This window comes from Eretmochelys imbricata, chromosome 1, assembly GCF_965152235.1.
Source record: "Eretmochelys imbricata isolate rEreImb1 chromosome 1, rEreImb1.hap1, whole genome shotgun sequence".
Taxonomy (NCBI): domain Eukaryota; kingdom Metazoa; phylum Chordata; order Testudines; family Cheloniidae; genus Eretmochelys; species Eretmochelys imbricata.
In genome coordinates this window covers 192,315,613-192,429,550 of record NC_135572.1, presented here as the reverse complement: position 1 = coordinate 192,429,550, position 113,938 = coordinate 192,315,613, and the positions used below count along the sequence as shown (strand labels likewise).

At 40.9% G+C, this 113,938-nt stretch overlaps 3 protein-coding genes across 8 annotated transcripts; 2 read left to right on the top strand and 1 right to left on the bottom strand.

Annotated features, from left to right (window-relative positions):
- Positions 1-13,399: 13,399 nt before the first annotated feature.
- On the bottom strand, positions 13,400-19,929 carry CGGBP1 (CGG triplet repeat binding protein 1). 4 transcript variants are annotated; one of them, XM_077820738.1, is made up of 3 exons: positions 19,888-19,905; positions 17,756-18,316; positions 13,400-16,946 (listed from the first exon to the last, which is right to left on the bottom strand). In XM_077820738.1, the coding sequence occupies exon 2, from the start codon at positions 18,303-18,305 to the stop codon at positions 17,802-17,804; it is 504 nt and encodes a 167-aa protein (XP_077676864.1). In that variant the 5' UTR covers positions 18,306-18,316; positions 19,888-19,905; the 3' UTR covers positions 13,400-16,946; positions 17,756-17,801. The 4 variants fall into 4 exon arrangements, with proteins under 4 accessions (XP_077676864.1, XP_077676873.1, XP_077676861.1 ...); XM_077820747.1 differs by having other exon boundaries at positions 13,400-18,321; positions 19,792-19,929; XM_077820735.1 differs by having other exon boundaries at positions 13,400-18,316.
- Positions 19,930-20,441: 512 nt separating this feature from the next.
- ZNF654 (zinc finger protein 654) lies at positions 20,442-78,675 on the top strand. 2 transcript variants are annotated; one of them, XM_077820717.1, is made up of 9 exons: positions 20,442-20,583; positions 40,371-40,516; positions 47,567-47,648; positions 49,792-49,927; positions 59,952-60,154; positions 61,066-61,205; positions 71,472-71,613; positions 74,476-76,774; positions 77,164-78,675. In XM_077820717.1, the coding sequence occupies exons 1-9, from the start codon at positions 20,452-20,454 to the stop codon at positions 77,169-77,171; spliced, it is 3,288 nt and encodes a 1,095-aa protein (XP_077676843.1). In that variant the 5' UTR covers positions 20,442-20,451; the 3' UTR covers positions 77,172-78,675. The 2 variants fall into 2 exon arrangements, with proteins under 2 accessions (XP_077676843.1, XP_077676851.1); XM_077820725.1 differs by lacking the exons at positions 20,442-20,583; positions 40,371-40,516; positions 47,567-47,648 and adding an exon at positions 47,732-47,793.
- Positions 78,676-97,594: 18,919 nt separating this feature from the next.
- C1H3orf38 (chromosome 1 C3orf38 homolog) lies at positions 97,595-110,365 on the top strand. Of its 2 annotated transcripts, XM_077820696.1 has the most exons (4): positions 97,595-97,813; positions 101,551-101,771; positions 106,413-106,499; positions 107,977-110,365. In XM_077820696.1, the coding sequence occupies exons 1-4, from the start codon at positions 97,690-97,692 to the stop codon at positions 108,550-108,552; spliced, it is 1,008 nt and encodes a 335-aa protein (XP_077676822.1). In that variant the 5' UTR covers positions 97,595-97,689; the 3' UTR covers positions 108,553-110,365. The 2 variants fall into 2 exon arrangements, with proteins under 2 accessions (XP_077676822.1, XP_077676830.1); XM_077820704.1 differs by lacking the exon at positions 106,413-106,499 and having other exon boundaries at positions 97,600-97,813.
- The last annotated feature ends 3,573 nt before the right edge of the window (positions 110,366-113,938 follow it).

Here is a 113,938-nt window from a genome sequence, read left to right as displayed (position 1 = left end):
ATAGTACATTTTAAAAAAACCCTACATTAAAGGAACATTACAGTGGTTCTTTGAGTAGTGTCCCTGTGGGTGCTCCACTGTAGGTATGCTTGCATCAGGAGAACCAGAACATGGATATGGCCCTATCACTTTTAAAAGTGGGAAGAGGCGGGGCAGGGCCTTGGGAGAAAGAGCGGTCGGTGACGGGGACAGGGCCACAGTTCAGGTTCTGGTGGCCCCCCCCACACACACACACACTTTTAGGGAGCTTCTGCCACTTCTGGCTTGCGTCCCTGTACAACTGAACTGATAACTTTGGTACCAGTAGCCTTTAGGCCCACACATGCGCCATGAGGCTAGCCAGCGTGTACAGGCAAGGCCCCCTGCCCCTTACTTCCTTCTCTACCACAGAGTCACTGGCAAGAATTCTGAAGTAGAAGGGAGGAGGGCGGGTTGTGGAGCACTCGTAGGGACACACATCTTGAAGAACCATTGTTTCAGCACAAGGTGAGTAACTTCTTCTTTCAAAGTCAAGCACTCAGTTTAGGAAATGCCAGAATTAAGGTTGCCTGTGCAACTTCCGTTTGGCTCCCTTGTACATATGCATAATGATACGTTGTGTAATTACATGAGCACATGCTACCTTTTTCCCCCCAGAACCCCCTTCCCTCAGCTCCTGTATATGCCCACAGTCCCTTCCCCCATCCAATGCTGTTCGTATCCACCAGCCACTTCTCACAAGCTTCCATTCCCTCTACATCTGCTTCCCCTGAAAACTCTGGTTCCTGTTCTGCCTCCCTCTTCTCTCCTCACTACCCTCTGGGTCTTGCAATCTACTCTCCCCTTGTGCTTTCCAGTCAGGTAGGTGCCTCCTTCACCTCCTCGTTGCCTGGATGCCAGCAGGGGGTCCATTGAAAGTACAGAAGTGACAGTCCCCCTGCTCTCACTTCCAACACCCAGAGGCCCCCCAGCACGTAGAAACATCAGTTATATATCAGCCCCTGAGATGGAATATACTCACTTGTTCTGTGAAGATGAAACAGGCATTGTGCAGTCACGTCAGAGCTGTGAAGGGATGGAGCATGAACATAAGAATCACGAACATTAACACCCAAGGTCCATCTAGTCCAATATCCTGTCTTTGACAGTGGCTAAAACAAGAAGTTTCAGAGAAAGGTGTAAGACTCCTGAAGTAGCAGATGTGGGATAATCTGCCTGCCCCACATATGCTCATCCTGGTCTCTGATAATTAGAGATTAGTTTAAACCCTTAGCCAGGGGGTTTAAAATCCCTTCCAAACATTCATTGACATTTAATTATAACAACTCCACAAATTCTTAATATCCATATAAATATTCAATCTCTTTTTGAATCTTGCTAAATTCTTGGCCACAATGACTTCCTGTAGCAAGGAGTTCCACCATTTACGTTTACCATCACACATGTGAGAAAGTATTTCGTTTTTATCTGTTTTGAATTTCCCACCTTTTACTTCCACTGAAATTCCCACAGATCTTGTGTTATGACACCAGGAAAACAGATTCCCTGTCTAATGTCTCTAGACCATTCATTATTTTATATATTTTTAGTATGTCCCCTCTTATTCATTTCCTTTCTAAGGTAAACACTCAATATTTTCAGTCTCTCTTGAGAAGAGGTTTTTTCCAGGCCCTTGATCATTTGTGTCACTTTTCTCTGAACTCCCTCCAGTTCTGCAATATTTTTTTGGAGATAGGGTGATCAGTGTTGCACACAGTTTCCAGATGAGGCAGCACCACTGATTTATATAAAGGCATTCTAATATTTCTGATAATATCTTTTATTCCATTTCTTATCCATTGTAACTTCTTGTTTGCTTTTGTGACCAGCGCTGTGCACTGAGTAGAGGTTTTCATTGAGCTATCTACGGTGATGCTCTAGTCCCTTTCTTGGGCTGACACAGGTACTTTAGAACTTCATAAGGCATATGGGTGGTTTATTTTTTTCCTTTCAATGTCCTTTACTTTGCATTTATCAACCGTAAGTTTCCTCATGCTCGGTACAAATGGAATCTTCAGAGAATTTAGCTGCCAAATTCCGACAAGATTTGGAGTGTGTGTGAACAGCAATTTCTCAGTGGTTTATAAATTGACCCAGATTGGGTGAATTTTCGCAGAGATGGCCAAAAGCATATTCCTGGCACCAGACTCTGCCCACAGATGCACCAAATTCAAGACATTGCTTCCAAGCATGGAGATGCAGGAGCTCCTCAACTAAAAAATTGTAAGAATTTTTTTTAACATGGGTAAAACTTATTTTTTTCTAACCTCAGTCTCAAAACCAACAGAACCATTTTAGCTGAAATTTCTCAAAAAAAAAAAAAAAAAAAAAGAAAGAAAAAAGAAAAGAAATCAACCTAAGACAGATACCTGGCATGAAAATTTCAGCCCAAACAGTTAAAGTTTTAGCATGGTTACAAGCAACTGAACAAACATGGTCTTATAAGGGGAATTGTAAGGCAACTATATCTATAAGCAGTATTGCCCGCTCTGCATATAATACATTTATCAGAAGGAAAAAACTGCTTTTTGTAGATGATCCACTAATGAAGATCTAAATCCAGACAAGTTTTCAAGGCAATCTTTCAGTGGGGGAAAAAATAGCATAAAATATTTAGGAATAATACTAATCCAATATTTTAAAAACAGTTTGCAAAATGTTCATGAAAAAAGTGCTTAGCTCAGTTTTTTACAATTTTATCGATCCATGTAATTTGTTGTTCACGTGCATTTGAGGAATGTTCTGAAATATGGAATCTCAGTCCATCCTAATCAGGACCCATTTATTAAAGAAAACAACTACAGACTATGGACACATACAGAAGGCTTCCACTTAGCTTAAATACTAGTTTTGTCTCTTGTCTACCAGTGACAGGACCCAATCTAGAATTATGTGTGGCTCGCAAAGACATCTAGTGACTAAATAATATACTGCAAGTGCACATTATTACATGGAACAGAAAGATGTTAAGGAAAATGCTCATGATCATGAAAATTCTAGGCATTTTAGTGTTAATGATTATTTATACTAGAAGTGTAATATTTGCTGTTGCTGTTTTATCACTGTTTTTTCTACTAAAGTTTCAATTATCTAATTAGGGAGGAGAAATAATATAACTGAATGGTGTAGTGAATAACCACATCATTCAAATAGTGACTTGTCTAAAGTGAACAGTTGGCAAGCAACTCATAGCCTGAAAATTATTTGTCGAAACAATTCAGCAAGTAAAAGGGTAAGGTCTTTTGGAGCAGCTTTTGGACCGCATGAGTTCTTGACATTTTTATGATACAATTTAGATAGGATTTGACACCTTCTTTACCATTGGGCTATGTTTGGACCCTTTGCTATTGGGTGCTTGCTTTACCCCATTTGAAAACAAAAAATCATTTTGGACCATTTCCTGATATTTTTATAAAACAAATAAACCCTCTTGGGCATTTCTGGGCACTTCTTGGACCTTTTCAAACTCTTAAGCACTGTACTCATACTCTGGGTACCTTTTTGGCTTGCTTTAGCTCACTTTTTTATGCTATTTCAATGGTTTGGGGAACTTCTTTGGATGAATTTTTGTCATGTTTAACCTTTAAGTAACTTGAGGAATGTTCTGCTATTAGGGACATTTTGAAGGGGGGTTGGAGCTGGATTTGGGTTTGGTGTTTGGGGACTGATTAAGCCTCTATTTTTAATTATTTTTTTTTAGGGAACAGTGGGAGTCTCTTTTTCTTTTGTGCTGTTTAGGGGTGGTCTTCCAGGCTATTTTTGAAGTTTTTAGTGACTAGCATTTGGTCTTTTTGAACTAGGTTATATGGGCAGTGGGTTTTTGGGGGCGACATCTTCTGGACTGTGTAGCGTGTGTGGATTTGGGAGTATTTTGGGGGTTGATTGTTGGGTTGTATTGCTCAAGACGATTATTGGGGATCACATTGGAGCTGGTGACTAAGCTGACCGTGGAGGATCTCTCTCCATGATGGCTTTTGCATTAACTTGTATGGGGGCTGGTATCTGATTATCTCTTTGACCCATTTTGGGCAGTTTTTAGACCATCTGCCCATCCCCATCTGCCCATCCTGAGGCATTTCTGGACTCTGTTTGGACTCTGACATTTTCTACATCTTTTGGGCCTCTAAATGTAAATGACTGAATTACGTGAATTTCTTTTAGAAAACAGCTTGTGAAACACTAAAAGAGACGGTGACTCATCCTGTGAAATAACTGAGGTTCTTGGAGATGTCTCTCTGTGGGCAGTGCCTCTGCACCTGGGATCGGGGATCTTCATCAGCAGGGCCCATCTGACCACACATGCACAACTCCCCATCTCACGCCATGAGAGGAACATATATAAAATGCTGTGCAGTCGGACTGTCCCCCCTCCCCTTGAGTTCCCTAATGGACATTAGGAGCACGTTGCTATTGATTCGAATGGAGGTCTAGTAAGAAAGCATAGGATAAGGTCGGGGTCCCAAGCTGGAGTTAGATCTCATATGTGAGGGTAAATATTTTTGGAGGTCCTTCAGGAACAGTTTCATGAGTGGGTGGGTGAAGACGGAGTGGTTATCTATCTCATAGTGAAAAGTCATGATGGTTGCCAAATGCACACAAATGGAGCTTCTGGATAACCCCAATTGTTTAAGGTGTAAAATATAGTCCATGATAAGTAGCAATGGAGCGCTTGTTGCCTTGACCTGATTGGAGGTGCACCAGGATTGGAATGTAGTCCAATTGTGGAGGTAAGTGAATCTAGTCGTATCGCGCCTGCTGTTCAAGAGTACTTGTTTAACTGCTTCTAAACAGGTTATTTCTGAATCCTGGAACCATGGAGGAGCCATGCTTTCAGGTGGAGCAGCTGTGGATTGGGATGGAGGATGGATCCTGTGAAAGAAGTTGCAGAGTCGGATGGAGAGAGATTGGCAGGCATACCATCATGTGAATGAGGTAAGTATACCAGATCTGTTGTTGCCATTGCGGAGATATAAAGATGACATGGGCTCAGTACCCTGGGATCTTGTGGAGTACTCGGAACAAAAGGGGGAAGGGAGAAAAGGCATAAAGTAGCAGCACGTCCCATGTTATGAGGAATACATATGATCTGTGTCCTAAGCCCGCTCTTGAGCAAAATTGAGGGCAGTGGCCATTCTCCAGTGTGGGAAAGAGATGTATGGTGGAGAATCTCCAGCGGTTGAAGATGTGCTCAAGGGCTAACGTATCTAATTACCACTTGTGATCATGGGAGAATCTCCTGCTTAATGAGTCCACGGTGGTGTTCTGGCACCCAGGAAGGTATGTGCCATGTTGGATACACCAGTTCCATAATTTCAGGGCCTCCAAACACAGAGAATGGGAACTCGCTCCACCTTGTCTGTTGCTGTAGAACATGCAGGCAATATTGTCCATCATGATTCTGATAGTGCAATGTGCGATCAGTGGGAGAAAGCATCAGCAGGCATTGGAGGTTGATGTGTAGGGTGGATTCGGTTAAGGGCCATCTGCCCTGCACTGTATGAGGCAACCGATTAAGGAGGCATCAGTTGTTAGAATCGTGGATGGCACTGGTTGAAGAAAAGAGACCCCAACACAGATGTTCTTGAACTGTGTCCACCAGAGGGGTGAGTCCTTGACCTTAATAAGCAGGGATAGGAGCTTGGGAAGGCTATGTCTGTGAGGTACATAGACTGTACATAGCCAAGCCTGGAGCCAAGCCTCATGTATAACCGTGTGTACTTCACCACGAACATGACCATTGCCATGTGGTTGAGTAGCTGGAAACATGTCCTGTCTAAGACGTGAGGGCAGATTCTCTCCTTGGATACAAAATTGACTGTAAACTCCAGTGTTGCATGGTTGTTAGTGTAGATTTCTCTAGGTGTACGCAAAGGCTGAAGCTCAAGAAAAGGTCCATTGTCATTTGGACGGCATACAGGGCATCAGTTTTGGATGTGGCCTTGAGGAGACAGTCATCTAAGTATGGAAAGATGACAATGCCCTCGTTGCGTAGGTAGGCAGCCACTACCGCAAGGACATAGAGCGCACATGAGGGGCTGTCGAGACTCCGAAGGGCAGTACTTTGTATTGAGAGAAACCAATCCCCATGATGAATCAGAGGAACCATATGTGGGCAGGGTGTATTGTGATAAATAAATAATGGGAGTACAAACCCTTCCCTCTGTGCTGGGATAGGACTGGCTTTATGGCTCCAGTTCCATTCTCATAGTATGGGTTTGTGAGAAGGGTCCTTGAAAGGGGACTGGGAAAGAGAGGGGAGGTGACAGAGAGAGGAAAGGGATGGAGTATCCTTCCTTGATGATCTCTAGGACCCACTTGTCTGAGGTAATTAGCTGCCATGATGGAAAGAAAGGGGCTGGGCGGTCGCCAGACTGGTGGGATGTCAGAGAGATGGTGCTTGTGACTGGAACAGGAGGAAGCTTTTCGGGGCCCCAACCACCCCTTCAAAATTGTTGTTTGGTCGAACATGCATGAGAGGTAGCCCCTTGAAGAGTCGTATATCTGCGCTTGGTAGGGGGCTTCTGTCAACGGTGTTGAGTATCGTAGTGTCACTGGAGAGTGTATTGTGGTGGTTGGGGTCATGAGGGAAGTTGGTATTTCCCCAGGTATCTCTTTGGCACTGGTGTGTAAATACTGAGAGAGCAGAGAGTTGCTTGAGAGTCCTTAAGGGAGTGTGGAGATTCAGTAATTTGGGACCTTCAGAGAGTAGGTTCTCAATGGTGGTTTATACCTCCTTAGGAAGGCCAGAGAGGTGCAGCCATGGCACTTATCTCATGACTACAGCAATTGTAATAGAATGGGCAGCAGTATCCACAGAGTCCAAAGAGTCTTGTAAACTGTACAGGCTGAGAGGTGTCCTTCAGACAAGAGGGCCTGGAGTTGCTCTTTTTTGTCCTGAGGAAGGTCTTGGTAGGAAAGTCTGTATTTTATAATAGTTCAGATAATTGTACTTGTTCATGAGAGCCTCATAATTGGATATTTAGAATTGTGGATAGTGAAGCTGTGTAGAGGATGACTTTTGTGCCAGTCCCAAGTATGAGAGTGTAACGTAGTACTCCTCCTCCTCTGCATCGCTGGGGAAGGACAGTGCCATCTTCAGAAGGGAAAAGGAAGAATGGTGTGATTCCGGAGAGGAGGGCAGAAGTGGAGGGAGGTTGTGTCTGAGTAGTGTTGACTCAGGCATATCTGATACAAGTATGTCTTTGGGGTATCTGAACTCTTAGAGAGGAGGGAGGAGCATCATCAGCATCTGCACAGGTATCAGTGCTGAGGGAGAGGTGCATTCTCTTGAGCAGCCAGCAGATGGAGTTGAAGACTTGCTTCGGGTGTAGGACTTTCTCCATGCTGAGGACTTGATTGGTGCTGAGGGTTTGCTTGGTGCTGAAATGGATGTCAGCGCTGGTAAAGCTGTCAATGCCGGTGCCGTAGTGCTCAAAGTTGGTCTGGTTGGGCGGTTGGCACCGTTCTTGAAGGTCTCGTGTCTCAGTCTCCAGTGCCAAGAGATGGTGCTGACACGTGTAGGTCTGACTGGTTAGGGTCTTTAGACCTTTATCTAGCTCTGGCATCGGAGGTACTCAGACAGTCCCTGGAGCTATGTGCCCTCTTGGAAGATGTCAAGGCAATTGATCTCGCAATTGATCTCAATTGTTCTACCCGCCGCTCCTGTACCCCATCTCCACAGACCAGGGGCGGGACATGACAGGGCTCAGGTCGGAGCTTGCTAGCAGCAGCTGCTGTCTCAACTTGCTGATCTACTTAAAAAGGCAGTATACTAAGAGTGGGGTCAGCATACTTAACGGGCCAATGCACGTCTCTCTCACACATGATGTATGTCCCTCTCTCTCTCTCTCACTCACACACACACACCCCGATTTCTACTGGCGCCAGTGGGTGCTGGACCTCCCTTTGCCCCCCCGGCCCCATCCCGACTCCACCCCTGCCCCGCCCCCTCCCATCTCCATTCCAACCCGTTCCCCAAAGTCCCCACCCCCATCTCCGCCCCCTCCCTGCCCCATTCCTACTCCTACCCCAAATCCCCGCCTCCTCCCCGGATCGCACCACATTCCCGCTCCTCCCCCTCCCTCTCGGAGCTTGCTATAGCTGGTTGACGGCGGCAAGCGCTGGGAGGTAGGTAGAGGAGCAGGGACACGGTGCGCTCAGGGGAGGAGGCGGAGGTGAGGTGGGGCGGGAGCTTTGCTGCCGGTGGGTGCTAATTTTTCCCCGTGGGTGCTCCAGCCCTGGAGCATCCATGGAGTCAGCGCACACACACACACACACACTGTGTGTGTCTCTGTCTCTCTCTGCCATGCTGTGTCTCCTTCCTCCATTCCTGCTGCCTTGTAGAGTGTGAGGCTACATTAACAACAATGTGTTAACCCTTGGGGCTCAGCGAGTTCATCATTTAGTAGTAAGGCATTCCCTGGGAAATATTCCACCCTTTGACTCCACCACCTCAACCAAGCTTCACAATCATCACTGCTGTGTACAGTATTAAATTGTTTGTTTAAAACATATACTATGCGTGTGTGTGTGTAGTCTTTTGTCCAGCGAAAAAAAATTCCTTGGAACCGTACCCCTCTCCCTCCCATTTACATTAATTCTTTTGGGGAAATCGGATTCACTTAACATCATTTTGCTTAAAGTAGCATTTTTCAGGAACATAACTACAGCGTTAAGTGAGGAGTTCCTGTATTGATAATTGTACTTGGAGCTTTGGAAAAGCAGGAGATAAACAAGATATTGTGGATGCGGACTGATCAGAAGCCCTCAAGCAGAGTCCTTTCAAAAGCTAAATAAAACTGCTACTGCCTACCACTAGCTGCAAATCCCTTCTCTGCTACATCTCAAGGTGACTGATCTCATCAAATTCCAACAAATCTCAATTATATATGACTCCTCGACTTCTTGCCCTACAGTTGTGGCCACTTTGCAACCCCTGCTAATATTGAGCAATTTCAGTAGATATAACCAACTTCCTTTGTATTTAGCAAGGTGAGTGGTATCCTCCCTCCTGGCTGAGTCAAACTCTGATGCAAGAGTATGTTACACATGCATTATGCTGCAGGTTTTCATTAGACTTGAGAATGGCAATTTTATCTGACAATATTTCCATAAGTGACTTAGAAGTTTTGTGGGTTTTTAGAATCTAGACTGACTTGGGAGTTATTTTGAAGGGGCTGACTGCACAGAAAAAATACTTTAATAATCCTGAATATTTAATAAGATACCTTACTTGAATTATTGATCTTATTCTATAGTAGTGACATCCTATCTCCTGGCAGGTTAGCCATACAAACTCGACAAATGGTGGAAGAATAAAAGAGTTATTTAAAACCAATTATTGTAGTATACTGTATTTACAGTAACAAAGTCCACCAAAATGGATATAAGAAAAGGAGGTATCAGATTTTTTTTGTTACTGTTCCAAAGCTGGATTCGAAAATTGGATTTATGATGTTGAAGAAATTATCTGACACAGTGAAGGACAGTAGAGATAGATAACATTAAGAGTCAAACTGAGGGATGTACAAGAAAGTTCAATAGCTCTAAAATTTTTAGAATCAATTTTTCTCATGTTGCCAGAGCATAATTGTAGGAATGTGCACTTTTCCTCTGTAGCATAGGTGATCCAATGGATCAGCTAAAGCCATTATTTTCTCCCAGTCATGCAGTGTGTCTCACTGAAGTGAAACAGCTTAGAGGTCCATTAAAAATGTTGTTGGTATGCACTCAATGGGAGTGGGGTGTTACTAGAGAATATGAGCTCATGTTCATTCAATTTATTTATGAAGTACCAACAGTTTTCTCTAGTGCTGTGAAGACACAAATGTAAAGTCAGTTGTTATCCTGTCCCATGATAATCATATCATGCTATGAAGTTTGAGAATGAATTCAGTAATGTGTATAGAGTCCTTGGTCTGGGCATGATCCAAGGTGTTCTGTTCCAAAAGCCATTTTCCTTACAATACTACATTCAAAAGTAAGAGCAGGGTTGAAGCCTACTCCTGACACGTCTTGTAGACTGGATATATCTTGGTCCCTGCCCAGAATAGCATAGTCTAAAAAAGACCAAAAAAGTAGGACGAGCTGAGAGGCTTAAACGTTGTTGTATGTTTTGTCATCCAACTTCACTTTTTTCCTCCTATGTAGTATTGGGATGGAGAAGTCTATTGTTATGAATAGAGTAAAAACAATAATACCTAGCTCTTTGTGCACACCAAAATCAGGATTAAAGTTCCCCTTTTCTTAAGTGTTTCAGCTGAAGACAAGATTCACACTCCAGCTCAAGCCAGTAGTCTGTCTAGTCTCTTACCCTAAATCTGGCAGAGGTAAGTGCACTGTTGCTCATAATGCACTTAACCAGCTATGCATTAATCTATGTGAAAAAGGAGAAAGTATTTGCCTTGTAATTCTGCTTCCCTGAAAATATCCCCTTGCTCTTTAACACTGAGTTTTGCTGGAGATGCTCTCTCCAGTGTGCTAGCTCCTTAATATAAGACTGGCAAAACTCTCCAAGATCTTCATGTTTTTGAACCTTGAGAGTAGCAATAATAGGAGAAGCACACAAGTCAGGACCTCTCCCGGCTGCCACAAGCAACACTCCCTGCTAATTTATGTGGTGCAATTAGTTTCTTCAACCCATGAGGGAAGACCAACCCCCAAAGTAGCACATTTAATAAGATCAATGTAAGAATTAAAAATGTACTTCAAAGAAAACAGAAAAATTAATTGTGAGAGAAAAAAGACCTCTATGAGGAGCTGAAGTCACTGAGCCAAGAGAATGACCTTCCAAGAAACTTAAACTGACAGGAATTGAAAGGTTCTAAAAGAGCTTATGTCAGAAGCACTTTACTATACCACAACAACAAAAACAGGGGAGGGAAGGGAATAGATTGTGAAGTTCATAACACGGGGTTGATGAGGCACTAACCTATCTTTGATTAGTTCAAGATTGGCTGAAATATCTGTTCAATTTAAGAGTGGATGAAGTTAATCTTTAGTAGACTTGGGTCATGAAGGTATGAACAGCTTTTGGCAGATCATATGAAGAACTAAATTGCCCCTGATCACACATCTTTTCCACATGGAGTTACATGTTCTTTTGATAGGTGGCTGCTTCTGAGGTACCAGGAGTACACTTATCACCTGCCTGGAGATACTTATGACTGTGGATCTTTATTCTTCATCTTGTCTAATTACTATTTTTAATGAGACAAGGTGGGTGAGGTAATATCTTTTACTGGCCCAAGTTCTGTATTGTGGTATGCAGTGTAGTTGTAGACAGGTCAGTCCCAGGATATCAGAGAGACAAGGTAGGTGAGGCAGTAGTTGGTCCAGTAAAAGATACTGCCTCATCCCCTTGTCTCTCTAATATCCTGGGACCGACATGGCTACAACTACACTGCACACTATTTTTAACATTTACAACAGACCTAAATTCAGGCATTTAGACTTAACTCACTCAATGTTCAGTTGAGATGGAGGTGATGCTTCAGGGACTGCTTCTGACAGTAGGAGGAGGAACCTACATGTTGGGATTCTTGCCAACACCTCTTTCCACTCGGCTTTCCAAGAAGTCAGTTCAATCCAGACTTTGTCACTCAGATATCTTTATTTGGCATACAGGAAAGCTACGCTGAGTTGATCAGACTCAAGCATAGGGGGTGGGTGTAGGGCATACCATACATCTAAAAATACACACCAAACCTCTTCCTTTGTGTACATTTACACACTACATTGCATATACATAGCATCACACACTTAGGGACTGACTTGGTTACTTTGTAGGAACCAGCCCGTTATAGCATGCTCAATAGAAGCACTGTCCATGCATGACTTTCTCTGTACCTCATCTTGTGTTCTAGGTTTATCTTGTCTATTATAAATGCTTCCTTGAGTGTCTTCCCTTATCTTAGCTAGTACAGACATTCTGTCACTTAGCTTACCGACCCATTAATGTATCCTAATTAGCAAACCCATTCTGTTTCCAGGCTGCTGATTCATTTAACTCCCAAATCCTGTCTCCTAAGAAATGAGACCTCACCCATGTTATTATGCAGGTCAAGCCAGGCCTACCTTCCACTGTTTTTGGTTTCCTTTTTTATATTGCAGTTTGTTTTATTTGCATTATATTATTGTTTTGCTGCAATATTATCACCCAGCAAAACTGCAATAGTTGTAATTTTTTGAACCACTATAAAAACTAGGCTTAAAGTATGCATCAGCGTGCGCAAGCTCACCTCCTTTGGTATAACCACCAGCTTGTAATCCCACATTATGGGATGGCTTTCATAGAATCATAGGACTGGAAGGGACCACAAGAAGTCATCTAGTCCAGTTCCCTGCATTAACGGCAGGACTAAGTATTATTTAGTATTATAAGTATAGTATAAGTATTTGCTCTTAAAGCATTCTTTTGTAATTTTAACTTTGCTTTTATTTTAACTACATTATGAAAAACTAGTATAAAATATAAAAATCTTTCCATTTATCACCAGATAAAGCAGAACACAGGCTAATTAAAATAACATTTCCTGGGTCGTACCAGAAGTGGTCCGCTTCAGCAAATGCACAATACTTGTTCTTACCAGGACTACAGTATGATGATAATGGGGAAGTAGGACTTTTTATAAACATGGATGAAACATCTGATTCATAGGTCATTGCATAGGCATTTAAATAGTTAAACTGCATTAGAACAGTCATGGGATTATGTAGCAAATCGTGTGATTCTTGTAGTGGGGGATCTGCCACTTGACAATGTCCTTTACTTGTCAGTAACACTTCCAGCCTCAGTGCCATCCTCTTTCAGGATTCCAGAGACAGGCCGCTGCCTTTCCTTGACAGTGAACTGCAGCAACTTCTGAATATTTTATTCATTCCCAGACATATTTATATATCTAGTGACTCTTATTTATTCTGTATTTATCTTTGTAATTTTATAAATCGCATTACAAATGAAGAAATTTAAGCTGTATAAGATAATGCAGTTTATACATAAGTGTGTTTGTTTACACAACGAAAGGACTCTATCTATATAGCCTATTACCATAATATCTGAGCACCTCTTAATCTTTAACATAGTTATCCTCAAAACACTCATTATCGCCATATTACACCTGCAGACTGAGGCATGGAGAGACTAGGTGACTTTTGGCAGACCTGAGTCCAATTCCAATCCTAGGCTAGCATCCTAATCACTGGGATATCCTTCCTCCTTGAACATCAACTTCTTAAACTCTTTCCATGCCATTTTGACTGAGTATAAAATCTTCAGTTTTAAAAACAGGCATAGGAGGGCCTCTTTAGTAATCACTGCAAGCTTTCTGTGACTCAAGAACTTCATATGTAATGGTGCATTCAAACAGCTGGTAATGTCAACTTTTTTTTTTGCTTAAAAATTTATTGAATTCAACACACAACTTTAAAATCTTACACAGACAATGAGTGCTCAGGTTACATGCTTGCGCAAATAAAAGTTAGCAATGAGTACAAAGTGAGCACAATAAACAAAGAATATATCTCACTGCCAGACTTCCAGAGACTCTGTGAAAACTAGGTCAATATGGTATCAAACAAACCAGGGCTGGAGTGCTTTACTGTTCAGTTCCGTACAAGCAGTAAAAAAAATAAAAATAAAATACAAAAATAAACCCAGACTAAAATAATCCTTTTCAGGCTAATGAGTTTTTCTGTCATGAGATTGTCCAACACTTTGCAGAACCAAGTTTCTCTTTTAATTGAAAACCATTCTCTCTCCGACTATGCAAAATGTATGAACTAATGACCAGCCAAATTACAGGTTTCTAAATGCTTTTAAAATAATTAGAGCTAAAAAAGAAATAAATAAATTAAAAAAAAATCAAGAACTTGAATTGGTTGTGTCCTGGTGACACACAAACTGCCTGAACAAACTACAATAAACCTGGTGCATAAACACACAAACGACTGTGAAATATGGAATGTTGTTTTTGCCTACCTTCTTACTCTGAAAACTGGCTTTTAAAAATGCATTTCAAAGTAGTGTACAGATGCCATTAGTTAATCTAGTTTATTTACAAGGTTAAAAAACAACCACAACAAGCAAATATTTTAACAGTGGTAAAGCCATTTGCAGCAGACCCCTAACTCTACCATATTAGAGGTAATTGAAAACCAGAAGTTTCTACCATCCCACCCCACTAAGAGTTCTCCCCGCAAGGAAGCATTTGGAAAAATAATGCAGATTTCTTGTAAAAGTAAGGAAAACCCATGGGATTTTTTAAATAAACTATTTAATAAAATACTGAATTCTTAAGATAGTCTCTTATTTATGAAAGTTAGAGATGAGCTCCAATTGAAGTTTTGATTGAAATTTCGCCCCAGAATCAAGTGTAATTAGACAAGGGCAAAATTTTTATCTGAGCATGACAAAGTTTGCAGGGGTTTTCTGGGACTTTGCATGGGACCCATTTCTAATTTTAAAAGAAAACAAGTGTCTCAAAGGCAATTTGGATTAAAATGGAATCCACATTTTGGATTAGAATTACAGAAGAAACATAATAAATTAACTCACATGCAGCAGACCCCTAACTCTACCATATCACATGCCTGTCACACTTACTTTTTCAAGACTCAAATTTGCCTGGAATGCCACTTGTATTTTTAATATTTTTGTTTATGAATACTTGCCATAACAGACTGATGTCTGGTATTTCTGAACCAAAGTTTCAAGAGAGAAAAATGGTTATCATTTTTCCACTAGTACAGCTACAGTGAAGCTTCAAAAAGGTTTCACTATACAGCACCCGTTATCTTATATAGACAGTATGTGCCTTGTATTTAACATGTCTATTTATTCTTTTCATAACACCCACTGTATTTCCATTATTATTTTGGACATTTGTGCAAACTTAATGACACCAAGATATCTGGACACGCCTAAGGTTTGTTACAAGGGTGTGCTGCTAGCATTGACTTTTCATTAAAAAAGAAAAATTGGCACTGAAGTATTTGAGGAAGCCTGTGAAGAACTACATCAAACTTGTAAATTGATATAATGGAAGTCTAATTTTAGACCACAGATTTTTATCACATTATATAGACAAATATAGTGTTTTAAAAGGCTGACATCAAGAGCTTTATTTTCCATTATCTGTAGTAATCTCCTTAGATACTTGAAAAACAACATAATTTATTTACCAAAGTTGTCTGACACATTTTGTTTCTTCCAACACAAGACCGAAGTGGCCTTTTTTGTTTCATTAGTCTGTGTATCCTTAATCATAATGCTAGCATAGCTTTTTGAAGCGGGTTTATTAGTTTGACAGTAGAGAGCAGAAAAAAACATTTCTGTTTAGGTCTTTTTAAAGTGACTTTAATTTCAACAATAGCCTGTAAAATGATTTTAAAAAATCAAGGCCAGAATTAGTCATCTCAAACTAGCACCTAAAATTGCACTTTTTTCTTTGTTTTAATGGAAGACTGATTTCAAAAATTCATACTCAAGCTGTTTTCTCAATACTTACAACTGTTTCCCCTCTGTGATTCAACCCTACCACAACTGTATGGATGGAGTAGAAAATTAATTCAATGATATCTAACTTTGATTAATGAAGTGCAGATAGCATGACTCCACTGAAACAAGAAGAGGAGCTGTCATGGAAGAACAGAAAAATTTTTTAAAAGAGAAAAGGCTATTGGCATTGGTGACTTACATTCATGTCGTAAGAGGATTTATATGAAACAGGCAATGCATGATCCTAAGTTGGAACAAACACATCCCATAGCGAATCACATTTGTGAAGGCAAATTGAGACATCCAAGATGAGGAGAAAGATTTCAACTACTATTTCTCTCTGAAGTCCTAAGCCACCAATTGATATTGAATGGGGAGACTGCTCTATGTCAAGCCTCACTGGCTTCAATGGGGCTCAGCACCGGTGCAACAATTTGCCTGCACGCTATTCATTTAGTTTGCTGCGTCTATGCAAAGACACCTTGCACAGCAGGCAACCAGTTGCAAGAAAGAAATGATTAAATTGTGTGAATACACTTTGAGCCATTCATCTGACAAGTTCTTGAAGACTGCATAAAAATAGTCCACATTAAACTGTTTCCTCTCTTCAAGCTGATGTGCATTTTACACTACCGAGCTGCAGAAACCAACCAAATTAATAGGCTAATCTGTGTCCCTCTACAACCCCACCTGTAAGCGCAATTAGTTAATGCTACTGTCAGCACTAAATGGGCAAAATGAAGAAAAATGAGAAATATAGTTAGTGAAAACCAAGACAGGGAAAAAGCAGCAAAATAGGAGCTAAACCTGAGACAGCACACTTATGGTGAGTGGAGGGCATGTTGCACTGCCTAGGACATGCTCAGCACCTCACAGAATCCCAGCCCAGAGGAGGCAGGCAGAAAAGGCAGTTGTGTTACTTCCCTCTGCACAATATTCTCTCTCTCCTCACCCAAGAGCTTTCTTGGACCCTAAAGTTTAGTGGGCTACCACCATACTTAATTTAGGCATAACACAACTCCCCCTCAAAAAGATGTGAAAAGGGTTGAGAATTACACAATTTAGAGAAAGAGACAATACATTACTGAAACACAGTAATTCCCTTTTTTTATGATCCAGTGAATGTGGCACTGGCTTGGAAAAGGAACTGAAACCCAGATAACACTTATTCTTCTGTTGCGTCCTTTTCGGTACACTTACCTCATAGCTACATGAGCTATTTGGCATCAACATTAACTGTTTTAAAAACACACTGAGGTCACTTAGTCTGCGACAAGCACAAGACCCAGGAAAAGGATATGAGTGCAAGAGCTTAAGTGACCCCATCCTTAAGTAGGGCTCTTGAACTGCAGCTCCCATGTCCTGATCAGCTCCAGCTGGGTTCTGGTTTATAGGTAACAGATTAAAAAGATGTTCTGCTTCTGCTGTCATGCTAGAAAAACACACAGCAAAATATAGTATAAGTGACTGTGATCAGGCATGTGTTTCATAGGCCAGCACCTTGCTCAAAGACACTAGTCTGTCGGCTTACTATAAAGAGGCGCATTGAAACTGCAAGACAGCAAATTTAAAACTGAGATTAGAAACTGCTTTTTCTTTTATGCGATGTGTAACAAACCTATGGAACTCCTTGCTTTAAGAGAAAAGTGAAGCCATAATTAGGTATTTAGATAGACAAGAACATCCAGAGTTACATGAGATAGGATAAAAAGTGTTTTTAAAAAGGATATAAGTCCCCATGCTGCAAGGCATAAGTCAACCTTTACCAGCAGTTAGAATTTGCTTCTGTGTGCAGGTTACTATGTAATTGGCCATTATATGACTTTTTGCACTCTAACAGTACAGGACTTATTCCTGGTCATTGACAGAGACAGAATACTGGACAAAGATGGTCCATCGGTCTGATGTAGTAAAGTAATTCCTACTGTTTGGTCTTTTCTTGCGTAATGAAGATGTCATGTTGGTGATTGAGTTGGCATAGAAAGTCTCCCATGCACAAGTGAGCGTTTGTTAATGTCACAACCAGTTATGGTTGGCCTTTACATAGTCAGCAATATGATGTTCCCTACCTTGAAAATGAGTTCTGAATCACAGTGGATATAAACTCTACAGTAGGATTATCAAGAGTCTGTGGCACATCATTAATTTTGGTGATAGATTGTCATTTCGACAGTAATACAAAATAAGCTGTAAAACCAATATATAACACTGTGTATGCATGAATATAAAAATAAACCACACCATCAATATGTAACTTTAATACTCCATCCCGAAAATAGTCATCTTCTCAACAGTCTTCTGTACTGAGGAGCTGGTTCTCATTCTCATATCCATCAGGCAGGTACATTTTCCTTAGCTGATCTGACTGCGGAATGGAACTACCATTCTTCACGTGGCGAGACAGGAAAGCTCGCACCGATGGATGGTCAGCTTTCTCAAGTGGGATGTTAGCTTCCAAGCACATCTTCACAAAGTCCTGGATGACACTGATTTTCTCTGTCTGAGTAGCACTGTTGCATTGGAGAGAAGCAGTCAGAGTCCTCTGCTTCTTTCTGACACTCTGCTCTTCAAACTCTGCCTTCCGCTTTGTATGAGTTTTAGACTTGAGATGGTCATTGATTGCAGACTTGCGAACGTGATTCAGGACCACATTGCAGGAAGTACAGAACAATTTCCCTCCATCTTCATGCAGTTCACTCCCAAACTCGGTTACACGATCCCGAGGGGTCACATACAAAGCCGTCTTAGAACGGTTACGGGAAGGAGGAGCTTTCACTCCAAATCGCTCCATTGTTGTTTTCACTACGCTTTTTTTAAAAAACAAGACAAATACATATCAGATTCACGTAAGTCAAGTGGCCTAGGCTCCACATTTATATATCTAGATGTATTTTATTCACTTTAGATATAACTGTGTGCAAAATATTGTACATGCTAGATATGACCACCAGGAAGCCAATGTGAGAGACGTGTACTCAAGAAACAACATATAGAAACGTCAAGATAATTTAGATATCCCACTCAACTATCCTACAGTAGTCTGGGGAATGCAGAGTTTTACTTATGATTCAGATTTGTTTGGTTAATAAGTCACCTTGAACAGCCTGTGGGAGACACAAGGACCTACAGCTATTTTAAAATGTTTACACCAACTGGCTGACATGGTATTTATCTTGAACAACAGACAAATTTCCAGGAGCTGAGACAAAATTACATGAATGGAAGAATGTGTAGCCTCATGCCATGGTGAAAGGGTTTCTGTTGAGGCAGAAATTTCTCATGAACGAGGGTAAAATGTTCTAAAGTTTCTATAGCTGCAGAGGAGGCAGGACCCAGTTTTAAATAAATTCAGACTGCTCATCACTGGAAATTAGATGTGTACTTTAAGAAGAGATTTTTACTGTTAGAGAAATGTAGCTTCTTCCCAATTACTTTTATTAGACAAACTTTGGATTTTGATGCATAACTACTGTTTTGAGAGTAAACATTGCTTCATTCTGTTTACCTCCTTCGAATCAATACCCTTTATTCCAAAAAATACACCCTTCTCAATGTAGTATTAACAAGACATTGCCAAAAATTGCTAATGGAAACACTTGACCCTTTGTCAGAACTAATTTGAGAATATCCACTCTCTGTCGACTCATATCCCAAATACGTATGTATTTAAATTAGAGTCTGAAAATAAGAGTGTTAAGGGATTACCAACAGAAAGCCCTACTGATCACAGCATTAGACAGGAACAGGCAACCCTTGTTCCTTCACAGGGCCCCACTGAAATCAACAGACAACTTGCATCCATCTCATTGCAAAAGTGGGGCCTAGGTTTTTGAAGCATGGGGTGATGTATCTCTGAGACGAATGCACAGATGTTACCTCTGTTTGGCCTAAACCCTTCACAGTAAGTAGTTTGCTGTCACAAAGGCAGCATACGGTGGGTGTCTAGGGGAGGGATAAGAAAGGAGACTGAAACAGGGGGTGCTGAGAGCTATGACGGGGGGCGAGGTGTCTGGTTCTCGCAGGGGACTCGCTCGCTAACACCCACTCACCCGCTGTCGCCCGCCCATCCCGCTCCTGCAGCGGACCCGGCCCCCCCGGAATGAAACACCACCCCCCCGCCCGCACGCAGCCCACATGTTCCCCTCCCACCTAGTCTCTCCCCCCGCCCCATTTACAACCCGCCCCCCCGTTACCCGCCCCAGCCGCGAGCCGATCCCGGCTCCCCGCGCAGGGCCAAGAGCGCAGCGCCCCCCTCTCCCACCCATCTCGCGTCTTACCACCCTAGGGCGGCCGGGGCCCGGCCGGGCAGCCCCCGATCTCCGCCCCCTGGCGAGCGGGCACTGCACAACCAGCGGCCGCACCGATTCACCCACCCAACCCGCCGCGGTAGGCGGGACGTGGCAGCCTAGCGACGTCTGCTCCAATCAGTGAGCTGTTAACCGAAAGAAACATGTCAGGGACTGGTCGCCGGGCGAGACTGCAAAAAGATGAGCAAAGCTACCGTCCATTGGCAGAGTTGGGGGCGGGAAAAATCTGATGGTTGAGAGCTCTTTCGTCCAATCTGGAGGCGGGGGGAGGGATGCTCACTATGAGGGACGGATATCAAACCCAATCAGATGTAGGAAAAAAAAATGTGTTCTGAAATTGATTGACTTCACCTCTTACCAATCACAAGGCAGAACCGAAGTAACGACGGTAGTTTTCATCCAATCAAGCGCAAGCGATCCGAGACAGGGCGAAGGGAGGAGTTAAGGGTGAAAGATCGTGGGCTGCTCTTCCTCCCTCTCTCCCGTTCGCCGATGATTGGCACGTTCAGTAGCCCGTGAGATCGCGGCCGGTGGGAGGTGCCGGATGTGAGGTGCAGGGGAGCAGGCGGGCCATCCGGTGTGTCGGGGCGGGGGAGGGGGGCTCGGTACGCGCAGGGCGGCCGGAGTAGCATGGCGGAAGACGAGAGCGATCAAGAGTCGGAGCGGCTCGGTGAGGAGCTGGAGGCCATCGCGGGGCCGCGCCTCCTCGCCGGGGTCTCGCCCGCGCTCAGTAGCCAGTATTACTGCCGCCGCTTCTGCCAGGTGAGCGCCGCCCCGCCCCGCCCCCGGGCCGCTCCTCGCCCCTCCCCCCGCCAGCCTGGGGGGTGTCCGGTGGCTTGAGGCCGGTTCGGTTCCCACAGGCCGGGGGGGAAGGGCGGCTCGGCTCGGTTCGGTTCCTCCCGCGGGCCCGCGAAGGGGGAGGGGGCCCGTCCGGCAGGTGTTGTCCCGTCCCTAGAGCGGGGTCGGTTTGGGGCCGAGCCCTGGCGGTGGCTGGGGGCGGCCGCTCTCCCCGTCCGATCTGCGGCCTCCTCCCCTGGCTGCCGGATCTGCCGCCCCCCACCGCCCCGTGGCTCTGCCGCGGCCTTCCCCGGTGTCACGGGCGGGGTCGGAGGGGAGCGCTGGGCGCTCGAGGACTGGCCGGGGCTCGGGCTCGGGCGTGTCCACGCTAGGGAAGTGAGGCCTGAGAGGAGAGGAGGGGTGGGTCATGGGTCTGGCCGCGGCGGGGGTGGGAGGCTGTACAGCCACCCCAGGTTAGGCGTTGGCACCCCCCTGGCCAGAGAAATGGCAGCACGTGCTGAGTTGTTTTCTTGTGCGCTGGGGGCCAAACAGGTTGTGTGGCTTTTGTGTGACCGGGGATCCTTGCGGGGAGGATTTCTGACACTGACCGTCGGTAGGAAACACTCGTCTAAATGTAGCGTCTCTCCCAGCGTACTACCAGGGCCCTCTTCTTAACGCCTTTCCTAATGGTTGGGTTGCCTCCGACATTCATCTTGAAGTAGCTTCCCGACTAGCTAACCCGAAAACTGCAGGTAGTTTTTTTTCTGTATCCTTTAATTGGACACCAGGCAGTACCTTCTGAGGAAGCATTGTCCCATTTAAGTGCCACCCAGCTATCTAGTATCTGGCCTAGAAAATGTCCGTGAATGTATTTCATTTCTAAACTTCTGACATACAGCTCCGGGAGACTTTTAGGACGTGGGGGTCGTCTACCAAAGTTCCATATTTTCTCAGCAGATATTGCTAGAATGCTGGATATTTTATGTTGTCTCTTTGAATGGGACACTAACTTGACATTGAGTGTATTGAGATTTAGACTGTAAGCTCTTTAGTTCAGGGACTGCCCATTTGTTCTGTGTTTGTGCAGAACCTAGCACAGCATGGTCCATGACTGTGTGTGCTATGGTAGTATAAATAAAAATAATAAATGAGTCGAAAATAGTTTGGTAGTGGATTTACAGCCATATTTCTGTTGTTCAAACTTTTTTCCCCTTTGTTGTGAGACACTCATATAAACATAAACTGCCAGCACACAATGTCAAAAGTACAAACTGAAAAATCTGTCAAATATTTCAGTTATAATAATTTAACTGTTGCTTGCAACAATAGTAGGGAAAAATATTCAGACAGAAGTTGTGACTTTGAAATTGATGGGTTGTCTTAATTTTGACAGGGAATGGTATACTTTTTTATCCAAGGATAGGCGTTTGGTCTTAAATCTTTCCAGTGAAACTTGTTTTGTAATGCACCCTCTTCCCTCAGGAAGAGGTACTGGTGAGGTGATAGTTGTATATGCTAATCCCACCACCCACACAGGGAGATGAATAAATAGACAACAGGAAGAGGCCAAGACCAGAGAGGGAACTTGGATACAAAAAATGTATAATCCATTTTATTAGCAATGCAGTGTTTTAAAGCACCAAACAGTTGGGTTTTGCTGCAGTTTTGTTGGCTAGAGATTTTGCAAAACTTTCCCAACCTCTTACTCTTCTGTTCGAAGAGTGGAGGTGGGTGCTAATTTTGAGTGTGTGAAGGATTCAGTTTTTTTTTTCTTCAGGCAGTATACAGGTTTTCAATAATCCAAATCAAAGTAAGTGTCAGAACTTGTTTTCATTCTATCTGATTTTTAGTGTTGGCCAGATGAACAGTAAATGCAAATTTGTGTTCTTATTCAAGGTATAATCTGGGCGTGTTGTGGAAGTATCCTTGAGTCTCAAGGCTTGTCAACATAAGGCAGTGGTTTTCACATTGGGATATTTGAGCACTTGTCAAGAGATGTGAAAAAAATCCTATATTGGTGGACAGCGTACTTTATTTAGTAAGACTTGGCAATCCAATCACGGTTAGGGTCATTACATGTCTCAGATGGGGGTACAAGGTGGACCACACTATTTAGAAAGGGTTACACAGCCTAAAAAGTTTGAAAACCACTGGCATAAGGGATTTCTATTCCTGTGTAGCTGCATTATTCCAAATCCCCACCATAGAGGAGCTGCAGCTGTGTAAAGCAGGGTTTGCAGCTATGATTTATCATAGTTTGGAAAAGGATTAAGTTGCATAGGTACAAGCCCCATATTAAATCAATGCGGTACATTTATAGTGAGGTTTGCAGTGGTGCAAAAAGCCCTCAACCTCAGTGTGCGTGCAGCAGAACTGCTCACTAATATAGAATGATGATATAAATTTCTAGATCCCAATGACTTGCATTCTCTCAATTTGTTCTCTCCTTTTAAAACTAACTCAAAAACAATCCGTCTTGCTATTAAATGCTATGTTACTTTGGCATTCCTTTTCTCATTTAGATATTTTCTTCATTCTCTAAACAATATCTTCTCTTCACTCAGTTCAGAACCCATCACAACATTCTAGACTCCTGATCTGAGCTTTGTGCTGGTTAAGTTCAACCAAGAGACAGGCCACTTCAGAACCTCCTCCCTCCCTTTTGTACCAATAAAAAAAGCTTGTACTTCTCCTTTCTGAAGTTCTTCAGTAGTGTGGAATTTAATTAACATCACTGTATTCCTGTTCCTTGGTCAAAGAGAAAAAGCAGCTGTGTGGATAATTTCTTAGAAAAGATGCTATGAGGTTGAACTGTCTAAAGGAAGCTATTTGTTCCTTTCCAAAATAGCAAGCAAACTGTTAAAATAACTAGGTTGCAAGTTAATATGGACAGTGGTATAAATCAGCGTCACCAAATAATATTATTGCGGGTTCAGGTATAACCCTAGCACTCTGCGGAATGTGTACACAGCTTATTTTTATGGTTGGGATATGTTATAAAGAGGTACCATGTGTTGGAACAGAAGGACCCCTTACTCTGTTGAAGTGTGCTTTATTGTATTGGAATTTCAATTTAAGATATTGGCTTGAGAGGCAGTTATGACAATATCTCTGTTGTATATTCTATATCAAATAGTGCTTTTCTAGATAGGTGTGCCTACATTTTAAGAGGGTAAGAAGGGATTAGTGTGGTGGTACATAGATTCTCTAAAATGACATAATTGCTTGATTTTTTTTAATGATGTCATAGATGTGCGCCAGCATGCAATAGTTTGCAGCTGGGATCTGATCAGAAAAAAAAAAGCTCCTCACAAAATACCTGAGCCCATTATGTGGAATAGAGGTGGGGAATGTTGGGGAAAGACAAAACCAGCAGTTAGTGGGAGTGGGAGGCAATAGGAGGTTGAGGTAGCAAGTGACAGTTTAAAACTGTCTCATTCTCTGACAATGGTTTTTCTGAAGCAGTTTGTAGCCATTTCAGCCACTTGTGCCAGACTTCGTAGGTGAAAGGTAAAGTATGGATGCTTTATGTTCTACATGTAGGTCATGATTTCTGCGAGGGGCTCTGCAGGGTGCAAAGGCTCTGGATAGGTGGAGATTGCTGCAGACCAGGGGACTTAAATTTATAAAAGAAAGCAAGTTAACACTTGCTTCTGAAAGGGTAAATGAGCTTCTGGTGATAGTGAATAGGTATTTAAAAAAAAAAAAAGTCAGGAAAATAATTGTTTTCAGAATAGTAGAGAGAGTATATATAATTTCCCTGCTAATTTCTTATTCTTTCACTCTGAAGTACTTTTTATAGGGTGGCAATGAGTTGCTTAAACCTACACATAAATGTTAAAAAAGCTTTTGAAAAAATAAATTAAAAAATGTGAAGTGAATGAGCCATATTTCAATAGCAGTCAGCCATCCAGATTGTGTATTAGTAGGCAATTGCTGCATTTCTTGAGTGGCTGAAGGTATTCAGTCTTGTGCCTCACAGTGTACCCAAGACAGCCTTTTAGGTAGCCTGCACCTAGTACCCAATTATGTCCTACTCCAGTGTGACTTATTGCAATACTCACCCATATCCATTAAATCTGTATTAAAATACACAGATCTATAGCATATCTCTGTTTGTACATGTCTGTGCTTATTCACCAAATTGGTAGAAAACAAAGGAGTGTACAACTAACTCTTCAAGCTCTGTAGAATGTATTTAGTAACTTAAAACAATAAACATATATACAAGGACCTAAAGACTTTTGTTAGTTTCACTGTTCATTTAGGAACACTCCTTTATTGCAATGGATTACTTGCAAGAGATTGCTTCTAGATTATTTTTTTTGTGCTCTGGATTGCTGTTTTTGTTCTTTATGTCAGCACAGCATGATTTCTTCGTATAGAAGAGCTAATTCAAACTTTCTAACTGTGTAAAATTAAAGATCTTTAATTCAAAGCTTCTGTATACCAGTACAGGCTGAAAGTGACCACCTCTGTGAAAGTCGTCTTGATATTTTATACATGGCCCTTCAATAGTATCTTTCTGAGTATCTGAAAGAGCTTTACAAAAACAAGTAATGGTGCACATAAAATTTGAAGTTGTTAACGCATGTTTTGTTTTCAATGACTTCTGTTTTTATTCTTTTCAGTGACAACAGTCATTTGGAAGTTGTTACCTCTGGGTGCAAAACTGGAAATGGTGGCTCCAGACAAGTGATAGGCTAAAGTAGAAGGTTAAGGCAACTCTCTAGAGGGTTATAAGTGTGTTTATGGATGTTGTCCTGGCAAAAGAAAGTATTTCCAGTGTTAGCTGCTTTGAAAACAAACCTTAAAGGTAAACTGTGGAAGCACATAAAAATGGAAGTATCTTGACAGATCACTGCAATTATGGTAAAAACAATATTGAGATATGCCTTATCAGTGTAGTGAGTAAGCCCCCCTGAGTGCATAGTAACGTTTTGATGTTACACAACACTGCTGTGACTGACTTGATTTTTTTTTTCAGGTCACTTAATGTGCATAAATTTGAGAAGATTACTTTCTGTGTTTCTAAGAAATACTTGTGGAAATCTTTTATTTAGTGACTTGGTTAAAGGGAGCTCTGTAGATCAGTTTACAGCATATATGTTAATAATTTAAATTCAAGTTCACCATAGCTAGTATTTTGTGATTGGGTTTATATAGTTGTCTATACGGTTGTGTAAAGATACTAAATTTTATTTTAAATGTTGCTAAAATGATTACTAAATGATTCTGGTCTTAAATAGAAAAGGAGGACTTGTGGCACCTCAGAGACTAACCAATTTATTTGAGCATGAGCTTTCGTGAGCTACAGCTCACTTCATCAGATTATGCTCAAATAAATAAATAAATAAATAAAGCTTATGCTCAGATAAATTGGTTAGTCCCTAATGTGCCACAAGTACTCCTTTTCTTTTTGCGAATACAGACTAACACGGCTATTACTCTGAAACCTTAGAAACTAACAAATTTATTTGAGCATAAGCTTTCGTGAGCTACAGTCCTCCTTTTCTTTTTGCGGGTACAGACTAACACGGCTGCTACTCTGAAAACTGGTCTTAAATAGCAAAGGAGTGTAAGGACTGAACAGTGCCTGCTATCCTCTACTGTGACATCAATTTACAGCCCTGCACAGAGGGAGGTGGCACCATTTGCACCACAGTTTGGTTCTGTTTTGTTTTGCAGATGCCAGCTCGTCTATGATGGTTTTCTGTTCTCAGATAATAATTTAGTAGTGAAAACTTACTTGCTGAAATGGTTTAATACATGTTTTAGCCAGGGAGCAATTTTGAAAATACTGTTTATAAAACCTTTTAAGACGCTACTGGAAAAACTTGGTCAGTGCTTCTAATTTAAAAATAAAAGGCTAGGGATTAAAAAGAGAATTTGGTAAGCATTTAGGCCAAAATGGTGCAACTTGTTACATTTTTCACGGGAAATAAAATGGCTACGGTAGTGTCTTAAATATTGTTTTTAGCTATATCTGTTTTGAGTGTGTGCCTCATTTTCATGTGGAATTTAGATACAAAGACATTGGATATGTCCATAATGTAGGGAAAATGTGAATGTTTGAGTTTTTGTTTTGGTAAATCATTTATTACCCTTCTATTAAATACAACCTTTTAAAAAAATTTTCAGTTTAAACTAGAGTCAGATTCAACAGTGTATTCACTTTTTAAACATGCAACGCCCCCCCCCCAAAAACAAACAAACAAACCTTAGTATAGTGGGTTTATGTCAACCTCTAGTTACCTTCATGTGTTTGGGGGCCTTCATGAGTCTCATACCTAATATTTTTTCAAAGTTATGCATTGGAATTTAACCACTGAAATCTCACTGACATTCTAGGGAGTTGCAGAGTTCAATCCCTATGCATAACTCTGCATCTTAACCCTCTCACATAATAAAAAGGTTTCAGAGTAACAGCCGTGTTAATAATAAAAAGGTAGTTCTCAAGGCCTCAGAAGGTATGTTACAGCCCCTTGTATCAATTATGTATCAATATCTGATAATACAAAATCTATCAAAGTTCTTATAGCCACTCGCTCAGGTTAACATGCTTTTCTTTTTGTGTAGGCCCTGATTCTTGGGCTGTTTCATATGCAGAAGTCCAATAGAAGCTAATTTTGCCAATTTCAGAATAAGTATTATTGGATTTTATTTTTAAATGGATCTAATACAGTTGTTTGAAACCTACTAAGGGAAAATCATATGTTGCAAATAAACTTGTGTGTAACATCTTGGATTATTGGAAGCCAATGGAATTTAAAAATTCATTTAACCTGTCAGTGCACTTTACATATTTGCTGCATTTTCTCGGGTTGGTCAATAAAAAGGAATGAAGTTCATTGCACTTATAATAAACATTCAAATTTTTTAGTTCTGCGTACGTGTTAAGCATGTATGGGTGTATTTAAGGTTGTAGTGAGATTCTTTTTTTTTTTTTTTTGGTTTAAATTGTTTCTTTTGGTCTTAAATTTTAGAAAATTTTACTTCTAAACTTAGATTTGTCACCACTTTTAAAGATTGTATGAAAATGTCCATTACGAACCCTTTTTCATATAAGCACTTTACGTAACAATGACTATTTGGGTGTAAATTAGCAGCCCCATTTTACAAATGGAAAAACAACCATTTAATAACTTGCCCAGGAAACTTGGTGTAGTAGAACTCTGGGCTCCTTGGTCAGATACTTGCAAACCTTGTGCAAATCACTGTTAATATGAAAAATAAAATTACTGTGAACTACATTGGTGCAGTTTGTTTGGTTTGCTGTTTTGTTGGGACTTCTCCCAGAAAGCCGGCCTAATTGTAGTCACTCCTGATTTCTAAACATCATGCAGGAAATGTTTAATACCTGTGGGCATAATCCCTTAACTGTTCACATTCATATTACCAAATTATTCATTTGTTTCACTTGCTCCTATTTACCCTCCCCTGAATTCAGTCCTTCTGTCCTTGTTTACATTCTCCCCTGGTCATGCCAACTCATCTACTGCTTGTTTAGTATTTTCCCCTTCAATTACTTCCTACTGTTTCTCCTAACCATCCAGTTCATCTTTGCTTTATGCCTATCCCCAAGTCAGTTAACTGCTGATGACCCTGTACACCCACCCCCCAAATCTGGTAATTGGCTACTCCCACTCCCAAATAAACTAGTGCTTGTCCTTCCTCCAGTCTTAGGGCAAGTCTACACGACAAAATTAAGTCGACCTAAGTTACGTCAGCATACAGCCACTGCAGTGAATTAATTAGTTTTACGTGTCCACGCTACGCTCCTTGTGTTGATGGTGTGTGTCCTCACCAGGAGTGCTTGCACAGCTTTAACTGCCAGTGTGGAGCTTTGTGGGATGATTTCTGAAAGGCAGCAATAGTTGACATAAGTAACACAGCGTCTACCTAATTACATTGACTTAAGCGCTACGCCTCTCCTGGACGTGGAGTTACATTGATGTAGTGGGCAAGTTACTTTGGTGGGATCTACATTTTTAGTATAGATTCGTACAGAGTTAGGTCAATGTAAACTGCCTTAGGTCTACCTAATATTGTAGTGTAGACCAGGCCTTAGTGAGTCTCTGGAGTCTCGATTCTTATTGCTCTTCTGTGTACCAGGAGACAGGAGTAGTCAATAGGCAGACTGCAGGCCAGATCTGGACCGCCAGATGTTTTCCAGTGGACTGCATGGGCTGTGCCTGCTCCCCAGTGCAGGATCTCCACCCCCTACTGGGCGGGGCTGTGGGGCATGGGGTGTCCCTGGACAGCTGTTTGTGCAGCCTCAGTCCCACGGGCAGCAGCACAGTGATGTGGGGGAGGGATAAGCGGCAATGTTTGCAGTGGGATGTCTCCACACACACCTCCCCCACAGACAGCCTAATGTGTCTGCAATATACCCTGCCCCTCCAGTCAGGGAGCAGTGGGGTGTCACGTGCTCGATCTGAGGGCAGTGTTGTCCAGGCCCTCATTCAAACTCTTGTCTTCTTTCCCTGGAGACAGCAAGGCCAGCTGGGCCATGGAGCTGCGACTCGTGGGCCCTAGGCAACCTGGCTGGTAAGCACCTGACAGGATTCTGCAGCATCCACTTGTGCCGGGGCACTGAGTGCAACACAGTGCCCCTCATCTTGGCCTCATGCCCACCCTCCCCCGCCACCCCCGAGCGGTACCTGGGGCCCTCCCTCATCCTGGCCTCAGTGCCATCTGCCCCCATGTGGTCCCTGAGCCCCCCTCACCTCAGCCACAAGTGGTCCCCGGAGCCCCCCACCCTGTCCTCGTGTGCTCTCCACCCCCTGTCCTTTGGAGCCAGTCCCCAGAGCCCTTTCCAGTCCCTCCCACCCACCCCAACCGGTCTCTTTCCTTCGTTAGTCCACCTCCGGTCAGCTTCTGCCACATCCCGGCCTCCCCGCATCTGCGTAGGGCTGGTATCTGAAGTCTCCTTGGTCCCTCCTGCTACCTGAAGATTCCTTCCTGCCCCTTTGCTATCCCAGCTCCCAAAGGGGCATTGCACCGCTAGCTGGATCATAGTCCAATAGCTTCATCTCTTGGCTCTGACTCAAAAGTACTCACATCCTGCGTTGCTGCCAGATCCCAGCCCATACCCATTCCTCTTCCTCTCTGCCTCCATCTCTGCTACTTGGCTCAGTTGGGGCACAGAGGAACTTAGGACAGGAAGGGGGAGTGGCAACACCAGGCAGCTCGCGCCTGCCCTGTGTGTCCCCTTTTCAGTTTAGGGAGATAAGGTCACCTTACTCTCCGGGTGGGGAGCTGGTGGGTGGTTGGCGGGGGGCAGGAGGAGTGTTCTGGATCTTGGCGAGACCTTGACCTTGAAATTTGGATTTGACAAAAAATACACTACCTGTGTGCTAGAATTTTCTTTCCTCTTCTGTTCTATAGTGTTGGCACTGGGATCTTCACTCTTTATTTCCTATCCCACAAGCTTAGGGAAAGGTCAAGCTTGAATCTTTTCTTCTTTTCCCACAAGCTCTGGTAGGAAGGGGCAATCAAGCCTTAGATAATCACTCCCGTGTCTACAACTCGCACTTCCTGGCTGAGGGGAAAAAGGGGTCACAATGGGTGCTGGAGGAAGGGACCTGCATCTCTTTGAGTAGGAGAACCAGCATCCTCTTCCTCCATTTGGGAGGAAAATGAGCCCCAAAGCCAACTCTTCCCCAGCTACGAAGTAGATGTCTCCTGCTGAAAGGGTTTGTTTCTGTGGTAACACTCACTATTCCAGGGGTTCTCAAACTGGGGGTCGCAAGGTAATTACATGGGGGGTTGCAAGCTGTCAACCTTTACCCCAGTCCCACTTTGCCTCCAGCATTTATAATGGTGTTAAATATATAAAAGTTATAAAGGGGGTTGCACTCACAGGCTTGCTATGTGAAAGGGGTCACCAGTAAAAAAGTTTGAGAACCACCGCACTATTTAGCGTGTAGTCCATTCCAGCAAGGTGCATAAGTACATGCTTGCACAATTTAGGGGGAGCTGTGGTAATGACGATTCATTAGGATATTATTAACATAAGTTATTAGTGTAAAATATTTTAATATTGATTAACCAGTTATAGGTGTAAAATTCTAGGATTTAGCTTTTTGATAGAGGGGCTGACAAATTATGGGTTTTAAATTAAATAAACTGTCAACAAGTACATTTCTGGTGCTGCTCAAACAGCTGGTATTTAATGCTACCGTGTGAAAACAAATTATTCTCACCTTATGGGGGGAAATCCATTTTTGTTTTATTTATTTTTAAGTCAGATATTGATAAGGTTCCAGTGAAAGTACAATCATGTATTCTGTATGTAAATACTCATTAAAGAAGTATTACCCAGTTTTTTGTAAAAGTATATCCTATATGCAAAAGAAGTATCAGTTGGCTTTGAGACAATTTGAAGCTAGGTTATGTTAAAACTATATGCTCTAAGACTGCTTTCATTGTATTTTTTTAATTGCTTCTTTGAAAAACAGTTTGCAAAATATATCTCTGCTATAACAGGATTTGTTCCCAAAAGAATGAAAAATATCGTGTTAAACATAATATATAGATGGTGACAGTTGCAACATGATTTAACTGGAAGAGAACTAGCATAAAAGTCTAAAAGAAATTTTACTGAGCAACTATGCAACAAAATAACAAGAATGAAAAACCTATATGAAGTTGTGGAAAATTATGGAAGTTATGCAGAAATACCATGTGATCATGTAATCAAAAACTACCGTATGGATATATACAAGTTGTACAGAGGTAAGGTTGCAAATTCAACCTTTACCAAAGTTAGGAGAAAAATTCATTTTCCATAAGGTAACTTGAATAGTACATTAATATATTTTTTTCTGAAGCAAATGTTTCTACAAAACCATTATTTATGTTTAAGGCTACGATTTAGTCACGGAGGTCATGGGATTCTGTGACTTTACCAGACCTCCCTGACTTCTAGGGCTTTGGGAGGAGGAGGCGGGACTGCACCCCTGCCCTACAGTGGATTGGCTGGAACCAGGACCCTGCACTCCTGCTGTTTCATCCGGGGGAGGCTGCAGCTGGGGCCGGAACCTGTCATGTGTCAGGCCCCCCAGACCCAGTGCATCCCGAGCTTGGTAGGGGCCATGTACCCCAGCCCCGCTGCTTTCACCAGGGACAGCAGTTGGGGCCAAGTGCCCCCCTTGCGACTTCCCAGAGCCGTGTGTGTCCCCACTCCACTACGGCCGGGGCTTGGCGGAGACTGAATTGGGGGCCACGCACCCCTGTCCCGTAGCTGGGCCAGCTCTGGAGCAGGGGCTGTGTGCCCTCTGTGGCTGTGCCTCTCACTGCAGCTAGTGGAGTCAGCGATGTTTTCCCCCTGCCACGGTGAGGGGTTCGGCCTGTCAGTCTCTTCTTTCCCCCCACGGGACTCCATTCCTCCCCCCTACCTCTTATCTGAGTACTAGCAATGTCATTGCACCTTCTTGTTTGATTTGGAGGTGATCTCAGATGCATTTGCCTTTTTCATCTTTGTAAAATCAGTTACTCTGTATAAAGTAGCCAATTTTATAAAAATGTCAACAGCTCTCTAATCCAAACTGGGCCTAAAAAAAGGTTAAAATTAATGTTAATAAGGTGAGGGGAAATATGATTTTACTCTTTCAGAAATATAAATATTTAGTCAAATGACACTAATATTGAAATCCATGTTTGTTTTCACTGAACAAAACTTTGTCCCAAGAAAAATACCCATGCCAATGAACATCTGGATGGCTTTTTTTTACGGCAAAACTTAGTTTTCATGCCTTAAGACCCATGACAACTTAGTTGTATAATTTGTTTTCTTTAGAATAGCCAATAACTACTTCTTTTTTCAAGTACAAAAGGAGAGACTTACTTTGGCAAATTAAAAACTGATTAACCAGTATATCTCATTTTTACATGTAGAACATCAAGTTAAAATTAAATGCCACTTTTCCAAAAAGAATTGCGGCTGCAGCACAGTGTAGGTAAACTGTGCCTCTGTTTTGTCATGTTAAATTTACCTTAGCATGTATCTTGTAACACTGTTTTTTCCATAGTGAAGGAGTGTTAATGTGGAATAATTTCGTTGCCTTCAGTAGAGTTGACTCGTAATTTAGGCTAGTGTAATTAGGAGCGGAATTTGACCTCTAATACCTGCTGAGTCAGAATGTTTGCAATATTCTTAATTCCTGAAGACAGCAGCACAGTCATAGGTGAAAATTTTTAATAGAAATTGAACTATATTTTTAATTTAGGCTGTAAAAATAAAGTAAATCAAATCTTAAATTTTCCATTATAATTTGAAGTACACCGTCATGAAAAAAGTAATTGTAAACACCAGTAAATGAGAAAACTCTTGTGGATAGTATTCTTTGTCCACCTACTGCTATTTATTGGTTACTGGAACTATTCTTATTACTCATTATCTTGCAGCACCTAGTAGTGATATTGTATCGAGCCATGCTGCCAGGAGTACAGGGCCAGCATGAGAGTCTAAGGCCTTTACACAGGAGGCTAAGGCTGGGGGCAAGCTGCTCAGCCTTTATGGGAGGAAGGCAAACCTCACCTGAAAGTGCAGGAATCCTTTCTGTGAAGGAATCCTGTGGAAAGTGTTCCCTCCTGCAGCTTTTCGCATTGGAAGCAGGGCAGGAAATGTTCTGGCATTTGATTTATTAGAATTAGCTTGCATGCACTTTAACAAGTTAAGTTTTTTCCTCAAATTAATATCTTAAATTACTGTTAAAAAAATTTGTGACCCAAGACCTCTTAATGACAATTGGCAAGGTGATGCAGAGGGAATCTCATGAGACTGGTGTGTACATTATAGTCCATCAAGTGATGTCATGTGGGACCTCAAATGATAGCTCTTGTTACACTGGTCATGAGTATAGTGAAACGTATGTACAGATACTGCATAAGAAGTTGTGTTTATGCACAGGAAAATTACTCTTAAAGTTTATCAAGGTACGGTCACGAGCAATGGTGAAAAACAGGTTTTCTGTCAGAGGAGGTATTTAGTCATCTGTCTGTTTACGTTTAAATTGACTGTTGTCTTGTTCACAGTGTGTCCCCTGGATCACCCCTTTGAACTGAATACAAATGTAGGATTGTAAGAAAGAAACTAAGGGGGGAAAAAACAACACAGCATGGGGTAGATAAATTTATCTTGAGGTGCATACCAAAGTTTGCTTGACTATATTTGGGAGCCTAGAAGACACCCAGGCATGCTTCACTGAGGAAGTAAGAGGACAGCGCTTTTGCTTAATTAAAAAAAGGTTTTAACGAGGCTTGGTTGAAAATGCTGGAGAGAACTTTAGGTGAGATAAGCTTCTTTAGAGAAGAGAGTAACTTGTTAGTTAAATTTAGTCTGCAGAAAATGTTAGACTTTTTTATTTGTAACCGTTTGTTTCCAATGTTCTTACTCACTATTACTCAAATCTCTTTTCTTTGATGAGAAACTTACTCGTTTTCACAATAAATATATCTGTGCTGTGGTGTTAAGCAAAATGGTCCTGAGTTGAATCTTACAAACTGTGATGTACTGTTCCTTTGCAAATTGTAAGCCTGGTAATTCTGAGAGTTCAGTGGGTGCTGCAGGGAATCCTCTTAAGTTTTTGGGGGTGGTGTGCCTACAGAGAGAGAACAAGGCCTGGAAGTTGCCGGAGGCTGGTGGTTTCAGGAAGCTGATCCACAATGGGCACAGACCAGACTGCTGCACGCAAAGGGAAGGTGCAGCGCTGCCTCACAATGTTTTCATTAATTGAAAGTTGGTTGTACATAGATAATACCCATTTCTTTCTTAAGGGTCCTAAAAGGTCTTACTAAGTGCTCACTCACCGCTAAAATGTACTGAACTCCGGGGTGAAAATTTGCATCTGTTTTGCACTGACAACAGTACGCATATGTTAGGAGTGGCAACGAGCAATTCTCCAACTAAAACTATAGTTAAACTTAAATAGTTCAGTTTTAATAACCTGTAGTGGAAATGGGCCATAATTCCTTACTCTGGGATAAAGCTGACCTGGCCATGTATTAGTCATCAGTTACTGTAATTAAGATCAGTGCTGGTACTAGAGTAGAACCATTCCCAAAGTACAGGAATTTGAAGTGATTAGCCAGGCTTTTTTGTCTGCTGCAGTCTCTGATGGTATTTTATTTAGTTGTCATTGTTTTTGAGAAACTGATCAGAATAGTGAAGTCAGGAGAACCAATCTTTCTGTTTTAAGCAGTGACTAAACACTAGGTAGCAGATACCTTCTTTGGTCCAGGAATTTTGGTAGACCCTATGAATTACAGCTTTCTTCTTTTCTCCAGTGTTCGTAAACCAATAGTTATTTTGTAGTCTGGGTTATAAATGTATGTCCAAATTTATTTTTAAAGGTCATAGTAGTGTGACAGTTTCAAGATATGCAATGTATGGCATGCTAATTCAGCATATTCAGCTTGAAAAATTCAGGTTTTTTTTTATATAGAAGGCACAGCTGTTGAGAGGGCTTTAAGCTCAAACTTTAAGTATACAAGCAAGTTTAAAATAAATATGGATCATTTCCCCCAAAAAACTAATGTTCAATCTTGTCTGGAATTTCTTTCCTTAACAAATACTTCAGTATATTTCTTCCCTCCATGTACTGGTGTTTCCAGTTAGCTGGGTGAAGAAAATGTCTAACTTCATAGATTTGGGCTTATGGAGACCTCACTGTTGATTGAAAAATGAATAAAGGAACACAGGACCGCTATTCTAGTCTTTCCGTTTTGTTTAGCTAACTTCTGTCTTCCTGTCTACATTTCTCTTGTTTGTCCACGTTTCATCCTTTTCGATCTTGTTTTTCCTTTATTTTGTCATAGTGATTGTACCTAAGCATATTACTCTTTGTACTTAAAGCATGTCTCCTTTTGATGGTTGCTCTGTTCTTGAGTGCTGGTTATTTACAGTTACTCTTTGGATGGGTGGCAGGACAGGAATTTTGGCAGGAGGTGATGAATGCATGCTCGACTCACTAGACCAGAGTTGGGCAAACTATGGCCTACTGGCCGTTTTAACCAGCCCTCAAGCTCCTGCTGGGGAACGGGGTTGCAGGCCATTCCATGCAGCTCCCAGAAGCAGCCACATGGCCCCCCTCCTCCAGCTCCTACACGTAGGGGCAGCCGGGGGCGTCCACTCTGCACGCTGCCCCTTCCCCGAGCGCCGCCCCTGCAGCTCCCACTGGCCGGGAACCGCAGCCAATGGGAGGTGCAGGGGCAGTGCCTGCAGATGGGGCAGTGTGTAGAGCCACCTGGCTGCGCCGCCGCGTAAAAAGGGACATGCTGCTGCTTCTGGGAGCCACTTGAGGTAAGCGTCGCCTGGAGCCTGCACCCCTGAGCCTCTCCCCACGCCCCTGCCCCAGCACTGATCCCCCTCCCACCCTCCAAACCCATCAGCCCCACCCCAGAGCCCCCTCCCACCCCCACACCGCACTCCAGCGCCCCAGCCCGGACCCCCCTCCCGCACCCTGAACTCCTCATCCCGGAGCCTGCAACCCCTCCCATACCCCAACCCCAATTTTGTGAAGTTTCGTGGCCCGCCATACAATTTCTATTCCCAGATGTGGCCCTCAGGCCAAAAAGTTTGCCCATCCCTGCACTAGACATATGTACTTCACGTCTCTCGTGCTTATTTATGCATACATATTCTTTCAAATAGAGGGGAGACAAAGTGAATTAGAATGAAATGGAAAGGTAGCAATTCAAAATGGATAAAAGCACTTTTTTCACAACACAATAGCATGTGGAACTCAGTACTACAAGATGTTGCTGAGCCCGAAAGCTTAGCAGGATTCACAAAGGGTCAGACGACATTTATAGTGGTAACAAAAATATCTAGGATTAATCTAATGAGTATAAAAAACCCAAGTATTGAAAGCTATTCAGTGTCTCATGTTTCATAGTATAAATCAAAATTTTAACTATTGGAGGTCAGGGAAAAAACCTTCCCTGGGCATGTTATGCCATAAGGTGGTACTATGGGGTTTCTTCTACCTTCCTTTGAAGGAACTGATACTGGCTACTGTTTTAGACAGGATATGGAACTAAATGACTGGTCTGATCCAGCGTGTGAAATTCATATGTTCCTTTGCCAGTTCTGTCAAAGTCTATAAACAAGTGTAATACTAAGATCGGTTTATCTGCAAATGAATGACATTTTTTGGAAGTTAATAGAATAGTGTAAATAAACATACTGGTGTAATATCCTAGAGATGGAAGATCTTCATTTGCTTATAGAGTAGAAACAGAAAACGTCCCTCCACACCATCCTTAAATCCCAGTCCTGATTTGTATGAGACTAAATCTTAATTTGAAAACATAGTTTAGTTTCCATGACTATTCAGTCTTTCAACCATCTGCCAAAGGCGCTAATTGTGCCTGAGGTGTTCATGTTGCAGACAGATATCTGCTACAACCAGGACCGATGCCACCTACTCATATCCCATAGGCCAATGAACATCTTAGTCTGAATGGATTTTGGTAACTACTGATTTGATCCAGAGGCGCAGAAGTGAAAATTTTCATATCCCATCACCCAGTCCACTCTAAGTAAAGTAGGAAACGCACACAGTTTCTTCTAGACTCGATCTGTTCTGAATGTGTTATAATCTGAAATGAAAAGGAACCCCATCACAGCTTACCTCATCCATTCTACTTGGCTGTTTGTGTTACGATTCAGTGTAACATCTGCTCACCACAAAAAAAATAAAGGAGTTTATTCTTTGCATACTTGTGACACACAAAAGTAATATTCCCTTTTAACAGTTGAGAATTGAGGCACAGAGCAGTCAAGTGATTTGCCCAAAGGTATCTGAGAAGTCTGAGGGTATGTCTACACTGCCCACCTTACGGCACTGCAGCACTGTAATGTGCACAGTGTAGACATAGTTTATCGCTGGGGGAGAGCTCTCCCAGCGATTAAAAAACAAAATAAAACAAAAAAACACACCCCGAACGAACGGTGGTAGCTGTCTATCCAGGTGCTTTTCAGCGCTAAATTTTTTTGTCGCTCGGGGGGGGAGGGGGTGTTTTCACACCCCTGAAGGACTAAAGTTTTAGTGCTGAAACTGGCAGTGTAGATACAGCCTGAGTCAGAGGCCATTTTGAATCTGCATTTTTTAAATCAGTCCTGTACTTTTGCCACCAGGTAGCATCACCTTTTTTTCTGCACTGCCATTTTTGGCTCGTCTCTAACCATTTATATTTGCATACAGCATATTTAGAATTGTTAATGGTAATCGGCTAACAATATTTTGCCTGTCAGAGATGTAGGTGGCACATGGTTGGCTTCCTGTAAATGGTCATGCCTTTTTTTGTATCGTAGAATGGATACCCTATTCATGTTTGCGTAGCTGGTCTGGTTGGTCCGCACAGAGCTGTGAGAACAGTGGTAGGACATCTGAATGCACTGCCGCCCAGTGTACATGTTTTCTGAACATTCTATTTTTCTTCATTTAATTGCTCTGATTTTTCCCAGATGCCCTGAAAGGAACATAGTTAGACAGTATATGGTAGTTGTAAATGCATGAATACTGTTGTAGCAGGAATGGTACTGTATGGACACAAATGGAACAGAGTTATTGGTCACTGGTTAATGTGGCCATGCTTCTGCCTGATATGGGGATTACAGTTGAAAACTGTAGCATGGATATGGCCTTGGATGGGAACTAAATGATCTTCATTTTAATCTCACATTCTTTATTGTGCTGATGACCTATCCTAAGTTTAATCAGTTAAGGAATATTTTTGATGTATTTGTAAATTTGTGTTGCATACAGTCTTAGATACAGTAGTATATCATTATAGTTCCATTTCTGATAACTTTAGGCTTGGAAGAATTAGATTTTTATCAATTAAATGTCAGTAAATGTCAGTTTCATTGTACACATACAAAATAACAAAACACAAATTTCCATCAGTGATAACAGAAATTTACAGATAGGCAAAAAAAAAAAAAAAAATGCCACTTAAGAACTTACTAGGGTTTTATTCAAGGATATTTACTCTGTATATTCTGATATGTGATGTTGATAGTTTGTGTTTTAATGGTTATAAAGCTTTAACTTTTTAAATCCCAATATCTCCTTTAATTAAATAATTGTCTGACCTCCCCATAATTTCCCACAAGTGTGAAAACTAACATTGATAAAAATTGAAAAAAAAAGAATAGAATTCTCTAAAGCCTACTTAGAACGTTGTAATACTGTAGTGCTATATAAGATTCATCAAGAGTTTATTTTGTGTTCCTAGTATGGCCACAGTCTCAGTTTTAATTGTTTGGGGTTTAGTTTGGACGGGCTACATTTTACAAATGTTGTTAATAGTGTAAAAATATAAAAAGCCAGGACTACTTAGGATTCAGTAATTAACAGTTGTAAACCTCTTGCATGCAGACACGAATCAGAATAAATAAAATTAGGATAACTCTATTAATGCAGAGGAGTTAAACCAAGGATGATTTTGGCCTCATATTTTAACTGGCCAAGGCTTCGAACTGGTGTGTTCAAACTAATTTATCAAGGGAGGGGTATGTAGTGTGCGTACATACACTTGAATTCTTTGTATTTTTAAGGTGAACCTGTTGTCAATAATGCTTTGGCAGAACATACAAGACTTGACCATGAGAACACATTAACCTGTTCATGCTTATATTGAGGGGCACTTAAGAAGTGTTTTATAATGATGAATACATTTAGCTATCAAACCCTTTATTTTTACTTGTATGTACTTCATATTTAGGAAAGAGTCATTTCTGCAGAAAAGTACATTGTGCTAGCAGTATGTATTTCTTTTTCTAAGTACTTCTCTCTTAAATTTGTTTTCCTTTCTCTAATTGTACTTTTTCTCCTACAAAACTGGAGTAGTCAATAAGTTTAAATGTGACATACATAGAAAAAATGTTGCACACAAGATGTGAACTTCTTTTTAAAGGATTTTCTAACCATGAAACCAACCAACAAACATAGGTTTCAGAGTAACGGTCATGTTAGTCTGTATTCGCAAAAGGAAAAGGAGTACTTGTCCGATGAAGTGAGCTGTAGCTCACGAAAACTTATGCTCAAATAAATTGGTTAGTCTCTAAGGTGCCACAAGTACTCCTTTCCAACAAACATAGTTTATCCTGTTTGGGCTTTTTCATAAACAGTTAACTGAAATGTCCTGTCTATTTGGAAGAAAAGCCCGTTAGCTAAAATTCTGCCCCCTTGCCTTGGAAGCGGTGAGACTTCCAATTCTCCATGTTTTTGTGCCTTTCAGGGGAAAAGTCCAGACTTGCTCTTGACTTTAGGAATAAGGAATGTCAATCAGAAAACAACCGTTTTTTCCCCTGCTTAGTGACATTTAAAGTGGTAGGTCTTAATATGGCTGCAGACTATACCTTTTTCTTCTGTTGCAAAACAAAAGAATGTATTTAAGCATAGAACATAATTGCTAATCTGATAGCATGTGAGAAGAATTCTTCCTCCATTGCTTTTTGAAAAGAATCAGTCAGAAATGATTTTTGGTCCATATTTTGTGGTGTAAGAAGGACAGGGCTTCTTCCTTTATATTTTTGCTTTATCAAAATGAAAGAACACGAAAAAATTTACGTATATGAAACATTTTAAAACTGTTGCATTGTAGAAGAATGAATTGTGGTTTTATATTGATATCCTCTATTAAACCTGATAATTAAAAGCCTTTTTTTCCCTTTAAACTACAGACCTTTTTTACTATTTCTGGTATAAGAGAACATTCTCTGTTGTAATACAGGTTTGTGACTGTTTTCCCTATAGATTGTTGAAGACTATGCTGGAAGATGGCAGGTTCCTTTGCCTCAGCTTCAGGTGCTTCAGACAGCTCTTTGTTGTTTCACGTCTGCCTGTGTATCATTCCCAGCTGAATGTGAGCACGTACAATATGTTTTGAGTAGCCTTGCTTTGTAAGTACATCCTTTTTCCTATTAACTCCATTTATAGGCTAACTGTTAGTGTTCTACTTTTGTAATGAAAGCAGCATGTCATAAGAGGTCCTGTTTTGTAAAGGCAGTCTTACTTTCTACTATTTAAATACACAAGACCAAACTTATCCCTGGTGAATTAAATAAAGGAAGCTCTGAAAGGGATGACTTTAGCCTGTTCTTTTTGTATCACATTTACTCAAAGAACATGCTCAGGTCAAACTTGTGAAAGTGTGTGGGGTTTCTTTTAACAAAACCACCTAATTAACAATAGAAGTGTGCCTGTGATCATTTTATATTTCCACTGACATTTTAAATGTAATGTTCTGAAATATTTGCAAACCAACCCTTGTGGCATTGTGGCAATAAATGGCTATGAACAAAAGTGAAATTGACTGGTACATTTCTGTTGTCCAAGCAGTGAAATGCAAAAAGTAAATAAACTAAAAATTATTGAAATGGCCTAACATTTATGTAACAGGAAAAAAACTGTTTAAATTGTGACTCTAAATCTGATTCTTCAACAAAACACTTTTTGGAGAAGAGTTTGTTACATAAGAAAGTTAAGAAAACATTTTTCTTTTGAGGAAAAGATTTGCTTAGGGTTAATATACACATCTTGAACTGATGATTTTGTTATCCTATTAATTTGCCCTAACAAAATCCTTCTCACCATAACATTTATTTTCTGACTCAGTAAAGTAGATGCCAAAAACTTGAAAATGTCAAAATAAAAACAAACAATTCTTGTATCCTATAGATATTGGCTCCTGTCATCAGTAGGTGGACAGAGGAAATTTGAAAGCATACTGAGAGTTGCTTTCACAAATAAGAGCTAGTTCTGGCTGAGTAAATGAGTTAATTATTTTGTCCAGCAGGTGGAACAGCTCTGTCTTGCTGATCTCTGGTTTTAACTGTTCTTAGTTTGTTTTTGTTACTAGTTTTACTTGGTCAGAATTAGTCATCTCAATGTGGGTTTTTGTGTTAGCTCCATGAACTGAGGGTTAGAAAAATATCTGTAGGGGAATACTTTATTGGTCTTCACATCTCCTGCATGCATCTTCAGTGTGAGCTGGCAGACCCACCTTTTTTACCTAGTCTTTGAACTATCATCACTGATCCCAGGAGACATGACGCTTTTATTTTGTGCACTCATGATATACTTAGAAAAGTGAAACTGAAGAATAGAGTAGATTTATGTGGAAATATAACTCTTAAAAATGAATAACTGTTGAGCGAAACCAGAAAAAATAGATTTATCAAGGTATGGTGGTCATGTACCTGAAGATAAACTACTTGCCCCTATAGAGTAGAATGAATATAGTCATAGTATCGCCTTTTAGAGAAAGATCAGTTATTTTCTGAAGCATGATTCAAGTTGTTTAATACTTGGCTCATAGTTGATGCTTATTAGCTACTGTGAATCTTGTAAAAACAAAATACATTCTAAGAAAAATGTAGTGTTTCAGAGTAGGGACAATACCTTCATACGTGTCTGTATAGCACATAGCAGAATGTCATTTCGATCCTGAGTGGGGCCTGTGGGTACTACTACAACACAAATAATAAATAACAGTGACACCAAATTTAGTGTCTGTCCTAGTCTAGATTAGGTACTGATCAGAAATTGGGGCTAATTGCCCAAGAAGGGGGTGGAATGAGTTTCTCAATCTGCTATCACCCCTTACGTTAAACCTATGCACGTGAGTTTGGGAATGGATTGTCCTTAATTGCTTGCTTACCCCCAGCTTACGAATTTTAGGAGCACTGAGCACAAAACAAAGTATTCCCCCGTTAAAAAAAACCTGCTTTGGTTGGCTTAGTTTTGCTGTGATGTCACAAAACGATTCTGGGGCATAACAGTTACCAAGGAAACATTGCTGAAGTATGCTAGCCCTAAGGGTGTTGAAGTCTCAGTCTTTCAGAACATACACCACACACAATACAAAGTCCTAGCTCTGAAAGGAGAGAGGGGGAGAGAAAGGGGGGGGGGGGGGAGAGAAATAAAAACAGGAATCTGCCTGACCCCATATGGGCTTTCTCTACACTTGAGCAGGGTTTCCTTGGTAACCAGATGGTAAACTACTGAGAGCAGAGGCTGCTGTTCTCTCTGTGCACTTACTAAGCAAACCATTCATAATAAATGAGGCAACATCTATATTCACTTTAATACAGGAGCTGTGTACTGGGGTCGTTGGTAAACAAACGTATACAAGCACTGACTTGTAGCACCGATGTTGTCTGAAAAGATGGTGTGGCAAATTGCAGTAAACAACACGAATGTAGATACCTATTTAAAAAAGGTGTGGTGTGTCAGATCACATTTTGGAGCATCAGGAGAGATGAAATTAGCTACTGTAATTTTGATATGTATGTAAAAAAAATCGATGGGGAAGGAAGTTTTCAGTCTTGTTTTGAATGGCTGTCTGAGCCTGCTGATTTAAGCTTGCAGCGCATGTTGAAGAAATGTGAAAATTTATATCTGCAATTCACTTTTAATAAAAACTAGAATGAAGGTATTTGCAGGTGATCCCAAATTCAGTCAGAAACCAAATAAAAACAGATAATTAGCTCGCGTTAGTGTAGTCTTTCCCAAGCAGTGTGAGAGTTCCCGAGGCTGGTAGTTTTCCAAACAGTCACATGACATGTGACTTAAACTTACTGATCTTACTTCAGAATGGCAGTGAGAATTTGTGGTTAGCAGGAGGTATTTGTTGTTTCAATTAGCAAAATTGATCTGATTTTCCTTTAGGATTGAGATTAAAGGGCCCTTGTGCAAAAGAACCACTACAGCTTTTAGTATGAAGGAAGGTACAAAAATTGACCATGCCGTTTTAAAAACAGAGACTCTAATGTAGAATATCTTTAAATATCTTTTTTTGACCAATTCAAAGTAACTTTTTGATTCATCATTGGATAGAGAAGAATTAGGTGCAGCTTAGTGTACAAAGAGCTCAACCATACTTCCCTTTATAAAGAACGTGACTTTTACAGAAATGTTTGTTGGCCTGGTCTATGTTTAAAATGTAGATCAACCTAGCTGTGTCACTCAAGGGTGTGGAAAATTTATACCACGAGCACTGTAGCTAAGCTGACCTAACCTCGAGCGTAGAAATGACTTAAGTCGACTGAAAAATTATTTAATCAACCTAGCTGTTGCCACTTGGTGAGGTAGATTACCTACATTGATGGAAAGACGGCATGCTACAGCAGTGCCGCCTGTAGCGTAGATATTCTGTTCACCTTCGATTTTCTTGGCATTTGTACCTACCTTTAATTCCTTTCAATCGGTTTAGGGTTGAAGCTAGAGTGAAACAATTTCCTTTTACTTTAGGAGACATTTGGAAAATGAATTTCAAAAGTAGTGAATAGAGAAAGTGAATTTTAATTGGTTATTTTCTAGGTAACTTATGAACTGTTAAGTTGACCAAAACTTCTAAGCTGTTTTATAATAATTTTCTGAAACGGTCTTTCACTACTTAAAGTTTATCTGACACCTACAGTTGAAGGAATAAATGTTCCAGGCAGAGAAAGTGTTAAAGACAGGGATAAGTTGTCTCCACCAGTACGTTCTAAGATCAGTCCCCTCTTACCTTCAGCAGCTGCAAAGGCAGAGCATGCTGGGACTTGCACAGAAGCCCTGTTTGGGCCTTAATATTTCACGACCGCCCATGATTGGCATCAGTCTGATAAACTTCAAGCTCCATTCTCACTAGCTTCTCTAATGAAAAAGGAGCTTTGTCTGGTCTTGGGTACATAAAACTATTTGGGTGTGAGAGAAAGGACCTTTGCTACTCTGGCCATGCTCCAGAGCTTTGTGGCTGAAACACTTAGTGCCTTCATTACTTTATTCCCTTTCCCATACTACTCTGAATTTGCATCCTCTGAATAAATAATTCAGCTGTCTTGCTCTAGTACTCCTCATAACTTTCCCAATCAGGAGCTGCATGTAATATGGGCATGATTCATGGGAATTCCTCTGACTCCCAAAGAATTCTGAACAGCAGAGTGAAACTGATCAGAATCTTAGAACAGGTTTACACTTAAAACGCTGCATTGGCACAGCTGCACCACTGTAGCACTTAAGTGAAGCTGCTCCTACGTCGATGGGAGGGCTTCTCCCGTTGGCGTAGGGATCCGACCTTCCCGAGAATCAGTAGCTATGTCAATGGGACAAACCCTCTTGTTGACGTAGCACTGTCTACATGGGGGAGTTAGGTTAGTATAATTACATCGCTCAGGGGTGCGGATTTTTCACACTCTGATAACAATGTTCCTAATAATGAACCTTCAGCTATAATAAACCTGGTCCCTGGATCCCACCTCCAGCCCCATGGCTGCAGCAGCGCTGGAGGAGCTATCAGCTGTATCACCCCTCAAGGCGGTGGGGCTCTTTCACTATAACGAACCCCTGGCTATAACAAACAAATGGCATGGATCCCAGTGGGTTTGTTACAGCAATGGTGTGCTGTATTGGCAAAGTTACTTTTGGAACCCCAAAGGCTAGAAATTTAACTTTCTTCAAATGAAACCTTAAAATCAGCCCTTTTGCTACAGTTACTCATACTAGTAACCTGATTTTGGAAGCCATTATTTTTTTTTTACTGTTTGTTTAGGAAGTTTTAACAGGTTTACAAATCCTTGCTATGTAAATATCAGAAAGAAAATAGTTATTACAATAGTAAGATTTGTTTTGAGAGACACTGTACAGTAATATAGTCATCGGATCTCTGTGTAACATGTTCTAGTGAGTATCATTACAATGCCCATAATGTGTTTCTAATGATTACACATTTAACAGACCAGGCATGTCTATTAACTGTTAATATTCCCCCCCCCCCCCCCCCCCCCCCAAAAAAAAATAGAATTATGCTTTTTTTTTTTTTTTTTTGGCTGATGAATGTACTTTGTCGGAGCACTGAATAAATGGTAAACCAAATATGTTTGTCCTCTGTCTATTTTGCTGGGTACTTCATTGGTGCATTAATTTTTCATGACAACCTCTGATATATCTTTGAACCATTCTACTAGAGTTTTTTCAAGATTTCTAACACTGAGGGTGATTTTTAGTCCTGTTGCCTTATCAAATAGCAGAATTTTATTAGCAGTTAAGTTGGTTAATTTCTGTACATTTATTTTTATAGTTAAGGTACTGAAAAAAAATTTAGTGACTCTTCTTTAGAACTAGATGTAGTGGACCCCTACAGAAATCCGCTCAAGTTACGTGGTAAGCTAAAATAGAGTAGAGTAGAGTGGCAGAGCAGTGCTTAGCTGTACTCCAGCAGTTCTGTGTCAGGAGGGAAGTTAGTCTGCATCTTGCAGAGGTGGGAGTTTTGCCACGGGATACTTCACTGCTCTCCTTCTCTGCTCACATAGTGGCAAGTGAGTTACTTCTAGCTAGAGACTGACTTACTGCAGGATTTGTCAAGGATTGAGCTGTGAGTAGAGCACAGTATCTTATTACTCTGCAGTTTTCCTTACAAAAAGAAATTTTAAATCATTTTTTTTTTTTTGTGAGAAAGGGATTGAGTGAGGGGAAAGACATAGAAACTATACAAATATAGGGGAGGAGCAGTGAAAATAGGTCAGAATTAAGACCTACCAGTTTTGTATTCATTTGTATGCCAGTTTGAATTTTGTCACACACAAGCTAAATTGTCTCATTGGGTTGTAAAAACAAAACATTATTCTTGAAAACGCCTTAAAAAGTTTTCCATAGACAATACAAAACAAATTATCAACTGTTTAGTCATTTTTCTGGTACAACAGTTTCAGTCACACATGACCTTGACAATTGATAAGTATGTAGTGACAAGATAAAATAAGGAATGGAAAACTTGTGGGTGAGAAAGTAAATTACTTGTGACTTTGACATTTAATAGAAAGGAACATGTTAAGGGTTAAGTCTCTATCACCCAAAGTCCTATGCAAAGTTATCAGGCTAACTGACAAGAGTTGTATGTTTCACAAGGACTTGAATTATACATCATGGAAGTATATTCTAGCATTTGTGAAAATTCAAATTGCTAATTTTTCTTACACTCGAATACTCAGGCTTGTAGAAATACAGCTTCAGAGGATTTCATGGAGTCTTAGCTGTGACTAGTGATAACTCAGGGCTAAATCTTTGTGCAGTGCAATTAAAATTAATCCCATCTAGCAGCTGCTGTTAATGAGATTCAAAAATCTGAAAAGAAGAAATTTGTGAATCTTTTCCTGAGTGTTGTGGCTTTGAGTTTCAAATATAAATTATGCAATTGTATTGCCATCTTTTTGTTACAATGGCACACTATGTATTTGGAAGGGAGACAATTTCACCTCATTCTATTCAATTTCCATCTCCACCTCAAATGCCTAGAGTGAGCAGAAACCAAGTTAAATGTGTTATACACAGTTCTGCTTTAATTTATAGCATCATCTTGATATATAAAGGAAATCAAAAGCATTTTCTGTCCCCAAAGGGTTTTTTCTGTTTGTGTTTAGAAATATCAGATAGGTCCAGTCCTTTGTTCTCTAGCAAAAAGAGTGGCCTGAGATCATAATCATATTGGGAATTTTCAGATCCAAAAGTTGAGGAAGTATCAACTCTTCAATCTATTTTCTTGCTTTCAGCAGCTGTTTGAGTTAACACTAGAAGTAAAAATCTCTAATTTGGTTTCAATCATATGAGTTACACAGTAGTTTGAGTTTTTAGGGGTGGGCCAGACCTGAGGTTTCTCATTTACAGCCAAAAGTATTGAGTTAAGTGGTGCAGAACTGAGGATAGTTTTCATACATTATGGGTGGGATTTTCAGTGTTGAACATTTTTTGCCTAGCTCTTACTATTGGTATAAATTGGGTCAGAGTCAAACAAATGGTAAGTGCTTTGGAAAACACTACACTCTATATTTTAACTGCTGTGATATGTAATACTGTTTGTAATAGAGTTTTTGTAGTTTGCCTAGGTACCAAATAATTTCAGGATCCCTAGCTCTGAAGACAGCTGAAATGATTTGCTTTAGTTTTTGACTTGTCATTACTTGTGTTTGTAGGAGTTTTTTTGAATTGCTGCTGTTCTTTGGAAAAGATGAATTCTATGAAGATCCTTTAAAAGATATTCTAGGTTCAATCCAGGTAATAACAGTTGCTGCTTGCTTCTATGTTTGTAAAACACAATTTTTGTTTTTTGAAGATCAACCTGTTTGTAGAAAGTCATGCTTTCATGAGTGTTGGAGGATGCAAGCATTGGTAGAACACTTCAGTAGAGTGAAGAAAGATAGTGAGTCATTTTATTTACACTTCCCCTCTCTAATTTTATCAGAGGAAAAATCTTTTAGTTCGCTTGCCATTGGTACTACTGTTCATATCAAAAGCCTAAATAAATTAGAGCACAATCCTTGTTTTGTAATGATGACTGATTATTAATAAGGTTCTATTTTGTGAATTTCTTGAAGAGACAGAAAAAAAATTTAAATACAGATACCATCACCAGACTAATTTCTGACAGCTTTCCTTTAAGTATCTGACCAGAGTTTAGTGTCATTCAAGTAATCAGGTGTTCCAGGTTATGATTTAAATCTACAGTTTCCTCATCCACAATTTTAGACAGTGGACTGGAAAAGCAAAACTGTCGTCTTTTGTTGCTTAGGACTAGGCTGTGTTCACACTTATGTGCCTTATGTGTTTAGTATTATAGGATGCGAACATCTAGTAACTGCTTTATAATTGAACAGTAATGTTCTCATTAACCATCTGACATGAGTTACCTAGGCACATGCTGCAGAATTGGGTGGGGCCAGTTTAGACACTTAAAGAATGCAGCATGTCATGGTGTAGTCTGTTTAGCTTAAGTTTTGTGGGACTGTTTTTTGTTAATATTTAGGGCACCTAAAGGTATGGTTGCTATGTCAGATTCAAGTTGAGACTAATCCTTGCCGTAAAGAATTTATAAAATAGAGAAGGGATGTATGAGGAAACTGATAAAATATGGGCCTTTTTTTCTTTGCCCTTAAATTGTTTTTATTTTAGCTTTTTGGGTTTGTCCCTTTTTATTTGATTTGCTTAAACCATTTGCCTATCAGTTGTCATTTTGCATTTTGACACACACTAGTTTGATTTTCTTTTAAATCAATAGTGCGTTAATGGTCAAAATGGTCTTTTTATGAGGAAACTTGTAAGATTTGTTTTTCAACCAAACACCTACATGCAAATTGTCTTGATGAAAATAATTTTCAGTTCCTTGACCATCAGACACAACTCACCCAAACATAGTAGACAAACTTAGGAATGAATTGAAGAACGTAGTAGCTAAAATAACCTAAAGCAGCAATGAATGTTAAAGCAGTGAATTGTAAATGCCTGGAAGCTGTTTTCTAGCTTCCATGAAATATATGGATTGTCCCAAAGACACTTCAGTATGCAATAAAATGGAATGATAGATAAATCCTATTGAATAGAATGATCTGAAAAGAAATTCAGATACCATCTTACTTTCCTTTTAGTACCTTGTTTCTTTTCGCAGATGACTGATACCAGGTTGTGGTGTTAAGTTATTAATTGATGCTGGTGGCAAAGGCTACTTTATACCAGTAAATCACAAGGAAAGAATAACTTGGGCAGCATAAAAATTGTGGCTGCTGCTATCAGATACTATAAGTAAACATTTGGAAGTAGGTAAACTTGGCTTGATATAAGAGTTATAGGGTTTTAAAACTCTACCTGCTTTAGGACATTCCAGAATCACCAGTTTGTTCCAGGATAACTTCTTTTTTGTACTGTTAATTTTAATGGCAGAAGTGAATAAACTTACCAGAGTATAGACTGCATGACTGAACCAAACCTCACCTGTTGTAAATCAGTGCTGATTTATGCAAGCTGAAGAGCTGCCCTACTATGTGTGCCACTTAAATATCTCTTAATTGGAGTCTAGAAGACAGCTTCCCAAACGTTTGGGAAATGGCACAAACTTGTCAGACTTAGTCGACGGCATTGTTAGGATGTTTATCGGGGTTTGTGTATAACCTGTAGATTACAGAAAAGCTAGATGGGTACTATTTTAATATATAGCTTCAGTCAACATGTATACGATATCATAGTTTTAACTCAAAATAAATATTTCTTAAAACTTGTTTACAATATTTTATAAAATGTATTTAACTCGTATGGTAACTTTCAAACCCTTCTCATGAAGTTGGACTTCTTTCAGCCATTAAATGACTAAACCAGGTCTGTCAGACCTCTTGACAGTTTTAAATCTAATGCACTTTTTTACTCCTAGGAATGCCAGAACCTCCTATGCAGATACGGAAATGTGAACCTGGAATTAGTGACTCGAATTATCAGAGATGGAGGGCCATGGGAAGATCCAGTATTACAAGCAGTTCTTAAAGCAAAGCCTGTATCTCAGGAGTTAGGTACTTGATTTAACACACACACACATTTTAAAAAGAGTTTAGAACATGCATGTTTAAGTATTATTTTATAAAATATTTTTGCATATTGGGGCAATACTGACAGGGAAAGTGTGGTGTCAGTGGTACTCAAGTTGTACTTTTGATATAATTTACTATACATGTTATACTTGGTGTCCTATATAATAGGTACTAATTTGAAAAACTTGTTCACTGTTAGCTCACCCTGTGGGGAATAATGAGCCAGTTACTCTGATGTATGTTGATGCGAGAGACCCTGAGGCTGTTTTTTTAGTTGAAGTAATCACATATAATATTGTTGAAGCCAGGTATTTACCTGTCAACACAATAGTTTGGGAGGAGGGGCAAGCTCTTCATTAAATTTCTATCAAGACAAGACATCAAGGTAATTGACGTATGCATAGCTTTATACAAGAAAATAAAACTGATTTTGAGGTTTGAGGTGATTAGTGAAAGGTTTGTACCACTAACCTTATGAACTATATTAAACAAATTATTTTAAATAAATGTCTTTGCTAACCTAGGGAATGTGGTCTACGGCACCTTTTTACCTCTTCCTTACTAGTTCAAAAGTGGCTCAATTTGATATTGACTAAAGGATGTCACCATCTTTCACTAGTTTTCCAATTTTTACTTGTCACCATAGTTTCTTGAGACAAACTGGTTCACTCAATGGACAAGTGTGTACATTATAATTCTCACCTTTTATGGTAGCATTAATTAAGAGGGTAAAGACTGAAAGGCCATGGAAACTGAGTTGCCTCCCTCAAGCATAGATGGTTGTTCCAGAACAAAGTGGAGGGAATTTAGTAAGATAATGTGGGGAAGCTTTGACTGCTGTACCTCGTCTGTGGACAAAAGGACTTGGGTCTTCAGAGGTGTCAGTAGTGTACCTTTCATTATAGGTACATTTGTCTGAAAGTGGAGTAGTGATGGGTGGGATGGAAATGTTTGAGAGTTTTGTATCACGCTGCAAATTCCACCAGGATTTCTGGTTGTACTGATCTGAAGGTAAGGGAAGTACTAGAAGCAATGGAAGGGATAGAAGTCCAAAAGGATCTGGGCTTTTTATAATATCAACAGGATGTTCTGAGAGTGCTCAAATACATAGCACGTTCACTTCAGTTTTGGACACTTCAGGTGGCTTGATCCAAATTCTTGGCCTTCAAAATAAATAAATAAAATAAATGCAGTCCTTTCCCTAAGAGCTATCTATTTTCTGATTTGGCTGGCTAGTCATTATGTAGAAGCTTTTCCCCGGCATACTTTCCTGCTACCTGGTTCTTTGTCTCTCCCACAATAAAATTAGCTGTAGCCTTCAGATGATCATTTTACCTAAGATGACTTCAGGCTGGATCTCCCTTCCTTCCGGTTGCTAAGTATTTTAGCTCATATTTTCTACTGGCTTTCTCTCACACATCTATCTCTGAGGTGGTAGCATATCCTTATACTTTTCCTTTCAGGCAAATATCTCCTTGTTTTTAAAAAAGAAAAAAAAAGTGTTGCAACTTAAATTTGGCTGCCTCTAAAGCCCAAATCTTCTGGAAAGAGCTTTCAGTGAGCATAGGAGGATTTTTGAATCCTTAGTGTGAGCAATTCAGTACTACAAAAATAATACATTTAGGCTATATTTATCTTTCTAAACATTACCAAACTGCTCCCGCAGTGGGTACTTTTGGTCAGGGTGGTTTGATTTAAATCATGAGGTTACATCAGGAAGCAGGGAACCTTGATTTAAATAATCAATTTTAACCAAGTTTTGTGTTTGTACTTTGTTATTTTCATTATTTGGTAACTTAAAACATGTTTGCAACTAAATGTAGCCTTTACACTAAATGTGGTGCTTCTTTTTGTTAACCAGGAGGATACTTTATCTTTACACATTTAGTTAACAATTTAAATAGCTTATGTTACCTTTATTCAGATTCTTAATTTTTGCGTTTTTCTTGTTACAAAATGGCAAACCATGCATTTTAGATTAACTTTTTTCTTGTGATTTTATATTAAGCTCTAGTTAGAATTCAAATTCAGTTTAAAAATGCACAAACAGCACTGCAACGTTCTTCTTAAATAAAGGTATTAGATTCATTAAAAGTTTCAAAAAGTTGAACTAACATGATTTGCATTTAAAACTGACTTGACTAATCAAAGGCAGTATTATCTCTAGTTAATGAACTGGTTGTTTCTGGTCATCATGTCCTTCAAGATTTTAGAGCCCATAGATCTCACCAACACCTAGTTTTTTATTCATAAGGATTGGAAGAGGAAAACAAGCTTTCCTGCATTTTCTTCAACTCCCAGTTGGTTTCTTAATTTTGAATGAACTAGTCGTCAAACTGAACTAGTTGAATAAACTGAAATGAAGAAATGAGATTCTTCTTCAAGTGCTTGCTCATGTTGATTAGGTGTGCACATGCCATGTGTGCAGTTGCTGGAGATTTTCCCCTTAATGGTCTCAGGTCGGGCCCTAGCGCCCCTGGGAACCCCGCACTTATGCGCTGTTATAAGGGGTGCCACCGGCCCCCCCTCTGTTCCTTCTTACCGTCCATGACTGTTGCAGAAACAGCTTCTTGCTCTCGTATGATTTTCTGACCTGGTGGTTTGGACTAGTTTCTGTTATGTATAGTTCTCTCTAGTTATCTTAGTTAAAACAGTAAGTGTTAAAGTATAGATAGTTGTCCCGGTCTTAAGGGACTTTGTCCCAAAGACTGGCATATTCCGGTCTCCACGTTTCAAGCCGTGCTCCACCTGCAGTAAAGCCATGCCTGTGAGTGACATGCATTCAGCTTGTCCGAAGTGCCTCAGGGAAGCTAACATCAAAGACAAGTGCAAGATCTTGAGGGGCTTCAGGCCAAGGAATTACAGCTTACCTGAGACATCAAGGCATCCAAATCTTTCCGTATCTCGACGATTGGCTGATCAAGGGCCATTCGCAAGCTTAAATCCAGTGCAACGTCAACTTAGTATGGACTACCTGTCAAGAGTTGGGCCTGTTAATAAACGAGAAACAGTCAACGCTAGTCCCTGTTCAGGTAATTTATAGGGGCAATGCTAGACTCAACAGAGCCAACCTACCAGAGGCCTGGTTCCAAACTGTGTCAAACCTAATCCCCTCATCAGGGTGCACCCACTCACAACCACTGGGGTGTGGCTCAGGTTGCTAGGTCACATGGCAGCGTGTACTTACATAGTGCAGTATGTGTGGCTGCATCTCAGACACCTATAGATGTGGCTGGCCTCAGTCTGTTTTCCAGGCAGGCACCATTTGGACATGATTCTCTCAATTCCATCGGCCATCTTAGTGTTTTGGACTTGGTGGGTGGACCCATGGTCAGTGACGAATGGCGTGCCCTTTGCTGCCCTGTATCCTTCAGTGACCTTAGTTTCAGATGCTTCAGACCTTGGACAAGGGAGCCCATCTCAGCAGTCTCGGAACCCAGGGCCTCTCCTCCCAGGAAGAACTTTCCTTGCATATAAATGTCAGGAAACTCACATCCATACACTTAGCCCACTAGGTATTCTTTCCCCATCTGTCTGGTGGAGTAGGGCAGATCTTAATGGACAACAGGACCGCCATGTTTTACATCAAAAAACAAGGGCAAGATGGCTTTTCAACCCTGTGTTAGGAGGCCCTCTGGTTGTGGGACTTTTATGTGGATCATGCAGTCCACTTCAAGGCAGCGCATCTCCCAGGAGATCAGAATGTGCTAGTGGATTACCTCAGCAGGTTGTCGTCCTCTCATCACGAGTGGTTCCTTCCAGAAGTGACTGACCCCCCCCCCCCCCCCCCAGTTGGACCTGTTCGCCACCAGACAGAACAGAAAATATCAGTTCTGCTCAGCAAGGGCTCCTTCTCCAACACCTTCTTGCTGTCCTGGTCTGTGGGGGGACTGCTGTGCGCTTTTCCGCCAATACTCCTGGTTCACGAGGTTCTCTTAAAGATCAAGACTGACAAAGTAAAGGTTACCTTAATAGCCCTGGCATTGCCTCGTCAACATTGATTTGGCATGCTTCTGGACCTCTCGGTAGCGGCTTCACTGGGGCTCCCACCACCCCCGGACTTGATCTTGCAGAACCAAGGCTGGTTACCCCATCTGAACCTCTCCTCCCTACATGGCATGGCTGCTGTGTGCCTGAACCCAGAAGAGCAAGTCTGCTTGGAGCAGGCCCAGCAGATCTTGTTAAGCAGCAGGAAACTCTTCCCATGTGACTTACTTGGCAAAATGGAAGCATTTCACTTGTTGGGCCTCATAATGGAAATTCTCTCTGTGCCGGTTGTCCCTACAATCCATTCTGGGCTATCACCTGAAGCATCAAGGTCTGGTTCTATCGTTGATCAGGGTTCATTTGGCTGCCATCTCAGCCTTCCATCCTCTGGTCCACAGTAGATCAGTCTTCTCCCACGAGATGATGGTGTGGTTCCTGAAAGGTGTAGAGAGGCTCTACCCGCAGGTTTGCGAGCTGATTCCACCATGGGACTTAAACCTGGTGCTGTCAAGGCTCATCGGGGTCCCCCTTTGAGCTGTTGGCATCTTGTTCTCTACTGTTCCTCTTGTGGAAGGTTGTCTTCCTTGTGGCAATTACCTTGGCCAGGAGGGTCTCCAAGTTCAGAGCCTTGACCTCAGAGCCCCCTTATACCGTGTCTGAGAAAGTTCAGCTACTTCCCCTCCCAGCCTTCCTACCAAAGGTGGTATCGTAGTTTCATAACAGCCAGGACATTTTTCTCCATGTCTTTTCCGAAGGCTCATGGAACCAATATGGAATGCTGGCTGCATACCATAGCATTTGACGGGCCCTCCCCTTCTACACTGAAAGGACTAACCCTTCCAAAAGTCAACATAACTCTCTTTGTAGCAGTGACAGACAGGATGAAAAGTCTGCCAGTGTCATCCCAGAGAATCTCATCCTGTAATAACCACCTGCATCCAGGCTAGCTAGGAGCAGGCGAAGGTTCCGCCTCCGGCCATCCTGACAGCTCATTCTATGAGAGCTCAGGCTTCGTCAGCAGCATTCCTCATGTAAGTACCAATCCAGGACATTTGCAGGGCCGCAACATAGTTGTCAGTTCATACCTTCATGTCCCACTATGCCATCACTCAGCAGGCCCAGGACTGTGCCAGTTTCGAACGGGCAGTGTTGCAGTCAGCACGTCCGTGAACTGAGTTCACGTCCAGTGGTACTGCTTGTGAGTCACCTAATGTGGAATGGGCATGAGCAAGCGCTTGAAGAAAAACTTTTACCAAACTTTCATAACTATTCTTCGAGATGTGTTGATCATGTCCATTCCACGACCCATACTCCTAATCCTCTCTCGGAGTTATCGGCAAGAAGGAACTGAGAGGGCACGGGGCTGGTGGTGCCCATTATACCAGCACATAAGTGTGAGGGCCGGCCCTACGGATACCACTAAGAGAAATATATCCGGCAACTGTGCACATGGCGTCCATTCAATGCTTGATGTGTGTACACATGAGCAACACATCTTGAACAACAGTTACGAAAGGTTGATAACCTTTTTTTACTTCTGTCAGAAGTTTAGTACTTCAATAGACTGGTTCCAGGAGTTTACCTCGTGACTTCCCCAATTCAGTGGTTTGACTTTCTTCAAAACTTGGCAACAAAGTTTGTGAGTTAATTGGATTAAATCTCCTCTTCTTGAATTACAGAGGGACTAGGCAGGGATGTCCATTGTCTCCTTCACTTTTTGCACTAGCTGTGGAGCCTTTTGTACAGAGAATAACAGACAATGGATCCATCACAGGAAACAAAGTTGCAGGAACACATCAGAAAATAGCAGTATATGCAAGTGATGTAATATTTTTATCTAAACCAAATATTCCAGAAAACATTTGGTTACAAATGGGCAACATATTCTGTAAGAGACCTGGAAATTCAAGTTTCAGAACAACCTAGAAGAGCTCGATGATTTAAATGTCAAACACTATGCCAGCACTCCAGATCTCTGTTCATTTGCTGAAAAAGTATGCAGTTCCTTGGTTGTGAAGAATAGCAACAGTGAGAATGAATATTCTGCCAAGGATATCTTTATTTCAAAATCTTTCTATAAGAAAAATAGCTTAACCATTGCAGAATGGTTCAAAAAATGGAAGGTTATGGAAAAATTCACACCAATTATATACCCAGTAAAATAGGCAGAGGACAGATAAATACTTAGATATTTGCTTACCCTTTTGTCAGTACTGAAATTGTGTGCACGTGGCCAAAAAAACCCAGCACACCAATCCAGTTTTTTGGATCTTAACATTTGATAGACATACCTGGTCTGTTAAGTGTGTATAAAGATTTCACTCAATTTAATAATATCACTAGAAATGTCATAGATATTGTAATGATACTTACTTTGTAATATGGTAATACCCTGTTAAATAGAAAGATCTGAAGGCTATATTCCTATATGTCTCTTTAAACAAAAGTGAAGTCTTTGTTTTGTTCTGATATTTACTTGGCAAGGATTTGTAAACTGGTTAAAACTTCCTAAATACATAGTTTAAAAAAAAACTTGGCAGCAAACTTACTGCTTAATTTTATTCTTTGTATTTTAGTGTAAATGATAATAGATCATGTAAGTTTAAATCTTTCTATATGCTGTCATTACTTTAAGTAGGTTTATTTTTAAAAAGCACCTGTATTTAAATAAATAAAAATCAATTTAAATTTAAAAAGCCCTGTTTTTTAAAATCATGGATTTTTATGCATTTTGCCTTTGGTTAACCCGTGACGGCTGTCTGTCATCCATCTGTCTGTGGACTTAGGTTTTATCATTAAGTATTACATCTATGAAAATCACCTGGACAGCGTGTACTGTGTGAATAACTATTATGCTGTGTTGGGTCCCGCAATTTGTAGACAGAGGAGTAGGCTAGGACAAGCAATGGTTGCTTGCTCTCATGCATTTCAGCAATATTTCCAGATGGCCATGCAGAAGGGCAATCTTTAGAAAAAGATCTAGGCTTTACTATTGGGGGGGAAAAAGTGCTTTCCTGGATACAGAGATACATGGACCTTTTAGGCAGATGATTGAGTCTCCAAAGCAGCCTGCCATGAATTGCAGGAGGAGTTAAAATTAGACGGGGCGGAGACTCTGACATAAAAGCTTTCTGCTACCAACCTTTATAATCAGAACATTCAGTAAATTCAAGCAAGATTCTGCATAGTCCTTGTCTGGATTAGAATAGATGCTTTATTTTATTTTTGTCTTACCTTTCTTAAATTAACACCTGTTAAAATACTGCACCTGTAATTAGGATTTATCTGTTGCTTTGGGGCTTAGATCAGCAGCATGTGTATTCTTGCCTGGGAAGGTAGGGCCCTCTATGCAAGAGAGGAGAGGAAAGAAAAACAGGTGGGGTTAATCAACCAAAAAGCACCTAAAAGTCTGAGAAGTGAATGGCTGTGGTCAGTCCCCATGTAGGTGACAGAGTCAGTAGTCAAGGGTTCCTGCTGTGAAATTGAACTCTCTCACCTTTGGATGCTGGGGCATGGTGACCCATGGCTGTATCATCTGAAAAAGGGAACTCTATAAATTCGCTGAAATAGTACTGCAGACTTTCCATTCATTACTCAGAAAAAATGGATGATGTACCAAATCGTTATGCTCAGTCTTTTTGACATGAGCAGAGGTAGGAGTTAAATATGAAATCTCATAGCTTGTCAGGGACTTTTTTTTTTTTTTTGCATGTAAAATAGGTGGTTGAGGGTTGGGTTACCTTTAATACAGATTTAGCATTACACAAGTAGTTTTTAATTTAATTGGAAATATCAGTGATTTTGGTTCTAGTGGTAGTCTGCAGTAACTACTGTAGTTCATGCTTGAATTCTGCCTTCCATTTAAATCCTTCCCACTCCTTTTTCACTTGCTCATAACTTTCTCATACAGGTACCTTTGATTTTTTTTTTTTTAAAGTTGAGGTAGAATTAGTCTAACTATTTGCATTACATAAGATTGTCATACAGCTGTGTACACTTAAGTAATTTACTTCACTATTATGATAAACCTGTTATTTCTCTGTTTTGATAGCAGCTAAGAATACCTCTAAAAATCAGCCTCATTGTCCAAGACATGTAACTAACACAGTCTCCGCCCCAGAGTACTCGCAGTGTACACAACAGACAGGATGTAACATATGCTCCTCAAACTAGAAGCATCACACTACAATTTTGTAGTCTGGAATGAGTCTTAAACTGTTCAAGTTTAAAGAGAATATGTTAATGTAAGCTTTGATCTAAAATCTGCTATGTTACACGTGTGCTTTAGTTTTTTCTATTTTTATTAACACGCTTAAGTTTTTTCCATTTCAAATTGAAGAAATTAAATGTAAAATCTAGCATGAGAACAATCTTCAGATTGAAAATTGAGTACTCAGTCGGGGGGCCAGATTTTTGAAGATAATTAGGTGCTTTTGAATGTCTACAAAGTGCCTTTTTGCATTTTTAGGCTCCTAAATGTCTTTAGAAATATGTTCTAAGGTTTCTACTGCAACTGTAACTTGGTTGTGTTGCACATAAGTAGTATTCTAGTGTCCTTGTTGAAAGTAAACCATAACGTACTCTTTGTTGTTTAGTGCACCTTTAAGGCTGAGATTAACTTAATCCTAATTATAAGGACACCTTGGGTTGATGCAATGAAGTGATGAAATAAACTGTATATCTAAACATTTGTCTTTTTGTAAATGATATGTGAGGGAATTGTGGCTTGTGGAGATATTAATGAGAACTATATATTGACTAAAGTCTGAGGTTATCCTATAATTTCAAATAGAAATGCATTTTGACAGTAGAACTGGGGTGATCTAAATCAGGGGTTCTCAACTTTTTTCTTTCCAAAGCCACCAAAACATGCTATAAAAACTCCACGGCCCACCTGTGCCACAGTAACTGATTTTCTGCATATAAAAGCCAGGGCCAGCGATAGGGGATAGCAGGAAGGGCAGTTGCCCAGAGTCCCATGCCAGAGGGAGCACCATGAAGTTAAGTTGCTCAGGCTTCTGCTTCAGGCACAGATGGCGGGGCTAAGGGCCCCAGGCTTCAGCCCCATGCAGTGGGACTTCAGCTTTCTGCCCTGGGCACCAGCAAGTCTAACACTGGTCCTGCTTGGCAGACCCCCTGAAACCTGCTTGTGGCCCCATTGGGGGCCCCAGACTCCTGGTTGAGAACCACTGATCTAGGTTAGCTTTGGAATTGCTGTGTGACTCATTAAATCTTGTAGGTAGTCATTTAATACTGCACAAATGCCCTAGCTTTTACTTTTCTTTTTATGGAATGTATTTGTGGGGATAACAGAGCTTGAACAGTTCTGGAAGTTTCTAGCTTTTATTTAAATTCAGTTCTCTGTAACAGTTCAGAATTTCAACTTCAAAATGTTTCCACGCCCCACCGTATTTACTGAAAAGAGCCCTGTGTAAATCAGAATCTTAAAAATAGTTGTCAGAAGCTATAGTTTTCCATCTATCTAAGCAGATAAAATACATTTGTATTAAAAACTAAAACATGCAGTATGTGAATTGAAACTAAATTATATTTGATTATCTTCTCTCATTCCCACCTTCCCCATTTTTATGTATAACAAGAACATCCAGGATTGTTCGACATTTTAAAGAATGTTTTGGAAGATAGATGTACCCTCATGCTTCAGGACATGAGCCACACTCTAACTATTGGGGGTGAGAGAGAAAGTCTGAGTGCAAGTTATCCCATAATTGCCTACTGCAAGGTTTACTACACATTCCTCTGAAGCAGCTGATACTGGTCACTGTTGGAGACAGGATACTAAATGAGTAAGACCACTAGTTTGGTCAGTGTAGTAATGCCTCTCACTCCAGACTTGAAGCTAAATACCGGAATATGGTACTTAAATACATGATTGGCTTCATTCGCAGATAGTTGAGTATACAACTTGTAGATAAGGCCTGTAAAGATGTGTGTAATTTAAATATTTTTATGGGGACTTGAGATTCTAATTACTTCTAAATTTTTCTTTTCCATACAGTTAACAAATATTTAAGCTCTGAAAATCCACTGTTCTTTGAACTACGTGCCAGATACCTTATTGCCTGCGAACGCATCCCAGAGGCAATGGCTCTTATCAAATCTTGCATAAATCATCCAGAAATCAGTAAAGATTTGTATTTCCATCAAGCTTTTTTCACCTGTCTTTATATGTCTCCAGTAGAAGATCAGCTATTCCAGGAGGTACTGTGTGTCAGTGTACATTTTTATGCCTCTAGTAATATACTCTTCTCCTGTATAGTCATCAAGAGAAACATATGAAACTTTTTATTCATACTGCAGCCAAATGTCCGAACAGCAGGTGACCTAATTGGTATCCACTTGAATTTATTTTGTGAGGGCTGAAGTCTGAACCTACAACTGCTAGTGACTTCACTGGTCGTTTACATATACCTACCTGAAGGCACAATTTTCCCCAGATATTCTCTAACAGATTCAGAGACATTTTGTAACGAAGTAGAATAGTTGTTTTAAACAATGTGGCTATACCAGAAGAGGTTAATTTTAGATTACTTTCAGTTTAATTCTTTCTGCCTTGTCAAATTTCTTAAACTTCTAAAAAAGTGGTTTCTTTCTGTTTATGCTGGTATGTGAAATGGCACTATATAGTTTCTCCTTTTAATAGGAGAAACTTGTAATATTGATAGTACATGTTACAACTGAGTGTGTTTTGTGTCTAATTTGTCAAAAATCAAGCTAAAACTTTCAGGTGGGCTTCCAGGGCAACACAATGCCTAGAAAGAATAGGTTTTATATGTACTAACCCCTAAATCCCATTGAAAACTTTACCCTAAATATCTGATGCCTAACAGATAAACTTGTCTTAGGTTTCAGAGGGGTAGCCGTGTTAGTCTGTATCAGCAGAAACAACAAGGAGTCCTTGTGGCACCTTAGAGACTAACAAATTTATTTGGGCATAAGACAACTTGTCTTAGATGATTATCTGCAGAAAAACACGAAACCTTTGCCAAAGAATCCCTGTCAGTAGCAATTCCTGGAGATATCAATGACTACTTTAGTATAGCAAGGTGTGATCAACTTCCCCCCCCTGCATTAGCAAACCTATCTAAACTGGTCTTATTTTAATTGCATAGCACTTATTGAGGACTGATTGCAAGAGTGGAATTGAGATCATCTGCAACACTGAAAAAGAAGGGAAGACTACCTTAGCCTTACAGCTGTGTGAATCGTTCCTGGTCCCACAGCTCCAAAATGGGGACATGTATTGTATCTGGTAAATACTTTCTTTCTGGTTAAGGAGCTTAGAAGATAAATGCTTATTGCCAAGATGGAAGTGAAGTGTGTAAACTTTAAGATGCAGCTAAACTTTAAAACTGTAGTTGTAACTGTTCTTTCTTTTCTAGTATGCATGTTGTGCATATCTAGCCTGTCTCTATATAGTTATACATGGGAGGTAGCTCTTGTAGTGGATGCATGCTACATTCATTATACTTGATGATAGCTTCAAAGTAGCAGCAGAAGGCTGAGTGTCTAAACTAGAGACTTGCACTGCTGTCAGTATCAGTAAATATAACCTACTTCTAAATTTTCTGGCACCACAAGTATTCTGCTATCCAGCTTTTTAAATAGCCGCACCAACATTATTGTAATTTACCTACAGCATCCCATGGATGTATGCTTTAATATCTAACGGGATCTGTAATCTGTTCTGAAAATCTGCTGTATTTGAGAATTTTGTTAACTCCAATCTAATTTATTCCCTTGGCGATTGTGTTACAAATCCAAAGAACCTGCAGAATCACACAGTTAAATGTACCCATTTAGATAAGAGTCACATAATTAAAAAAAATCTCCATGCCTTCAGAGGAAAAGATAGGGCTTGAGATTGTTTTGATAACATGTATTCTCTAGAATACATCAAAGCAAGTATTGCTCCAACTCTGAGGTCCGAAAGGTGTCTGAGCAGAGAATAATCTGTTTTACTTCTGAAATTTCTTCTTAAACCAGGTAAAATTTGACACATTTATTAAAGTACACTTAGTTTGTGTGTCTAACATGGTGGTGAAGCAAGAAGATTCAGTTAGTTTTGCTGAATCCTACTGATCTGCTTTGTGACTGATCAAAAGAGGGTTTAAAATCAGATTCAAATATGGATCCTCAGATCCCAATATTTTCCTGGCTTATCAAGGGAGATGAGAAAGACAAGAGAGGGTTTTGCCTTTTTAAAGAGGAGTTCACAGAGATTATGTGAAACTTTATTTTTTCTGGCTAAAGTTTGTATTATATCTCATATGTAAAAGTTACTACGTACAATGGAGCAAAAAAGTTGAATTAATTCTGAACCTGAAATTATTTTTTTGGCATTCATACAAAGATACAGATGCAGACTTTACCCACAATTCATGATTACAAATGAATAATTTGTCTACTATTTGGGTTTCAGACATGTTTTTCACTCTGTTTCCTTTACCTTAAGTTTTTTAACAGTTTCATACAATTGATCTTTGGCTTAGCCACTGTACTTAGTCAGTTGTAAAAACTATAACCAAAGATCTCCTCATCCTCATGTTTGCTTCTGCATTCAGGGTCAGAAATTCCAGTAAAGGTGCTTCATGCTTTATCATTTGTCTTCAGAATTGCAACACTTTACCATTTTTTGGTGCTTGGTGTCCTTAACCAGAAGCAGCAAAAGCTTCTGAATTTTCTAAAAGTACTGGGGCAAATAATTTTGTCCACACCTGGAATAATTACTGGGCTGTTTATAAAACTCTTAGCTATCTCAGCTGCGCACATTTCAAAATAACTCTTCAGACCTCAAAAAGTTAAGTCATCATGGGCAACATTTGTGAAGAGATCTGAGACTCACAGTGCCATTATTAGAGGGCTGGAGACCATAAAGATAAAGTACCCAAGTCTCAGCTTTTCTCTGAGGCTACTGGAATGCCTCAGCTAGTGTCATGCGTAGCAAGAAACCATCTTGCCCCCAGTCAGGATCCAGGGCCCTATGGATCTAGCAAAGAGGATTTGCCAGGACCAACAAGTATCTGCAAGGATGTTGGGCTGATGGCCACATATATTGTCAGTATCTGTGGCACACCTCCACCTGAAGCAAGCCTGGTCTATCCTGAGATCTCTTAATATGAGCCATTCACTCACATACCCTCACACAGAAGGATGGCCTCTGAGCCAGTCCATCTCTCGGCTGCCATCAGTCTAATCTGCAGTTAAGGATGAACAAAGTCTGCTGATCCAAATGTAGTTAATACAGATGCATCCTGCCTGAAATAAAAACACCCACGTATAGGTGTTTTACACAAAGCTGCACTTGGTCTCTCCAGGATCAACTGCACATAGATGTTGTGGAGGAGAGGGCAGTCCTTGACACACTAGAGGACTAAGGACCTTCAGAGCCCAAGAACATAAGACCGGCCATATTGGGTTTAGAGCAAAGGTCCATCTAGCCCAGTATCCTGTCTTCCGAGAGTGGCCAGTGCCGGGTGCCCCAGAGGGAATGAACAGTACAGGTAATCATGAAGTGATCCACCCCGTCCATTCCCAGCTTCTGGCAAACAGAGGCTAGGGACACCATTCCTGCCCATCCCAGCTAATAGCCATTGATAGACCTATTCTCCATAAATTTATCTAGTTCTTTTTTGAACCCTGCGACAGTTTGGCCTTCACAACATCCTCTGTCAAAGAGTTCCACAGGTTGACAGTGTGTTGTGTGAAAAAATACTTATTTTTGTTTTTTTAAACCTGCTGACTATTTATTTATTTCATTTGGCGGCCTCTAGTTCTTGTGTTATAAGTAGTAAACACTTTATTTACTTTCTCCACACCAGGGATGATTTTATAGCCCTCTCAGATCCCCTCCCCCCCCAATTGTCTTATTTTTCAAGCTGGAAAGTCCCAGTCTTATTAATCTCTCCTTATACTGCAGCTGTTCTATACCCCTAATAATTTTTGTTGCCCTTTTTCTAAACCTTTCAATTCCAATACATCTTTTTTGAGATGGGGCGACCACATCTGAATGCAGTATTCAAGATGCGAGCATACCAGGGGATTTATATAGAGGCAATATATTTTCTGTCTTATCTATCTCTTTCTTAATGATTCTCAACATTCTGTTCACTTTTTTGATTGCCATTGCACAGATGTTTTCACAGAACTATCCACAGTGACTCCAAGATCTTTCTTGAGTGTGGTAACAGCTGATGTAGACCCCATCATTTTATATGTATAGTTGGGATTATGCTTTCCAGTGTGCATTACTTTGCATTTATCAACATTGAATTTCATTTGCCATTTTGTTGCCCAGTCACCCAGTTCGGAGAGATCCTTTTGTAGCTCTTCACAGTCTGCCTGGCACTTAACTATCTTGAGTAGTTTTGTATCATCTGCAGATTTTGCCACCTCACTGTTGACCCCTTTTTCCAGATCACTTATGAATATGTTAAATAGGACTGGGCCCAGTACAGACCTCTGGGGGACACCACTATTTACCTCTCTCCATTCTGCAAACTGATCATTTATTCCTACCCTTTGTTTCTTTTAATCAGTTACCAGTCCATGAGAGAACCTTCCCTCTTATCCCATGACTGCTTACTTTGCTTAAGAGCCTTGGTGAGGGACCTCTTCAAAGGCTTTCTGAAAATCTAAATACACTATAGCCACTGGATCCCCCTTGTCTACATGCTTCTTGACCCCCCTCAAAGAATTCTAGTAGATTGGTGAGGCATAATTTCCCTTTACAAAAACCATGATGACTATTCCACAACGAATTATGTTCATCTATGTCTGACAATTTTGTTCTTTACTATAGTTTCAACCAGTTTGCTTGGTACTGAATTCAGGCTTACTGTCTGTAATCTCTGGGGTCTCCTCTGGAGCCCGTTTTAAAAATTGGTGTCACATTAGCTGTCCTCTGGTCATTTGGTACAGAAGCTGATTTAAATGATAGGTTACAGATGACAGTTAGTAGTCCTGAAATTTCATATATGAGTTCCTTCAGAACTCTTAAGTGAATACCATCTGGTCCTGGTGACTTATTACTGTTTAGTTTATCAATTTGTTCCAAAACCTCCTAATGACACATCAATCTGGGATAGTTCCTTAGATTTGTCACCTAAAAAGAATGTCTCAGGTTTGGGAATCTCCCTCACATCCTTAACTGTGAATACCGATGCAAAGAATTCATTTAGTTTCTCTGCAATGGCCTTATCCTTGAGTGCTCCTTTATCATCTATCGTCCAGTGGCCCCATTGGTTGTTTAGCAGGCTTCCTGCTTCTGATGTACTTACATTTTTTTTGGCTATTACTTTGAGTCTAGCTAGCTGTTCTTCAGATTCTTTTTTGGCCTTCCTAATTATATTTTTTTACATTTCATTTGCCAGAGTTTATGCTCCTTTCTATTTTCCTCATGAGGATTTAACTTCCACTTCTTAAAGGATGCCTTTTTACCTCTCACTGCTTCTTTTACTTTGTTGTTTAGCCAAGGTAGCACTTCTTTGGTTCTCTTGCTGTTTTTTAATTTGAGAACATAACATAAGAATGGCCATACTGGGTCAGACCAAAGGTCCATCCAGCCCAGTATGCTGTCTACCGACAGTGGCCAATGCCAGTTGCCCCAGAGGGAGTGAACCTAACAGGTAAAGATCAGTGATCTCTCTCTTGCCATCCATCTCCAACCTCTGACAAACGGAGGCTATGGACACCAGTCCTTACCCATACTGGCTAATAGCCATTAATGGACTTAACCTCCATGAATTTATCCACTTCTCTTTTAAACTCTGTTATAGTCCTAGCCTTCAACCTCCTTAGGCAAGGAGTTCCACAGGTTGTGCGCTCAGTAAAGAACTTCCTTTTATTTATTTTAAACCTGCTGCCCATTAATTTCATTTGGTGGCCCCTAGTTCTTATATTATGGGAACAAGTAAATAACTTTTCCTTATTCACTTTCTCCACACCACTCATGATTTTATATACCTCTATCATATCCTCCTCCTTAGTCTTCTCTTTTCCAAGTTGAAAAGTCCTAGCCTCTTTAATCTCTCCTCATATGGGACCCGTTCCAAACCCCTAATCATTTTAGTTGCCCTTTTTTGAACCTTTTCCACTGCCAGCATCTTTTTTGAGAAGAGGTGACCACATCTGTACGCAGTATTCAAGATGTGGGCGTACCATGGATTTGTATAATTAGTCTTATTCTCTATCCCTTTTTTAATAATTCCTAACATCCCGTTTACTTTTTTGACTGCCGCTGCACACTGTGTGGATGTCTTCAGAGAACTATCCACGATGACTCCAAGATCTTTCTCCTGATTAGTTGTAGCCAAATTAGCCCCCATCATATTGTATGTATAGTTGGGGTTTTTTCCAGTGTGCATTACTATACATTTAGCCACATTAAATTTCATTTGCCATTTGGTTGCCCAATCACTTCGTTTTGTGAGATCTTTTTGAAGTTCTTCACAGTCTGCTTTGGTCTTAACTATCTTGAGCAGTTTAGTATCATCTGCAGACTTTGCCACCTCACTGTTTACCCCTTTCTCCAGATCATTTATGAATAAGTTGAATAGGATTGGTCCTAGGACTGACCCTTGGGGAACACCACTAGTTACCCCTCTCCATTGTGAAAATTTACCATTTATTCCTACCCTTTGTGGGATTTAGGTATACATTTAAGTTGTCTCTATTATGGGGTCTTTAAAAAAGTTTCCATGCGGCTTGCAGGGATTTTACTTTTGATGCTGTACCTTTTTAATTTCTGTTTCACTAACCTCATTTTTCTGTACTCCCCCTTTTGGATATTAAATGCTACAGTGTTGGGCCGCTGTGATGTTCTCTTACTCCTCCTCCTCACCCCCCCCCCCCCGATGTTAAATTGAATTATATTATGTTCACTATTTGCAAGCAGTCTAGCTATATTCACCTCTTGGATCTGATCCTATACTGCACTTAGGACTAAATCAAGAATTGCCTCTCCTCTTGTGGGTTCTAGAAGCAGTCATTTAAGGTGTCAAGAAACTTTATCTGTGCATCCCTTCCTGAGGTGATATGTACCCAGTCAATATGGGGATAGGTGAAATCCCCCATTATTGTTGAGTTTATTTTAATAGCCTCTCTAATCTCCCTGAGCATTTCAGTCACTATCACCATCCTGGTCAGGTGTTTTTTAATATATCCCTACTGCTATATTCTTATTATTCAGGCATGGAATTACAATCCATAGAGATTGTATAGTATATGGGTTCATTTAAGATTTTTACTTCATTTGATTCTATGCTTTCTTCTACATACAGTGCCACTCCCCCACCAGCACAAACTGTTCTGTCCTTCTGCTATATTTTGTACCCTAGTATTACTGTGTCCCATTGATTATCCTCATTCCATCAAGTTTCTGTGTTGCCTGTTATATCAATATCGTTATTTAATACGAGGAACTCTAGTTTACCCATCTTGGTCCTCTGCACTTGTCTGCTTTCCCCCAGCCCTTAGTTTAAAAACAGCTCTACGACCATTTTAAGTATAGCAAGGTAGTCATGATTCAAACTGACAACGAGGATGTTGACCTAAGCAAACTTAGAACAGGATCACACTTTCCAGGTGTGTGATTTGATAGTTTCCAGACATTTGTCACGGTCACTTGCTTGGCATGAAAGAAATACAGTTGTTGATCTGTTTATCTGATCTGCTGTTGACCTTTGGCTCCTTGGTAGTTAGTTCAATATCTTTTGTGTAGGGTACACCAGAGGGATCAACTTACAATCATTCAGAACGGACATCTAGTGTTACCAATATCTATGTGCAGGGATGTTTCTTCCATTTACTGGAAATAGGTCACATTTGCCTTTCCTCTTAACATAGGTAGCAAAGGTTTTAGGTCTAGGTCAGGAGAGAGACAGCCTCAAAAAGCCTAAATGCTGTTTGCAGTGGCAAATACTGTTTTCAGCATTTGTTAAGGATGGTGATAACGGATCACGTCAGGCTGAATGTCTGGCTACATTGGTCAGAGAACCAGGGAAGCTCTGCACCATATCCTGTGTTCACACTTCTTGTCAGTCTGGCCCCCGAGAGGATAGAGGCTTAGAGTAAAACTTTCAAAAGCATCCAAGTGGCTTAAGAACCTACGTCCCATTTTCAAAAGTTACCGAGCCACTTAGTCTAGATCCTATTCACTTTCAGTTAGACATAAGTTCCTATGTGCCTAAATGGCTTGAAAATTGGACTTAGGGTTCTTGAGTCTTTTGGATGCTTTTGAAAATTTTACCCTTGGTGTTTATAAATAGCAGGAAAACTGACAATGAGTATTCTATTTGGTGGACATAGGAATTGGAGGCGAAAAGTTTCAAAATCCTGTGCTAAAAGGCCCATATGAATACTTTTATATGCCCCACGCTAGCTGCTCAGCTTTCTTCTCTTGGATGTTTAGGTTCTGAACATCATCTTCTCTTAATGTTTGTGAAGGGTTGAAATAGCTATTTGATTATGCAGAAGATAATCAGTTTCTCTGTGCTTTCACAAGCTTTACAAGTGAGTGGTTCATAGATTTTGTTTAATCCTTAAGGCAGGAGGTTTTTTTCCCCTCGTGAAATTTGTTGGAACAATATTTTTCTGCATAAAAATGGCTATCAGTTCAGGCTCTTTTTGGGGGGCTGGCTTCACGGTATAGGTAGTTCCAAATGCAAAGAGGCTAAAATTATTGGTCTTTTTTTTAGCTTCGTACTCTTACACAATGATAAGATATGCGATTACACTGAGGAAAGCTCATTTTTAATTTAGTCCACTACCTGTGAGCTCAGATTTTACTTGGAACTTAATGTTCCTGGGGGAAGTGACTTAAGTTCTGAATAAGTGAGATTCAAGATCTAGTATAGGAACCAACTTGCATTGTGTTTTTAAATGTATCGTGGAGCTGTCGAAACATCCCAAATTCTCAAGTGATGTCTGTGTTCTATCCATATTCAGTCAATCCTGGCAATGTTTTTTCCTCTGCTTAGTGAGGCTGTTCTTCAGAAGCTTGATGTCAAACAGTTTGCTAGACTTATATCTGGCACAGATTAAAAAGTCAGCCAAACCTTTTGGTTTTTTTATACTAATTCACTAGGTTCTGTGGGATTCACTAGAAAAAAATCCAAATGGCGTGATCGCATCTCATTGTTAGTTTGATAGGACTGCAACCTGGTCATGACAAGGCTCATTTCATAAAAGTTTGAGATTCAACCAATCTTGGCTCTTTTTTTAACCCATGAGATTTGGAAGGTAGTTCTATGTAATTCTTTAAATTATTAACTAAGGGTGTGTGACGGGGTCAGGACCCACTGCTGGTGCCTCCCGCTAGTTACTCCAGGAATTAGCTCTGTCCAGTCATGGAGCACCTTTTGCGTGTGGTGCCTTGCCCTTCATCGGCTCTGCTGCTTTGGGGACCTGTGTTGCTCCCTGCTCGGCGGCGTCCTCTTCAGGACACTGCCATCCGGCAGTGCCCACTGCTCCAGTCTCACCCCCTTCCGGGGGTTTGGTGGTGTTAGCAGTCTTCTGTCTACACCAGCTCTAGTGGCCAACTGCAGCCTCAAAGTCGAGCCCCTTTGTCGCAGGGGTCCGCCACAGCCTGTATCAGGCCACGCTCCTCCTCAGCCAGGTGTAGTACAAGGGGTAAGGGGGGGACCCATGTTCACCCACTACTCTAGGTCCCGACCCAGGGACCTTCTAGTGGCAGCCTGTCTGCCTGCTCTCCTTTCCCCTTGTCAGACTGTTGTCTCTGGGCTGCTTCCTCTTCGGTCCTGTGCACCTGCTCAGCCCTTTGTAGCAAGGCCTGCAGCCTGGGGTTTTCCTTGGCTGGAGCCCCCCAGCTCCTTCTGCCCTTCCCCAGCGCTGCTCTGTCCCAGGTGCTACCTTTCTGCTCAAGAGCCAGTTCTCCTCCCTTGCCAGTCAGGGAGAGACTGCCCTGCGCCCTAGCTGGGCAGCCTTTATATAGGACCTTGCTCGGTCCTGATTGGCTGCCCCTCCCCCGCCCTGATTGGCTCTCTCCGGGCCTTCACTGGTTGGCTGCTGGTTCGCACAGCCTCTCTGGCCTGGTTCAGCCCTTTTCTCGGGGTGTGGTTCTGCCCCACCACAGGGTGGTTGCTTAGGTTTGTTCTAGAGGTGTTCAAGAACCTCTTTCTGGGGTATAGGTGCCTTATACTTTATTTTTAGGCTTCTTTCTTTTGAAAGGTATCTTATATTGAATCCATCTCTCAGGAAGTCACAGTAGTGACTCCATAGTTAAAGTTGGAAGAAATTGTCTTTATTTCCTGTTGCCCATGTGCTCTACCAGTTTTCAGCTGTGAAGCATGTATCCCAGTGAAAACTCTGCCTACTATCCTGTTTTATTAGTTGGCCCCTGAAATCACTTGGCTTCCAGGTCCTGTGGATCTCCCCCTTAAGCTGGGGGGGACCCCTTAGCGGTGGGGAGGCTTCCGCCCTCCCACTTCCTGGATCTCAGTAGTATCCTGTAAATTGCAAATGTACCTGCTCATTAGAGGTTCACTGGGTTGTCCACCAAGATGGTACAGACCTCATTTCCTTCTTCACAAGATTCCACTCCCCCTGCACCCTGCTATGGGATGGATAACATCAAAGAGGTCAAGCTGCATGGAAAGGCAGGAGACTTTTTTTTTTCTATATTCATCCTGAATATGCAGGCCAGAGACTTCCCCTAGCATCCTCAACAGATGGCCTGATATTGCCATATACATGTTACAGGCTAAAAGGGCTAGTACAGAAGATAGGCTGGATGAGGTAATATTTTATTGGACCAACTTCTCTTGGTGAGAGAGACAAATTTTTGAATGCTTGTCTCTTTCACAACAGAAGTTGGTCCAATAAAAGATTCTATCTCACCCACTTTGTCTCTCTAATATCCGGTGACCGACATGGCTACAACAACATTGCATAGTACAGAAGATGTCACTTGTCAGAAAAGGACAGTACAATAGTGATATAGACTTGCACATGGAAAACATTGATATCTTCTAAATGGTAACCCATAGGCTTGCCCTAATAATGGAATGGATTAGAGTGTGTCCCTACCATCCTTTCATTTTGTCTCCCTCAGACATTTGTGCCCCTGAAAGTTTCCCCACCTTAAAGTGAATGTAATTTAATCCCAGAATATATTGATATATTGGCATGGCCATCCTGACTGTCATCTTCCCTATAATCTTGGGAAAGGAGGGGTAAATGCTATAAGTTTTTTGTTTTGTTGTCCAGTTCTCTATGATACTAAGCTGGATCCATTAATCTTCTGTTGCATATTGCAGTTGGTCCGTGATAGGGTATACCATAGATGCTTTAAAAATGACATTTTTCCATCATGTAACTTCATGCATATATTTGTGGTTTTAATTAGCTTTGCTCTTAACTGTCAAATATGATTATAGTTACAGAATTACTAGCATGCAAACAATATGTATAGTCAAGCTGCTTATAGAAACACATCTTGCTTAGGGCCAGCTCTATTTCAACCATAGCTTAACAAAGCTGTTTTGTTTTATATTTATAGGGACCTGATATTTATGTGGAGTAAACTGCTGCTTAAATCTAACCCTTCGAAACAAGTATTTGTTGATCAGTGCTACCAACTTTTAAGGATAGCTACGAATGTCAGAGTAATTTTCCCTTTCATGAAGGTCATTAAGGATGAAGTAAGTGGTGATATTTTTTCTTGTATTACCAATTTAACTTAGTCATTGCGACCTCATTTTTTTGTGTGCTGGTCCATTGCAGCAAAGGGGGAAAGAAGGGATAGCTAGACAATATTAATTTCAAATTAAGTCAAGACCCAAAAAACTAGCTAAAAGAACTTCTGGGTACTTCATATGACCCTGAGTTCCCTTGTCCATTGTTGTGGTTTTACAAATGCACTTTTTCCTATTATTTAAATTGTTTTTCTCTCCTATTTCTACAGGGTTAGGAGGAGCCCACATAAATAAAAGAGGAAATTGACACAACGTAATGTTGCCATTTCTAATAAATAAATGCACAAAGTAAACAAACTAGAAAAAGAAAAATTACTTGTTTTCTAATTTAATTACTGTTCTCATAATCTTAAGTGTTGTAACGATAGTAACATGCTTTCATGCAGAAATCAGATACCTTTAAGAGTTCCTTCCGCAACAGCCACTCTACAATAAGCTATAATAGAATACTACAACACAATAGGTGTCAATAGATCAATACAAGTAACTTATCTGTAGCACACGGAGGGGAGTTAAACTTCCAGTGATCTAAATGATCAAAGCATCTGTAGACTTACAAAAGAAAATGGGAATGAAAACATTGTAGGCTTATATTTCTCACCGAGAAGATGGGTTTGACTGATTTCTTTCGTATTCGATCAATTAGATCAAGATTAGTAGAAGATCATTTTGCAGTATTTTTGTTGGGTTTTCTTCATTGTGGCTGAGATTCAGTTGTCATTTTGATTAAATAGTATCTTCCATAGAATTGTTTACCGCTTGGATTAAATGTACCACCATTTATTGTTAATGGCTTTCACTGGGCCTCTCATATCTGTCCTGTGTCCGTTGGCATCCTAATTCCAGAAGAGCACATCTGCTAAAGCTTTTTGAAGTATTTTCCCAAGCAAGCTATATATATTTACCATTTGGAGGCGAATAGAGATTTTTGAATGGTCTCTAGGCAGGTGTTATCCGTTAAATCAGTAGTTGCCAAACTATCGTCCCATCCACTACAAGTGGCTCCTACAGCACTTGCTGGTGGTCTGCAAACACCTGGCTGGTTACATGGTGCTGTTTGCATTGTTTGTATTAAAAGGAGCTAAAAATACTCTAAATGCTTTCCTAATATTCCTTTGCAATGTAGGCAATTGCTGCAGTTGACAGAGGGATGTTACTTGTTTGCTGGTGGGAGAGCTGATGACCCAGGCAATCTCAAATGAGAGAAGGTGTGATCTATGAGGCAGCCTCTACTAAGACAAGTCCCACACTATATACATTTGAGACCCCGTTGAATTAAGAAACTGACATGATTAATTGTAGCCTTGTTATTGGCAATATATCTGCTGAAGAATTGGACTATTTAATGTGGTATTACTTACCTTTGGCTAAACAAGGTTCTACGCAGAAGACATGGTAAACTTAGTTGGTTCTCTGCCTTTTTGTCTGTAGTCAAGGTATAGATCTATTTCTTTTAACATGAATCTTGAGTTTGTATGATAGTGGCAGTGTCCTGAGGGATTATTAATCAAGCCTGGATCCTGGAAAAAAGAAAGTTCTACAAGCTCTATGCAAAAGAGCTAATAGAGTAAACCAAGATGCTAAAACCCATTGTATTTCAGACACTCATTTGATGGTATTTGGTACCAGGTTCAGCCTGTACTTGTCCTATATGCTTTCCCATGTCTCACAGAAGTTTGTAATAAAGTGCAGCATTGCTCATCCTAATGTGCCAAATAGCTCAAATTCCACATCTAGTGTCTGACTAACTTTACAGCTGACAGCAGATTTTATAGTAGTGGAAATGTATTCTGTCTTCCTGGCATTCTGAGACTTAGGTGGATGAAGAGTATAATCATTTTTTTCACTTGAACCATAGTAAACCTATTTTGTTAATGTTACAGTATAGTTATACACAAGTGAAACAATTCTATTATGTTCACCATGTCTTGACTCTAAGTAAATACTCCAAAAAATATCCCTGATGGTTAGGTTAATCTAGTACTGCTCTGTTAGTAAGATTTAACTAAACACTTAAGTGCCATTTAGATTTTTAAATGCCCCAACAAATATGTGAATATGTATGTACTTGTTAATACATAGATATTGAAGATGTATGCAACATATAGTTATAATAAAAGCTTGTTCCCAAATTTTTCCTTTATCAAAATATCTTATATCTCAGATAGGAGGAATTTTCAGAAACACATGTTAATTATAAATTTCACTTAAGGGCCTAGTTTAAATTTCAAGTGATTAGTATTTTTCAGGATGATAGCTCACCGTTTCTGAAATATCAGGCCATTATGATAAGTCAAGTTGGGCACCCAAAATCACTTGTCACCTTTGAAAAGTTTTGTAGTTTTCATTTTTTATGCAGTACAAGTTAAATGAGTCAAGATGGAGACCAATTTAGAGAGCCCAAGCTTCAGCAAACCTTAACCAAAACACTGCTGTCTCTTTGACTACAGAAGTGTGCAATACAAAAGTATCTGAAGCTTTGTTGACAGCACTAGATATGCAGCCTGCAGTGCAAACCAAATGTTATGCTCAGCATAGCTGTAGTTTATTTTATTGCTTTATTTATATTAAATTTTATTTAATTTAATAAAATCTGCTTTTGGAGGACTTTGCAACTAAGATGCCTTCTGAATTCTGCTTAGCTTTGAAATATTTTAAAACAAAGTTATGTTGAAATTCAAGTATTGTTTTAGAACTGAATTTTTGTTTGTTGCTCCTGCTTTATTTTGCATTCAAACATGCCTCTGTCGCAAGCCAACAATAAAAGCAGGGGATGATGTATAATTAATCTTAATTTCTTTTCTGCAGGTTGGAGAAGATGGTTTGCAGATTTGTGTTGAAATATGTGGATGTGCTCTGCAGTTGGACCTTCGTGATGATCCAATCATGAAATGTCTCATATATAAAACGATTGCTCACTTTTTGCCAAATGACTTGGAGATACTCCGAATTTGTGCGCTGTCTATCTTTTTTCTTGAGCGCACCTTAGAATCATATTACACTGTTGAACATCTATATAAATGTGCAGATGAAGAGTATAATGAGCACACTAGTTCTGTTCAGAACCGTGTACGTTTTGAATTGCTTCCAATTTTGAAGAAAGGTTTGTTTTTTGATCCTGAGTTTTGGAATTTTTTGATGATCAAGCAGAATTGTTTATCACTGTTGGGGGATAAAGCATCTGTTGGCTTAGGTGAAAGTACACTGGAAAATTCTATTGCTAATACAGAGAAGCCGACGGAACATCAGGCTTTGAGTGAAGAAGTTGCCTCTTTAACAGATCTAAGTAATGGGGAGCTTGACCCCGAAGATCCCTCTGAAGCCCAATCTAAAGGTCATGCCAGAAAGAACCATGCAGCTCTTGGAGCATCTAAAATAGATCATAATGTACCAAGACACCGTTGTGCATTATGCAACAGGGAATTTCTTGGTGGTCACATTGTGAGGCATGCACAGGCTCACCAGAAAAAGGGCAGTTTTTCATGTGTAATATGCTGTAGGAAATTCAGGCAAAGAGGAATCATGCTGAAGCACTTAAGGAATCATGTCAAGAAAATACAAAGACAGCATCTTGCTGCTACCCATAACGATGATCAGGAAACCCCTGCTGTAAGTGAAGTAAATTGCTCTCATGCATCTGTCTCTTTTGAAAATGGGAATTTTAACTGTTCTAAAGATAATGAACCAGAGGCTGCAGTAGTTCCAAGTACTGATACAGAAGTACAAAACCTTGACCAGGAATTGGATGTGGCTGAAAATCATATAAGCAAACAGGATAATGTTATTGAAAATGGCAGTTGTGACAACTGTTTAAATAATACTCCTGAACCTTTAACTACGGAGAGTTTGCCTGAGGGTGGCGATAGCCCGAGTCAAGAGTCTCCTATACTTCACAAAGTAAATGGAGCTCTGTGCTCTCAAAAGGATCTGGATGTTATGGATCAAGAAGGTAACTTCAAGTGCCCTGCCAACAGTTGCTTTAGAGTGTTTAAAAAGATAAGATTTCTCAATAAACATGCAAGAAAAGCTCACCCAACTGATCTGAAGGTGCAGCAGCATATAATGAAGTGGAATAAAGGAAAATGTCGGTTCTGTCAGAGAAAGTTTGCAGATTCTCAGCATTTCATAGACCACCTGAAGCGACACGTATATCCAAATGTTTACTTTTGTTTACATTTTAACTGTAATCAGAGATTTAAGCTGTCCACTGAGCTTGTGGAACATACAAAAAGTCATAGTGTTTTTAAAGCTCAGTGCAATTTTGCAGAGTGCTGTGAGCTTTTTGAAGAACTTCCTTTGCTGTATGAACATGAGGCTCAGCATTATTTAAACAAAACAGAGTGTTCTGAAGTAAATGAAAAAAATTCATCAGATACGCTATCAGAGTCACTTTGTGGTTTTCAAGAAAAAGATGCATCTAGTAGTGAAAAAGAAGCTGTAGATTTACCAGTTCCAACTTGGAAGGCAAGGAAAGACTCTACAGAACCAAAGACATATATCCAGAGTATTGAGAAGAAAGCATACAATGTAATTCAGAATGGGAGTGAAAATTCATCTGATGTTACTGCTACAGTTTTAAGCTTGATAGACCAAAAGATGCCTATAGTACAGCCAAATTCTGAAAACTGTAATGTTCGTGACCAACTGGTCAATGGGCACATGGAACTAGAGCAGACTTGTTCAGCTTCATCAGATGCAGCTTTGGACAGAGTGGCAGATGAAACAAGGACAGAAAATGGGTCAATACCAGTTTTACAGAACTGCAATGATATACCACAAAACAATACTGCTGCAGTCTCTCAGTCACCTTCCAAACCAAATCAGACAACTGAAAATACTTCATATGGCTTAATTGTGACAAAACCATATGTTAGACCGTTGCCTCCAAGTTACCTTGATGAACGATACATTAGCATGCCAAAACGTAGAAAAACTGTCACAGATAAAATAGATGCCCATTCTGAGCAAGATAAAGCTTGTAGCAAATCAGCAGAAAGATTTAGATGTGGGAACTGCCTGACCATCTACTGTAACTCAGAAGCACTTGAGGCTCACCTTGCACAAAAGAAATGTCAGACGCTCTTTGGATTCGATTCAGATGATGAAAGTAAGTCTTACAATGCTTCTAGATGCATACATTTAGAGATAGAAACTTACAGAGAAATGGTCCTTGGAAACAGTCAGGCTTCAAGACAGAGCAGATTTAAAAAAAGACATTGAGTGGTAATGACCTGAATAAAAACCAAGTATTTTAATAAACCAGAAGATAAACTCAGTCAAACTAAGTGTTTAGGAAAAGAAATGAGAGTTGAAAATCAGCCAGACAGCTTTGATGAGAGAGCATTCAGACAAGATAGACTTGGGTAGTTTAATCTATGCATTTTCTACTTACATGTTCAAAACTAGGCATGTTGACAAACTCAAGTAAAATTCCAATTTAAAGCACCATTTGCATGGGAACAAAATGAAACCTAACAAACTTAATCTATTTTACAGGTGCCTGATTAAATGTTGCGGGAAGATGTATCAATTGAGGAGTGGTGTGAGAAAACACTACACGAAGAAGCATCAGTTTGCTGTTTCCCAGATGGCCTTAATCATAAAGCAGACTCAGATTACTAAAGAAAAATGTGACCTTGATAAAAGACAAAGCACATTTTCGAGATAGAACTCACACAGGAATAGTAGGAGCTGTGCAGGTTTTGAGTCCAGAAAGGTTGCTACAAACTCCCCAAAGTACCAGTTATCCAGAAAGCCCCATGAATTATCAGTGTATGATCAAAGAACAGCAGCACAGTGTGTCTGGCATGAGCGCTTAAGAAAAATAAAACACTCAGCTGAGCAGGCCGAGAAGAGAAGTGGCTGTTGCCTTAGAGAAGAAACACCACTGTAACCTGTTCACTGGATTAAAAAGTTTTGATAAGAGACCCTTCCTATCCATGCATGTTCAGAGGGTGTCACTCCACATTATTAAAAAGATTTAATTTAAAGAAACATTACATTTATTTTCATGGTATGGATAAAAATTTGATAGAGGAAATGGACATTCTTTTTTCAAAGTTTGTGTCTTTAACGAAAACTCACGGAGGTCATTTAATAAACTTGTGTTCAGAATCCAAAATGAAGAGTGGAGAGAGAAGTCTAAGATGGACAGTGTGTTCCAATAGCCAGAAAGTTAAAACACAGAATATAGAGTTTGATATTAGATATATCAGCTGTACAAGACACAATTCAGATGCACTTAAAAGCCCACTTAAAGTATAGGGCAAAACTACACATACTGACTTTTTGGAAATGTTAAATAAAAAGTCCATTACAGGCACTGTGAGATTTAACACAAGGCGTATGTGTACAGCAGCTGCTGGTACTAACCCATACAGATTGAGGCTAAAAAATAATGTATACCCGGAGTGAAGAAAGATGGATTTGAACTGGAGTATAGCGCTAAAATAATATCCAAATATAAAGGTCCTTTAATTCTTAGTATGACTGATGGATAAAATTTAATAGAGATGCTTTTCTCTCAAAAATGTGAGTTAAATGAAGATAGAACAACAGAGAACAAAGCAAAGAATGTCAGTTATTAGCAAAAATAGATCAGGAAGAAACTTCTGTACCCACTCAGCATCCGTCAGTGATCAGCACTGAGTTTTGATTTACCAAGTAATGCTCTGTCATGTAAAGGAGGAATGGGAAAATGTTAACAGATCAACCTTAAAACACAGTACAGCCAGCAGTAGCAGTCTCTCTGAAAAAGGTGGTGGTCCTTATCAGAAACCAATGAAAGAGCTCAGCAATGTAAAGCAAAGTGTTTAAGTACTTCGGGCAGCAAAAGGTTGCTGGTAAAAGTGGCATCCAGAGTGAGTCTGTAAGGATGGAAAGTTTCAGTATGTCGCCTAACAGACCTAAAGACACACAAAACAAAAAGGCATTTCTGAGTTTTACTCATGAGGGTATTCTGCGCCAAAAATTCTGTGCCAAAAAATTAAAAATTCTGCACACAATATATTAATGTTCTGCAAATTTCATTTGTGAAATAAATGTGGAGGCTCCAGCATGGCATTGGGGAGCACAGGCCACTGGCTGCACGGAGATGGAAGATCACTGTGCAGCTCCCCTCCACCCCAGGATACGGACTCGGCGATGAGGCTGCACCCACCCGTAACATAGTGCAAGGACAGGACCTGCCCCAGAAACAGCCCAGGGCCCTGTCTCTCTGTGCCAGGTGCACCAGGTGTGGGCAGGCAGACTCAGCCAGGCAGGATCCAAGTGTGGAGGGCCTTAGTGTGTGGGCATCCAGATTTGGGTTGAAAGGTTTCTGGGTGCGGACAGCTCAGTGGGGGATCCAGGTGTGGAAGAGATCTGGATGCTCAGGGGCTTCTTAGTGGGTTCTGGGTGCAACAGTAATGGGACTCTGCTGGGGGGTCCGGGTGAAGGTGGTTGGGGCTCAGTGGAGGGGGGTCTGGGTGTGGGGAGGGAGTAGAACTTAGCAGGAGGGTTTTGGTGTGGGAGGCTGAGGAGGGGGTCCAGATGCTGGGGGAGTGGAGCTCAGTGGGGTGGGGGTCCAGCTGTTGGTGGTTCGTCTAGGTGCAGAGGGAGTGGGTTCTGGGGTGGGAGGTTCGGCGGGAGGGTCTGGGTATAAGGGGGTCTGGATGCATAGGAGTTGTGTGGATGGGGCAGTAGCAGCTCCCTGTATAGTTAACCTCCCCTTTCCCCCATCTGAGGAGTGATGGGCTCAGGAAGCGCAGCGGGGAGAGTTTTCAGAGCTTCCTACAGCCAGGGGAGAAATTGGGGGTGGGTCTGACATGGCCCCAGATGCCATGCAGGGTAAGAGGAAGTCCTGTCCTCCCCAACCCAGCTGGGCCTAGCAGCTGAGCCCAACGCAGGGTAGGCGCCCCCAGCCAGGGCTTCCCCAGTCCCGCCCCTTGCCCCACAGTGATTTATCTTTCTGCTGGCTGCCCTGGGCGCCCAAAACATATTGCTAGGCAGGGTCTCATGATTGCTCTTTTTGCTTCCCTGTGAGAGTCATTTTTCTGCAGGGAAGCAAAGAAATCTGCAGGGGACATAAATTCTGTGCATGCACAGAGGCACAGAATTCCCCCAGGAGTAGAGTTTTCATCAAAGGAGAATGTTGCAAGTGCTCAGACTTTCAACTGCAATGAAAAATTACGCACTCACTATGCTACCTTGTTTTGTAAATTACACAAACTATATGTTTATTTCAGACCCTGCTTGGTGCTGTTAACTAAAAGGTTGGGTACATTCAGAGAGGCAGAAGCTATCGTTGATAAAAACAAGAGGCATGAGTCAGATTTTCACAGTAACCTAGGACAATACAGAAGGGCTTTCCCAGCTCAGTTAGTTTGCTCGTTGAGTGATTCATCACAATATGTGTACAGTACAGTAAGGCAGTTGGCTCACTTACTCAACAGATTATATGAGAATTGATACCACTTAAAAATATGGATACAGGATCTGTTCATTGTAGCAACAACTCACATTTGCAAACACAGAAAGGTTTCATTGTAAAGTATGCTGTTCTGACACTTGAAACACTATAGTTGAAAAATGACTCTGGTAGTAATCCTCTGTAAAATCAAATAGATGTTCATATAACTTCTCCTTCCTTTTCCCCTTGCTTAGGGGAAAAAAGAATGCTAACTCAGATTCTTACTTCTTGAATCCTAGAAAATGGTTCTCTAACTTGGGTTTGGCCAAAAGTAAAAGGGTATAAAATTATGATCACAGATATGTGTGCATTACATTAATACCAATGACTGGGGCACTTCTAGAAAGATCTGCATGACATTTGAGGCACCAAAGAATGCATTTTTTGTTTCATATTTAAAAGATAAAGTGCATCGTGTATAAAATTTTTTAGGTTTTTTTTAAATAAGTGAAACTAAGGAAACAAGTCAGTCAAATGTATTTCCATACTTATCTACTGTAAAGTTTTTACCCAACTAACTTTTAAGAACCTGGTTATCATCTTTAGAATATTCCCAGGCTCATCTTTGTTTTTTAGCTTCAGTTTTAGCTTAAATACATCTGGAAAAAATAAAGGTTATTTTAGAGTATTAAATTATAAAAACTTGAAAACTTGGTCAGTAGATTTAAAAAAAAAATGTATTAAATCTTTAAGTGTACTTAATCTTTGATGCTTTTTCGCTGGTACTAAAGCGCCGTGTGTTGCTTCAAAAACACGATAGGGATTTGTATTTTCTTGGTTTAAAGTGTGTAGTTTATGTGCATCTATGCACATGCATAAACTGTGACCATAATTTTTCTACCTGTTAAACTCATCTTTGTTTAAAGATTCTTGTGCTGTGCACACAACAGTCTTTATATCACATGTGTTCAGTATATATAATTTTGAAAAATCTAGATTATTTCACTTAGGCAAACACTTAAAGGAGTAAGTGGCAGGTAACTTCTTGAAGTACAGATTTTCGTTCAAAAGACATGTTGTCCCTTCTGTAAAATGTTACCTGTTGGCATACTCAGTTGAAGTATTAAGCAACTACAATTTGAAAATAAAATATTTCTAATGTGTGGGATTATTATACATTCTTTATGGGATTCAGAGACATTTAAGACACCATCCTAAATTGAGTTGGCAATTTTTAGGGTTTAAAAAAGTTCCAAATCTAGGATTTGTTTTTTTCCAACACTAAGTGTCATATTGTGTAATATAAAATACACTTACTCCAACATTGATAAATGATTTTGATCCAGCAAAGAATGTGTGTAACTTTAAGCATGCAAATAGTCCCATTGAAGTTAATGGCAGTATTGATGTGCTTAAAGTTATTCATGCACTTAAGTGCTTTGCTGGATCAAGGTCTGTGTGCTTTTTGTGCAGATTATCGTATTTTAATCATCTTCCTCCAAGTGGACTAAACTTGGTTTGACTTGGCAGTTAGCTTTTTAGAGCTCATCTGTTACTACTTGAACACACTCCATTATAAAGGTCATGTAAATTCTGATTTTCAAAAGTTGCTGCTTGATAGGCACCCTCCACAAATAATTGTGCTAAGTAGGTTGAAAATGGTCATATCTGTGGGGAAAGGTTACTGGTACTTGGGTTATTTAGCCATATTCATTTAAAAAAAAAAACCTATAAATTGTATAGTTTGGATAATTTATAACATTAAACTTGTGATTTTAATATCACAATGAAGGTTCAGCTGTACTCATTTACTTGTATTGTTTAACATCAGTGGTATGGATGAAAGACTTTTAAGGGGTAGTATTGTTTTTTTTTAATTTATTTGGTACTGTATAACACCTTTCTGACTAAATGCAGTGTATGCATTTTGGGACTCTGTTAATTTGTAAAAGCTATTAAAGGTTCAGCAAGAAAGGAAATTAGTGCTTCCTTGTTGAATGTTAAATTATTTTACTTTTCATTTATATAAGAGTACAAATTAAAACTGAGCCATCAAACTGCAATAAATCAACAGTAGTGTTTCATTTTAAAAAACTTTTTGTACTGTACATAGATTTGTTCAATAAAACATTGTCTTTGTTGTTAATATTAAGTGAGCTTGTGATCTCTTCGGGAATGTGCCTGATAAAATTATTTGACCACAGTATCTAGCATTACTTGGCACGCAGTGTGATACTATATTGTATAACGTCCATACAAAACTAAATTGGCACTCCTCAGTCTGTCTGTGGCAGCTGTTCTCAAACTGTGGGTTGGGATCCCAAAGTGGGTCGCAACCCCCTTTGAATGGGGTCGCCAGGGCTGGCTTAGACTTGCTACCCAGGGGCTGAAGCCCTTGAGCTTCAGCTTTGTGCCTCCCCACCCACCCAGAGGGGTGAAGCTCAGGCTTTGGCCCCCTGACCTGGGGTAGTGGGATTCTGGCAGGCTCAGGTTTTGGTCCCCCTCCTGGGATCATAAAGTAATTTTTGTTGACAGAAGAGGGTTGCGGTGTAATGAAGTTTGAGAACACCTGGTCGATGGGATGGTGTACACTAGGAACTTATCAGCCTAGCTTTGTGTGTCAGGGGGTGTGAAAAATCTACACCCCGTGAGGTAATTATGCTAACCGAACCCCCAGTGTAGACTTGCTAAATCAATGGTAGAATTCTTCTGTTGACCTCACTACAATCTCTTAGGGATGCAGATTAACTACAGCAATGGGAGAACCCTTCCCTACCCGGTTGTGAGTGTCTACATTGAAGCACTTATATGTGCAAACACAAGGTTTGGATTAGAGTATATTGTGCAAGTACAAACCAAACTTGTGGCATATAGAAGTGAAAAGTGGTGATATGGAGAATGTGTTGGGTCTTTTTGTTTGGTGTTTACAAGTCATATACCTCTCAGATTACCTGTGTGATATTATCCTGCTTGAGTGCATAGAGTTGAATCAAAAGGGTTGTTAAATGAACCTAACAGAAATGACAAAATAATGAAAAATGGATAAGAATCCTTGAGGAAAAACATGGGGAAAGGGTTTATTGGCGAATGCCAATTATTTGGCTCCATCCAGAATAGAATGGCTTACTTCTCCCATGGCTAAGCCTAGGATCAAAGAGGATCCAAAACCTTGAAGGTTCCTTTGGGAAGTGTATGTGTGGTTGGTGGGGCAGGGCTTAGCTGCTCAGTGAGTAGGTGAGAGCTGACAAGCATGCAGAGCATCACACACACGCATACTTCTTCCAGTTAGAGATGGACGTAGCTGGTCTGGATGAAACATATTAACGTTTACAATAAAAGATTAAGGATTAGGTAAGGGGAATCATGCACGTAGACTTTTGTTTTAACTTTTTGCTCTGCATGCTGTGTATATTTAGGTGAAGATTTAAATAATGCTTGGTTTTAAAGAAGCTGGTTTTTGTCACTTTAAACAACCACAGTCACAGGATTCTGAAGAAGAAAATTTACAGATGTCATACTCATTTGGGCCAGTCATATTAACATAGTTGTGAAATGGGGGATGCAGCCAAGATATCCAGTGGTAGGGTTGCATATTTCCATCTAGAGAGGTGCAGGAAGCCAAGTTTGTCACCAGACGCTTGCGCTTGAGGAACAAAAACGGACTAAGGTGCAGCTTGCCTGGTAACTGAATGCTAAATGAGGGAGAGTGGGTCAACATAGGTTAACCAGTAGGACAAGTGAATAAGATTTGACATGTAGGTAGGGAAAGAATTATACACCCGAGAGAATGAATCCTGAGATATTAATAAATAGCCTTGAAATTAAATCGGTTGCAATGAAAGGCTGTTTCAGCAGACAAGGCTATTGAAAAGCCATGATCTGTTCCCCACTGTGAAGAAAAGCCAGTTTTTAAAGAGCATTGGTAATGTACAGGAAAGTAAGAGATTGAGGATTTGGAGGCAAATGGGAGAATCTTTTAGAGTAGATCTTTCCATTAATGCTGTGAAATAGAAAGGAAGTCAGTATAGATATCCGAGAATGGGAGCAGGGTATTTACATTCTTTGCATGTGTACAAAGGAAGTTACTCAAACTCATGTCTTTACAGCGTTTGTCTGAAGACCAGAGGAAGACTTGAATAACCAGTCTCAGAAAAGGGCTACCAAAGCGTTTCATATGGGCTATGTTCTGGAGACAGACATGCCCATGACCTATTCAGATGGCTGCATGATAGTTTGGATGATTTTACAATAGGGAAAATAACTTGCTTTCATGGCTCCCTAATAGTCTGTGTTTAAATTTTCCCCTGGTAAAGGTAGTCTTGCTGATTCTTGCTTATAGAGTTTATTCTAGGTTCTATCCCATTCTTTAAACAAAGTAGTCTCTTGTGGTGGGAAAATGGGTAAGTATTTAACTAGCTTAGTCTTACACTGCTACTGACCTATTCGTGAGAATGCAAAACTAGGAAAATGCAACTTGAAGCAGGCTTGGAAAACAAAAGCATCTGAAGAACAAACACTAAAGTAATAACTCAGGTTAGCAAAATTAACTGGAATATTTCCTCTTGAAGTTCTAATCTCCAAATTATCTCACCCACTCTTTTGTCTACAAAAATGAAAATGATCTTGTTGTGTGTTTGAATTTAATAAGGATTGGAGATTGTTAAATAACAGGCTCAAATGGAATTATTTAATCAGATTATTAATCAAAGATTAATGAGCACAATACAGAACGCAGAAAGAAGACCTACTTTACCAAGTCCTGTAGATGAAGAGAAGTTAGTTTGTTCCCTTCCTCTGTACGTGGTGGACAGTATTCATTTTCCAAACTAACTTTCCAATCCTCTTTCCTTTTATAAGGTATGAGACAAACTCCTTTTCTGAGGGGAAAAATAGTTCCCCATGATTTAATTTCACCATGTATACTGTTTTTCTAATTACTTATCGAATTTCTTTTATGATCCTCTGTTTACCTGCTTGAGTAAAAAAGGGGAATCTACAATTCAGTTAGTAATAACAGCTGCGCCAAACAACAGTTAGAGTTAAATATCTTTCAAGGGTCATAACCATTATAAAACCCATCTGTAATAACAAGTACCTCTTCTCAGTCACCCAGTTTTGTTTATAACCTCCTTCTGTAGACACTTCTCATCAGGTTGAGGGATCTCTTCCCTGTGCTCCTGAACTATATTAGTAAAATCAGGACAAAAAAGCTGGGTTAAAAGATTACATTTCATTTTTGAGTTAATCTTCCCTTCACACTTTAGATTCAGTTGAAGGACAAAACTTTAGTTTCAACATACATAGGGCAATAAATATATAGATGCACCAAAAAAAAAAAAAGCATATAAAAGAATTACAGTAGTTTAACATAAAAAAATATGAACTACCTCTTGGCCATACAGTCAAATGCATAGTTGCATGCCAAATTTCCCATTTAACTTAACATCAGATTACTAGAGCTGTTAGAGATGTGGCAAAAGAGTATGGGGGTGGGGGGTTCCTAGATTTTTCCTAGGTTTTCATAGATTCCAAGGCCACAAAGAGCCTCTGTGATCATCTAGTCTGATCTCTGGTATAACACAGGTTACAGAACTTCTCCAAAATAATTCCTAGAGCAGATCTTTTCAAAAAGCATCCAATCTTGATTTAAAAGTACCAAGGTCATGGTGGATTCTCCATCACTGGTAAAAGTGTTCCAATGGTTGGTTAATCTAACTTTTTAAAATGTATGCCTTATTTCCAGTTTGAATTTGTCCAGCTATTGGATCATGTTATACCTTTCTATGCTAGACTGAAGAGTCCGTTATCAAATATTATTCCCCATATAGACAGGCTGTAATCAAATAACCCCTTAATCTTCTCTTCGTTAAGCTAAATAAATCGAGCAGCTTGAGTCTGTCACTATAAGGCATGTTTTCTAATTCTGATTCAAATACCTAAATTCCAGGTTATAGGGGGCAAAGTTGAGATCTGAGTCAAGGAAGGAGGTGAAGGTGGTAGAGTTTTGGATGAGTGGAGCTCTTAACAATTAGTAAAGTATCAAAGATATTGAGAAAGTTATGATAATGTTAAATGCAGCCTTGATCTGAAAAAAGATGTAGGAGGTGGGGTAGGTAGATAGAAGACCATGAATGGCTTTGAGAAGACTAGATTTCTTGTTGTGAAAAGAGCAAAAGCCAGGCTTGATACAATGAAGGAGGTTGTTTTTGAAAGTGTGTTCTATATTGCCTATTAACATTGATACTGGAAAAATGGGTAATAGAATGTCAGGAGAGTCTGGCTGCTATAAACATAGGTCAATTTAAAAATGAACATGAAAAAGAAGTTAAGTCTGTAAGTTAAGTTGGGCACAGTAACAAAGTAGTGTATCTTGAGCTTTAACATAGTACATAGTTGCAGATGATATACGGTGTTTCAACAAATAAGGTATTAATATAAACAATGTGGATTGATATATGTGTGACCCATTTTGTTTGGACATTTCGTATAGAATAACAAAACGGTAAAGAGAAGGTTTATGTAAATCCCAGTATGATTTAAATGTGTTCCCATGTAATATCCTAAAATTTTGCACTTACGCCATTTGTTGTAGTCCCTAATTGTGCCCACTGTAAAATACAATGCTTACTCTAACAGGTGACTGTAAAATTGACATGATCAATATTTGTTTAGTTTCAGTAACTTCCAGATCAAATTTGCTTAGTTTTCAAATAAAAAGCTGTTTCCAAATTGCAAGGTCTGCACTCTAACTGGCATCCTAGTCAAGCTGGGTTCTTCTCAAACATAACCACCAGTAACTGATAGGATACTACAAGCCTGGTTTTGCCCTCAAGATACATTTGTGCAACCTTATTGACGTCACTGGGGATGTACACGTGAAACAGCAGTGTTTGTTCCTACATTTGGAACTATATTTATTCTCCTGCATTGGTATTAAAGTTCAATGCTAGTCTATACCTGAGTAAGCTTTGCAGCATCAACAGGAATAAATGACAAGTTGACCATTTAAGTAGATATGACTGAATAAGAACAGGAATTACCTGTTTAATAAGAGTGCCATTTGTAGTTACTCTTCAGAGCACAAGTGCACTTTGAAGTTTCAGCCCAGCTTCTTCAACACACGCTTGTTTTTACAGGTTAATAATTTTCCATAGCTTTCACCTTTGGACATGTTTTGCATTCTTGGTCACTAGCCAAAGGCATTTTTAATGTAAAGTTTGAGCAAAGTCTTTATAGTCAATTTTGAGTTTGGGCAAGTGGGGGGAAAATCCTTTTCATGTTGTAAAAATTTTAACCAGTTATTTTAAGAGGGCTACAGCAGAAACAGCTGAGGTTAGTGCATGGGTGAGCCAACTTTTTGGCCCAAGAGCCAAATTTGGGTATGGAAATTATATGGCAGGCCATGAATGTTCATGAAATTGGGGGCTGTGGTGTGGGAGGCGGTGAGTGCTCCAGCTGGGGGTGCGGGCTCTAGGGTGGGGCCAGAAATGAGTTCAGGGTGAAGGAGGGGGCTCCAGACTGGGGTGCAGGCTCAGGCTGGGGTTGCGGGCTCTGGGATGGGGCTGAGGATGAGGGGTTGGGAGTGCAGGAGGGTGCTCCAGGCTGGGACTGAGGGGTTTGGGGGGCGGGAGGGGAATCAGGGCAGGGGGTTGGGGCACAGGAGGGTGTCAGGGGTGCAGGCTTCAGGTGGCGCTTACCTCAAGCAGCTCCCAGAAGCAGCAGCATGTCTCCACCCCAGCTCCTTTGCGGAGGCACGGCCAGGTGGCTCTCCATGCTTCCCCATCCACAGGCAATGCCCCGCAGCTCCCATTGGTCCCCAAGTGCTGCCCCCACAGTTCCTGGCCAATGGGAGCTGTGGGGGCAGCGCCTGGGGCAGGAGCAGTGTCGGAGCCCTGACAGTAAGGCTGACAGTACGCGTAGGAGCCAGAGGGGGGACATGCTGCTGCTTCTGGGAGCCGCATGCTTCCTGGCTAGAACTTGAGGGCTGGATTAAAATGTCTGAAGGGCTGGATGTGGCCTTCGGGCCATAGTTTGCCCACCCCGGGTTAGTGAGTAGATATTGCCATAGTCCTGCTAAGGAATACTGCCCTTGCTTAATTTTTTTTTAAATCAGCCTTTCAAATATCTATCTAAAACACTAGAAAAATCACTTCTGAACATCAGCATGCTGAATGGTCATCTAAGAACTTAAAGAAGCTCTTCCTACTTTGTGTCACCAATGCACGTAAGCTCCTGTGTGAGATAAGGCAAGGATGGAGTGTTGCTGGAGCGATACGCATGAGGAAGATGACTATCTTATTAACACACTGCATAATCTTCTCCCGAAAAAAGTGTCTTTATCAGAACAAGAAAATTATGGGTGTGGAAAGACCAGAAATCACTTGATTTTTAATGGGGTCTTAATTTTTTTTGCTGAATTCAACAAAATATTCAGAATCAGTCTTCATTTTTTAAAGTTAGATGTAAGTACCCACACCCAGCTGGAAACATTTAAATGCAAACATTATTGAGCTCTTATATATATGTGCTTATATATATAAATTTTATATATATATATAAAATTACTGTGCAGAACCATCTCTTAATGCAACCTTAAGACTGCACAGTTAGTTTTAATTGTATGGAAATGCAAAAATGAAGGTCTCAACAGCAGTCATCTCATTTGCACATAAGTAATGTTTTCTATTCCTGCCTTTCTAGTTGAATCTGTAGCTTTTTTTGTTGTTGTGAAATGTGTATGATGATGTGCTCAAAGTGGATGAGTTAATGCTGCTTTTATACACTGTGAACCCGATTCTAATTTACACTAATGCTGCTTTATGCTGCCCTGACAGTGAAAAGACTCTTAAAGTAGGTATAGATTTAAACAAAGTTTGGGCATGGTATATAGCAAACAACTTGTGCTAATCAAAAAAATGTTAGACTGAAAAGGATCTCAGTAGGTCATTTAGTCCAGTCCCCTGCACTGAGGCAGGATCTAGACCATTCCTGATATATTTGTTTAAACTGTTCTTAAAAACCTCCAATGACAGAGATTCCACAACCTCCATAGGTAAATTGTTCCAGTGCTCAACAGCTTAGTTTTTCCTGATGTCTGACCTAAATCTCCCTTTCTGCAATTTAAGCCCGTTACTCCTTGTCCTGACCTTTGTGGATAAGGAGAACAATTTATCACCCTCCTCTTTATAACAACCTTTTATGTATCAAGACTGTTATCGTGTCCTCCCTTAGTCTTCTCTTCTCCAGACTAAACAATCTTTCCTTGTAGGTCATGTTTTTTAGACTTTTTTTGTTGCTCTCCTCTGGGCTTTCTTCAGTTTGTCCACCTCTTTCCCATAGTGTGGTGTCCAGAACGGGATGCAGTACTCCAATTGAAGCTTTATCAGTGTTGAGTAGAGTGGAAGAATTTCTTCTCCTGTCTTGCTTACAACACACCTGCTGACACATCCCAGAATGATGTTTCCTCTTTTTGCAACAGAATTACACTGTTGACTCATTTAGTTTGAGATCCACCATACCTGCTAGATCCTTTTCTGCAGTACTCCTTCCTAGGCAGTCATTTCCCATTTTCTATACGTGCAATTGATTGTTCCTTCCTAAGTGGAGTACTTTGCATTTGTCCTCACTGAATTTCTGTTTACTTCAGACCGTTTCTCCAGTTTGGGCAGATCATTTTGAATTCTAATCCTGTTCCCCAAAGTGCTTGCAAACCATCCCAGTTCAGTATTATTTACAAACTTTTAAAATGTCCTCTTTCTGCCATTATCCAAATCATTTATGAAGATATTGAATAGAACAGGACTCAGGAAAAAACTCTGTGGAATCCTGCTGGATATGCCCTTCCAGCTCAACTGTAAACCATTAATAATTACTTAGTATAGTTTTCCAACCGGTTGTGCGCACACACCCACACACCCTTATAGTAGGTTTGTCTATGCTATATTTCCTTAGTTTGCTTATGAGAGAGTCATGTGAGACAATATCAAAAGCCTTACTAATGTATACATATATCACTTCTTCTGCTTCACCACTTATCCATAAGGCTTGTTACCCTGTCAAAGAAGGATATTAGTGTGGTTTGATGTGATCCATGTTAACTGTTACTTATCACCTTATCTTCTAGGTGCTCACAAAGTGATGATTTGCTCCAGTATCTTTCTAGCTACTGAAGTTAAGCTTACAGGTCTACAGTTCCCTGGATTGTCCTTATTCCCCTTTTTATAGATAGCTACTATATTTGCCCTTTTCCAGTCCTCTGGGATCTCTCCTGTTCTCCACGGTTTCTCAAAGATAATTTCTAATGGCTCAGAGATCTCCTTAACCAGTTCCTTAAGTGTTCTAGGATGTGTTTTGTCAGGCCCTGCGGACTTGAAGACATCTGACTTGTCTAAGTAAAACTTAATGGAAGGTTACAAAGTCTTCAGGGTAGGCAGTGCCTTTTATTATCACATTAATATTTTTAATATTTATTTATTTAAGATTTAGCATTTCTGTGCATTAGAATTTTCAATTTGATTTCTTCCTGTTGCTTTTAACCTGGAGTGGTTTAAGGTGGAGGAAGATTCCCTTGTCTAGACTCAGGACTATGCTTAGTGTTATAGTGGTACAAACACAATCTGTTTAGAAATCTATGTAGTTAAATCAATAGAGACCTTAGTGCGTATAAAGGTTCTTATCTCTCCATACCTTATTCATGTAAATATAAGTACCATTATATTGATATTACTGTGTTCATGTAAGGGGATTGTACTGATTTAATTATCTGTTTATAACCTGATATAACTATGTCTAAACTATATCTAGGAGTCAGAAGACTTAGGATTTATTTCTAATAGCTGTCAAAAGACTTCCTGTGTGAACTTTGGCAAGCTACTGAGTCCATTTCCTATTCTGTAAGAAGGCGATAGAACTTGTTGAAAATTTTCAGAGGAAACACTTTTCCATGGAAAAATGCTGATTTGATGACATTGAAATGTTTTGCAGGAGCATACTAATTTTGTTTATATTTTTGATGAAAAAGTATCGAGACATTTCTGAGTACTTCAATAAGGTCACTTAGATATTTCTGAAACTATTTTTTGAAATTTCCAGTTTGTGGAAGATAATTTATAATATAAAAATCTGAATGAAATGCTTTGACATTGTTGAAACAAAATGTTTTCAAATTTCATTTGATAGGAAATTTAACTTTTTGTTCTGATTTGGGATGAAGGGAAGGGAAATTTTAAAATGTCATTTCCTGTAGAACAGAAATCCTGAGTTTGGACTAGCTCTAGTGATAACTTGTGAAGCACATTGAGACCTAGGTGAAATGCCTAGTATAATGCATAATATGCATAATATGTTTTTTCATATTATGTCAACTGTCTTCAGTTAAGGCTTGGAAGTTAACCCTTTTGCCACACTCTTCCCTTTCAGGAAAAAAGGTAAGTTTAAAATAAAAAATATAGGCAGCACTGAGTTGAGAAATCAAATTCCAAATTCAGCTAACTGTGGTACTGGAATCAGAATATGTGGGTGTTTAAGACTGCATATTTTAATGTGTAAATGAGACTCCTCATCAAATCAAAGAATGTAGGCTAAGAAATGGTACTTTTGGATTATACTGATAAATGGAGAGAGAAGTGGTGAGCTTGTGTGTTAATGGGCAATAGGATTGGAAGATCCAAGTGTCTCTCAGCTGGCTCACAAATATGTGGAAGGGGAGGGTAGGTATTTTATCTACTGTAATAAAAGGTAATGTTGGACCAACTGGAGCCAAAAATGTCACTCCAGTATTGATCCTGATAACTAATCTCAGTGCCAGTTCTTTATCTTCATTATATTTTCAGTATGGCAGTTCAGGGTTTGTATGGGAAGCGTAGATCACTTATGGTCGTTTGGTGATTGGCTGTTGCGGGTAGGTAGATTGATGGAAGATAGGTAGAGGATAAAACATAAGGACAGTCATTAGTAAATCCTGTCCCCACAGTAGTAGCAGGAGCCCAACAGGAGGCTACTACTGAAGCAAAGAACCAAGATCTGGCTGCAATGCAAGGTTTTTTCCTCACCATTTGACATAAGAATTGGCATTGGGTCAGATCAATGGTCCATCTAGCCCAGTATCCTATCTTCCCATAGTGACCAATGTCAAGTGCTTCAAAGGAAATCAACAGAACAGGACAATTATCAAATGATCCATCCCATGCTGTCCAGTACTAGCATCATTTACTTTGTTCCCCTATGTTGCAGCCTAATCAGAGCAGAAACAGTAGACGTTGGACAAAGCTGGCAAATCCCTGTGCACATCCCAATTACCCAATGCAGGAAGACTTTGATTCTCCTGATCCCACAGGAAGAGGAAACTAGTTGGCAGCCTCCTCAATCTCCCAGTCATTGACTTATCTCCTCATATGGTAGCTATTGGCGAAGACAGCTACTGCTATCCAAAAAGGGATAGAAAGGGGCTTAGGTCCACAGGGAAGAGAGGGCACAGGGAAACAGGTAACTTGACAGGGAGGGAGTGTGGCTTATAACAGACACCTTGAATAAGACGAATGGTTTATGGACAGGTGTAAACAAATCTACCTTACATAGAGAGGGATGTTAATCTGCTGATATGAACACAGGACTGGGAATCAGGAGTTCAAGTTCTTATTTGGCCTCTGATAGACTCCCTCTGTGGCCTAGGGCCATCCCTTAACTTCTCTGCCAGTTTTGCCTTCATGCTTCAACAATGCCTACTTCACAAGGCTTTGAAGAGTAGTTAATGTATGTGCTTTGAACATGGGAGGAGCTATACAGATTATATTATGTTCTTACACAAAGTTTGGATGTGCAATCTTAATTACTAATTTCCAAGTTACCAATTGCTTGTTTTTTGTAATAACTTTATTCAGTACAGTTTGTAGTGGAAATTCTCAGCTCTATGTCAATGCAACTTCTGAGAATTTCTTAGGTTTTTTTAGAAAGTAATTAAAAACATTTCTGGAAACTGCATAGACTGACTTCTTAAAGTATTTTGCTAGAATTGTGAAAGGTTGTGTAAATCAGTGTTTTTCAAAGTTCAGGTCGCGACCTAGTACTGGGTGGCAGCATGTAAGGCACTGGGTCACCTTGCTCAGAGTATGTATGCCCAGAGACCGTAGCGGCTTTGGTCAGCACCGCTGACTGGGATGTTAAAAGTCCCATCGGCGGTGCTGCGCAGCTAAGGCAGGCTAGTGCCTACCTGCTCCAACACCGCCTTGCACCCTGGAAGCGGCCAGGAGTGGGTCCAGCTTCTAGGCAGGGGAGCCCTCTGGCTCCATGCGCTGCCCCTGCCCCAAGCACCAACTCCGCACTCCCATTGGCCTGGAACTGGCCAATGGGAGCTGGGAGTGGGGTGGTGCCTGCAGGTGAGAGCTGCGTGGAGCCACTTGCATGCCTCTGTTTAGGAGCTGGACCTGCTGCTGGCTGCTTCTGGGGTGCAGCATGGTCCACAGTGCCAGGATAGGCGGGAAGTCTACCTCTGCACCCTGGCTGTGCTGCTGACCAGGAGCTGTCAGAGGTAAGTCTGCATCCCAATCCTCTGCCCCACCCCCTGAGCGTCCCCCCAAACCTGGAACCCCCCCTCATGCACCCCAAACCCCTCATCGCCTGCCCCAGCCCAGAGCCCTGACACCCAGCTCCAACCCTGAGCTGCCCCCCAAACCTGAAGCCCTTCCTGCACCCCAAAGCCCTCATCCCCAGCCCAGAGCCCTGACTCCCTCCTGCACCCCAACCCAGAGCCCCTCCTGCATCCCAAACCCCTCATCCCTGGCCCCACCCCAGAGCCTGCACCCCAACACAGAGCCCCCTCCCACACCGTGAACCCTGGCCCTGAGCCCCTCCCAAACCCCTCATCCCAGCTCCAGTGGGTCATGGGCATCAACAATTTTCTTCAACTGGATCCCCAGAAACAATGTTTGAAAACAACTGTTGTAATCACTAAAATGTAAGAGAGGACAGTCACTGAAACACACATGGTCTGTGACAGAGTTTGTAACTTCTTTTTAACATGAGCATTTCAGCCAGTGCCAGAACACTTTACAAACTCTATTAGCACAGTGTCAAAATGTAAAAACCTTATAAAACCTTCCATTATCTGATGGGTGGTCAATGCTCAAAATACTTATTCTCAAATTTTGTGCCCGACGTCATGAGAACTAGATCTCATACATGTCTAATGAATAAAACTCATTTTAAATTTTACCTTTTTGTTTTACAAAACAGTTAAGTACACTTTACTTGTTGAAGGGTCCCATAACTCAATACCTCATCTAGATAACCCCCAAATTACTTTCAAAATTCTCTTGGTAGAGCCCACACATGTGAAGTTTAAGATGGAAAGGATTTTTTTTTAGTAAATAAAGTAGCAGGAGATTGCAAAATTTAGCTGGAAAGGCTATATTATTATATATTAGCTATAGAATTATAACCATATGTCTATAATTTAACCTGTACTATGCAACATAGTTCATGTGCAATATTAACAGGTTATAACCATAACATCAATTTCTGGAATTTCTTTACTCAAACCTCTTTTTTTTTTTTTTTTCCCAACCATCATCTTGTATATAATTCTTGTTTGTGTCAAGGGCTGGTCATCAGAATATAAACATACAGTACAATCTACAAACACTCTCCAAAGCATCTGAAGAGCAACATGCACTAATAAGCTAGGTTAAATAGTGTAGAGTTGCAATTCATCCTTTAGCAGGAAGAACGTTGTAACTTAAACTATAGAAGATTGAGTGCTCTTCCCATAATGACCAGATAATCAGTTTATTCATAGAGCTATATTTCTGTTTTGGTTCTGTCATGGATGACTGCACTACCTGGTTAGAACCACTGTTCCTGCTTTTGGCACATACTGCCCAACTTCTGTAGTAGTCAAAAGGCATCCTCCTCAGATAATAATACATAGTACTTTGCAACTCATCCAATGATCTCTAATTGTTTTAATAAATTAACTCATTTGGTAGTGTGGCATACTGAGGTACATGAATGTGATATATTGAAATGAGAGGAAGGAAGATAATAGCATTTTGTATACAATGAAAAAGGCAACGTGGATGTCTGAGAGGCAAAAAAGAGGGTAATTGAAGTAATTAAACATGAGTTGGTGAGTTAGTATAGTTACGTTGTCCATCATCAGACTGGGTTAAACTAGCGAAACCATTGCATATGGTTTTCATTGGTGCTGAACAGGTGACATTAAGATACAATCTATTCCTATTTTACCAGTTTATCAATTTCTACCCAGAGACTTGAATTTCAGTTATTGAAGAAGTGATTCCTGTGTGTGTATATATAATTGAACAAATGCGTAGGGAAAATACTGTGGAATAGATTTGGATTGAAGGTGCTCTCTAAATGATCATTATTAAACATTAGACCATTTGAATGATTAAAAATTTAGTTTATTAGGAAGATGCATTATTGCCAGGGATTGGTAATGGGGTATGGAGCCTATACCTGAAAGGAGATGCTTGAAATCAAGGTTAGGTCCAAAGTGACCTAGATGCACAGAGGTTAAGGCCCGAAAAGATCACATGATCAGCAAGTTTGACTTTCTGTCTGTTAGAGGCCACCAACATCTGCACACTAACCCAACATCTGAAATTAGAACACAGAAGTAGTACAACCCCCAGGAGACTGAACTATTCTGTGCAACAGGTAGGGACCGAGAAGCACCACTGCCCAAGGCTCCTGCAAGGGCAAGAAAATGATTAAATTCTGTCAAGTGACCTATAGTGCAGAGAAAGGCAACCCCTCTCTCTTCTCTTCCCCCCTCCCCGCCAATCTGGCCTGGAGAAAATTCCTTCCCGACCCTACACATGGTGATCGGTTAGACCCTGGTCATGTGACCAAGAATTAGTAAGCCCAACAAGTGTGAGAGAGGTTGCACTGTGCCACCTCAAAGCCTACAATTATTAGGTGGCTCTTTCCTCCCAAGGGCCACGACAAGTAGCCCCGTGACCAAAAAAATACCACCGTGGTATGAAGCCCTTGTGGGTAACTGTAGCAGGGCTGAGGTGAGAGTCAGGCAGGGGTCTGGACTACCCTCTGGCTTCCCAGGGAAGTGGCACAGGGAGTGCCTGCCTGTTGCCTTGGTGCAGAACTGAACTCAGCCCCTAACCAAAAGCTCTGAGAGGAGAATATTTGGGCTTGTCTCCATATACAGTGCTCCGCCTGTACGCCTCTGCTACTCCCTTGGCTACACTTGAGAGTTACAGCGCAATAAAGGAGCCCTAGGTGCACTAGCTCACTACCTGTCCACACTGGCAAGGCACGTAGAGCACTCTGACTCCACCGCTACAGCGCTGCTGGTACTCCACCTCAGCCAGTGGAATAATGTTTGCTACGTGCCCCCCGCTCCCCACCCCCGCTGGAGCGCCGTGGCGCCATTGTGAACAAGGTGTTGCATTGTTGTGCTCTGACTGATGTTGGGAAATGTCCCATAATCCCCTTAAATCAAGTGGCCACTCTTGTCATTGTTCTGAACTTGTTGTAGGAATGCTGATATGCCCTTTCAAAGCTCTGTTTCTGACAGCTGGCTGCTTATCTACTCTGGGACAAAGGAACCATTACTGAGGAATGCTGCTTGCTTTAAGTGTGTGAGAGGGAGAGGGAGGTGGGGGGGGGGTCTGCTGCTGTCTGAACTTACAAGACAGCATGCTGACATGCTCTCAGCTCCCCCAAACCCCACTCTCTCTCCCTCTATATACACACAACACACTCCCTGTCACAGTCATCTTCCCCGCCCCCCCCCCCCACATTTGAAAAGCACGCTGCAGCCACTTGCAAGCTGGGATAGCTACTACAATGCACTGCTCTTTGTGGCATTGCAAGTGCTGCTAATGTAGCCACAGCAGTGCACTTCCAGCTGAGAGTGTAAACACGCGGCAGCGTTCTCCCTGCTGCGGTCTCCAAAGGCTGGTTTAGCTCCTAGCGCTCTACAACTGCAAGTGTAGCCATGCCCTAAGTAAAGATGCCCCTACGCTTATGGGAGAGCTTCTCCACTTGGTGTAGTTAATCCATCTCCCTGAGAGCCAGTAGCGATGTTGATGGGAGAAGCTCTTCTGCTGCCAGGGCTGTCTAGGGGGGGTGTTAGGTCGGTATAACTACATCACTCCAAGGCGTGGCTTCTTCCCACCCCTGCCCAGCATCGGTCTAGCGCAGCAGGGTAACACCTGCCCTTTGTCCTCAAACCTCTACTCTCTGCGCAGAGAGAGCGGCTGAGGCTCACTCCCCTAGTGGAGAGAGGCGACGGGGGGGGGGGTGTATCAGAAGCTGCCCTGGTTTGGGGTCAGGGTGTGGGTGTCTGCAGGGTCTCCCTTCCCCTGTGAAAGCACCAACACCCCGCCCCAGCCAGCTCCTTCCCCCGCAGCCGGCCTCGAGCGGCCTCCAGGGGCGGGGCTTAGGAAAGGGGCGGAACCACAGTGCCGGGAGGTGCCCGTTTCCAGCCGGGCCCCGTTAGCGGCTGCTCCCAGGCGGCCCATGAGGGGCTGTTTACTGCCGCCCACGCAGGTTGCGGAAGCTTCGTCCCTTCCGCTGGCTGGTTGTCAGGGTTGCGCGAGCCAAGAAGGGCGGGGGCTGCCGACAGCCCGACGCCGGCTGCCGGTGGGCGGACGATGGGGCTGAGCGAGCGGGAGCGGGCCGGGTGCCGGGCGCTGCTGGAGCTTCTGGAGACGGAGGAGCTGACGTCGCTGACGGACACGATCACTAACCGCCTGGTGCTGCCGCAGAGCCGACAAGGCGGGTGGGGCCGGGGCCGGGGTCGGGGCGGTGCTTGGGGCCCGCTGAGGGGGAGGAAGGGGCGGGCTCTAGCGCTAGCCCCGCCCCTTTTGTCAGGCGGCCCCTGCCTTAGCGGCGGGGTGGGGGGGGTCGCGCGGCGCCTCGCGCTGCCGGGTTCGGCGGGTCAGTGCCCCGCCCCTCGCAGCCGCCAACGCCCCGCCCACTGAAGCGGCTCCTTGGGGTTGGGGCTTCGAGGCCTCGGCCGGTCACGGGCTGCGGCCGCCGCTCAGCTCTCGCGGGCTCCTCGGCGCCGGCGCAGTACGAGTCTTGCGCTACGAGCTGTGCCCCCACGCGCCGCTGCCCCCGGCCGCCCGCGCGCCCGGTGCGCGGCCTGTGGGCGGCCCTGCCGCGTTCGCCCAGAACAGCGCCCAGCGCGGCCCGTGCTTTGGCCAGTCACCTGCCTCGCGCCTGTTAACCGGGGGGGGGGCGAGCGGGGGCGGGGAGGAGGCTGAAGCCTCTGTTGATCTCTGAGGCCTGCGAGGTTACCCAGCTGTTGACTTCATGCCGGTCTGTCAAGTCATCGCGCCGCTGGGGTGCCTGAGCCTCTCAAGCGTGACGCGGTATTGAAATAGGAAACACGGGGGGTAAACGGACTTTCTAGATTTTTTTTTCATTTGATGATTTCTGATATTTTTCAAAGAAAATGTGGGAGGGGCAGCCATGTTAGTCTGGATCTGTAAAAGCAGCAAAGAGTCCTGTTTAGCACCTAATAGACTAACAGATGTATTGGAGCGTGGGCTTTCGTGGGCAAATACCTACTTGGTCGGCCCACGAAAGCTTGTGCTCCAGTACGTCTGTTAGTCTGTAAGGTGCCACAGGAGTCGTTGCCGCTTTCAAAGAAAATAATAATTCATAATTCCTTGTTTAGGTAAATGCCATAGCTGTTTTCGTAGCCCAAAAATTACACCATGTGTGAGCCCTCGACACTTGATTTGATTGTATCCCTGTTTAGAGCCTCTTTCCTCCATGGATCTTTTTGTGGGTTAAGTCTGTTTTTTATTAGTGTATTGTGGTGGTATCCAAACAGCATCAGTACTCCATTATGCTAGGCTCTACACAAGCAGGAGAAGGAGTATTTGTGGCACCTTAGAAACTAACCAGTTTATCTGAGCATAAGCTTTCGTGAGCTACATCGGAAGTGAGCTGTAGCTCACGAAAGCTTATGCTCAGATAAATTGGTTAGTCTCTAAGGTGCCACAAGTACTCCTTTTCTTTTTGCGAATACAGACTAACACCGCTGCTACTCTGAAACAAGCAGGAGAGATGTTCATACCAAAAGCAGCTTTCAATGGGTAATATCATGGATTGTGCTCTTCTGAGAGGCACTCAGGCTTCTGAACAAATTACCAAGATAGTCAATGCTTACTGTCTTCTATGTTTGACAGTGAAATGCCTTTTCATACTTTATGAAGTAGTGTGTGTGTGTGTCATGTAAGTTCTATGTCCTTTAAAAAAAGTAGCGGGGGGGGGGAGGGTAAGGTGCAGGTCTGCATTACAACTAACTGAAACGCCAGTTAATGCTGCTGCTGGCATGAGTAACTTCTACTCTCAGTTGTTGAAAGAAACATGCACAGTCAGGTGGTAAATAAGTTACTAGCCCATAGGGCAAAGTATCTCTCATTTGTATATCTTCCGTTCCTTTTTGAGGACTCATTTTTATTTGTGACTGTTTTGCTTTGCTTTAACTTAAGGATTTTTGTAGTACTTATAGAATACAATAAGGATAAGTAAAGTTAACTTTAACTAAACAGTCTTTTCCTAAATATAAGGTGTTCTGAATCAAATACTAAAGTGCTTGGTGTGTAACATCAGCTAAAATTAGAATTGGCTACTTTGACTTCTTTAAAGGCCAAGTTTCAGCTTGTAATATTTCCTGAGCAATGAACCCCTGAAAAATAAGGGTTTCCAATAGTAATGTGCTTTCTGTCATAAAAATTGTATATTAAAAATGGCACCTTCCTACATTGCACAGTGCATCCCCCTGGATCTTAAATATTTGGTTATTGTACATTGTAAACATTTATACTTTCATCAGCCTTCACACCTGTAATGGCTTATGGAAGGCGAATCTCACTGAACTGTGTTCTGTTTATTGCTGGCAGAATCACCACCTAAGTTCTGATTCTAGAAATCTGCATTGTTGATGTGTGAGGTAGAAAGAACACAGCTTTTTAAATCCCAATTTGAGTTTACAGAACTGGCTGGTAATTAACCAAAATGTTGTTATGTATTATTGATAAAATCTAAATAGGGAAGTTGTTGACGGCAAGCAGACATTAGAACATTAGGATTTCCCTCTTGAAGATAAACTTTTCTGACTGTAACCTCGCAGAAAAAAGTATCTATCCAGGCTAGTAAAATAATTATGCATTGATTAAAAACTCAACTGTTCAGAAAGACCATAAAAGGCCCTCTATTCTGTTAAATTCTCCTCTCTTTCAACCCTGTATCTATACTGTTCCTTTCCTGGGAACACAAAGAAGCCTTGCAGCATGTTCTGAAGGACATCAGATCCAGGTTTAGTCAGACCAATGGTGGAAGTGACTTTAGATTTGATTCAAGTGATCACAGCTGTTGCAGTATCATTTGGGGGGAGGAAGCTTGCGGTATCAAGAGCTAAATAATTTAGGTCAAAGCCAACTTAAATATTAACCCAAAGTAAGTTTTTAGCTAATGCATCTCAGTGAACATGTGCAGGGCTCCCTTTGCCTGAAATAAGTTGGCTGCTGTGTCCTGCAGCAGCTAGAGTTTCCAGATCACTTGAAAGTGTAGTGTCCATTTGGAGCACATTCTGTGAGTGGCAAAATAAACATCGTAAAAAGGTTGTCCTTTTTGACAAGCTCAAATAAAGTCCCTTTGGCAGTCACTGGACATCCAGAAGGAACTGGGGGCTCCAGCAAGACCCTCTGCTTGCATACATGATTAATGTATGCAAGCAGAGAGTTTGAGCCAGTGGAGTTGTTACGGCCAAGTTGCTTCCACAACCTATAAGCATTTGTCTCTGTTTTGCATGGTTTGAATTTCATCTAGACCCAAGTGAATTATTTTTCCAGCAAATAGTTTGCCCAAAAATGCAATTTCAGGGCACCAAAACTGTTAGCATATTAGGGAGGAATTTGGTGAATAGTTCTGGCTGGAAAAAAGAGAATTTGTTTGAAAAAATCAAAACTGTATTGACTGTTTTGAAACAATGTTTTGATGTTTTGTTTTAAAATGTTTCATTTAGGAATTTAGCTTTACTTACTAAAAACAGCCAAAATGGTGGTAAACATCCAAAAACTGGGTGGGGAGGGGAAATCCTTTTGAGTACAAAAATATGTTGTTTAATCCAAAATTAATATATATATTTTAGGTTTTCTTTTTGGTGAGGAAAGTTTTTAAAAAAATTAGTTTAGATTTGAACTCAACTGATTTTTTGGGGATCTTCAATTCTCCCCCCAAACAAACTGTTCAGCTCTAGTTTCAGCCAGTTAGTTCTGATTCAAGGATCGGTTTCTGTTAGGCCATTGAGGCAACAGATACATTTCAGGCTTTTGCATATGGCTTGCTGAATGTCTTTCAACGATATGTGCATGAGTTTGATACTGGTCATCACTGAGAAAAATGTTCAAGTTGAAATTTTTACTTTAGTCAGAAAATCAACAGATTCATTTTCTAATGAGAGAAGCAGTTGCTGACTTAACTTTCTTTATTTCCAGAAGCCATTCATGCAATTTTAGTTTACAGTCAAAGTGTAGAAGAACTCTTGAAACGAAGAAAAGTCTATCGAGAAATAATTTTTAAATACCTGGCAAAAGAAGGAGTTGTGGTGCCACCTTGTTCTGAAAAACACCAGCTCATTCATCATGCAAAGCAATACTGGAGTGGGCAGCTGACAGATCGTGTTGCAGAGAGAGAGGATATTAATCCGAATAAACAGGTGAGCTTTACGTTCTGAAAGACCTAAGAATATTGCCTATGTGGAACAACTATTGCTTGTAAGTTCACTGACATTTTTTTCTCAGCCAAACTGAGATAATAGAATCATAGAATATCAGAGTTGGAAGGAACCTCAGGAGGTCATCTAGTCCAACCCCCTGCTCAAAGTAGGACCAATCCCCAACTAAATCATCCCAGCCAGGGCTTTGTCAAGCCTGACCTTAAAAACCTCAAAGGAAGGAGATTCCACCAGCTCCCTAGGTAACTCATTCCAGTGCTTCACCACCCTCCGAGTGAAAAAGTTTTTCCTAATATCCAACCTAAACCTCCCCCACTGCAACTTGAGACCATTACTCTTCGTTCTGTCATTTGCTACAACTGAGAACAGTCTAGATCCATCCTCTTTGGAACCCCCTTTCAGGTAATTGAAAGCAGCTATCAAATCCCCCCTCATTCTTCTCTTCTGCAGACTAAACAATTCCAGTTCCCTCAGCTTCTCCTCATAACTCATGTGTTCCAGTCCCCTAATCGTTTTTGTTGCCCTCCGCTGAATGCTTTCCAATTTCTCCACATCCTTCTTGTAGTGTGGGGCCCAAAACTGGACACAGTACTCCAGATGAGGCCTCACCAATGTCGAATAGAGGGGAACGATCACGTCCCTCGATCTGCTGGCAGTGCCCCTACTTATACAGCCCAAAATGCCGTTAGCCTTCTTGGCAACAAGGGCATGCTGTTGACTCATATCCAGCTTCTTGTCTGCTGTAATCCCTAGGTGCTTTTCTGCAGAGCTGCTGCCTAGCCATTCGATCCCTAGTCTGTTGTGGTGTGTGGGATTCTTCCGTCCTAAATGCAGGACTCTGCACTTGTCCTTGTTGAACCTCATCAGATTTCTTTTGGCCCAATCCTCTAATTTGTCTTGGTCCCTCTGTATCCTATCCCTACCCTCCAGTGTATCTACCACTCCTCCCAGTTTAGTGTCATCTGCAAACTTGCTGAGGGTGCAATCCACGCCATCCTCCAGATCATTAATGAAGATATTGAACAAAACCGGCCCCAGGACCGACCCTTGGGGCACTCCGCTTGATACCAGCTGCCAACTAGACATGGAGCCATTGATCACTACCCCTTGAGCCTGACAATCTAGCCAGCTTTCTATCCACCGTATAGTCCATTCATCCAGCCCATACTTTTTTAACTTGCTGGCAAGAATACTGTGGGAGACAGTATCAAAAGCTTTGCTAAAGTCAAGGAATAACACGTCCACTGCTTTCCCCTCATCCACAGAGCCAGTTATCTTGTCATAGAAGGCAACTAGTTTAGTCAGGCATGACTTGCCCTTGGTGAATCCATGCTGACTGTTCTTGATCACTTTCCTCTCCTCTAAGTGCTTCAGAATCGATTCCTTGAGGACCTGCTCCATGATTTTTCCAGGGACTGAGGTGAGGCTGACTGGCCTGTAGTTCCACGGATCCTCCTTCTTCCCTTTTTAAAAGACGGGCACTACGTTAGCCTTTTTCCAGTCGTCTGGGACCTCCCCCAATCGCCATGAGTTTTCAAAGATAACGGCCAATGGCTCTGCAATCACATCTGCCAACTCCTTTAGCACTCTCGGATGCAACGCATCCGGCCCCATGGACTTGTGCTCGTCCAGCTTTTCTAAATAGTCCCGAACCACTTCTTTCTCCACAGAGCGCTGGTCGCCTCCTCCCCATGCTGTGCTGCCCGGTGCAGTAGTCTGGGAGCTGACCTTGTTTGTGAAGACAGAAGCAAAAAAAGCATTAAGTACATTAGCTTTTCCTACATCCTCTGTCACTAGGGTGCCTCCCTCATTCAGTAAGGGGCCCACACTTTCCTTGACTTGCTGCTTGTTGCTAACATACCTGAAGAAACCCTTCTTGTTACTCTTAACATTTCTTGCTAGCTGCAACTCCACGTGTGATTTGGCCTTCCTGATTTCACTCCTGCATGCCTGAGCAATATTTTTATACTCATCCCTGGTCATTTGTCCAATCTTCCACTTCTTGTAAGCTTCTTTTTTGTGTTTAAGATCAGCAAGGATTTCACTGTTAAGCCAAGCTGGTCGTCTGCCATATTTACTATTCTTTCTGCACATCGGGATGGTTTGTTCCTGTAACCTCAATAAGTACAGCCAGCTCTCCTGGACTCCTTTCCCCCTCTGTTCTCCCAGAGGATCCTGCCCATCAGTTCCCTGAGGGAGTCAGTCTGCTTTTCTGAAGTCCAGGGTCCGTATTCTGCTGCTCTCCTTTCTTCCTTGTGTTAAGATCCTGAACTTGACCATCTCATGGTCACTGCCTCCCAGGTTCCCATCCACTTTTGCTTCCCCTACTAATTCTTCCTGGTTTGTGAGCAGCAGGTCAAGAAGAGCTCTGCCCCTAGTTGGTTCCTCCAGCACTTGCACAAGGATGGTTGTGTTTTCCTGTGTTTGTAGTGGAACTGAAATTTTTCTTGGTTTAAAAGCTTCACTTAATAAAAAAAATTATCCTCTCATATTTGCAATTCGGAATCTCATATCTGGAAATTCTGTAACTATCTTGATAGATAAAATGCCCTTTGTTCATTGGTGTCTGAGTACATAATTAACATGTTGTGTCTTCCTCACAACAACTGACTTTGAATTGCAATGAGTGGAATCAGTAGGTCACAAATTAAGACAAAATAGTACATCAGAGTCTGGATAAGTCTAAAGATGAACATGTGACTCCCATAAAGTTAATGGACATGGGAAGCGCCATAAACTTCATGGTCACAAATGTTCTGAGAAGTGTTCTGAAAGTTTAGTCTCAATTGTTGGGAAAATAAACTGTGCTTCTCTCTCTTTTTTTTTTTTTTTTTTTTTTTTTAAGCTGCTCTTCTCCCACTTTGCCAAGTGACAATAGCACCGAAACAGCACTGCTGCCCTTAGTTTTTAAGTAACAGGTCACATGGCAAATCATTTGGTTAGATGGTCCAATTGCTGTTGGCTTGCAAAAAGTAATCTTCCTTTCCATTTCTGGTATCTCTGGAAAGTGGAGAGTGAAATGCACTACAGATGTTGAAAAATTGTCACTCTTCTGAAACTTTAGGACTGGCGGCAGCGCTACCCCTGCTACCGAATAGGTCTCTTTCTAACCTCTGCTTAATATGCTGTGACTAGATATGCCTCATTATCAACAAGTTTGTGTGTGATCTGAACTTCCTCCTCATTTTATTTTGCAAAATATTTTTGTTTGGTTGGTTGGTTTTACTAGTTTATCATTCTTGGATGTAAAGTTTCTAACTTGAGGTAGCCATGATTACTATTAAGCAGTTATGTGACTCAGAGACATAATGGTCATCAATCTGACTATCAAAGAGCTCTGTAGCTACTGATGTGCAATTTTGCTGACTTGTTCCCTTGGGGAAAGTAATTTGTCATGTATATATGCTACTGTTTAAGTGGCAAGAATATGCTTGCTGTTGTGCACAACACTCGCTGCCCCCACAGAATTTACAATCTAAAAGACAGACCCAGAAGATGGGACATGCTAAGGAACCTAGTTCTTCTGTTGTCTCAATAATGTACCATACTGTAAGGCTTGTGTTATTGTGACTCTGTTTTGACTGCTTTCTATAAAGCAGCAAGAGTGAAAACAACTTGCAATATTTAAGACAGTGAAGGATACATGACTGGAAATTAGATACAGTAAAAGTAAAGTGAGTTAAATACTCATTCAGAGAAATGCAGAAAGAATGGGAAATTCAGCTGTGCTTTATGGTCAGGCTTCTCCTTCCACTTACCCCTTGCGGCAGGAGTGGGGGTGAGAAGTCATGGCATCATAACTCTGGAGTATATATTTAATCTAAAATATGAAATTCAAACACAGAAGTTATTATCCGAACTTTGATTCCAGAAGATAATGATCACGACCTTCACAGTAGCTTTGTTGAACTTGCTTCTGACTTGATCTGCTTTTAAGGAATGCTGTTAATTGGCAAGTACCAAAAGATGTAGATGTGCATTGTTGGTATCTCACTCAACAAATGCAAACGAAAAAATGAGCAGTTCATCCTATAGATCTAATTCCTGTTCGTAACGTGGGGCTTGGCATTAGTAGGCTAGAACTTAATGGAAAATTAAGGATCTTTTCGTCACAAAGTGTCAGTCATAAAATATTCAGTGAAGAAACCAGCCTGTATTGTAAGAGAAAGCAAAGGATATGTCCTTAAGAACAAAGTTGGTTCGAGAGATGTGCCTACCTGGGCGACAAATGGATAACTGTCTAGTGCTCCTCTGTACAGATCCCTGACTTGCATGAATTCACTCTCCCTTTATCTGGGAAAGTATTTTTCCTCTAGATGACAGAAAACTTCCTTTTCTGAATCCCATTATCAGCCAAATGTATCTTTAAAAGTAACCCGCCAGTCTGTACTTAAAATATAACAACTTATTTCCCAAATATTTAAGTCTTCATATTTCTTCCTCCTCTGTACATGATAACATACACAGCTATAAAACACTTAAAGTTCCAATTTTCATTGTCCCCCAATACCTTTCTTAACAGTTGCTATTCTTGGTTTCATTTTATTAAATGTATTGCAATTTATCCCTATTCTATCCTCAACGAGATCTTCCCCTTGCTACTGGCTACGTATAACAACTTAGTTTCTGCTTTCATCTCCATCATTCTCCGCTACATTTGCAGGACAGACTGCAGCCTCGCCGGGCTGCTTCAAGGAAATAACCCTTCAGGTTAGTATTGGTTTAGTCCATTTGTTTCTAATACTTAGCAGTTACATAGGTTCCTCCTCTGTATATCTTAAAAATGCTTTGCAAAGGCAGGTAAGTTTAATTTCCCACCTGTAAAAACCAGGAAACCAGGGATACAGAAGTTGAGTGACTTGCCCAAGATACACAGTGAATTAGCGGAGAACCTAGTTTTAATACCGTCCTCTGTTGGACCATGCTGCCTTGAGATTTTTTAAACAAATTAAATTTAGTTTTGTGTGAGGAGCTGTGTTGATCGCTTCAGACTATTTTTTGTATTCTTTCATGCTGCCAGTGTTTGTTTTGGGTTACTATTTTAAAATATTTTTTCCAGTAGTCTTAGAGCTGATGAAAGGGTGCAGTTATGATACCCTGGGAGACTGTGATTTGGACACTTTTCTATTAGAAACATGGTGAAGATCAGACTCCCTTCACATAGGTGACCAAACAGCTTTCCGGTGGTATTGACTTTCTGTCACTAATAAAACCGATCTAGGTTCAAGTAGGTAATCTAGAGGTGAAAAGTTTTATCTCCCAATAATCCTAAACTATCCAGTTCTTCCTGGGTTAGATTTTCTTTTTGTTAGCATCTTCTGCTACCTTGGGTTGAAATATCAGGTAGGTTCTGAGATACTCCAGCAGCTTCAAATGTTGCATCAAGGACACACTTAAAAAATGGCTGATACTGATCAGGACTGGTTGTGTCCATCTGGTCATTTGAGGGTCCAAAGCATAAAGGTAGCTTGCTAGTATCTGTCAAAGACAAATACAATAAAGGGAGACATTGAGGGTAGAGTTAATTACTGTGGCCACCTTTAGTATGAGAACTGCTACCATTGCTCCCAAGTAAATGGGGATATTTGTTTATTGAGGATATGTATTGTAAGCCATTTGGTTCTGTATTTTATCTTGGTTTGACAAGGTATTGCCATAATCTTAGGTTTTAAGTGTAAATCTTAGCTAGAATTTACTTGTACAGACAACTCCTTTTTACACAGCAAGACTAAATCATACTCTTTAGAAACAGTGTGAAAAATGTTGGCCCCATTGAAGTAAGTGTCAGAACTGCCATTGACTTAAATTGAGCTAGGATTTCATCCAGAGTTGTTGAGCTTATTCCTCAAACCAATTTTAAGTACCTTTCTTATTTCTCTTAAGAGTAACTACTTCAAGTATTTCTAAAGTGACTATTGAAGAGGTTTCTGGGCACCAATTATGGACAAGTACGCAGAATCTTCATTATTTAAGAATAGAGGTTTAGGTTGGACTTCCTTGCTTTATTCCTTCTCAAGCATTCTGTCTGAAAAGCTCAGGAATGTGCAAAATAGAAAATAAAATTTTAGCACATCAAATTTTTTGAGCTGTATTAAAGACTTGTGTATAGTAAGTACCAAGCTTCTGTATTAATGGCTGCTAAATTCTTCTAAGAAAAATAAGCGAATCTTTTTTTTTTTGATTACAGAGCTATGAACAGAGACAAAAACAACAGGAAGAGAATGATTGGCACAGACTAGGAAGAGAATTCTGTCAGTGGTTCTTTGAACTTCTCAACTCTCAGCATCCTTTGGGGAGACAATCCAAAGAACAGTGGGGACCACAGCATTTCTGGGAGGATGTCAAACTGAAATTTTGTTACAACACGTTAGAAAAAAACATGGAAGAATACGTTGGTGCAGAATTGGTGAGCCTCCGTTTACTCTCACTGGTGAAAGAAGAGTATCTCTTACTGAATCCCAACTTGGGTGCTGGTGGACTGAAGTGTGTAATTTCTCCACATGGGTTAGTAGTGGTGGCAGTAGCTGGCACAGTACATAGAGGCAACATTTGCTTGGGCATCTTTGAACAAATCTTTGGACTCATCCGCTGTCCACTTAGAGAGAATACCTGGAAAATAAAATTAGTGAATCTTAAAATAGTTGGAGAAAATGCTCTGGAGCCTGGGACACAAGTGCAAAAGCCGTCCATAAAATATGAATCGAACGAACTGCGAGAGCTATACGATGGGAAAGAACTGAGCTTGCTTGAACCTAAATTCTGAGCAATGTGCGTACAGAATTGGGGGAATAACGATTGTTTGAAAAACAATACAGCAGTTGTGCATATTTGAATGTTTAAATGACTTCAGACTTGTGGTGATGTCTGTTTCTTTAGTCAGGTTTGCTAAGTTGATGACATGCCAAAGTACTGAGTGAAATACACTTAAAGAGCTCCACTGCTTTTGGGTACCCATCTTCCATACTAACATGTAATTGAGGAAGTTGCTTCAGGACTTAGAACTGCACAACACATGTTTAGAAATGAAGTAACTTTATTTTTCTTTCTATTTGATGTGTTCCTCACTTACAAAAAATGTGGCTGTATTGGAATGTGGGTTGTGACAATTATGAGGAACTGGACGCCACAGGGACTTATTACAGCATATGGGGCTTCTCCCGAGGCCACTAGTTAAAGTTGGACCCCAACTATGTTGGAAAGTCATTGCCTTCAAGTGGCCGCTTAAAAGTGCATTAGGATTCTTGGTCTAATTTCTTAATGGGCCAATAACCCCCACAAAACTGGCAGCCTTGTTGGTAGTTTCAGGAGAGAAGTCAAGCACTGAATGCATGAAGAGATTTTTTCTCTTTGTCCTAAAGTTGATTCCTTCACTAAAAAATAGAGAGAACTTAATAAGATGATGTGGGGAAGCTAGCCCTGCTGCTTGCAATGTTTTTCCTGTTCTGAATCAATAGTTGTCATTTATTTTTCATTTTCCAGTAGCATTTACCTCACCTCTGCAATAAAAAACCCCCTGCTCCCAAAATTAAATGGTTGCCATTGCATCCATTTCTTGCTCTGACTCTCTGTGGGATCAAGGAGTTAACATTGGAATTTAGTCAATTTAAGCTTCCTATAAAGCCAGATGCTTTGATTGGGTATTTGTTTTGTATTAACTTACAGGAGAGTTTAATGTAATAGCTTACATGTGGTGGTTCCTGTACATTCTCTCAGAATCAAGAATTGTATCCAATTACTGCAGACTTATTAAACTGGATATGTCAGTTTTTTTAAAACAAGGAAGCTGGAACAAGAAGTAGATTTTCCAGATAAGCTCGCTCTTCCATTGCTACAAGTAATAGCAATTCAGAGGTTAAAGGGAATTCAGGTAACTTCAATAACTACACTTCTCTGTTTTCTTAATGTGTTTAAAAGTAACACAAAAGATCACGTAAAATCTTTTCTGTTTACTTGCTTCGAGTATTTGACAGTTGTTTGTCTACTCAATTTCATTATTTCTCCAATAATTATTTCCTATTTGTGTGGTCTTTCACACAACGTGGGAGAGAAGTATGCACTTTAAAGAAATGCTTAAATGTGGTTAAAACTAGTAATAAGTAGCAGGAAGACACGAGGCAAGTGTGGCGCCGAAAAAACTACTCTCGAACTCACTTTTGTGAACCAACTGATTTCTAGTTGTCCCTTTAACAACAACAACAGGATTTGTTTAAAAAGAATGTGATTATATACTGAGTGAAGGACAATGTTTGAAACATTGTTTCCTAGTGAACTGTTGAGATGAGGGCTTTCTCAGCTCCTAATTTCTAATAAGAAAAAGTAGCTTTCATTCTGAAATTCCTGTGAAGCACTTCCCTTTCCTTGCACAGGTGTATTCTACTAGATTCAAGTTGATTGGTAGCCATGCATACCTATGAAAGGGGAGGGAGTGGGGGAAGTCTCTACATGCTCATGATTTTGACTTTTGCAGTGCAAAGGAGGAAATAACTGCAAACCGAAGACTAAAAACAGTGCCTCTTTTGATTATGTAGTGATACTACCTCCCTGAATATTAATTAAAGCAAATATTTTGTCTCCTGTAGGAGTGTACTGTGCTTTCCCTTCTTACTAAAATGCATAGTATTTTTCTAAACATGCACTAATATGAACATGACTTTATGAACATTACATTCAAAATGTAACTAGTTGTCCTTGCTAAATTAAAATTATACCAGTGTTTATGCTTTATGAACTCACTTCACTCACATCGACAGAAAGTGCACAAACAACTTCAGAAGAGAGGAATACAGCCAAACAGAACATCTGTATTAAATTCATGTTGTACAATTGTATTTGTGTTAACAAGCATGTACAGAACTCTCTTCCATTACATAACATTGTAAGCATTTTGTGCTCCCCTTCAGGTGTCTAAGACTTTCCCAGGAAGAGAGAATGGGGAAAGCAGAGAGCAACACTACCATACAAACTTGAGGGGGGAGTGGTTACCTTCAGTTCTTTCTGTATATGTCTGTCTGCTGTTAGTTTCAGCTTTGCTAACCACCTTTTTGTGGAAGGAAAAGTCAGTGACGGATTACATGGGAGAGAGTCAAGGGACACCATGGGTAATGAACAAACTAGCCTCAAATTAAAATATCTGAACAGAGGGCATGGTATCATAAAGATACTTGTAAACGCACAGCTGAGATAAAAATTTTGGTATTAATGTTAAATTTTGGGATAAGAATTTTGTTACTGATGTTAAACCTTATGATGATGCTACTTTTCAGTTAATACCTGTAAACAGGTTTAAAGCTTATCACAGCAGAGAAACTATTAAAAAAAAAAAAAAAGAAAACCCAGTTTGCTGTGTGAGAATGGAGAAACTGAGGCACACTGCCTCAGGGCCTTAACTGCTGGATGCCAAGAGAACGATAACAAACTAACAGTGACTAACTCTCTTGCAGTAAACTAAGAGGGGAGGTGTGATGCTCTGTACCTCGGAGGAACACCCTCCACCCCCCATGTTCATCTTTATAAAATGATTGTGTGGTATCCATTGCAAAGTTTGTCATGTTGGGTGTCCTTCGGAAGGCTTACAATGCACCGAGCATGGTTGCTATAGTGCGGTTATAGTACTTGTTACAGTAATAGTATAGTAAGGTTATAGGTTATAATTATAATTTCTTGTACATAGTTATGAGGCTGAAAATGTGTCCTCGTGGCTTAAAGCAAGCCCATGCAAAAACTCTCCAAGAACAGAGAGGCAGTTCACACCTTGTCAGGGCATGGATGGGACAGACCATACCAGCCTCACAGGAACAATGGACACTGGCTTAGGTAGCAACAAACGAATCTGTTAGACCCTCGAGGGAGTCACCCCCTTCCTTTGGGCAGCTTGGGACTGTGATGAGGTAATGTCCACCTGACTCGGGGGGGGGGGGGGGGGAGAAATGAGCCATTCAGGGAAAGAAATGATGTGATAAAAGGGAGAGACATTTTGCCATGCTCTCTCTCTCCTACCTACATCTACAGCCACCACCACCACCAAGCAACTGAAACACTGATCAAAGGGGAGAGCCTGACTGAAAAGTAACCAGCCAGTCTGTGGTGAGAAGCATCTAAGTTTTTAAGGACATTGAAAGTGTTAAGATCAACTTAGAATGCGTTTTGTTTTTATTTCATTTGACCAAATCTGACTTCCTATGCTTTGACTTATAATCACTTAAAATCTACCTTTATAGTTAATACATCTGTCCTGTTTGTTCTCCCTGAAGCAGTGCATGTGTTTTACAATGTGTCAGAGACTCCCCTTGGGAGAACAAGCCCGGTACATATCAATTTCTTTGTTAAATTGATGAACTTATATAAGCTTGCAGCATCCAGCGGGCATAACTGGACACTGCAAGACGGAGGTTCCTAGTGTTGGTCTGGGACCGGAGATATTGGCGAGTGTCACTGGCTTACAAGTAGCTGGGAGCAGCTTATGTGCCTGAGGCTGTGCATGAACATCCCAGGAGTTGGGGTTCTCACAGCAGAGCAGGGTAAGGCTGGCTCCCAGAGTCAAGGATTGGAGTGACTTAGCAGATCACCAGTCCAGATAACACCAGAGGGGAACATCACAATAGTTGAGGTGAGTGTCAAAGTGTGTGGCAGGTTGTCTGGAATGGCTCACAAACATAGGTGCCAAACTTAGCACAGACTGTTACAAACCAGGGCACAAACCCCAAACTGGTTGTGTTTTCTATAATTTGATTCACCAGCCAAGTATCAAGAGTGAACTCCTCAAGCATTATATCAGCCTTAACATGGAGTAATAGACAGTCCTCTTTGGCACTCTAGTCTGTCTTGCTGTGCAGGCAAGCCTGTCTTTGTGATAGATGTTCCCTTACATCAGAAATCAATAATATTCAGCTTACTCCGAGTCCCAAAGGACCAGGTCACTTGTACCTTAGATCTTTCACCAAAGAGAATGCTTGTAGCCAATCCTGTGATAAACTATCTAAAGATTTATTAACTGGGAAAATAAAAGAGGAGAATGGTTTACAAGTTTAAAGCCCGTAAACAGAAAGAAATGAGTTAGTCTTAGGTTTAAAAAGGTAATAGAAGCTGCTGTATTATGCAAGCTCTACATGTCTTTTAGGGCTAACCCAAGCTAAACAGCTTGGGGGATACCTTGCTTAAGCTTAGAAGTATTGCCATCTCCAAATTCCAAGCAGCATAGTGATACAGTTCCTTCCGATCAGGTACTTTTATTCCCTTCCCCCAAAATTCAAACTGTGATGTGATGAGGGTTTGTGTATATCCGTGGGTGTCAAGGAGCTATCAACAAAGTCTTTTGTCCACTGATGTTCCACAATGGTTTGTCTGGTATCTATAGAGATCTGCTCATTTGGGGCAGGAAATGACAGCTCTCGTCCTAAACTAGTTTCAGAGTAACAGCCGTGTTAGTCTGTATTCGCAAAAAGAAAAGGAGTACTTGTGGCACCTTAGAGACTAACCAATTTATTTGAGCATGAGCTTTCGTGAGCTACAGCTCACTTCATCAGATGCATACCATGGAAACTGCAGCAGACTTTATATATACACAGAGAATATGAAACAATACCTCCTCCCACCCCACTGTCCTGCTGGTACTCTTGGTAATGCTTCTCTCCTGACTGTGGGACTTTCCAGTTTCAAAGCAAACACTTAAAGGTTCCCTTATAACATGGGAAACAGATATTATAAGAGAGATTAATGCCTGCAGCAACTCACTAGCAGTTCATAAAGTTCAAACATGACACACATTCTTATAAACTTAACATCTATTTTAACAATGCTAGCACACAGGTGAGCCAGACTGGTTTCCAGCAATGCATTTGTCAGTGTTCAGTGAGGCCTAGGGGCCTTGGCAGGTGCTAGCACCTGGTCTGCCAGAGTGTCAGTGAGCTTTCCCCAAAGCAGCATATTAGGAAGTGCACAATTAAAAGATTTTTTCCTTTAGCCTTTCAATTAAAAGCGAAAAATTCAAGGGTTATTCATCTTCCTGATTCTGACATCTTTCTATTCAAGCACTTTCACTGTGCTTGGAGGCTGCCAGATTTCCCACTGTCATCACACTTCCACCACCTGCTGGCATTACCATTCACATATGGTAGCATTCACTACCTCTCACCCATAGTGGCCCTTCAGGT

Bases quoted from the DNA above. Each gene is read 5' to 3' on its own strand.
- CGGBP1 (XM_077820747.1), bottom strand. From the start codon at position 18,305: ATGGAGCGATTTGGAGTGAAAGCTCCTCCTTCCCGTAACCGTTCTAAG.
- ZNF654 (XM_077820717.1), top strand. From the start codon at position 20,452: ATGGCGGAAGACGAGAGCGATCAAGAGTCGGAGCGGCTCGGTGAGGAG. The intron at 47,649-49,791 runs GTAATAACAGTT...TTTTACTCCTAG, and splicing joins ATATTCTAGGTTCAATCCAG to GAATGCCAGAACCTCCTATG. The intron at 49,928-59,951 runs GTACTTGATTTA...TTTTCCATACAG, and splicing joins GCCTGTATCTCAGGAGTTAG to TTAACAAATATTTAAGCTCT.
- C1H3orf38 (XM_077820696.1), top strand. From the start codon at position 97,690: ATGGGGCTGAGCGAGCGGGAGCGGGCCGGGTGCCGGGCGCTGCTGGAG. The intron at 101,772-106,412 runs GTGAGCTTTACG...ATAACAACTTAG, and splicing joins ATATTAATCCGAATAAACAG to TTTCTGCTTTCATCTCCATC. The intron at 106,500-107,976 runs GTTAGTATTGGT...TTTTGATTACAG, and splicing joins TCAAGGAAATAACCCTTCAG to AGCTATGAACAGAGACAAAA.